The sequence below is a fragment of the Falco cherrug genome, chromosome 10 (assembly GCF_023634085.1).
Source record: "Falco cherrug isolate bFalChe1 chromosome 10, bFalChe1.pri, whole genome shotgun sequence".
Lineage (NCBI taxonomy): Eukaryota > Metazoa > Chordata > Aves > Falconiformes > Falconidae > Falco > Falco cherrug.
The window spans coordinates 27201144-27345322 of NC_073706.1; the positions used below are offsets into that span (position 1 = coordinate 27201144).

General features: G+C 38.0%; 1 protein-coding gene across 3 annotated transcripts; it reads left to right on the top strand.

Moving 5' to 3' along the window:
• The first annotated feature begins 27036 nt into the window (after window positions 1–27036).
• SYT9 (synaptotagmin 9) lies at window positions 27037–99236 on the top strand. Of its 3 annotated transcripts, XM_055722899.1 has the most exons (8): window positions 27037–27457; window positions 60558–60909; window positions 63800–64346; window positions 90435–90555; window positions 91617–91788; window positions 92437–92566; window positions 93144–93300; window positions 94322–99236. In XM_055722899.1, the coding sequence occupies exons 1-7, from the start codon at window positions 27310–27312 to the stop codon at window positions 93249–93251; spliced, it is 1578 nt and encodes a 525-aa protein (XP_055578874.1). In that variant the 5' UTR covers window positions 27037–27309; the 3' UTR covers window positions 93252–93300; window positions 94322–99236. The 3 variants fall into 3 exon arrangements, with proteins under 3 accessions (XP_055578874.1, XP_055578876.1, XP_055578875.1); XM_055722900.1 differs by lacking the exon at window positions 93144–93300 and having other exon boundaries at window positions 27038–27457; XM_055722901.1 differs by lacking the exons at window positions 93144–93300; window positions 94322–99236 and having other exon boundaries at window positions 92442–92556.
• The last annotated feature ends 44943 nt before the right edge of the window (window positions 99237–144179 follow it).

Sequence of the window (144179 nt, forward strand, 5' to 3'; positions counted from 1 at the left end):
TTCTCTCATGTTCACTTCCTACAGCAGTCTCCTCCAATTTCCACAGAGAAAAATCTAATTGATACAGGCATTTAAGTGCCTTTATAGTAGTTTGCACAAAATACTTGGGGAAAACAAAACCAAAACGGTTTTGAGCTTTTGATATTACTTTCCAGACAGTCCAAAAAAGATAAGACTCTACCCTGGGCCCTGTAAATTCTGCACATAAGACTTCATCTATGGCTACTCCAGCTTTATTTGGACTATACAATATTTACATGCAGACTTCTGCTTATTATTGCATTGTCTTGATAAGCTTCCTCAGCCTCTTTCTTCAGTTGTGCAACTGGCTGCCTTTGGATTTGTTACTTTCACAAATATCTCCATGACATTTCCTCAGATGTGAGTGCCAATATATAATCTCTCATTTTACAATCACCGCTAGTTTCCTAAGCACTAGAAGATATAAGCTAAAGTCACCACTACAAACCAGTTCTGCTAGGTTTCAATATCATTGCCACTGACACTATATATCCAAATTAAGGGTTTCCATTCTGTTACTCTTTGGGGAAAAAAATAAGCATCAAAGCACTCAAGTTTTGTCATGTCTGCAGGTAATATGGATATATTTGCCCAGCAAATCACTCTATCAAATTCAAAGGCTTGTTTTTGAGACTAGCAAAACCCCACACAGGTTAACTGCCAGCATCATTCACCAAGCTATATAGACCCTTAACACCACATTGCCTACAAGGACACAAAAGTAAGCATCTCTGGACAACTTGACACTTAGGCACTTGCTCCTAACTTTTTCCATTTACCGATGACTCTGTTACTAAAATTAAGCTTTTCAAATTTTGTTAGTTTTCATCCAAATGCATGACAATGTATTTTCTGGTAGTAATTCAAGTGTCTTTTGGAAAGTAGCTTTGACTTTCAAATGTATGTCCTATTCTTCTGCTTCTAGATAGTTTCATTTGCTTGTTAGAGTGTTGTGCTGCATGTCAAAGTTCTAGTGGAGTTTTCCTAAAAAATACTTACAGTAGCTAAATACAGACCACCTTACAGAATAAATAAGCAAAGCTTACAGATAGTACCGGTAAGGTATGGAATAAGCTAAGGTATGATGATCATCTACCTATTAATTTGCATCCAAGTTTACACATACATAAATAGGCTTTATATTAACACATTAAACAAATTAGCCAATGGAAGATGCTTATCAAAGCTTCACCAAAAGTGTACACTATGATTAGTTATCCAAAAAAGAATTCTCATCTGGGTAATTCTGTTCATTATTTCAATTTTGCTCATCCAATATGCTACTACACTAGTCACTCATTCACTGAAAGTCAGAGCCGTGTTTCAAACAGAGATTTAGATAGCAACGTACTTGAGATTTTCTTCATACCACAGCAGCCATGCATTTAATAGAACAGAACTCTCTGAAAAAAAAAAAAAGGCAAACCAATTCACCATTTAACTTTCTACTAGCTAGCTGTGTCACAATATAATATTAAGTTTGTAATTTATATTACAAACATTAAGCTGTGTTAGCCCTTGAATTGCTTTTCCCATTAAACTGTTTTTTGCTTTGGCGAGTGTTACAACCTTGTGATGTAGAATCAGAAAAACTTTAAATGAAGGAGAAGTGCAATACAGACAATCAGTAGTGTTTGTAGATATCTTCTGCAATCATTCATAATGCAGAATCATTTTACTTTCTTGAGAAGGTTCTCTGTCATACTAAAACAGTTAAATCTGTTAAATTATTCCAAAACACTCAGTACCTTCAGACTCCCTTAGACTCTTAAGGATTGTTTGGTGGCTTGGTTTGTTTTTTTTTTTTAAGCTAAAGAAATTAAGCTAAGCATTGACACTATTACCAGGATTGCTACCTTACACCTAAGGTTCCCCTGTGGTTGTGTTTCCAGCAGCCATTTTGATTGTTTTAAATAGAAGTATTTCCATACAAAACCCAGTTAAAACATCAAAGAACACTACAAACAGGCAGTTTAAAAAAAATCTCCTAGTATATGGGGCTAAAAATAAAAATTAAGAAACGTTCTAGGCATAGCTTTTCTACATTCAGTGCTACATAACTGGTAATTCCGTGTTATATTATCAGTCAGGAAAAAGAAACAGTAGTAACTTTTCCATATAAGTAATAGAAGACTGCCACTGTGCACAATTTACTCATCATGCACATTCCTGTCACTTTAAAGTTCCCAATGGTTAACCACAGAAAAATACTGCAGAACATTAAATTTTCCTTGGAGAAATGGGCACCAGTCCCTATTTGCATTTAATTTGAACACCTGCAAACCCCTTAACAAGCTTTACATTGACACCAAGTAGTTTACTTCATATTTTTGTTTCAGATTACAATAAGCTTCCCTTTGGGGTATCAACATAGCACTGAAAGCTAGGCTCCAGACATTGTTTATCAGGACATATGTACATGAAAGTAATCTAAAATCAGGCTTTGAGCTGGAAAGTCACTGAAACAACATGTATACAAACCATTCCAATGCCATTACAATTTCTTGCCACCTAATGTCTGCCACACAATGCACCCAAACGCCCAGCTTCACTTTCAGTCAAACTGTTTCTAGCTCCACAGCAACCTGCTCAAACCAGAACCCAACAACGCAAAACCTGAACTTCCAAATTCATCATTCAGTGGACACAATCACAAGATCTTTGATGACAAACTGCAGTTGGTTGGCATAGCGATAGGAGAAAGTTGGCTGACCAGAAGAAAATTGGGAAAGAGAATCAGAACACTGATGGAAGCGGTGTGCTCCAGTTCCATCAACACCAACAGTCTCCGAGAGCTCCATAAAAACTAAGGCACAAAAGGAGCGGAAAGGAAGCACACATTTTACCAGCAGGGCAATTCTTCCTTATTTTTTAGTAGCTCAGAAATTTAGCATAACAGCAGCCTTGGAGACTGCATTTTCCACTGGAGACAATGTGGATTGTCATACCATACTAATTACAAAATTGTTAATAGCTCTAGAGAAAAGATCCGCCAGTTGGACAGCCTTAGCCCAGAATAAAAAGCAGTGTGTGAAATAAAGTCATCTCCAGAGTCACATGGGACAGCATAAACATAGCTGCTGTTCTAGAATGGTGCAATGCACTCCTGGCAATGAAACTAGCTATTTCTATAGAGAATGTTTAGCAATTTGTTTGAAGAAAAAACAAAATACATCCTCCTCCACAGATACACACATTTGATGCTAATTTGTTCAACCAAAGGACTTTCAAACTGTCTTAGCATTCGATTCCTCTGATCAACTTCAATTGATAGTAGATTTTTGTTCACCTAGACCTTTCACAGGTCAAAACCCATACCAATACACTGCTCTGTTCAGTCTTGGAAATGGATTTCTTCTAGTTCTCTTAAAAGCTGAGCGCTGAAGCAAACCTTGTGGTATCCCTCTATAAGCAAAGGACGGTATAAAGGACACTAGGAGTTAAGAAGCTCGAGTTTTTGCTGTTACCTATGTAAGATGTCATAACTGGCAACTGGAAAAGAATCAAAAGATAGACCAAAGGATGAAATGCTGACTTTTTCTGTATTGCAGAAACAATTATATTAGAGTACATGTATTAGACTGTATTTTATGTACAGATTATTTTGGAGAACATTCCTATTATACTATCATCTTTCTCATGCCTAAAATCAAATCATAAGGTCAATAGTTGTGATACAGATCAAATCCCAAGTAGGCTCACTGCAGGTGGTCAGTTTTCCCTGCGTTAAACACTTCAATGTACAAGAAATATTCTAGTAAATAAAGATGCTTTGAGACAAAAACTCCCAAGACCGCATCTGTCTGGTTGCCACTTGTTACCACGCTATTAGTAAAAATCACCTGTCACACTGTATCTATCTTTCAACGAGAACATAGCTCCTCTTTTACATCTGCTAAGTGCTTCTGACCTACAGTCATCAGACTCTTAGCACCTTCCCATGTTCATTCTCCTTGCAGCGCAGCATTAGTATCTCCATGGGAATACGAACTACCTCAGTGACATATATTATAAATGAGCTCTTTACCATTAGCCATCCGAGTTTTATAGAAAGAACATATTCTACAAGGCTTTTATTTTAAATATTTGCATAGAAACAACCTTGCACTGAAGAGAAGGCTGGACAAAAGGCAGAGAAACCCCACAAACTGTCAGGAGGAAGAGGCGAAGGGAACACCTTGTAATGCCTTGATTTCTAGTTAGAAAGCAAGGTGATTGAGGCAGACAGTGTATCAGAGCTGGTCAATTGAGAGTGCTGTTATTGTTTGCCCACTGTAAGACCCCCTTGCCTTAGCAGAACACAAAATCATTACAAAATAGTTAATGCCTCCATACCTAGGTAGCTATCCCTTGGGAAACAAAAAAATATTTATACCAAAATACAGGCAACAGATAAAACTAGAGTAATTTTATCTTCTGGTTTCCAAGGAGACAAGTGACCTTTACATGCTTCTCCTAACAAGTGTATCAAAGTCATATCATAGCAAGTAAAGCCCTAAAAACTGTAAGAAAATTGCTCAATGCTAGAGAGACAATCGGCTCCCCAAAACTAAAGCTTAATGACTTGGGTAGTTTGTTTACCAATACAGCTTCACTACAGGTGCCAGTTCACAACCTTCCTTTTAACAAAGCATTCACTGTGACAGATGTTGCTAATCTTTATTTTAAAGAAGGGAAAAACACAGGCAAGAAAGGCTCCTATATGGAAGCACAGAGAGTATACCACAACTCACACGTGACCGGGGCAGTAATCTAACTTCAGTACACATGGGGCAAAACTCCCTGTGATCTGAAAGCCATCCTTCCACGGTTCATCAGCAGTACTTTGAAGCAAATATTTATGTTGTATCAGCAAGTCTCTATTCCAGTCCTCCAGAATCTCAGGAGGATTGTGCTTTCTTCCTCAGCCAAGCTCAGGAAACCTACTGGAGCCCACAGCACATATAATCGTATTTTCAATGCCCTCCTAATCTCCAGCAAGCAGATTTATTTTCGCAAACCATACAGTTAAAGAGATTCTCTGTCTTCTCCCACTTCCCTATCAAGTATCACTCACACATTTACAACATACTAGATAAAAATTGAACTAGCTTTTTCTTTGAGAAACTGCTTCAGGTTTCTCAAGTTAAAGTTCACTGCCCGTTCCCAGACACCTGCACACCTTCAGACTTCCTTATGTCCCTTACCCTCATTCTCCTGCCATCTTTCATCCACATATTCACTTCAGGCAGAATACTGCAGTAATACAGAGATGGAAATGACGAGCTGCAGGACTCTGGTAGGCCACAGGGAGCAAACAGCATGCAAATAACAAACCTGTGGAAAGTTAGGACTAATTTCACCTTGTCCTAATCAATCTCAGCTGATAGTAATAAAGGAAAACCAAGAGATCATCAGGACACCTGAAAGCCCTAGATACCAGTTCTTCTTTGTAATTGTGTAGTAAATAAACAGGTTCTTTTGTGGTGAATAGGACTTGAAAAGTATCTCTAAAAGATTCACAAATGTTGATGTAAGTCCTTGCATCCTAAACATATGTCTGGGCACAGGCTAAACAAAAAAAAAAAAACCACACCATAAAATACACAGAGAAAAACTTTTGTTTCAGAAGACAGAAAAAAAAAAAAAAGATCTAGAAGAGAGAGTTATTTTGGACCCGACTAATAAAGCATTTGAGAACATAAATGTGTGAAGGTGTTTTGAATGAGATCATGGAGACAGAGCCCATGATTCTGAGGAAAATAAGAAGTGAGAGAAGCTGAACAGCAACAGGAGAGCTATAGGTCAAACTCACAGATGCATTAAAGGGAGCGCAATGCTAACAAACACAGGAGAAAAACATTAGAATGTAACACGAGAACTGGGGGTTGCAGTGCAAAACAGATTAGCAAAAAGACACAAACAGCAACAAGAAACATAAAAACCAAGACCTAGAAAAATGCAAGCCCAGGACTTCCCCAATAAGGCAAATAACAAACACAAAACCCCCAAACACATTCAATACCAGTTTTGCTTATTCTTTGCAGAAGACTAAGGGATTAGATATTAAGTACAATTAGTAATAAAACAGAATAAAGAAGTTTGGGAAAAAAAGAAAAAAACTGAAACAAAAAACCACCACCACACAAAACCCAAACACAATCACAGAGATACCTTACCCAAAGATATCTGGCCATTCTATTCCTCTTGATCCTGCAGCTGGTAAAACATACACAAGAGAAAGCAACAGGGTAAAACCCCCGCACTGAAGTGGCCTAGCAAATGCTTACAGTGCCTCTGCCATCGAGCAGGGCTCCGATCCACTACAAACTCAACAACAGAATTGTCACTCAGGTTCTTTTACTCACCACCTGCTTGGATCATATACTTCCCACTATTCATGATGAGTTTTGCAGTCAGCCAGCTGCAATCAGACTTCTCTCCACTACAGAATTCTGCATTTTTACACCCTTTTGTTGACATATACATATTGCTGCATCCTATTCTACATCTTGACTAGTCAAGCACGCCTTACACTCTTATTTGGTTTTTAATTCTCTCCTTTCCAATTGCTTGCATAAAGGATAGTTTTTCACCTTATATACGATAGACAAATAGAGTTGCTACTCACAGAAATTTATTTTTAGAGAAAAAGTGCTCAGTTACCACTTTTGTGTTCCCTATCCTCAAGGCTCTCTGAGAAACTTATATAGCTCATTCATATAGTATCTCCCTGCTACTGTGAGCTTTCTCATTACACAGATAGAAAGGAAAACAAAACAAATCAGAAATCAAACGTGTTCACAGTCCTGTGCTCACTCCTAATTGTCCTTGGAAGCACAGCCTCACCTAATTACAAGATCCTTAACACTTGCAGCTGGTACAACCTGACACAGGTGTGTGACATCATTGCAGAAACGAGATGAGAAACACAGGACTCTTGCGCAGATACATCTGTGACAGGGAATTTGCCAGAATCCCTGTGCTGATAAGCATTTGATGATACAGAAAGTTACATAAATAGGCAGATAGACCAAACTAGATAAGAAGAGATGTGATACATACTGACAAACACATTTTGGGGTACAAGCCTTACAGCACAGTCAGCAGAAAGCCCAAGGCAAAATGATATTTTATCATGGTAAATCACATAGCATGAAGCAAGGTATCAATCCTTTTCATCTCATAAAAAATAATAATAGTAAAAAAAGACTGCTGTACACAGTTTAAAGAAAGGTCAGACTAGTATGAACCTTAGTCATGGAATTCTTACTAAGACTGCTGGTTTTAGAAAGGCTCTTCTCTTTCCTACTGGCAGCAACAAAGCATCTGTCTGCATTCAAAAGTCCTCAGACTAAAAGCACAGTAAGAGACTCAAAACCACAAGTATGCCATAAAGCTATAAATCAAAAGCTGCAGTATAATTTGGCTAAGAGTGAGGGGCTTCTTCTTGACTAATCAAAGCTCTTTAGGTCCCTGTCTTTTATGAGTTACCAATAAACTGGTGAGAGATATTTGCAGCTGCACATCAATCTCAATCCATGGGAAGTAAAGGACCTTCTTTACCTGCAGTAAACAGTATTGTGGAATTTGCTATGTTATACCTGATTTATCCCAGAATAGCACAGGATCCCTGTAGCAGAAAGTCTTCCAGGGATTCATAGCTGCTGGGTGCAAGTCCTTAGCATAATATGGAATCATGGAATTATTTAAGTTAGAAAAGACCTTTAGCATCTGTACCACTCCAGGAAATTTAAGTATTGCCAGTCTTCTTTTACACTCCTCATCATCCCCTTTAGAGAAGAGTTAAAAGTTGACAATCACCATGTATGCAAGGTATGCTCGCTTGATATTGAGCATTTACTGAAATCTCTTCATAAAGAGAATCTAATCTGACAGTAGGGCATTACAGTGTGCTAGGATCTTGTTCAGTCTGAAAAATCAAGATCTGAAAACTGATTTCCCATTACAGAAGCTGTGTTAACAAACTGTGTTTATAGACTAATTTTAATTTGGGTTTTCTGCTCCCAACCTACCCTGAGAAAGTTAACCTTCCCAGTTAAATTCTACTATTTACAGCTAGGATATTGCACTTAATTCACAGTGAATCCTTTGCAAAATTAATAATCTTTTTTTTTTTTGGAAGACAGACTATATTTTATAAATACACTTCATCATCAAAAGGGTTACATATTTTAAAAATTCTACCATTCAAATGATTGAAGAAACATACTTGAGCAGCTGCCTAGAAGCATCCCCTCTTGAGAAGTATTTTTGAATGCATCAGTGAAAATGTGCTTAGGTTGAATTCAATCTATATGAAAAATCACGGTATGTATACAGCTTTTTTAATAAGCTCATCATGTGTCCACTGAGAAAGGCTGTACTACATACATATATGCTGGTTGACTTGGACGAAAGCCAGATTTTGAAGCGATCAGCTGCTGTGTAGAGATCATAGCAGTTTGACATATTTTTCAAGACAGCACAGCACACAACGTACTCCCTGTGCTCCTCCTAAAGAGAGGAACTTCTTGGAAAAATCTAGCCCTAGGGGAAGGGAGGGGGTGGAGTGTTGGAGCCTTTTTCCTTATGCTCTGAAAATGTAACATAATTGCACAGAGATAGGCTACACACAAAAAAACCCCCTTCTTTCTAATAGTCCTATTAGTATATATGATAGCTTTCTGTGAAAAAAATAGTAATTTCTAAGCATAAAAATGTGTATATGTATATTGAGTTGCTTATGCAAATACATTATCTCTGCATGCTTTTGAATTAAAAGTTTAGTCAGGATTTGTATTGCTGAGATATAAACTCAATTTATTTCTCTACCGAAGTAAACACAGCACAGAAAGTAACAGTTGTATATTGCTAAGCCAGATAGTCAAGAAGGTTTGAATTCCAGAAAACACAACAAAGAGCTAAATTCAGTACCCCACACGCCACTCTCTCAAGGTTAGGAAGAAGACAGGAGCAGCTGGACTAATTAATACTAAGGTTATGAATCAGCACAGGAGGGGCTGTAAAGCTAGAATTACTGTTGGATTAGTCCTCTATTTTGGACAAAACTTACTTTTGTAAGGCTGGCTACCTAGGGAATAGAACAGGTTGCTATCACTGGGCTAGGTTTATTACTTGGAATAAAGCTCAGACCAAACTATGAACAGGGATCAGGAAATCAAGGGCTAAAGACCTAAGGTGATGCTGGATGCTAGAAATGATAAATGAGAAAAAAGCTATCTTTGTATAGGGATCTGGAGCATGTTTAATCTAGACTCATTGCTGCAGCTGGACAGCTTCCAGAGAACAATATTCCAAAATATAACTCTAATTCCAGTTCCAACCTGAGTAAGAGATACAGCTTTCTTCCACCTGATACATTTATGATGAAAGCACAAGTTAATGATGTATAATTTAAATGGGAAGTGCAGGTCATATGGCCAGGGATATATTCAGGGATGAGAGGAAAAATGCATTAGCATTAGATCTTTAAAGGACTTTCTAGCATGGGAAGACAAATAACAGCCCAGTAGTCGCAGCTCAGACTGTAGTTAGGGACTGCTCAAGAAAGGAGAGCCTATAAAGCTGAAGTGAGCATCAGATCACTAAAGACAAGCAAGACGACAGGTAAAAGGATGGTAAAAATGTATTAAAAAATTAGAAGCTACACCAGACATACAACTTATACCTGCCCAGTTTTAGCCCTGTAGGTCTTAAAAAATCCAACTCACGTTTCACCCTCTCCCAAACCCTGCAGACCAGACTGTACCTTCTTCTCCCGCCCAGTGCACTCCAGCCCTATGAGACCTTCAAGATTCAGCACTACCTTCAGTTCTGCAGGTGCTCCCAAAATGAGAGTTGGAGGAAGCAGGGCTACGTGAGCTGTCACTCCAGTTAAGGCAAGCACTAACTAGCCCTACAACCACTTTTCGGGTTAGCTTTCAGGAAAGTAGAGAAGCAGGCGTGAGATGAATGCTGCAGGTTAAGAGCCTTCAGGGTGACATGAGGACTGTGGGACAGAGGTGTAAACATGCTGCCGCTGGCTATAAGGTATGTCAAGTCCCACTGCATTGCTGGAAAGATGGGATTTAGGTTAAGGACAGAGCTTGAAAAAAGGAGAGCATATGCAGCTGAGTGATAGATCTTGACATGCTCATGCAGCTAAAATAAGAGCTTGAAGAAATTGGAAGAAATGTAACGTCACTCCTTCTAAAGCAGGTATGAGACTCAGGGGTACAGCTCAGGCTGTGACTGGTCAGGAAAAGAGAAACTCTAGAGGTGAAACTAGTCACAGATCATGAATGATTTAAAATAAGGACACATGGAAGAAACCATAAAGGAGTCACTACTCCTGCTAAAGCAGGCACAGAGCCTCTGGCACCAGTCGAGAGGAGAGGTTAAGCTGTTTTAAAGTTGGGAATGGATAGCTGGAAAGCTGAAATCAATGACAACTGTTTAAAACCTCACAGGGCTAAAATGATGGCTGGAGGAAGCAGAGAGATCTAAGCTACCACTCTTTTTAAGACAGATACCAGTTTATGCTAAGGATAAGACTGGATTTAGAGTAGGATTAAATCCTGGGAAATAAGAGCTCACAGAGGGCTGATACTGTTTCTCAAGTGCTAAGCAAGTTATAGGGCTGGTTCAATTAGCATTTGTACAAAAGCATAGGCTGACTTCTCAAAGACTAATTAGACTGGGAAAGGTCTAAAGGCCTGGAAGAAACATCTGCCATAAAAGACTGAAACTTTAGACTCAAGTCCATGAACATCACCAAAAAAAAATAATAATCAGTGTTTCCAAAAGCAAGTAATCATCAAAAACCTTGAATAAAGTGCTCTTGCTTTTACCATTAAAACAGACATCTTTATACATCTTAAACAGTGTAGATGGTAGAAAACACATTGGCTTCAGATTTCGAGTACTACCCCTGTATGATTTTAAGCATCTCTTGAAAGGCTGACTTCGTGAGGTTGAAATAGTTACAGACTTGTGCTAAGAAAGAAGGGCAAGTTTTGCTTTAGAAGGGAGAAAAAACTCCATCCTCTCCCACAATAGCTTTGAACCATTTTTCCTTTTAGGCAGAGGATGCCGCCAAAAGATGCATTAAGATCTGCAGATGGTTATACAATACATGAGAATTGCTTGTAATCTTAGCATTCTGTGAACTCATGAACACCACTGATGAATGTTTTTGTTCAGGTAGAGATTGAAGAGTAAGTTAGCTTTAATTCAGCTGAAATCAGGTTAGTGGTTATGGTTAGATAACCGTATGGTTAAATAATATGGTTAGTGGTTGTAATTTAGTAAAGTGAAGAGCAAGAATACATACTATAAAGACCCAGCTGTTCTCTGAAAATGCAATATAGACCTTTTTTTGTGCTTCCTAATGAGGAAAAAAAAATATCACAGCATTTGTAGCACATCTCAGCAAGAAAAATTCTATTATTATTGGGAAGAAATAAGAATTAAAGAAACTCCTTGAAAAGTGCACATTAAGAAGCCTTTCAGAATCCATTAGACTTCCACATACAGAAGCAAATACACAGATGACAATTCCCATTCTAAAGTTTCACTCTTTTTTCTGACCCCACATGAGGATATTACAGCATTATGATATTTCAGTCTTTTCTCTTGGCATTTACAGTTCTTCTGATGATCTACCCACCTTCTCCTCCCCAAAGCCTCTTAAGTACCAGTGCCCACATTGGTTTATAATCCAGTCTACTGGAGTATAATTTTATACATCTCACTGGGTTTAATTTCATAATTTTCTTTCATGCTTCCAATGCTCTTAGGCTTACAGTACTTCTTCTGCATTGCTTTGAGTTGCCCTGCACACTCTCTGTTCTTACTGATTTTATTCAGAGTTGATGCTCAGCATCTTTCAGAACATAATCTTATTTTATAGACAGAGGCTCTAATACTTCCTTAGGGCTTGTCTGGTTATTGCTGTGTTTCTCGGTTGAGATGAACATGCAGTGCTCAAAAAGTCAATGATGTGGCACCACTGAGCCTCTCCTGCAGTCACCGTAATCACTAGCTAGGATGGATGTAACTGTGACAGTAACTGAAGGAGAAGGACCTTGTCACCCCCTTCATCCTGTGACACAGAATATCTGTTGAACTGGACATTAATAGGAATTACCCCTTCAGCACCTCCTGAAGGAGACTACAAGTCTTACAGTTTAACTATACTTCCAATTATCTTAGCTGTGCCCAAAGAAGAACTATTTTACCCCAGATATTCCAGACTCTTGCGTTCAGGTTGTCTTGAGTTTCCTAACCTCTCCCACTTTCGCAAATACAAACTTTTCAAAACAGCTAGAATACCATTTTGTTTGGACCACTCTGGGGGATATCAGAGAGAGCTTTCAAAGATAAATTCCAATGTTAAGGGAAGGATTGTGCAGTCTTGAGATGGACAAGCGCATTTTTGGGAACAAGAATTACATTGCACTATCTTCCTACCAAGTCTTTTTTCAGGTAAGCCTGCAACATCATCTGGCCGGGAAAAGATAATTCTGTACACTATTCAAAGAAAGTGAGATATATTGGCATAATTATGCTCACAACATAACTATAATTAAACTATTTTATGACTGTCAATAAGCAAGCATAAAATGCATAAGTAAGCCTGGAAAACTTAGGAAATGTGATCAATGAAAGGCAAAATACTGTAACTAAATTCAACTCTGTAAAAGCCACCCATTTCCTGAGGCCACGTAAAGGTATTATGAACAAGACAAACAATGCTAGAAACTAGAAAAAAGGGAGGAAAAAGATATTTGAAACTGCTTTGTGTGCAACCATGCACACTTTCTTTTTTCCCCATGACATCAACAAATATTATTACACTTAGGGTCTTCAGTTTAAAACAAACAAAACCCCCAAAACTGTACAATATTTATTATGTTGCCTTAGATGTACAAGGTATATCAAAAAGCACAAATTCTGCAAGATAATTAAAGTTCAAGTTAACATGGAGAGCTGAGAGGAACAGTGAGCAGATATATACTGAACTGAATCCTCACTAGTATTTGCTGAAGTAAACCAAGCTGTATTGGAAGAGGCCTACCTGTTATGTTTTACTTCTTTCCCTGACAAAAATAATGAAGGTTTTATTCTGTGCACTTATGGAATCATAAATAATTGCTCTGGCTGGTGTTTTAGAATATTTAATCCCTTTATATCAGCAAAGGGATTCATCGGCAAAGAAATCAGGCAGCAGAATGAATGCTGTAATCTTTTTCTTTAAAAATGCAGTTGGCACAGAAATTGTCCATTTTACTCAGGAGGATGCAATTACATTTCAGCTTTCATGTAAAGCTGGCTTCGTGAAATTGAAAAGCCTGTGTATGAACAGAAACATAACAGCAGGGAAAAAACAAAGACTATAGCTAGCTATGGATCATTTCTCCTTCTCCACGTGGTTTGAGGGAAAAATAGCTGGATGCACTGGGTGAAGCCAATCTGCAGTAAGCAAGCTTTTATCAGCCCTGCTGACCTAATGGCAAGGAGGAGCCTAGGACTGAAGAGTTCAGACTCCTGGGGAAATCAGATGATCAACCCCTCATGTCTTTAAGTAAAGATCTTATGAACTGCACAAGAGGAGAACACCACCACAACAAACAAACAAGCAAAACAACAACAACAAAACAACAAACCAAAACAACAAAAAAGGTAAAGAAATGGGAAGCCATCTGAGGTCTCAAGGGAGGAAGAAGAATCTTACTAGTCAACCCAAATTCAGCAGCTGGAACCACAATAAAGGAGCCCCACTCACCCTTTACTCTGCCAAAGCCTTTGAGAGACTGCAACACGAATTGCCAGGAAAGCTTTAACTAAACAAGTTTCTGTAAGGAACTGCCAATCTGTTTGTTTGGTTTAGGAAGGTAATAAAAAAATTAACTTTCTGAAAGAGTGTGGAAGAAAAAAATTTGAAAGGTAGGTCTTCCTTCCTCTCAGCTGGATATAGCAAAACTAACTGTGAGGAAACTCATGTAGAAGGAGGTATCAGGCATTTGATTCAGGTGCTCTCTTCCCATGGTGTGTTCCAACTGCCAAAGTGGCCGAATAAAAACAGTCCCATGTTTATTAGCAAAAAAAACCCCAATCCAAAACAATCTGAAAAAATCATGGTTTCTGCCCACACTGGAACAGAAGTTATCATGACATTCCTGAAAATTTCAAAAAACTGGAAAGACATTTCTCATCCAACTCTGGTTGTACCATAATGAACAGAAGGAAAGTTTGGATTCATATACAAACTATAAATACAACTTTAAGGGCAGAAACTGTCAGCTTAAAAAGTTGCATTCTGATTATGTAAGGCTACAGTAAGTTAATTAACATTTATTAAGCAATGTTAGTTCTCAATGTGAGAAGCAGCACATCGAGTCAGAAGACTCTGTTGCTACATCCACACAAACACAGCTTATGCTGTGAGACATAACTGAAGGCAAATCCTGACCTGTTAATTATTGAGGCCTTTACCATATGGTTTCAGATACTTTGATCAAATGTTAAAGAACTCCTGTGACAGACAGATGTGCACATGAGTGTTAGGTCGTTGAACAGAAGAAAAAGTTCAAAGATCCTTTTGATGAATATCTTAATAATGTCTAGTTGTTATCAATAATAGTGTATAAATTTCTGTACCCTTGATATTTGGCATGCCTACCAAGAAAAAGCAAAGTTTTTACCAATAACATCTTTGTTAAGTAGGGAAATTTAAGTCGCCTTTGACAGTTCAGTGAGGAGAACTACCAACAAAAAAATCATATCATACATTCCTTAGTTTGCTCACAGTTGTACTGTGATAAAGTATACACTGAAAAAGTAGGCCTATCTGTCTGGTTTAATAATTCTGTATTTTTTAAGGAAAAACAAGGGAGAGAGTGTGGTAAGTTGGGAATGTCCACTGTGTGATTCACAAGGAGGAACCGTAAAGGTTTTATCTCCTTATCCTTCGGTTCAGTGCAACAGTACAGTATTGAAGTGAATCCCCTAATTATCTGTGCTTACTGTACTCCAAGACAGTCCAAAGTTGATGTGAGTAAAATTAATTTGTTTCTGAGGGAAGTGAAATATGCCTCAGCTACCCTCTAAAGGCTCTCCAACCCCAGAGGGAGTTTGAAACCATGAGCTTTCAGCACTGGTCAGCTTTGAACTGCATGTACAAATACAAACCTAAGGTCCAGAGGACTAGACGAGATGCATCTTGAACCACAATCCCCAGACCCCACACAAACAAATCTCAGAACCAACTGCTGCAATCTACTGAAATGTTCCTATTGCACCAAATAACATCAAATACAGGCACCCATACAGATTACTTTGCTTTTACCCAATTTTATGAGTAAAGGCTCTTATACAGTGTAAAGATAGTCACCATAGTCTTCACAAGGAATTTGCTGGGAATTGCGCTGGTCTGAGATGGGCTGCTTTAGAAACAATTAAGACAAGCTTTTATGTTTTGTTTAAGCTTAATATATATTCAACAGCAAGTGCAAAGGTATGTTAATTTACACAAGAAAAAGTATTTAAAATTAAAATAATTTTTTGCAAAACTAAACCACTGCTAAGATATCAAGACAAAATGCTTTTTCATGATTTGTATTCAAGTAAAAAAATGTATTGTTCACTTGAGTTTCTTTCTTATCCAGTTAGATAGCCTTCTATTGCGTAGAAAACTGCGTTTTCTTTACTATTTGTTGAGTTGATTATATTTTGTCCCTCTTTTTCTATGTACTCATCTTCTATTTAAAGAAGCCAGAAAACATAACAAACTTCTCCACAGTCAAAAGATCATTCTTTTCCTTTAGAAAAATCTTATTAAATCTCCTATTTCTTTTAGCATTTGCTTATGAAGCATTATTTTCTAAGACTTTTTTTGTTTCTTTTTTTCTGGAGACTCTTCAGCTTGTCTATATCTGAAAGTTCAGCATCCAAAACTTGCATCAGATGAAGCCTCAGCAATTTCAAAGCAGGATTATTATGTTCCTTGTCTTCCATCTAACACTCCTCCTGTATAACTGTAGAATCAAATAGTTTCACATTGTTGACCGTCTGGTTTTCCCTATGACCCTACAGTTTGCTTTCCAAGTCCTGCTCTGGTCAGTTATTCCAAAAGGGAATGCATTCTTCACCTTCCACTTTCTACTACGAGGGAAAGGGGCCATCTACATTCACACGTGATCCACGTGGACAGGTACACAACTCAGTAAAATCAAAATAGCTCAGTCACTGACCAAAGAGCTTGCTGGAGTCAGCCCACTCCAAGTACTGTTGCAAAGAGAGCACAGGGGAATGCTAGGATCAGCACAGTATTTTACATTTTCCCCATTTCCTCCAGACTGAAAGGTGGACCCCATCATCCACCTGGAACTCTGTTTAGAATCCTCACCCAAAGACAGACACTCTTCCAGGAGGTTAAAATCAAAAGACATAGTAGACAAAATTACAGGACCTCAGTACAACAGCATCTCACTTAGAACCCATTCCAAAGAGGCAAGACCAAGAGCCACTTTGCAGAAAATATTTTTACCTGCAAGTTCTGGCTCACAGAATGACTTAACAGCCCACTTACACACACCTTGTGCCCTCCACCTTGCTAAAGCAACCTTAACCCTTCTGGCTGAAAAGATATTGTTGACAAGAACTGAAAATTCACAGTGCCTAAAGAAGAGGCTCTTAATGCTAAGAGTAGCCAACATAGGATGGGAAACATTTCTGTGACAGCTTCAATATTTAACAACAGAAGTACAAGCCAGAGAATCTCATTTTCCTGTGTAGTGGTCTACTGTGGATTTTTGTTCCTAGAGTAATTAACAGCAAGAGAAAACCCCTCCCATACAGAAAACTAGATGCTTAATACCCCTTGTTTCTTAGCAAACAACCCAGATGTTTTCCAGACACTGATCATTTTTGTAAGAGTTTATCTTTAACATAAACTCTGGTATAATATGAAAATTCAACTGCTACCAATTGACAGCCTTCTCTAGATTTAGGCAACAACATATTTTGGGAGTATGACTCAAGAAAGCATTCACATGAGCAAGTAAAGCAGGTGGCCAGGACCTACCACATAGCATCAACTGCATCAGAACATCCTCAGAGAAGGAAAAATAGCTCTTAAAGATTTGGAGGGATGATCAGGGGGTGGAAGAAAAGCTGTTCTAAGGTATAGGTTGTAATTATTGCAACCAATAAAGCAAACTGCAGAGTTTATTGCCTCAGCATCACAGAGATATATTAAGCTAAAAAACCCCACCAAAACACTACTCTTCTGATCAAAGTGTTTATTACTGCCTTGCCAGTAAGTCTTGGTGAAACTCATTAATATATGGGGCCTCAGTGCCAGGTTTAAGGTATGCCTGTGCCAAAGAAACAGCTTACCTGGTTTCCCCTCTAAAGTGTCATGTATCGCAGCACAGCTCATTTCTTTACCCGATGTTTCAGGTGCAATAGAAGAAAGAAGTTGTTCGTTAGTCTGTTGGGAAGGGAGATGTCCAAGCTACCCATAAAGCTTTTGCTGTCTTACGCAGATTTACGGCAAGCACAGGGTCCTGTGGTTGCACAGAAGCAGAAGGCCAGCAGCCATTGCACTGAGGTACCACAAGTTACACTGTGGCCAAAGCATCGTGTTCAGCTGGGATTCCTTAATCTTCTTCAAGCAAATTAAGCAAAAAAGCAGAGGAAATTGAACAATGCTATTTCTGTCACAACAAGGCTGTGACCAATTTAGCTGTTATAAAAGCTGGGTATTTTCAGGGTGAAGTTTTTCGTCTTTAGCCAGAGATTTGGCAAAAAAGGTCCTACCATCTTTACACGAACAAGCAGCCCAGGAGCATTACTGTAGGCAGTCCTGATTCAGAGTGATACTTGGGAAGCATCTAACATTAGGGACATGGATTGTCCCATTTAATTAAAACCAGAAGTATTCTGGTGCTTGAAGCAATGTATATACACATGCTTCAACTCTGATTTGAATTCAAGCTTGTGGGAAAAGGGATTACACACCCGAAGTCTGCCTTGAGCCCAGAACAGCAATGGATGTGACACATGCTCTAGAGGTATTACAAAAAGACTCAAGCCAAGGAAACTTCCAAAAAGAAGAAAACTGGACATATAAAACAAAACCTTTCCTACAAACCAGCATAATGCTGCATCAAAAGTGAAAAGAGGTGTGTAGTCCCTACACTTACACACACACTGTCAGCTCATGGGCCACACAGACTTTGAAAATGTTCATTGAATACTCAGGAGAAAGGAAAAGTTTAACAAAATACCATACCCTGTTAAAGATGGCCGCAATTTAATAATCCACATGTTTAAGTTATAAACAAGGGAGAGCACTAGCATGTTCCCCATCCTGACTGAGAGACACATTGCACATTTAGGGGTCAGTGATCCATGCAACAGTTAACGGGAGCGTGCCCAGGCCGGTGCTGGGCAGCACGATGCTGCATGTCCAGCATGTCCGGCAGGCTCTGCAATGCTCGCAGTGCCTTGGCTGCAGGGCAGCCTAGGCCAGCTCACTCCTTGGTATCAGCATCTGCACTACCCGCCTCACCCTGCCTGCATCTGGCAGTGCAGCAACTCATGTGAGTGTCCTTTAGGAACAGAGTTGTTTCCTCGTAAGGAAATCCTATACTAGCTTGGGTAACCAAAGGGAGAGCTTCTCTCCACAGACAGGAGCTGCTCTGTGCAGTGCAGCGTGCCGCAGGAGAATCCATCCAGGCTCCATCCATCATGGCACAAAGGGATGTAAGGCTTACTATCTATATCCCTCTTCTTATTCTGTCTTATTAAAGTGGTTATCTTACTAAGTCATTTGCTGATGGTCATTTCTTACTGAGATCCAGAAAAAGCCCTGCACCATCTCTCTCCCTCCCTGCTCTGCTGCAAAGCACCTCCCTTTCTGAAACACACATACACACCAATTTCTGTCCTCAGCATTGTCAAAGCCATGGCCAACATCACTACCCTTAGAACAGTTAAAGTTATTCTCAAGAAGATAATATATTTGCTTGCATTAAATATTTTCTATATTGTTGCCAAAAGCCATGTCACTGTTCTGCTTTATATTGCTCTTTTATTATGAAAGAAGAATATTGAGTGACCTTTTCAAGAAGTCAGACAATTATCCCTGACCTCCAGCATAAGGGCCTGATCCCAAAGGTCCAACATGCCTTTTGGGACAACATACGTGCAACAACATCACTGCTGTGTTCACAATTTATCCAAAATGTAGTTAGCATATAAAATAATAGATACAAGTGTTACATAGGTATTTACTGCCAGAACACAAATCCATGGCTTCCTCTCCCCTTCTTTTTCCAGATTTTCCTTTTTTATGTCCAATCAAATGCAGAAAGCAAGCAGCAAATGCATGTCAAAAAAATGAAGAACTCCAATGAGACTGAAAATAAACTATTGTGAAGTTTCCCTGTTCAAAATAAACCAAACAGGACCACTTGAGCAAGAAAATGCTGCTCTTCAACAGACCTGGAGAGGACCGGATCAACACTCACCCTCTCTCTTCCTGTATTTTCTTTACCAGAGATGACATCAGTCCATGTCTACTCATGAGTGTATTAGCTAGAGAACACGGATCCGAAATAGAACATGCCAAATGAGGCCACCTGGACTTTTCAGACTCTTGCAATACAGAAGCTGAATTTTCTGTCAAGTGAATCCTCAAACACACACTAATATTAAGTCATTTCTTCTGTTAGTTCAGTTACTGTTTCTACACTTTCTACTTCAAGAATATCTAGCAGAAAGCACAATTAATTGACTATTTTAAACCACTGCTGCCTTCTGGATGGGCTCTAGCTTAACTGATTATATGTTAACCAGAACTAAAGACAGATCTAAAAGGAATAAAACTTTTCATCAATCCACAAGGGGATTTTTGGGCTTATTTTACTTGCAAGCAGATCCCATTGGATCTAACACTTAATCAGAAATGTTTCCTAGACCTACCTACCTTTAAAAGCAGGCCATGACTACAGAAACACTAGTGATATCTATAATTTACAAAGCATTAAATTACCATAAATAAAAAAAAAAGGTTTTCTTTTGGATGTTTGGTGGGTTTTTTGTTTTTTTTTTTTTAAACTCTTGTTTAGCTGCAGGTTCTGTAATCTTTTAAGGTTCAAAGGTAATGGCCTACATCCTGGCCACCAAAAGCTACTTTCTTAGCATTGTCTTACAAATTCATCAAGCTATAAGCCATAAAACCACACAACATTTTTATTCCTTCTTTTGGTTAGGAAATAGTAACATGTAGCTGTAAGCAGCTGAGTGGAAATACATTAGCAGAGCTTTCCTGCAGTCCACATTATGATTGAACTCTTACATATTTACTCATATGAACTGCACCACTGAGTGAGATCATCAATAAGAGTTAATTATATAAAGGTTCTACTAGACAATATGACACCAATTTTCAGACTTATTTTTGTTGCAGATGATTCTGCTTCTTGAACTAGGAAAAAAATGCATTGGAGATAATAACATTTACTTTTTTCGGTGGCTTTAAGGTTTGCTAAGGTTGGTTCAGGTTTTATTTACAGTCCTGAATATTAGCAAGCCTCATCATTTTTTTTTTCTGGACAAGCTACTTTCAGTGACATTTATCACATCATCATTCCACCTTGCAGAAAATGGGCTCTATTTTTTAAGCATTTAAAAATACCCAAATGACTCAAATATGTGTGTGTGTGTGTATCAAATGATAGAAAGATTAGGGGTTTTGTTACTTATTGACTGTAGATACATAAAGTACAGGACCGACTCCCATCCTGTTATCATCTGGCATCCTGTTAGCATGTTAATATAAATAACAAACTTCATGGGTATATCTGGCATGACTAAGACACTCCGTTTTCAGAAGATTCTTTTCTGATATCAAGCTTTCCTCTTCCTTAAGGATTTGGATGCTTCAGCACATGAGGGGAGGATACTAGCAACAGTGCCTCAGAAAAGAACAGTACAATGGTTGTCCAGGTTATTGTAGGAACACTCTTTTCAGCATATTCCCTGTCTCTAAACAGTAGTTCACCCAGCAATGTAAAGGTCAACACTTCTGCTCTTTATCTGACAATGTCTAGCTCTGGGAGAGGAAGATGGTGTGGCTCCAACCTAGCTACAGTTATAGTGCAGTTTAGGGAACACATTTTAGCAGTAAAAGAAAGAAATCACAGGTGATGATTTGGTTATTGGACCATCCTTTACTTGCAAGGTGAAACTGAAGTGTTCATTTCATTATTTCTGTCTGGGATATCAATTTCCTTGTCACACCGTGCCTTCATGTGCATTTGTAAGATTAAAATTCAGTAATAAAAGTAACATCAACGAACGGGCAAACATTTAGGGAAAGTGTCATAAATTAATACCCTGTAGAACAGAAAAAAACCCCACCAGACCTTAGAAGTAAGAAAAGATGACTCCATGCTCAGTGTGCTGACTCTGTCAGCTTTCACTGGACTCTCCTCAACATTCAGGTCCAGGGCCAAATTCTGATTTATAGTTGCATAGATACATGCAGAACTTCAGCTAGAAAGGAGCTCTGGTAGCATGAGAGCTATGGCTCCCCTTGGTAGCAAGAAGGTTCTTTGGCAATTCTTCATATGCATATTTGCAAGATCAGAACGCTGGCGTTAAGGGATGGAAAGCTAGACAAAACTGCAGCATCCAAAGGGGACATAAAAACCACTGACTGTGGAGACAGGACTTCTAATCCATGTGAGCAGTCAATAACAAAAACCACAGACCACAGACCTGGGAATTCAACAATTCTCCTCAAGCTCAATTCACTCTCAAGACTGAATTATTCAATAAACTTCCTCCCCTCCCCGTAGTGTTTGCAAAAGCTGTCAAGGAAGAGATTGTCTAATTAGAATTAATGTCAAATCAGAAGACATGTTTTCCTCCCTCTTTCTCTAGTTTTGAGGAAGCTTTATTAAGATAGATGAAAATAGCAGATGATAAGCTGCAGTACCCAAAGTCCCCTCTATTAACAATATGAGGGGTATGAAGATCAAGAAAAAAATGGTTATCTGCTATAAAAAGGTCAGGAAAGCGATCCATCACCTGAAGTAGCTTGTATTCATGTTACACTGCATACAGTCTTCTGGGCAATATCTTCTACTTTGAGCTTGCACCTCTTTCTCTTCCCTAGGCAGTAAAGCTTTGCCCAGTAGCAACACGAGAAAAAAAAAAACCAAACCCTACCAAAACACTCCCCCCCCCAAAAAAAAAAATCCCACTGATGAGCTACAGTAGACTTAAAGTAGCTGTCTTGCTTTTTCTCATAACCTTTTTTCAAACTAACTTACGCATCTTTAACTCACTTCATAAAATGTAGCTGAGCCCCAGTTGTATCGGGACATTGGCTGTCAGATGTATATTCCTTATCCTCTAATACAGCACGGCTTCCAGTCATGCTTAATGGAATCTAAGAGATTTGACATACCTTTCTTCTGCTCAGTGCAGGATAGATATTTTGCTCTTCCTTCAGGACCTGCTGTGAGAAAGCAACCTACCTACCATCATTCAGAAAACTCTGCAATGACATTTTACTAATTCAGACACAGAAACAGCTTACAGGCCTCCTGCAGAGAAAAGAACAAAGCTTTGTACTATCCAGTGCTTAACACTGGTTTTACGCATCATGTTTTAAAAATCTGAACAGATGTCGATAAATGACATGTGATTTCACATAAAAAGCTTGAAGATTTTATGAATACCATAATGAAAATACACCACCATCCCTTCTTGTGTTCCTTCATCACAGTATTTAATGCTGATCTCAAAATCTTTAAATGTTTTTGTATTAGCTGTACCCAAGAACAGCTATAGAAGTTTTATAAGACATTCTCAAAATGGTATTACCTTTCCTTTGGTTAACACTAACCTGTTTCCACGTGACCTCTAGCAGTCAATGATGAGTAAAAAGCCCAAATAGGGGCATACCTACTTTCTAACTACCCTTCCCTTAAAGGCATTCCTAAAACCTTCTACGAAGAGCAACTAACGCATCTCAAGAATGAAGCTGCCCATAAAAGCACCATACTACAAATCTGTTACTCATGTTCCTATTTCTTATATGTTCACCTAAGCATTTTCTTCTTTTTAGTAGTATAAAATGTTATGTCCATCAAGAGCAGAAGGTAAAGAGTATATGCCTATGTGGGGGAGAGCAAGGCAGAAAGTCTGGCACAGCAAGTAACAGAAAGATTTGATAGATCTATCAGTCTTTGATTGCACAATGGCATTTCCCTTCTCCAGCCTGGACTTTAGGCAACTGCCTTTAGTGTGTCATGCTTTAACCCCAGCTTGCAACTGAGCCCCACACAGCTGCTCGCCTACTCCCCCCGTGTTGGGGTGGGGGAGAGAACTGAAGAATAAAAATTATAAAACTCATGGGTTGATGTAAAGACAGTTTAATAAGCAAAGCAAAAGCCGCACAGAGAAGCAAAGCAAAACAGGGAATCCCTTCACCCCTTCCTGGGGCAGGCAGGTGCTCAGCCACCCCCAGGACAGCAGGGCTCCATCACGCGTAGCGGTGACTTGGGAAGACAAACACTGTAACTCTGAACGTCCCCCCTGTCCGTCCTCCTTCTTCTCCCAGCTTATGTATTGAGCATGACACTTTAGGATATGGAGTATCCCTTTGGCTAGTTCATGTCAGTTGTCTCAGCTATGCTCCCTCCCAGGTTCTCGTGCACCCGCTCTCTGACAGAGCATGGGAAACTCAGGGTTTTATCAGCATTATTTGTGTACTAATCCCAAGCACAGCACTGTACCAGCTACTAAGAAGAAAATCAACACTATCCCAGCCAAAACCAGCACGTAGCGCAATGGCACCCTTTAACCACAGCAACATCCTCCTTGATCTCTGCCTTTTCATCCTACTCTTTAATCGCAAAATTCACCCATTTGACTTTTGGGGAAAAAGAAGGAAAAAAAAGAAAGAAAAAAAGAAATTATTTTGTTTGTCATTTGGCATATATTAAGTTTAACGCACTACATGTTTCCTTGATTTCCTGAAATACACATGGCCTCTTTCTTCCCTTTTGTTAAAGAAAAAAGTATTAACATGATGAGCTATGTCCACCTATTTGTAGCCAAAAGTCACTCAAACCGTTATAAATACTTGATACAAATACTTGGTAAGTTCTGGTTGCAGCATAGCCATAATAAAAATTCTCATGTAAGTTGTGTTACTTTCTTCCAGAAAGGCATTCTTTTCATGAATGCCGTAGCTTTGAAGATGATTTCATTGCCAAGCAACCCTTGTGTTACTGCCAGAACACTGGGGAAAAGCTTTATTTCAAGAAAGGAAAGAAGAATGTGTCAATTGATGATGACAGAACTGTTGTAGGTCAAAGAGTTAAACTTATTCTGACTCCATGTGTAGCAGGTTTGGGGATTTTTTTTTCCTAACTTCTGAGTACACTGTATTGTGTGAGGGCAGCTCGAAGCTAAACAGAAAAAAACAGATTTATGGTAGGTACAAGTTGTAACTCTCAAGATAAGATTAACAGGAGTGTCCCACTGCGCCATGCAATGCCCCTTTTAGGACCAAAGCTAATTAGTACAGTATTCACTAGAGATCTCGAACATAACATGTCCCCCTGAATGGGCAAAATCTGCAGCTCTCCCAAGACTAAACTCATCACAACTAGGGGTGCCTGCCAGAACAGAAACATGCAATTGATGACAACAAAATGGCAGATATAATCCAGTTTTCACAAACAGCCACAGGAAGGAAAAGTGACATTTGCTTTGAGACACAGCAGATTACGTTTACTACTATTATCTCCAGAAAGAGGCATGGGCATTTGCTTATGCAGTGCACTCAGTAGCTGCTCAGAGTTTTTGAAAATAGATGCCTTTGTTGACTAGCAGTGACATCCAAACTATTTCATGGTCTTTCCTCCACCAGAATGAAAAATTTCCAACCCTCACCATCTGCATTACAAACATCTCATCACCTTCAGATCACTGCTACTTAAAAAATGAAGCAAGATCTTTTAGTTACAGCAAAAAGATAGAGAAATTACCACTTCATCACCAGGCTGTCCAGAGTTCATTCCGCAGCAATCTGGAATCCCAGGCTAGCAATGGGCTTGTGGTCCCCCAGGATAAAACCCACACTCTAGTAAATGCATTAATATCACTTTGCAGTTGATATATTTGTCTATCCTGGACAGAGTACAAGCTACAGAACAGCACAGCCATCTAGATCAGGGCCAAACTACCAAAATATATCCAAATAACCTGCCTCAATGAGTCACGATGCACAAATTACACAGTAATTCAAAACCTGGTCACACACGGTTGCTGGACTGCTCGGACTGTACGTCACTGATGTCTCTGTCAGTCGTCCTTGATAGCTCTTCTGTCTTTCCTCCCCTTTATTACGTATCACCAGCATTGGCCAGGACTTGATTTTGTGTTACAGACGAAAAAGTTTCTACTCCTAGAGAGCTTACATACATATAAATAATTAGCCTTCTTGAAGGTGTTTTTCCCAAAAAGGGATTCTGGTGTATCTGGTTCTACCGAGTTCTTTAAATTTTACCCCTTCTTCACTGAAGTACAAACTTCAGCAGTACTACTAAAGCCTGATCCTTAGTTTCAGAGAGCGAGCTGTGATTGACAGCATCTCTTCAGAATTGCCTCTCTCCACCCCTTCCATGCATGCTTGCAGAAACAAGCCATTCATGCTGGTATTTCTAGCACCGAGGTAAACATTTGTGCACCATTTATTGAGACTAGTGGGAAATTTCCTCATGCTTAGATGTGAAAACCTATATTTATGTCATAAAACCCTCTGGGTTTCAAAAATATGACCTCAACAACTGTTAACAGCTGCATACCACTTCATTATCTGTTATGAATTCCTAACAAGCCAGCGTGGAAGAATTGCCTGTTTACCGATGGCGTTATACCTGGCTTATACAGTCATGTTTTACAGGCATCATTTTTCCATCAAAAGTGATGAAAAGAAGTAATGCCTTTGAGACATAAGCAATGCTGCCACAGCACTAGGAGACAACAACTTATACTAGTCAACAACTTTTGTTGTTAACATCCACTTCATTTGCAGAATACATCCTAACTTACTTCAACGCTATACTTTTTTCCTTAAAAAACACGAGGCTTCTACTAGATGTTGCCATCTATGCTATTTCTAGAGCCGTTATCACCAGTCTTTAAACAGCAGACTGAACATCCACACTGGTCTGAACTTTCCAAGCTCATCATGGCCTCTGATATTCGCTTAAACTATTATAAAAGGGAGAAAGAGAAAAAAAAATTAAGTTAAATGGAGCAGCCAGCTCTCAGCTTTTCCCCCCATGACACCCACCAGCCTCGCTGCCTACGAACCCAGGAAGCGAAGCAGCACCTCACAAATCTCCCACTCGTCAGGATAAACACGCGCTCAATGGCAGACAGCTCCGCGCCTCCGCAGCACTAATCCTGCTGACCCTGGGCCGGGGCCGGGGCTGGGGGGCCTGAGGCTGCTCACCGGTACTTTAACCCTTTCTAAGCCCCGGCCCGGGCCAAAAGGAGCCGGCTGAAGAACGTTGTTGTGCCCGGAGTAAATTTCCAGCATCCACCCCCCGGCTAGGCTCAGGCAGCGAGGGCACGCATTATTTATAACAGATAATTTCAAGTCAATTAACCGGGCGAACAGCATCATTTCTGGTAGGGGTAGGCACCGAGGCACAGCGCGCACGGCACCGACACTCTGCTGGCACCAAGCGGACGCCTCGGCCTGGCCGGTGATGGGGGGACGGCGGCCGGGGCGCTGCCCATCAGGACCCGCGCTCAGCACCATCCTTCCCCGCCGCCGCTGCCGCCTCTGAAGTTCGCGGCCGCGGCCCAGAGGCTCGGCCCGGGGAGGGGGGGGGGCTCGGCCGGGTCCCCGGGGGGGCCGGGGGCAGCCCCTGCCCTGGGGGGCGGCGGCCGGCCCGGGCGGGCGGAGGCACGGCGGACACCCGCCCGCTGCCGCCGGGGGGGGGGGCTGCGCCAGGCGGCCGCGGCGCCGGCCCTCCCGCCCCCGCGCTCAACTGGTGGGACCCCCGCCCCCGCCGGCGGCGCGGGAGGCGGCGGGACGAAGCCGGCAGCGGGGGCGGCCCGGCCCGGCCCGGCGGGGCGGGCGCCGCTGGCGGAGGATGCGGGCGGCGGCCCGGCGGCGCGGGCGGCTGCAGGCGGGCGGCGGGCAGAGGCGCGGCGCCTGACCGCAGGGCTCCGCTCCGCTCCCGAGGATGCTGCGGGGCGATGCCCGGCGACAGGGAGGACGAGATCTGCCAGAAAGCGCTGCAGCTGCTGGCCGAGCTGTGCTCCGTCGGGGCGGTGGAGAACGAGAACTGCCGGGATTTCATCTACTACCTGCGGGACAGAGCCCGGCCCCGCCTCACCGACTCAGGTACGGCCGCCGCCGTTAGGAGCGCGGGCGCCGGCGGCCTCCCCGGTGCTTTGGCTACCGGAGGCGGCTGAGCATCCCCGAGCATCCCTCGGAGGCCGGCTGCGGCGGGGCGAGGCCTGCCGGCACGGCGGGGACCGCCCCGAGGTGCGGGGGGACCCGCGGTGGGGGGGTGCATTGGCCCCGGTCTGGCCGGGGGAGGACACACGGCCGCCGGCCGCCCGTACCGGGGACACGGCAGCAGCGGGCGCAGCGCGGGGGGTGCACACGCCGCCTGTGGCAGCGACCGCCGCGGGCCGGCGCCGAGTGCCCGAGCGCGGCCGGGCGGCAACTTTCTCCCGCGGGCGGCCCCGGCGCGGCCCCGGCGCTCCGCTCCGCTCCGCTCCGCACCGTTCCGCTCCGCACCGCCGGGCCCCGCGGCCGCCCCGCAAGACCGGGGGCAGCGCCGGTGCTCCGGGGGCCCTCGCCATCCTTAAGTGCAAAGGCGGGGGTGGTGTGTGTGTGTGTGTGTGTGTCCTCAGTTTAAACGCAGCACCCACCCGTGAAGCCTAACTTTGCGCTTCTGTGTTTCCCAAGCTAAAAAGTCCATTTCTCGCGTGTCTGTAGCAGGTGGGTGCTGTGCGTCCGACAGGGTGCTCACAGGCTGGCTGCGTGTGTGTGTGCCTGCACTGGGGTTGCCTTTCCATACCTTGGCATACCACTGACTTACAAACTTTAACGTAAGGAAGCCTTTTAATAAGGCAGCTGAGCCCTCCCTCACGGGAACGCTGAAAGCTTCGTTTCGTTCCGTTCCGTACATCCCTGGCCGTAAGGGAACGGCAAATTGCAATTTGAAGTAAGAGTTTATTATATTCATTTTTTACACCGTCAAGTTGAGTTTGCTTGGTATGGGGAGAAATTTAGAGAGTTAAAAGAGAAGTCGATAAACGTTTGCAGTACTGGAAAGCCTGGCTGTTAGATTAGCTGATCATCACAGCACAGTATCAATGTCTTTAATATTCCGTAAAATAAATCAGTCCACTTAGCATAGGGCAGTCTAACGACACTGTTGTGAAATATGTTTCTGTAATTTGGTGAATCTGAAGTAACACTGCAACTTCCTGACAAGCACTTGGATATACTAAAAGTCCTGCAGAAAACAAGTAAAACCAAGAAATAAATAAAACAAAAATGGGGAAAAAAGGTCTGCTATCACAATGAATGAGTAAGGAATTTTCTGACATTCAGTTCACTTGTATCTAAAGCCATTTGCAGCCATTCTGGCTTCTCACTCAAAAATATTCAGATTAAAGTGATTTATGCAATGTTTGATAAGGATTCTTTAAAATTAGGCAAATTTAATTGTTTTGTTCATGTAGGCAGATTTAATTGCTTTGTTCATATAAGCAGTAATTTTGGTGACAGACACCTGTGATTTTCTGTAATTTTCATTTACCAAGGGATCAATCACGTATTTGTATATCAGGTGATGATTCCAAAAATGCCTACTTAAATCAGTACTCACTCTGAATACTAAATTACATGAAATACATGTGGAGACTTTAACCTCAGCTACTTGGATAACAGCTTTTCAGATTTCTTTCAGAAGCTACCTGCTTTTTTTTCCATCAGCCTTGGGCAAAAAGTGTACCTAGCATCTGTTTGGGAGCATTTTTGAAACATGGTGTGCTCAGTAAAAATTTATCATCTTTACCTAAAGACATATAAAAAAAATAAAGTCTGTATTTATTTCTACCTCTTTTGCTTAAACCGGTATTATACAACAGCCTCCCGGTATTGTTACAAACCTGCTCAATTACACAGAGCAGCGGTCCCTAACCTTTGCCAGCCAATGTGCAGCAACAGTGAGCAATTATGCTGCAGGCAGCATCTTCCCATTGGCCTCAATTTTAACATTTTTATTTTTTGCAGCTGCAGCCAGTCTCAGAGGGTCTAGCAGGCAACATGTTATCCATAAGCCCTGACTTGGAAACCACTTCTGTAGAGTAGCAACGTCAGGAACTTATTAACTTATCTTTTCTTATATTTCTTTGATTCAAATGCATTTACTGCCCCAATAAACTGGCTGCCCGTGTGGTTTGTTTAGCTAGTCCTGGCATGTGATGATATACGTGACTTCCAGAAAGAAGTAATATGTTTTACAATCAAAGGTTAGCACATTGACCAAATCCAGCTTGATTTACATAGTGAGTTTCATTGACTTAACAATGGCAAAATGTAAAAAGCCCTGACAGCTGATCCATTCACTTTCCAGCCACTAGTCATCTAAACATAGCAGTGTGAAGAAAACCCGTGCAGAAAAAGATGGAAGCTATCCTTGTTGTAACTTCCCCCCCCGCCATGTGAAGGTGATGTGCCTTAGCCAAACCGAGTAACTTCCTCTTAGGCCAGCTGAAAGAGCTATCTAAAAATGTGTACAGCTGTTAGAGAAAAGTGCAGCTAGAAAACATACATTATTAGCTTTTGCATGGGAATTAAAACATTTGCCCATGCTTATAGCAGTTTTTCTGCAATGAAGTTGCTACTTGCCTAAACCCAACTACATGGTGGATGCAGATGATTTTACAGCATGTTTCATTTGAGCCACTCACGTACGTTGGCTCCATTATATGAGTGGTAGAGGGGCTGTACAGGTGCAGAAGTTACTGGAAAATTCAAACCCTAATGAGGGAGGGAGCGAGCTGAAGGGTTGCTGAGCCTGATATTGGGGTTTGTCTACAAGCTCAACCTCCTGGTGCCCCTCAGTCCCAGCACTGAGCAGCCAGATCCCCAGAGACCCACTCGTTTCTTGCCTGACATCTGATGCAGTTGGTTGTATGGCTCCCTGCTGTCTTGAGTATTGGTGCGTGACTTAAACTGGGAGGGCAGGAGAAAGGGGACAGGAGGGGACTAGATACTTGTGGTATGCACAGCATCTTTATTTTTCAAGTAATTTGCCCTATTATGAGAAGTACTCCACAGTGCTTAGAGCATAAGTTAAGGACTAATGAGTTCCAGGTTTAACATACTGGTCTGCTGGATTTAAAGGGTGACATGGGTGAATCAGATTTTAAAGGTTTTCAGAAAATAAAAATGCCAATTAGGCATTTAGTGAAAAATCATCAATTAGTTAATATGAATTGTATGTCAGAGAGTACCCTTGAAAATCCCAATAGGCATCCTTAAGCATTTAGATACCTTAATAAGATGGATCTTTTCCTGTTCCATTTCTCCATTCCCTATTTGTAAAATGTTGGTAATATTCCTGTATCATAGAAGGGGCTTATGAGGGTAAATTGCTAAGTCTTAGCACACCAAGTATGTAATATATTCATAAGGGACAGTCATATGGGCCTCTTAGAGGTATTCAAGTGAAACCCATGTTAGTCATATGGTCATTTGAAAATGATCACTCAAGATCATGTAATACCACCCCATGACACCAGATAAAGGAAATATTGTAGATTAGGAATAAGAGTTGCTTGACTAGAAGAATTGTGCTGACGTGTGTAGAAAAACGAAACAAAACAAAACAAAAATTCCCCCAAAGCACACACCCCCCAGAAAAAAACCAAAACAACAACAAAAAACCCCACCACCAAATAAAAAAAATGAAGGCAGAAAATCTTACTGGAGAGGCTGACCACTGAAAGGGGAACTTGGACCAAAAATGTTGCACTTCCTTGTGGACTATTCCCCTAACAGATTGACCTTGCAACTTTGCAACTGAAAAACGGTGTGGCATGAATCCAGCCTGCCTGAAAGGGTGTATGGTACATGTGGCTTTGGACTTTTTAATAGATGGACATTTGGGTGGGGGTGGAGGGGTGGTGTCAGAAGGAAGAGTTACATGGTTTTGATTTAGGATATTTAAGAGTTTGGTGTGGAAGAGCAGAAGAAAGTATTTTGGTGGCTGGAGCTAGTGCCCTGTTCTTGGTTTAACTGGTACGTGACTGTGAATTACACTTCCATCAGAGCCGATTTCACTGCTTTAGAGTTGCATTTCAGAAATTTCAGAAATCAACCTCAAAGCTTTTGCTGCTAGTTGTTGTTGTAGCTCTTGGGTGCAGGTGATTCTGGGCCTTTTGGGGATTATTTTTGTTGTTATTCTGTACTGAATCTGTTTTTAAAGAACCAGCTTCCCAGAGATGGCAGTGGTAGGCTGACATTGTTCTTTGTAGACTGGATGAATTTCTGCACTGCCTTTTGTTGTAGTACTTTGCCAACTTTGCAGCAACTTGTGCTGCCTGCATACCTTCCAGTGACTGCTAGGTGTAGCAACAAAGTGCCTAATGCATAGCTGTGTTTGCTGGCATTTGCTGAGTATCAGTAAAATTAAGTCCTATAAAGGAAAAGTATAAGAGTTGCACACTGAGACTGCCTTGCACAAAACTTCATCTCCTTAGTACATTCTACAGACTGATTTTTCTTCCTCTAGTTAGAAAGTATGCAACCCTTGAAAACTTGGAATAAAAAATTTAAAAAGGTCAGAGGAAGTTGTTATGACCCTGAGGACTGGATAAAAAAAGATTCTTACGAAGGTAAGGGATATAAAAAAAAAAAAGTCTAGGCCATTAATCATAATGAATTTCCATTAATTTCATAGCAGAAAAATGAATAGAAATAAAAAGGAAAGTTTGCTCTCCATTTCTCTTGTGTTGGATTGCAGATCTTGAGAATAAGCCAGTAAGGCCTTAAACTATTCTGAATCATGTGCTTTAAAATTGACTACTAGATGCTAGAACAGAATACACGGTGAATATTGTGGGTATAGTGATGGCCATTAGGCATAAAGTATGCTACAGATCATAAATATGAGATCAATAGTGTACAGTGACAAAGTCAGATTTTAGTACTTTATGGAGGTAAAGGTAGTTGACAATCAAGAAACTAAAAAATGTGGGCATGTAAATGTGATGACTATTGAAAATGCAATGTATGAGAAGGTGCAGTAATGACCTTGCAGTAGAATTTAAGAATCTTATTAATCAGTACTTTATTTTTAATGTATACTTTCAACTTCAGGAAAGAGAAAAGCACGAAGAAACAAAACAGGCCTGACTGGCATAACTGTGGCTCCCAGCCCACTGGTGGAATGTGAGCGCCGAGGTTTTCTGTGGGGAGTACCATGGCAATAGACTGGTCACTCCCGAGGAAGCAAATACTCGCAATTAAATAGTACTATCTCAGCAAGCTTCCCTTTAGTTCAGCACTGAGTTTAAAAACAAACCCCATCTTCAGAAAGCAGTCTTGTTTCTTAAGAGTTTTTTTTTTAAATTTTTGTAACTCAAATGACTTACTAATTTTTATATCTCTGTCTCTCTCTCTCACACACACACACCAAACTTCCAGGGACATACCATGCTGCAGAGTTTCATCAAGATGCTAAGCACATCTAGATTTATCTAGATAAATGCGAAAAACATTTACAAGTTGTGAAGACAAAAATATTTGAGTGGGTGAAACTACTTTCACTATGTTTTTTATTTTTATTTTACTCATTATGAGCCATTGCTTTCTGTATTTTTAATTTTGTGTTCCTCCTGCAAAATGAATGTGAAACGCTGCCAGTCCAAATTGATAGTATTCTGTATGTCATGCTAGTGCAAAACTCTTTGCAAGACAGAGGAACAGAGGACAAGTATGAATCGTGTTCACTGACATGATATCAAATGACTGAAGAAGTGTGAAGCTCAGGTTCTTTGGGTTTCAAGAACCAAAGTGCTCTTTCAAGAGTTGTAAAAAATACAGTGATGTTATGTATTTTAGATTAAAAATATGTAATTTTTTTCTGTTTTGAAAAGGCAGGAACAAGTTTGCAGAAGGCAAAAGTAATTAGTTCCTGTTCCTTGTATTCTAAGATGCTCTGCTAGTTTAATACCCTTTAAACAAACAGCCTCTCAGAGATTTTGCTGTCATAGTGAGTTTAGCATTGCTTTTTCCTGGGAAGTTTGTTTTAAACTGATAACTAAACTTATTACAAAGTTACCAAAACTAATAACAAAGTATAGAAAAGAACAAATTCTATCCAAAGAAAAGGGACTACCTTGTGTGCTTAACAGTTTGAAGCTCTAATTAAATTGATTTAAATTAAAGATTTTGCTTTACTATAGCTGCGTATAACTTTTTCTTAGAATAGATTTTTAGATGTTTAGATGTATAGATGTTTAAGTTATAATTTACACTTCAGAACCAGAGAAAAGGAAGACTACAAAGATCATTCTTACAATAAAACTGATCTTGAGCTTGGATCAGGTTGGAGCAATGTCATATTAAATACTATTCAAACATGAAAGGACAGATCCTTACGCTACTGAAATCAATTTATATTTGTCAGTAGTGCAAAGCAACTTCAGTGTAGTAGTACTCTCCTCTAACTTGACAAGACAAACATGAGCAGGTTTTTTGTAGACCCTCTGACCAAGACTTGTGCCACTGCTGTCCTGTAGCTGCTCTTGGACATTGGGGGAAGAAGAGCAAGTTTTACTGTATAAGAAAAAGACAAGAGGAAGGTGGCTTCTAGCCCTTCTTGGCCTCTGCATCCATATTCAGTATAGGTGTGGAAAGCAAGAGCCTTCTGGGGCTTTCATTTTGGTTTTGCTTCTTCACCTATGTGCAAATTATACCCAAGTCTGTTGTTTACAGTATGCACTAATGCACTGAAACTATAGAATAACATTGTGTTATGCTTGTGTTAAATAGACTGATGCCAGCTATACCCCTTTGTTTTTAATGAAAAAAGTATGTTTACTCGTATACTATACTCATTGTATGTGCGTATATATATAAACACCTTATTTACTGAAGTCATTGCAAGCAGATTTGTGAAGTAATCCCAAAAGTTAGAATAGCACACCAATTGAATTAGAAGTCAGTTAAGTCTACAGTTGCCCCACAGTTTATGCAAGGCTTTTCCAAATGTGTGGTGAACATTAAATAAAATGGTTATTTTGAACTGTGAGTAACAAAAATACATATCATTGAAAATAACCTAAAGAGTAATGACAAAAGCATCAACCTTTTGAAAATTAGAATAGCTAAATAGCATACAGTCTCTCTTACACCTAATATCTCATCTTAAATGCCAGTTTTGCTCATGAAAAACAGTAGGCTAAATTTAGCCCTTGTACATACAACTGTGCTCACCACTAAAACTTTATCATTACCTTTGTCATAACCCTTATTTCAATGGGATTTGCACGTTCCTCCTAGATGGGGGGGGGAAGGGGGGGACAGGACGGACGGACAGGGGGAAGAATTTGCTAGTTACAGTTTCCAAAGAAATATCCATGAGCTTTGCTCAGGCAACAGTTTATGTTTGGAGACACCAAGCTCTGATCACTTAAGTAGAGGTGTTACTGTAATGGATTTATGGGTCATTAATTCCTAAAAAAAACATGAACCTGGCTTGTAATAATGCCGTTTTTCAGTACTGGTAGAATTCTGAATTGTTACGATTTTGTATGATCCACACATTTAGTGACCCAAGTACAAATGATCGGCCACATGTTCCCCCAGATAGCTTTCTGGAAATTTCCTTTCCAAACCAATTTGTGAGAGTTTAATTACACTGACAATTCAGAGACCTAGAAATATAAGTCCAAAATTATTGCTGTCATAACAGCAGATCCAGTTAAATTCAGTCTTGAGGCTGTGTAGCACTATAGCATCTTTCTTGTGTTATAAGCAGAGGCTGAACATAAACTGCAGTTTAGGTATGTATGTTTAAAACCACATTTCTAGGTTTTATTTTTCCCCCTGCTGAAAATAATGACCATTGTTGATTTAGTGCAAAGCTGTATTTAAAAACATTGTATTGTACATCTTTTGCTATGATTTGTCATTAATTTAAGCTCTTCTGTGGCTTTACTTAGACCACAGAGATAAAAAGAGATTATTTTGGTCTAAAGCTTTATGTCCCTTTCATATTGCTAACATAATTTTTAGTTCAAGGGATAAGAATTTAGAATAGTTAATTACAGATGGAAGGACTTTTCAAAAAAATGCGGTCAGTTGAAACTTATAGAATCTGTAATTCCTAAAGTTCATCATTTCACAGAATAAATCTTTTCTGTGTGTTCTGTAGTACTGTTAAGTATTTATTTGGAGAGTACAGAACAAATTCTGTCACATAGAGAAAATGTTATGTATAACAGCTGGTGGTTTGCACATTTGTTACATTAGCTATTGTAATCACACTGAATCTTGTGTGATTTAAGTTGCTCAATATGTTCAGCTGCATTTTTTATTTTATTTTAGGCATTTATTAGCCAAGTAACATCAGTTTGGCTTCCCCTGGCAGACACATATGCTACAGGATTTTATCTTATATACTTCCCATGGTTAGTTGGAATTCAGAAATACAGTGGATGCAGTTGAAACTGGCATATGTGTCTGTATGTCTTGAGCCAACTTACAGTTGACGTGTTATCTACCAAAGATAAACGTTGGAAGAGTCCAAGAATATATAATCTGTCAGAAAAAGCTTTTAGATTATTGAAGTAATTCCACCATACTAACAAAAAAGTCAGGCAGTAATGATTTTGGACTTAAAACTTTCAAAGGGCATGTAAAGTAATAATTAGATTTGAAATAGGATCGTTCCTTCTAGTATACTTTCTGACTTTTTATTTTTTCTCCAGTTTAGTTTTACAGGCACACAAAAAGGAAGCCTTACTGACTTGCCTTGGAAATAGTTTCCTCAGTTTGCTATGTTTCCATCAGGAAGTTTGTTCAAAATTTCTTTATTCTATCTTATTGTCTGTGAAACTCCCCAAATATTTCCTTTCCCCATGCAATGGACCTTTTTTGTGCGCATACAAAACAGTAAATATTTATCTTTTAAAGTTTCTTCTTGTAAACAAGTCTTCTTCAATCCTGCCCAGGTTACTATGTGTCTGGTTTCTCTGTGCATTTTCTAGATTGTGTGTGTATATGCCTGTGTCTCAGATGTTGTTTCATCTGGGTGTTCCCAGTCCGTTTCTCAAGCAGCATCTCATTTTGTTTACTGCCCATATTTCTAATATTTTTAATTCATCTCTATTTTAAATCTCTGACCTCAACAGTATGGTTTGTTTCCTCCTCACATTTAGTGTAATTTCAGAATGTAATTGTATTGCTGCTTAATGAATGTATAATGTTTGACCCATGTTACACACAGATTATCTCATGGAGAATCTGGCCACAGCTATATCAAGTTCACTTTAGAGTTCCCTTTTAAAACTTTTTACTTATTTTGCAGTTTGCAAGAGGCTCATGCCTTTGGAGTTAATGGTTTCACTAATACATACTAAGATATTAGAAAAGGTGTTTCTCACATCTATAATATTGTAAATATAAATAATTACAACTTGTAATTTGGTAACTATATAAATATATATATCTTGTGCTATAATATATAGAAAGGAATGTACAATGCTAATCAGAAGATGATCAACGAGACCAACAGTCTTATGAGGTGTTTCCATTTGTAGCAGATGTTTTACCCATTTAAAAGAGAAGGGTTTTTATTATTTTTTTCCCCTAGAGAAGTTTAACGAACAAAATTAATGCCTAGTAATTCTTTTTTGGGGAAGCCTACCATAAATAGGGTGATCTCAAGTATTCATTATGCTAAGGTCTCTCTGCACAAGGAAGACAGTGTTTCCTGAGTCTGGCTACAGGGAAACAAAACAGGTATTGAGTTGGTCCTTGCTGAGTGCTGTTCTATTCCCCATAGTAGCACTGATGCAGGATATCTAGCAGTGCCATTACGGCAAGTCTTACCTGCTGAAAAGAGCTTTTAGGTCCATTAGCAACCAAATACAAGAGAAAACAGAACTGGTATTGCTTAAAAAAATATGGAAAGCTCTGAACAGAAAATTCTGTTATCAGTCCTGGTTTTTTAAGCTTTACCGATTTGCTTCGGGTAATATAAGACACAAATCTAAACTAATAGCTCCAATTTTGTTTAATTCTATAACTGTCCTCTTTTCTGCAGTAGATCATGCCATCAAGAAAGGCTCCTGTTTCTGCAGATGCCACTAAGGCATCCACGGTAACAAAAGACTGATTTAAAACTTTTATTTTTTCTCTCTCTTTTTTTTAAATTGACAAATACTATGGATGATTAATGAGTCAAAAGAAAAAAAACCAAAACCAAAACAAAGAAAAAAGAGACCAGAAATTAGGTTTAGCTGGCAAACTTTTTTTTTCATTTGATTTTTTTGTTCTAAATTTATAGCGGTTCCACAAAGAAAGAGGGGTGATACCTCATGGTACAGCCGTGCTGCTTGTGTTGCTCAGGAGGTGGATGTGAGGAGCAGAACAGGGGGCCAAGACTTAGAAGAGGCAGACAGCACTCATGTTCCTAAGAGACCAAAACGCTCCAAGCAGATTTGCTGTCACTCGGAAATTTGAGTTAACCGAGTGGAAACCTGGGATTTTGAGGACCTGCCTACAGGGGCATAGTAGACAGGAAAAGTTGTGGATATATCTTGTTATACTTCTGTTGCAAGAAGTTATATTTCTATTTTATATTATACTGAAATTTGGCATTTTTCTGAATTTAAAAGACTTTTGAGCTTCTTTGGAGAGTATACCATAGAAAAAAGATAAAAGCAGATCTGTCTGAATGCTCTGCCTGTCTTGGGGTCCCATCAGATGCTTATTGCTTTTTTTTGTTGGTTTGGGTGGGTTTTCTCGGGGGTTTTGAGGGTTCAAAGTTTGGTAAGCCTGCCTGAGAAAGCATGATTTGACACTGATGGTAGGGCTGTGGCTAAGCAGGAAGGAGAAAGCTTGGCCATCATGGCTTGATCTAATAAGGAAAACCTGCCACCTCGGCTCTTTCCTGTGCAGCGGCATCACTGTTCCTGCCAGCTTCTCTTAACTGCAGAAGGTGTAACGCTTTTAGATCTGCTCTCATTCTCAAGTTCATGTCTTGTTCCTCCCTACCTTATTCATTCTCTACCTGTCTCTTGTTCTGTTGTCGTTATGTTATAAGGAGTGATTTGCCTAGTCAAGATGACTTCTTTCGTACTGCTGCTGAGCCAGTGTTGATGAAATAGCTAAAAGCAGTGCCCAAAATAGCAGTGCAGTGCACAGGTATAGCTTTGTCAGACAAATTTGATTGTAATTACTGTATCTGTCCTTCTGTGGTGTAGTGGTACAAGTGAGACCCAGCACTGTGAACAAGAACTGCTCTTTCTTCCTCTGATGTATTTTTCTTTCTTCTTTTCTTTTTTTTTGGGGGGGGGGGGGTGTGTGTGTGTGCTGGAAATCAGAACAGACCTTAATAGCAACAGAACCAGCAATACCTTCAGCCACCTCAATTTTTTTTCCTTCCCAAATTGGAGGGAAGCAATTTTTCACCTTCAAGAACATGAAAAATTCAGTCTCAGAATTCACTTCTCATCCTAAAGGCTCAGTGCACCAAGAGAGGAAGGAACAGGAATTTTGTTAAAATGGAAGTCTTGTGATTTGACATTTTCTGTGGTTTGACTGTTCTGCCTCCTTTTTTTCTGTACCCCTCTTTATAAGGAGGATTTCCAGTGGTAGTTGTTGCCATGGTACTAAGCAGGACGAGGTGTCTAGTCCAATCTTAAAACTATGTTTATTGTCGTATTGTGAAAAATTACCTCTTTTGACAAGTCAGGCTTGTTTATGCAGATTTAATACAGCACCACTTCTCTTACTCCTAAGTGGAGAGCAGCTCTTCAGGTCATTCCCTGTGTGTCAAGGCAAATGTGAGCTTCAGCAGTGCTGGAAAAGCCTTAAAATTAGCTCTGTCCTTCCACTCCCTCGTTAGCTGTTCAAATGAACAAGCGCTTCACGCCCTGCCGAGCAGCTGATTGGCCTTGGAGGGAAGAAGCATCTGAAGCGGTATTAATGTTTCATTCAGAATCATGAGAACCAGGGAGGAGGGGAACTGGAGGATTCAAACCCCCAAATCAGTACTGCCTTTTATTTTGCCAGGCCCTGTTCTCTTGGGCAGCATCCCTAATTGTTTCCCACAATGGATTTCCTCTCTGGATGGTCTTGCTGACTTTGTGCGATATTTTTGCAAAGGGTAAATTTAACAGTGTATAGAGAGAAGTTCAGCCCTCTCCCTTCCCTTCACTTTTCTCTCTCCATTCTCTGTTTCTTCTCCCCAACCCTGTTAACAGCATCTAGTATGATGTATGCTGTATGGGAGATGGAGGAGCAAAGAAACGGTGCAGTCCCTCCATTCTCTGCTGTTTTCCTCTCTCCAGTCATCACTGCTGCATCAAGACCTAGTATGTTTACCATGTAAAAATCCCTTTTTATTTTCTCAGTAAGCAAGATGGATCAGAAAGCTGTAAGATTAGTGCCTTAAAATGCTATCTCAAAGATATATGAGCAAACTAGATGCAGTGAAACAATCAGTAAAGGAGTGTAGTGGAATGCATGACAGATAAAACAGTCAGCCGCATCTGGGAAATACACAAGTCTTTGGACTTCAACAGTATAAAACACCCTAAGCTGTAAAAGAGGAGCAATCCTTACTTTTCTGTAGCAGCCCCAATAGTTTGAACCATGGTTGGCAGCCATCCCAGTGTATTTATTGCAATCATAACATCATTGATGTTAAAAGAAACATCACCTCAAAGTGGATATTCACATAAGAACTTGGATTAATTGTAAATAGCACACACATGGCAGGGTTATTAAATCTGAGATGTTACCAATAAATAAAACCAGTTTTCTTAGGACAGGAGTAGAAAAAATGTTAGATACGGAAATGTTGCATAGCTACCCATGATTAACAAGGAAAGACCCCCTTTACAAGGTTTCAAGCAGTACTGTTCCCACTAAATGACAACAGATAGAGGCCAGGTCCTTAAGTACTTCTGAGATAAATATTAATATTGTTGAGTTTAACAACCTGACTGTTGGATATTCTCTTACCCATTAATCTTTGGGGGAAAAAAAGGGAAAAAAGCAAGCTTTTACAGAGCATTTCCTGACTCAGGAATTCAGTGAAAGGAACGATGCTGACACACTTGGTTCAAGGTAATGGGAGGACTTAGCCCTAGCTAAGGAGGACTGTGAACATACAAATTGGCATAGGAGATGTCTGGTTGTAAATCCTCTGAATCAGATATTACTCTACAATATGTTGATACAAACTTGTTTGATGCAGGGATGGTGTTTAGAGACAGTAGCATGGTTTAGTTGGCTGGAATAGATTATTAGTTGGGGACTGTGAAAACTAAGGCTCTTTTCTTTAACTGTGCCAGTCACTTGGGGTGTGATCTCGGAGAAATCTCTCAGTGCTGCTTTTCCCCTGCTCCTTCAGTTGCTTTTTCAGTACTGATATTCAGTTAAAATCCTAGCTAATCCCCTGTCTGTAATCAGCAGAGAAAGCAGGGCACGTCTCAAGTGTGATGTCAGTAAAGCACTGAGCAGAAAACTGCCTAAAAAGCAGCCAAGAGAAAACAGTGGGCCCACGACTTAAGTGGAAAGTAGCCTTTCTGAATACAGCGTGCTCTATTTTCATAGTGAACAGGCAACAAGAGCCTCTGCTTTGTTGGGGCCTCTCAGCACTTTACTCTTATAAATAATAAAAAGAATATGTTTTCCTCCTGTGTAGGTTAGCAAATAGAAATGTGCCTCTGTTATCAGCAAGGAAGCCATAATTGAGAGGCAGAGATTTGATAGAATACACATTCAAATAGGAATAAATAAAAGCCTAAGGAAGATTTCAATATGTCTATTTCTGTGCTGGGCTTAATCTGAATGTTTACCATGGAATTTATTCATGATAGCTGTTTGCAAGCTTGGATTTATGTTTTCAAACGTAAATCCCACTCCACACTCTAGCCTGCATCTGACTGTGCAACAGTACTAACAGGGTAACTTCTAGTTATCTTTGGTGTATCCCATCATTTTGCTGTTTAGTGCTCCTTTTTCAGCATAGGAGTTCAAACATTTGCTTTTACAGCCTGGGCTGGATTGCAAATGCACATCTCTGCATGATACTGTTTGAGACGGAAACTGAAAGGACTATGATAATGGCAATCCTGAGCACATAGTTGTAGCAGCAATGCACAATACAAAGTATGTTTCTTGGAGGGAGAGGCCTTTTTAACATGCTCCCCTTCTCCCCTTTGCCACATACACACACAGACGCTTGGGATTAAACTGTATTTTTACTGACTCAATTTACTTGATATTGAGGATGTATATTTGTTTATTAATTTCAGTATACCTCAGTGTGTATGTTTTGCCCATGTTTAGGAAACTTATAAAATGAATCACCCACCCGGTACATCGAAGTCCTCTAGAGAAAGTGTTCAACAGTGAGGTAACTCTACTCAGCAACCCACTAACAGCCTGACTTGCGCAAGTCTGGAAGTTTGGAACATGCAGCTATTACGTGCATGGTCCTTTTCCCTTCTTCTTCCTTTTCCCCTTCCCTTTTTCTTCTTTTTTTTTGTCAGTTTTTTTCTTAAGTGAATGAAATTCTACACTTACGAGTGATAAATTTTCTCTTTTCTTAACATTCACACTTTAGTCATTCAAAAAATGATTCCTTTTTCCTATATTCATCTGAGTTTCTATAATTTTGGGGCAAAGCGTAATCCTGCTGTCAGTCAGATTTAAAAGCTGCTAAACCAGAGCCACTAAATGTGATCTCATGACCTCTGTAGTACTACTTTCACTCAACCTCTAAGAACAAAATTTTCAAAGAAATACACGAGTGAAGCTACTGTACCCCACTGAAGCTGAATGGGAATTGGATATATAACCCCTTCATGTATTTTTTTTACATCCAAGCCTTACGGTTTGTGGTTACATAAAATAATAAATGACTGCTTCTGTTCAAAATACTTATCCCAGTATTATAGCGATCCATTTGAAATGACCTTATCTCATTTATTTCGTTTTGCTGTACTGGAATAATAAATGTATGCTATAAAAAACATAATTACAAGAATTAACAGATTCTTTTTTAAAAATATAAGGACGTGATCAATTTCCTCCTCAATGCTATGCACTGTCAGCAGAAGTTAGAAATTTACAGTGTGAAAAGTAATCTTTGCTAACTTAGTAAGGCAAATATAGGTTGTTAAATGTCAACCCAATGGTGGGATTAGTGTTAATTTAAAGGAAACAGGATCACAGACATTTCCTGAGAGAAGGATGTATACGAGCACCTGATTCTAAAGAGAAGATTTAAGAAAATGTTCAGGTAATACAGTTTTAGCTATATTTTTTCATAATATAGTCAAACTATCAGAACTGTGATTATTTTTTTTTAATCTCATTTTCGTCATTTATTTGGGGGGGGGGGGGCATAATGGACCAGGATAAGCAGTAGAAACTGGTGGGTGACTTATCTACCTAAGAATGTTGGATGACAAAAAAGTGCCAAGTGTTCAAAATAACTATCCTAAAATCATTCATCTGAAGTAGCTGAAAAATTATCACATCCCATCAGCACATTCCAGTTAGCAAGGGAAGTGGGTGGTAGCTGTCTCTGGGAAGCTGAGAAGAAACCCCCCTTACTATTTTTAGTTCCATTATTTTCTGGGCAAGAATAAAAAATGTGGCAACCAGAAGATGCAAAAACAGTGGCTAGACATTTACCATCAGTTTATTCTATTGTGTGTGTCTGTTTTTTTCCTTTAGAAGGAGCAGAATTCTTCAAAACGCAAGGAATTCCCCAGATCTGAGAGCAATCCAGCTGAGCAAATCCTGGGGGAGGAGAGAAGACATGAAAGCTGTGGCTCAGTGTTTCCACACTTTTCTTAAGTATCCCACTGCTGTGGTATTATGGTTTCTGGGAACAAGGGGCTGCTGCCAACATTTTCTTCTTTACACTCTCATTGTAATTCTGAGAGGGAGGTAAGGAAAGCAGTTGTTCTCCCCTTGGAACAGGCCTGAGGAAGAGCAGCTGTAAGTCTGCAAGAAAACCGTTGCAAAGCTGATGGTCCCTTCTCTACATCCCATTTGTTTACATACACCCACCTGGAGAGACTAGTGTATAACATGGAGGGTATATCACTGACTGTAACTGAACTAGTCTTAAAAAAACCTATGTTGTATACCATGATTATAATTTCTCTCTCTGGTAAGGTTGTTTATCCTCTTTTTCTTATTTATTGCTTGAGTGAACCTTATACATTTGAAATTATGTTTTAGAAGAAGTAAGATACTATGCAACTGGTGGTATTTCACTGCAGAATAACCCCTGAAGGGCTTTGTAATCCCCTGGTGCTAACATCATCTAATAGTGAGCCAAATTGAATAAGCTCACTGCTATAAACGCAGCTTCATTCTGGTTTAGTTAGCATTGCCTAGTAATTAATTATTATTCCATATTTATGCTATCAATGACATCCAGAGGCTGGCCTAAACATGCTCAAGGTGCTGGCGGCAGCAGCAGCAGCAGTTTGTATATATATATATGTGGATATTTTGTTCTCCCTCTACAAATGTATGCTGCAGACTGTCTCTTAAAAGATTTGTTAGTAAGTCTTCCCTGTAGCTAAACACAACAAGACAGTACATGCTGGACATCAGTCAAAGAAGCACAGTGACACATAGCTCACTAATTACTATTAATGTTTACAGGATTTCGAATGTCGTAATTGGTGTTGGCGCTGAGAATGCAGTCTAGGAAATTGCTTGTCACCTTTGTTTTATCCTAGGTCTCATTGAGAATCTCATATGCAATTAACTGTAATAGCTATACTGTATTTATTCTAAAGTGCCCAATACATTATTGTTTTATTGTTTGGATCTCAAACCTGGGGAGTTTAATTGCTTACAAAAATACAGTTCAAAGTAAGAGGATCATTGTGGTGAGGGATTTTTTTCAGCATAGAAAAAAAAAAAATTAACGTAGGTCATGTTCCAAACTCATAGTCCTCCTGACCTTGAAATCTCACTAACTTCAGGGAGAGTAACTTGTGTATGAAGACAGAACAGGTAAATCTACAATTACCAACTTGTGTGGCACAGCGAGAGGAGTTATTTGCTGCACACCGTTCTGGTTATAGGACTGAATGTCCCTGTTGTGCTGCTGCCAGCAGTGAAACTTGAGCCAGTAGCCAGTTCAAGGCACGCATCAGACAAGCCTAGGGCACTAATTGCAGGAGGACCCTGCATCCACATTGCTGAACCCCGGAGTTCCTTCAGCCTTGGTTCCACCAGGAGGAAAACTACTTCAAACAGAGCCACCAGCGGTGTGTCTCACCCAAGCGAGTGCTGCCAGGCTGCAAGTATAGGTTCAAGGCAAAACTGTGGCAAAAAGAATCCTTCCCTCTCCCTCCTCCAATGCTAAAACACTAATGTGGACACATCCTATGTTATTTAGGAAGACTCCAGCTAAAGATGCTGAAACAAATTGTTCTGCTGTCTGTAAGACAGGGCAATTGTTTTCTGCATATGGAACTGTCCAGTAATTCTTGAAAGGAATAGGTTTCCTCCGCATATTCTAGTTTACAAAGTAGAAGAAGCACTGAACTGCTCACATGAATTCATCTGCTCATTTAGCCTGGCAATATTTTCTATTTAAACAGCCAAAGATCTGGAATTAACATGGACTGTCTAGAAACCTCAATAAAAGAAAGTGGTTTGCCAAGCAGCAGTCTAGGACAGCAGAAGTGAAGCCCTTCATACAGATAAAGGACAGGAAATTTTCCTTCACAAGGATGGAAAATTACATTGTCCCCTGGTATCACCCAGGGTTTGGATGTTGGGGCACAGGTCTGTTTTTCAAGTTTAGACTGACAGCACCTGCTCTTTTCATTTCATAGTGGATTGTTCAAGGAACAGCTATTGATGTTTCCTTGCTGTACTTGTTAAAGCAGAGGATACTCTTTAGTTCCTCATATTAAGAAACTAGCTGTTCAAATTTTTCTGGAGAAAATAATTTCAGGAGATAAGATACGGATCTAGCTAAATTAACTTAATTAAAGAAAATGCAAATCCAGTAGAATGAGAGTGTAGATTCTACTTGCTGCAAGCACAAAATCTCTCCAACAGTCTGAATATGATAAATAATTACAATAATTGTACATCTAAAATATTAGAAATATCTTCTATCAGAATGCAGGATGAAAACAAGAGACTATTTGATTGAATTTATTTTACCTACTGCAAGTGCAAAGACAAGCCTAAATATCATGGACTGATTTGAAGCACATTCAAACTATTTTAGAGCTTACTTTTAATCCAGTTAATTATTTTGCTATTCTCCATTCAATTAATTATCAGATTAAAGTTCTTATATAATATGTAGAATGGTGTTTTGATAATAAAAGATTATAAAAGAAATATTGCAGAGTTTGCTTTAGAAGAAAGCATAACAAGATTTAAATCTGCAGAATCCCAAGTTAAAAGAGGCTATTAACTGTGACAGCAATTACATGCCCACGTACATATTGCAAGACAGCATATATTACATGGGGTATGGAAAACCCATATGGAAGCTCCCATACGGGAGCACTATGACCAGGACGGGCAGCCAGGGCGCAGGGTGGTGGCTGGTGCAGGAGAGCACACAGGGAGGGAAAAGCGCCAGTAGGCCTCCATGGATGAGTAGGGAGCTTTTGAACAAACTCGGACACAAAAAGGAAGCTACAGAGGGTGGAAGCAAGAGCAGGTGGCCTGGGAGGAGTACAGAGAAGTTGTCCAAGCAGCCAGGGATCAGGTTAGGAAAGCTAAAGCCCTGATGGAATTAAATCTGTCCAGGGACATCAAAGGCAACAAGAAAAGCTTCTATAGGTACATTGGTGATAAAAGGAAGACTAGGGGAAATGTGGGCCCTCTCCAGAAGGAAACAGGAGACCCAGTCACCCAGGAGATGGAGAAGGCTGAGGTATTCAGTGACTTTTTGCCTCAGTCTTTACTGGCAAGTGCTCCAGCCACGCCACTCAAGTCGCAGAAGGCAAAGGCAGGGACTGGAAGAATGAAGAACCGCCTGCTGTAGGAGAGGATCAGGTTCGAGATCATCTAAGGAACCTGAAGGTGCACAAGTCCATGGGACCTGATGAGGTACATCCACAGGTCCTGAGGGACTGGCGGATGAAGTTGCTAAGCCACTATCCATCATATTTGAGAAGCTGTGGCAGTTTGATGAATTCCAACAGACTGGAAAAGGGGAAACATAGATCCCATTTTTAAAAAGGAAAATAAAGAAGACCTGGAGAACTACAGGGTGGTCAGCCTTACCTCTACCTCTGTGCCCAGCAAGATCATGGAGCAGATCCTCCTGGAAACTATGCTAAGGCACATGGAAAATAAGGAGGTTATTGGTGACAGCCAGCATGGCTTCACTAAGGGCAAATCGTGTCTGACAGATTTGGTGGCCTTCTACAACAGGGTTACAGTGTTGGTGGATGAGTGAGGAGCAACTGACGTCATCTACCTGGACTTGTGCAAAGCATTTGACCCTGCCTCACATGACGTCCTTGCCTCTAAACTGGAGACACATGGATTAGACAGATAGGGAATTGGCTGGATGGTCTCACCCAAAGAGTTGCAGTCAACTGCTCAATGTCCAAGTGGAGACCAGTGATGAGTTGCGTTCCTCAGGGGAAGGGTGCCGTTTAACATCTTTGTCAGCAACATGGACACTGGGGTTGAGTGCACCCTCAGCAAGTTTGCTGACAACACCAAGCTGTGTGGTGCAGTTGACATGCTGATAGGAAGGGATGCCTTGACAGGCTGGAGAGGTGGGCCCATGCAAACCATATGAAGTTCAACAAAGCCAAGTGCAAGGTCCTGCATGTGGGTCAGGGCAATCCCAAGCACAAACACAGGCTGGGCAGAGAATGGATTGAGAGCAGCCCTGAGGAGAAGGACTTGAGGGTGTTGGCTGACAAGAAGCTAAACATGGCCCAGCAATGTGTGTTTGCAGCCCAGAAAGTCAGCCATATCCTGGGCTGCATCAAAAGAAGTGTAGCCAGCAGGTCAAAGGAGGTGATTCTGCTCCTCTACTCTGCTCTCATGAAAGCCCCCTGGAGTACTGTGCTCAGGTCTGGGGCCCCCAGCATAAGAAGGACACGGATGTTTTGGAGTGAGTCCAGAGGAGGCCACAAAGGTGATCAGAGGGCTGATCATCAGAAGCACCTCTTCTATGAAGACAGGCTGAGAGAGTTGGGTTGTTCAGCCTGGAGAAGAGGCTCCAGGGAGACCTTACAGCAGCTTCCAGTACCTAAAGGGGGACTACAGGAAAGCTGGAGAGGGGCTTTTTGAAGGGCGTGTAGTGATAAAAAAAGGGGGAATGGCTTTGAACTGAAAGAAAGTAGATATAGATTAGATATTAAAAAAAAAAATTCTTCATTGTGAGGGTGGTTTGACACTGGCACAGGTTTCCTAGAGAAGCTGTGGATGCCCCATCCCTGGCAGTGCTCAAGGCCAGGCTGGATGGGGCTTGGAGCAGCCTGGTGTAGTGGAAGGTGTCCCTGCCCATGACAGGGGGTTGGGACTAGGTGATCTTTAAGGTCCCTTCCAACCCAAATCATTCTATGATTCTAAGACTACTGCAAATCTTTACTGTAGGAATCATTAAAGAGTGTACATAAATACCACTGTTTGGATTTTCTGCTTAGATCTTCCAGCACTGTTACATCTATCAAAACTTATGTTTTGGGGTTTTATTACAGATATTGATTGTAATTGGGTTTTGTGGTATTTCAGGCTTTTTGGGACCTACTCTGAAAAAAGAGATTATTTTGTTTTACAACCTAAGAATTGATGTTTAGCAGTCTCTTTATGCTGGAGAGTATGGTGACATGGCTTTTCAATTGTCTGTATCACTTCCTTTCTGCAAAGGTCTGTTCATTGTGTCAGTTGTACTTTACATGTTGGCAATATGCCTACTGTCTCACAGAAAGCAGGTACATTTGGAGAGATGACAGCTTTCTCTGAACTCAGTTATTTAACTAACTCATTTATGACTAGATTATTTGAAAAAGCTATACCATCTGGTTGGTGGTCAAAATCTTGCTTGTGTGCTAAGCAATGCTTCTTAAACTCTGCATTCTTTCTATTTAGTTTCATTAATAGTTTCACCTTTCTACTTTGTTTCACTAATAATTTCATATTGTTTCACTAGAAGTATCTGGAAAGTTGCTATACACAAAATTAGAAGTGAGAAGATCCAGGTTCCATTTTTAACTTTTCAACAGATTTACCCAATTTCACCTTAAGCAACTATGCTGTATCTTGGTTTCTATTGCCTATTTGTAAAAAGACATTTAAATAACCTTGACATTTATAGAAGGAGGGGAAAAGCTACTTAGGTGATAAACAGTTTAATCATTGTGATAATTTAACAGCTTTGTTCTACAAGCTACTTGGTAATGTGGGTAGAAAAAACTACAAACCATTCTTCAGATATCCATTAGGGTTTCTAAACACATTTGTTGCACTGTTTACATTCCATTAACATTTTTCAGATCCAGATTTACTCCCAATGGTTTTAAGCGTGTATATCCAGACACTCAGAAAGAAAACATGGAAAACTCTAATGCTTTCATGAATAAACCTTGATTTTTTTTTAAAAAATAATTTACTCATCCTATCAACAATGGCAACATAACTGATTAGTTAAATAAAGACAGAAAGTTGTTGTTTATGTCTGAGATAAATGGTTAAAGCTGTTAAATAAAGAAAAAATCTGAAAAAAGCTTGCAAATTTCTCTTTAAAATCTTTTAAATTGCTTCTTTCTCTTAAAAATCTGGATTTACATTTCTTTACCCATTCACATGATATTTGAAATTACTGAAGGAAACTATTTATTTTGACTGGACGTTCTTGTCATCATCCAAGAGGGTGGGAGGCATACTGCTAGTTGATGGACAGGAATGATGACTACATCATGCATCAGAGAGGCAGTCTAAAGACTTCGACAAGAAAGGTGTCAGACGACCCCTTATCTTAATCATTCCTGAATAGTTACAGTCTTGGGCATACACTAAGCCTGTATGTAGCTGCTATTAAAAATCAGGGTATCGTAAGTGCACAGAAGATTTATTTTTGTAATTCTGGGGTCACAGTGATGAGTCATCAACTGATGACTTTTTCATAGATTCATGGAATAGAATCATTTAGGTTGGAAAAGTCCCTTAAGATCATCCAGTCCAACTGTTACCCCAGCAGCACCAAGTTCACTGCTAAACCATGTCCCTAAGCACCACATCTACATGTCTTAAATGCCTCCAGGGATGGTGACCTGTATGATCAAGGAGAGAAGCTTGCATTTGGCAATGCTTTCTCACACAGTCACTCAAAAGGGATCAAGGTCCCTACAGTAAACTGTGGCTCCAGCCTTACAGATCTGAGAGTTGTTGTTCCCCTCGATATCTATTTTACTCGTCAGAGCTCAGTAATTTTTTAAAACATCAGAGCCCTAGAGGCAGTATGATATATTAAGCTTATGTCAGTGGTCATTTTCTACCAATGTAATATATACTTCAGAATCTTAGCTTTCCACCTATGCTGATATATTTTAGACTTAGGATGTACATGTGTGAGTGTGTGTGTCGGACAGGAGGGATGAAGTGAGGGAGAACAGAAAGCAGAGCAGAAACCTCTGAACATACAAAACAATGTAAATCAGTCTGGAGCCATCTGTCCGAGCCTGCAGTGTTTGAAAAATGGAATGTATGAACTTTAATGAACTTATCATTGAGGGGAATAGATCAAAATCTTTGGGACGTTTTTAAAATATTAACTGTTGATTTTGTATTTGCTGGACAATCTTAGATGCATTGAATTAACATACTTCTTTGCAGTGGTTGATACTAGTAAATAGGGTTCAACAGGCAGTCATTGCTATAAATGGCTTGTATGAAGTGTAAGAGCTTCTGATTGTTCCACTGACCTCAGGGTTTCCAGTATTCACAAGTAGATGTTTCCTTATTTGCATAAAAAGGCTCATCGTGTTTCTTAAATATCTAAAATAAAACCACTTCCTGCTTTTCTTAGGTGCAAAATGCACCATGAGGCCCCTTGCAGCTTTTGAAACTTCCAGACAGATGCAAAGCTAATGTATTCAGTTAAGTTACTATCAGCCTTAAACCCCTGAAATGCTGAAGTGTTAGTAACTTGACCTTTATGTCAAGATGAATGCAAAACAAATTAACTTCTGACTGCGCAGGCCTTTCTGAAGGGTTGTGTTTGTTAAAAAATGTCTCTGTTTTTACATATAGGTGCAAGGGAAAAATAAGCTGTTTTCCTTAAAATCTGAAACATCTTAGTCTCAACAGTTCCCAGAATTTCTAGCCTTAATGAACTAGTTATTGATATTGTTCTTTGGCATTTATGTTTTATTATAATCTGATTGTTTCTGTAGCATACAGCTATGGGTACTGCTGACAGGAAGGTACAAGAGGGACTGGCAAATTCTGTCGTTAGCAGCACAACAGGTTATAGCAAGCTTTCTTCTTTGTGCCTTGTCCCCCACCTTTCTCCTCCTAAATATTTGTTTTCCCTGTGAATCTAACAGGTTCTCAGAAACTCCTGACCTTTCACAGTAACTGATTTGTTGAGCATGCTCCTTTGACCATGTGGTAGGGCCATGTTTCTCCAGGTATAACTCTGTCCAATTTTACCCAAGGAATTTAAGGGCACATTAATCACCAGTCACTGGCAACATTTTATATCACATCTGTGAACTCTGACAGCTAGATTTTGGAGAGTAGCAATCCCATGGTTACTTCACTGATGCTGAAATGCGCTGTTCTGATTGATTAACTTCTTGAATTTTTCTTTTTTTTTTTAATCTATTATAGCTCAACAAAAATGCTTAGATCAGCACCTGTAGAGAGTATAGCCCTGAATTTATCTTTACAGTCAACTATAGTACAGCAAGCTGCCTGCCAGTTTGCTATTCGGTGGGAAAGCCACATATTTGGATGCTTCCTGCGTGATATGGAGGAATTCTGACAAGCCTCAGAAAGTAACTTGGCCATGAAGATCATTACCACCTTTCTCAATTATCAAAACTTCAATGCATTCATTTCTGAAACCCAGTGCACAGTTTGGGTACACTCACAGAACAAGAGGATTAGACTCTACTGCTTTCCTCTCAGTAACAAATATTGATCAGGGCAGGCCCATTAATCTGGGATAGGTGGGCATCTGTCACTACTACAGGGTGTTGAATATTTGCTTTGTTGGTCATCATTAAAGTGTATCAGCTTTCCTCTCCATAAAACTAGTTAAATACAAGAAGAAAACCCCCTCAAGCTGTCCAGTTTCAATTTTACATTCACAACTAAGTACAACATGAAATTATGTCACTCATAAGAAAACTTCAAAGAGTTCTTGCAACTAGTTCTTTTTACAGATTCCCTTTAATATAAGGAATGTCTTGCATGAGTTTACAATTACACCCAGGAAAGCAGAAATCCAGTTATGTTCAATTCTTACTCAAAGCATACATTATTTAATACAGGCTTTGCAAAAGTAAGCACGTTGAAGTTCTTTGTATTTGGATTTGCCAAAATTAGGGAGGCTTCCAAGAGCATCTTAGGTTTAAAATAATCACTTTCTAAGAATGAAAAAGCAGAAGTGCAGTCTGAATGATAATTTTTTATCAAATCTGTTTCTCAATTCTATTTTTTAGCTGTTACATTTTTAAGCCGCTTCACTTTAGATTTCTCTTGAGTTTCTGCTCTTAGTTTCTCTGTTTTCATATCTGTTCTACAGTTATCTTTTAGACAGTATTTTAGAGACAGGATTTCCAGAATTACTCACTCGTAAGTCTGTAGAAGCTTTGAACTCATTTCTTTTGCTCTCTGGAAATGAAAAGGAGTGTGAATGGGAAAGAAATGTATTCCAAATATTTTTTCTAACAGTAAATTCATAGTAAACTTGATCTGATTGTAAATTACTAATTCATTATCTTTCATAGTAGTAAATATCCCTGTCAGTAACACTTCCATCACACCCTACTACATATGGATCAGACCAAAAAAGCTTCATTTATAAAATGGGAACCCTACGTTCACAAAGAACAACAGATACATAATACATTCACCATGGGTGATTTTCTGAAATACATTTTTGAAAAATCTGAGCACTACAGTGCATCTGGCTCCTCATCTGAGAAGGATAAATGCTTTCAAAGCTGTCTTTACTTCCTTTTCCAATCTCCCTCCTAAAAGAAAATATCAGGCTATTTGATCAGTTTAAGATGCTAGTGGTTTGTGACAGTTTACTTTTCAGGAAGAATAATGAGTAACAAGTCCAGAACAATCAGTTAATATGAAGAAGTCCTAACCAGAACAGTTTGAGAATATTGTAAACTATCTTTCTAGTCTATTATTATGTAGGGATGACAGTGCAGCCACTCTGGGAGAGGGGGGGATGAAGGGTGTGGGCAAGAGCAGCCAAACTGAAAAACAGGTATAAACATCTCATTATGTTCACGCAGGTCAAGATAAGTAATAAATTTCCTCTTTATCCATATCACTCTATGCAGGCTACTTTCCTGAAGTCCCTTGTGAGGTTTCAACACTTGGGGTAACCTTTTTATGATCTGCCAGTATAAAGAAAGAAAATGAATTTTGGCTCTTCCTTAAATGTAAAGCAAGGATTGTAAATATTGAACCACTGTGATGTGCCAAACTCTCATAATATAGACTTAAAGTAGCTGGATTTGAAAAGGAAGCTAATGAAATAATTGACCTCATTTCCATTCCTTTCTCCTTTTAAGGAGAAGCCTGCACAAACTGCCCAGAAGAGTAATACTGTCTTCTTATTTCTTACGTATTTATTTCCTAAATGAAATAAATATATATTCATATACTTCATTCCAAAATGAAGAAAGTAAGGTTCAAAAATAGACAATGTTTTTAGTTTAATCAAAATTAGAAAGGCTAATAATGGTTTCCACTGAGCTTCAGAGAATCAAAGGGACAAGTAGCCAATTGGTAGATTGCTTACTTCCAATAGAAGGATGCTTCCAGTAGAAAAGAAAATGGAAATTTGAAAGAAAAGGATATATAGATTTGTTCTAGAACTATATAAGTGATGCAACTCCTACCTATTAATTTCAATGAAATAATTATGGCTAGTTCTGTGAAAATATTTTTTCATCATATTACATCATATTAATCGCATTATAGATGTGTATGTATATGTATATATATATATACGTACATATGTCTTTAGATACGAATGTGAAACTTAAATTTTGCTAAAGCTCAAACAGCCCTTTAAACACTGTAATGGTCTGTCCACATCTCCCATGTCCTTTAAAGTAATTTCATTCCCAAATTTTCCAACCAAAAGAAAGTCATTCAATGAAACATTTATTTCTTTCTACCTTTTTTTTTTGTTTTTCCTTGTAAAGATTGTGCATTAAAGGGGATCAAAATTAAAAGGAATTTGTTATAAATATGCAGAAAATATTGCTACTTCATTATTATGTTTCATAATGTATCTCTATAACTATTGTTTTGAGCACTTTGGTACAATGTTACTGTACAGTTTTATACAAGTGGGAAACTAAATGCTTATCTGTTATTTCTGTTGGTGCTCTCAAATGCTTCTTTACTATTTATTGCAACTTACTGGGCTTTCAAGGACTGTAATGGAATTTAAAGCTTACTGGCATGGTTTAAGCAAGCTGCTTGCTCTTCTTCCATAACCAGCGGACTTCCTGCTGCTGGCTATATATTGCAGAAATAAAAGGCTATTTCTCTTCATTATTATTCATAGGGTCATAACATTCAAGATTAATGTGTGCTCTGATGGCTTATTCATGAGAATGTTCACAAATCTTGAAAGTTTCATACTTCTTAACACACACAATTTTTCCAAAAATTTCTACTAAAAAGAATGGTTGTTCTTTGTTCATTCTTCATCATTCATTTCTCTATTAAAACCTTTCATTTTTCCAATGAGGGAACCTACACAGTATTTGCCAGAAGTGACTAGTCACTTTCTACAACTAGGTGAGAAGTTAAATTCTTCAATAACCTGTTGAACTACTATTTTTCATTTCCTAAAAAAGCACCAGGATAAAAAATTGCAAATTATGTTAGCAACTCAGTTGACTTTGTGAATGATCCTGCAAGAAATAGAAAAGTCTAAGTGTATCATATTATTTATCCTAAGCAGGTAATTAATCTGATTCTATTTAACATACCCCAAGAAGTAGCTGGAAAAGTGGGTGGGTGGAAATACGCATTGCAGGTCTTAACTACAGTCGTGTGAACTGTAGCTCTTGCAAAGCACAGCTCCTCAGTTTTAGCACTATGAAGGACCTAACAGGCCTGACAGTCACCGAAATGTATACCCCAAAAATTTCTTTCCCACTCAGCATGTCCCCAGCTTCTCCTTTTAGCTAACAAGCTACAAGTGCGTCTCAAATGCCAAATGGGTTTTAGAAGATTTGCTATTCATTTGCTCCAGCTACATCTCCTGTCGTGCAAATGTAGCACCCTAACTGATTCTGCTTAACAGGATGAAACAGAGCCGCTGAGGCCATCTCCATGTCACGTTACCCACAGAGTACTTGACAACCTGGCACGGTATCATTAACTGGTGTCCTCTCTTCTGTTATATTGTTATTTATGCATGTTTTCCAGATTATACTATATAGTATTTTTTATCAGCTATTCGAAGACCAAATGTATACAGTAATTTTGCATATTTAATCAGTTGTGCAAAGTATGTATTCAAAGAGAATATGGTAACAACCAGAAAAAAACAAGTATAAGGCATGGGAGCTTGGATGAATCTTACTACAGTTAAGTATATGTAGTCACAAAAAAATTTATTTTCTACTATGCTTTGTTTGTATCCATGTTGCTTGTGAAACAGAAGCTTCAGTTTTCACAAGAGGAGCAACATGATTCTTTGTCAGTAGATAACCACTGCAAGATGTCAGAAAGAAAAATGCAAGCCCTTGAACATATGACTCCTCTCCTGTCTTTAAGAACCACTGCTCACTCAGCCAGCTGTCTGACTAGTAAAGACATTTTTTGTCACTTACAAACTCTAGCAGAGTATTACATGTCAGCTAAGTTGTCAAGGAAATTTGCATTTACACAGACTAAATATATTAAGAGGAAAGACTTGTGGCAACAAAAAGAAATTCTTCTTGGAACAAGTTTAATTTATTGGATTACAGATGTTAAGCTTTATCATAGAGACTGATCAGTTTTCTTCAGCAAGTGTACTTTTAAGCGTTGTGCTCACATACAATTTTGATTGCAATTAATAAGCTACCTCAATATGAGGTCACCTTACCTGAATCACTAACAAAATACTCTGTTTACATAATTTTTCTTCTTAGTAAACAAAACTAGAATCTGCTGCTACAAAATAAAAAATATTTTGCTATACTTTGAGTCCTTTTTTCCTGTTTATGAATGTCCATGAACAATTTTTTTTTTCTGAAGGCTCTAATTTTGTGATCTTACCAATAAATTATGATGTCAATCTTGTGTCAATTTTGAATTATGTCACAGCAATTGCTGCTGGAAAAATATCCTCAGCAAACAAATCTCTATTGCTTGTGCACTTCTGTGGTGAATATTTTGCATGATGCTTTAGTAATTCTGATTTCATATTGAAATTGTGCTGTGGAATTTATGTAGATTTAAACTAATTTTAAATTATCTTGGTGAAATTCTAGGGTTATATTTCATTGATCTAGTTCTTTTATGAAACTTAGCTCATTTTAAGCAATACTTGGAGAAAACATTACACAAATCTGTAACCTAAGGAAAGCAGCTGAAGAGAAAGCACACACTGATAAACCAGAATTCATAACACTATTTAGGAAGAAAAAAATATGCAAGAGGATTAGAACAGGGTCTTAACCAACACAAGAGCTACTCATATCCTAAGGCCTACCTATAAGATGTAGAACACACAACTTGGAAAAAATGTCACTAACAGCTACTAACAGCCTCAAATACTCGTAAAGCCCAGTTACAGTACATTTTTAGAACACGGAAAATGTTGTTACTATATGAAACCCTGACAGTGATCTCACTTAGGCCTGTTCTGTTGTTCCACATTCATAAATTTCAGGGTCAGACAGACAAGAGTTGGAGTATGTAAGTGTAATAAAAATAATATAATCTGAGATTCGCTCCCTTGGGTTTTCAGCTACCTTACTTTAAAGAATTTCCCAGAAAGTTTCTAAACACAGTGTTAAGGATAATTAACTGTGTTCAGTAATATTTCACAGAAGAATATATTAGCTGAGAATTATTCCTTTGTCTCAAGAGTCTTTTGCGAAGAGACACCTTTCATCTTGAACAAGTGCCAGCTATGTTAATTAAGAAAAACTTGTGAAGCACAAATGAAACTATACACTGCAATATTAGGTTAAAACAGCTTCACTAAGTACTTTAAAAACTTATCCTAACAACACTTCTCTGGAAAAATACTTTATAGCACAATTACAGAGCTGAATTATGGCTGACCCTCCATAGATGTATTTGCATGAAAGAAAGACAATTAGATTTTCAAAAGCACAGCTAGGATTTCAGCAGTAGGCACTGATGTTTCCATTGTTTTTCAATAAGTTAGCTGTATAACCACTTCATATTCCTTAAAATCTCTCCCTAAGCAACAAAAACTTAATGAAAGGAAGAACATTTTTTCTCAGGAAATGACAACTTGAAATTACCATTGAATTTGGACAGAATCCTATTCACAAAGATTGACTGGTCTGTCCCAATACATCCTAAAGTCTAGTAGCATAATTGTTCATAGTGAGTTAATTTTATCATTTTAATTGAATGCCGTTTGGAATTTGTTGGTTTTAAATCAGAAAAGATTGCTTGTATTGGGCTAAGAATATATGTATTGCAAGATTTTAAATTGCTAAGATTTATTTCACTTCTTGCTAGCCAAACAACACCTAATAGATCCATGTGTATATTACAACAATGCTGGAATATCCCTTTAATATTTTAAGAGTACATGTTTTTAACCAGAAATTTGGGCTTACTTTCTAAAGAATACATTATTCATTATCAACATGCCATTATACTGTCCAGGTATTGACATGCTGGAATTTTGGAGCTCAAGTCATGTTGCAACCATGATCAGGAAGGTATAGTTGTGAAATTTTGACTTGAATTCTTAGCTACATGTCAAGATATTTGGCTGGCATTGTGGTTGCACCAGGGAAGAGATCAGTGCAAGTACTTGTGTGTGGCACAGAGGCCTTCCTTGTGTTCATGAGATTCTCCATTGCAGAGCATAAAGAGCTTGTATGAATGCAGAGTAGGTATAGAAAGCAGATATATTAGTTAGCCACTAATGGAACTGGCCAAATGCTAAATGTCAGCACAGAGGATCATCAAAAACACGGCAAAATGTACACAGTGAATTTATATGTTGCAATGCTACTGAAAAAAACTTTTTTCTGAAACAGTCAGCACCATTCCTCACAGCTTCCAAAGCCCATGCCTGCCTGTAAACTGCTTAGCCTTGCCTGCACTTTGATTCACAGTTGCAGTTTAGACTTACATCAGATACTGCTCTGGAAAACATGTTGCTCTAATTCTTGTGAAAGCAGAGTGAATTGAGAAGCAGCTGGATTTTTGAGGAACACTTTCTGTGCTGTAGATCTCTGATTTTTGTAAGGACAAACAAGACTTACCCTGCTCTCATTACAAAGCAGAGGAAATCACTGGCATCAGATGAGTACTGCTACCGCATGGGAATACAGATAAACAGGCTTAGGAAAACTGAGACATCTGGAAAGATGGAGTAAAAATTATACAGAAAACAGTATGTAACAGTACAAACGGCTAAAGTAAAAGCAGCTCCAGGACACAGCCAAAAATATCTTCACTTGAGACTGCACTCACCCCAGCTATTCACACTGGATCTGCCCAGCTGCTGAAAACTGCCAGCCAGCTCTGCAGTGTATGAAAATGAGTGTGTAATGAAAGGTAACAGTTTGGAGCACTGCCTTTTAGCCCCACTGTCTTTCATAGAAGTAAGACAGATACATGATTGTCCCTTAGAAGTCAGAAAGAAGTAAAACCAAGATGAAAAACAATCCCTTCTTACTCTGTGACTTGGCAAGTTACCTGAACTGTGTATTACCCAGCTTCTCTGAAAGTAAGCTGTGAGATAAGGGTACTCAGTGTTATGTTACTTAATGCAGAGGTATATTATAAAAGCCCTTCAAGTTCTCCAAATGAACATAGTTCATATTGCTCTTGTGTTTTTTCTCATGATGTCAGTTCTCTAGATGACTGTGTCCTCTGGTAAAGTCATCTTCAAGGTAGGGGATGTTGGTCTACCTTTCAAATTGTTCCTTGCCTTCACATGTCCTTGGCATCAGGCAGTGTCCAGTTCTCACCTTGTAATATTCTGACTGGTTCTGACAACTCCCAGATTCACATTTCTTTTAATGCTGGATCATTTACTTGAATCAGTTTTTTAAAAACTGACCTTTTAGCAGACCTCTGACATATTTCCTTTCTCCCCAGGGAATCCAAGACAAATTGCCTTATTCTGAAGGTGTTTCACTACTGGACCCCAGTTCCTCTGTTTTTTAATCAAATTGAGAGGTTGTGCTCTGCCTCCACTGCCAGACTTGTTTACCAGTAAATATTCCAAAAATATCAAGAACCACCATTCTACTTTCTCTTAAATTGCCTTTTATGCACGGGAGGAATTTGTTTAATTAATTTCAGCTCTGAAACTCTTTGCTATAATTCCAAACAGCTGCTGTGCTGTCCCTAGTGTTAATGAGTTTTGTCTTCGTATGACTGGGAGAAGGACAGAAAGGGCCATGCTGGCAAAAATTGGTTAAAATTGGTTTTCAGCATGCAAAATAAACTGGACAGCTCCTGAGTGAAACTGATTGCAGTGTCACCCTCTCCTCTCTGTAGAAATTTAACCTGTCTGGCCAGTGAGAATGAGACTCACAGCAGGGGCAGAAGGTATTGACTTTTTGAAAAATATTCCTCTTTTTGTTTTTCAAATTGACTGAGGCAGTTTCATCTGAATTGTCATTCTTAAATAATTGTCCTAGAAGGAGCAGTACATTTCAACCTCATGCCATCCTTTGAAAATTTAGGCTAGCTTTTAGCTAAAGAGATGCAGCCTGACATTCTGAACCTACACACAGTGTGAAAAACTACTTTGATCAGGCTGTGCTTATAATTTAAGGCAGTAAAACAGAATTCCTACTAATTGTATTTAAGGCATGATGTACTGTATAATCCACTAAGAAACTTGGTTTCAAAAACACGGTAACCATAAAAACAGCTGTTCCAATGAGTCATTTTCCCAACATGCAACTTAAAGCAAAACAGAGAAGAAGCCTCTCCCAGTTGTAACTTGTTTGTGTTGATATTATTATGGAGTAGGATTAATGCTAGGAATGTGGGGGAAAACAACAAAAAACTCTTCTCCACATTTCGTTTTATACCAGAAGTTTGAAAACAGGAAAAAAAACTTTTAGAGTTAAAAACCAGAAAAAATTCAGTTTTGAAAAAATATCGGTACCTAAACTAAATTATTAATGACAAGCCATGTATTGGTAGTCCAAAATAATTTGCAAAGTTAAGAATGAGTCTAAGATTAGAAGGAAGTGAATTAAAAGAAGATACTTAGTTGAATACCAAAAAAATATAAAAAATCATGTCACATATGTGCATGTGTGCGTATTTTCACAGTGTTTAAGTATAATACAGACACTGGAAGAGGTAACAGTAAGATCTGGTAAAGGAGGTGGAGGAAACTGCACTGCAAAAAAGGAAAATAAAAGACAAAATTTACTGCAGGCATTGCTCTTTTTTTCCATATAAAGTTGAGTGAACAAGTGAACAAATGAACAGCCCTTTTCATACTTAGAATAAGCCTTCATCCCACACAGCTGTTGGAGGGGAAATATGAACTAAGTTCCATCAAGATAAGCCTTATACTGAATTCCAAACAAGGTTCAATATTTTTTTTTTTTTGAGGGGGTGGTTGGTGGTGGGAGTGGGGTGGAGGGGAAGAATAGGATGTTTATGATGTTTCTATTATATGACTGTTGCAGGGACCAGAATTTAATTTTTGTAGGTCTGCATTGCAGATGCGTTTACTTCCCATATTGTAAGCCTTGGAGATGCAGAGCTCCAAAGGCTACAAAGATGTGACATGCATTGTTGTTTTTTTTGTTTGCAGATATCTCAATAAGCTTGCTCTCCTTAGTTGTCACAGCCTGTGGTCTTGCTCTGTTTGGTGTCTCTCTATTCGTATCCTGGAAGCTTTGTTGGATTCCTTGGCGAGAGCGTGGTCTGCCATTTGGGAACAAAGACAACAAACAAGAAGCACTGAACTACACAGATACAGAGACCAATGACCATGACTACAGCGAGGATTATCTGGGTCAGCCTACAGCCTATCCGGAGTCCTCCATGAAGATCAGCCACACCTCCCCTGATATTCCGTTAGATGCTCAGGCGGGAACGAAGGAGAACTGTGTACACAATGTGCGAATGCATCGTCAGATCACTGAACCAACCTCTTCTGCTCGGTCAGTAACTCCAGTTCCTGTCTGATATTAATGAATACAGATGCAGTCAAAAGAGCACAGCTTGATTATCCAGTGCCCTGATCTATTTAAAATGCATAATTTCCTTGCCACATTCTTTAAAAAAAAACCAACCAAAACCACACACAAGTTATTCTTTGAGGTGTGCAAAACAGCATCACAGTGCTATTCCACTCTTCGATCGACTGCTGTCTCATTTGTGCCTCTCCCTCAGGAGCTGGACAAGACAAAGCACTGTGTGTCCCTTAAAGCACCAGAGCAGCCTAGATTTAGCTTGTAAAGCATATTAATTTGCACTTAGCACTGATGCTGAACACTCAGTGATATCTCCTCAAAGATTTTTAAAACAGCCAAAGAAGAAAAGTAGGGCAAGCTAATGAAACACTTGCAAGAGTTAGGAAATAGAATTAAAAATCATAGAGTTTAGCCACAATCATGACTGTGGGGGGAAAAGTGACTGAACAAGAGTTAGCAAGGTCTCCAGGGGAACTGGAGAACCAGTACAGGGGGGAAGAGGAAAGAGGGAGATGAGAGTATGTGCAGGGGCAGGTGATAAAAGAATTATGTTTCACACAGTAAGAAAAAGGATCAGCATGTGAAAAGCCAGTAAATTTCTGAGTCAAAGCAGATTCAGCTGGAGAAGGTATACAGCACTAGTCCAATTGCTCTTTGCTAGCCTTCTTTCTTGGCCATGCGGGAGAACAAGTTTTGCCTGCAGGCACACCTGAACATGGGTAAGATGACAGCAGCTAGCAGCCAGTTCAGTAATAACCAGTTGTGCAAAGCATATCTTAGAAAAAATTTGAGGTCCCTGGAACATTATTAATACTATGCAGCAAAAGCTCCAGGTGCCCTTCCTCTGTAGATTAGCATAAAAATGTCTTGGGCTTAGATTATTGTAGGAATTTCTGGGGAGGTCAAAGCCATAATTATGGATACCAAAGTATCTGCCCTACCACACACAAGATTGAATTCCAGCCAAGGACTAACAGCCCAGAAGTACAGTACAGGGCTGATGCTGCTGTGTTTTCAAACTGCTGGGAAATAAGCATGTCATGAGATTCATTAACAACAGAAGATTCACATCCGACATCTAACTCCAAGAGCTCTCATGTGTGTCTTCAATATTGTGAAAGTACTGAGTCAGATACAGGCTTTTAGTGCTGCAACAAGGCAGCAATTCTGATACTTAATCAAATGATAAATGCATGGTATCACCACTGCATAGCCATCTCACCAGAAGCAGCAGCGATCCTAATCTGTGAAGAACTTGCCTCAGCATCCTGAGTGCATGGACAATGTCTTCTTCCTGTGAATCTCTGCAGATCTTTCTTCTGTCAGCTTTTCCCAGTCTGGCTCTCTCTAGCAGGTGTTAGTTACACTGGCTCTCTGTACCCAAGGGCATGGCTTGGCCAGGTCTCACCCCTACCCTGTACCATATGCTGATACATGTGTTGCTTTTTGCTCTTCTTTCATTGCCCCTTACTTTTGCCCAGGTCTTCTGCAAAAGACTCTTTCACCGATCAGGAGGGGCCCATCTTCCTTGTACTGCATTGTTCATTTGTTCATCTCTGTCTCTGCTGCTTTCTGGCATAACTGGGTAGCCAGCTGTGGCTTTGCTGTGTGGCCAGAGACCAGGCACCTGCCCCTACTACAATCCCTGCTAAGCTGTCTCTCCCGTGCATTCCTTTTTATTCCTCCCCAGGATATTCTGCACTTCCCACTGCCATGAGAAGCTTAAGGGTTGAACAATAATTTTTATTTTTTTTTTTTGTGACATGATAATATTTTATGATGAAAATTACTAATGGATAGCTATAAAATTACATATTTGTTATGCAACAAGAGAAAAAATAGGATAGTATATAAGAGGCTGTTTTAAGCATGTGTAAACACATATTTACAAGGAAGGAATGAACAATGAAAGCAGAGGAACTATTGCTGATTACATTCAACATAAATAGCTTTGGACTAATCCTGTGCGAGAATTTTCCACGTGCTCTTTCTGTGTTCAACCACAGCTCATGGCATGCCAATATACTGAATGATCGCTGCATATGAATAGGACAAAAAAGTTGAATCCAACTCATATAAGATTAGGATTTTACCGAATACAACTTCCACATCCCACTACTCTGACAGGGATGCAAATTTGATTTCTGTTATCATCTCATGAAGTGGAAATTTCAATCACAATAACTGAGTGACTCCAGTTAATAAATTTCACTGGACTGAAGCTAAAAGCAAATTTCTCTCCTCGGGGTAATAAAACTAAAGTAGCTTTTCAGCCAAAATACCACAGAGCTTATTACATCAGGTATGAGAGAATTGTTGGGGTGGTCAACAAACCATTTCAGACCAGAACAGCTCACTTGTTAATAGAGCAGCTGTAGAGATCAACAAGTAATAAAAATACAGAGATGTCAGGAAGTATCCTCCTTTTGTCCAGCTTTACCTTAGAACCAGAAATCAGCAAGTTCAGCTGGCATAATAGGCCAGATCCTACTGCTGTTTACATAATATAACCCATTTCATAGGCATTAATCGAAAGGATTCGGTTGAAAATGATAACCAATAAGAATAGCTACAGTTCTTAGTCATGTTGCATTATACTTGCCAATAAGGCAGATCCTCTGGATTTGCAATGGCCATGAAATTGCATTTGCCACGTACTTCAGCCAGGTTTGGAGAGTGTGTACCACTAGCTTAAGACACAGGAACAGAAAATTATGTGGTACTAGCAGTCTAATGCTGAAGGTGAGCTCTCACAACTGTTGGGTATCATGCTTTATCACTTTATGCAAGTAAAGCTGTGCACAGATTCTTATCATCTCCAACACAATCTGTTTCAATTCTTTCATTTTCACCTAAGGCATAACTCAATCCGAAGACAGCTCAACCTCTCCAATCCGGACTTCAACATCCAGCAGGTTCAGAAACAGGAGCAACTGACAGGAATTGGCCGCATTAAGCCAGAGCTATATAAACAAAGATCAGTGGACACAGATGATGGCCGGAGGAGTAACAGCAAGGCATGTGGAAAACTGAACTTTATTCTGAAATACGATTGTGATTTAGAGCAGCTGATAGTGAAGATACACAAGGCCATCAACCTGCCAGCAAAGGACTTCTCTGGAACTTCAGATCCATATGTGAAGATATATCTGCTTCCTGATAGGAAAACAAAACACCAGACTAAAGTGCACAGAAAGACCCTAAATCCAGTATTTGATGAAGTTTTTTTATTTACTGTCCCATACAATGATCTCAACACAAGGAAACTCCATTTCTCTGTGTATGACTTTGACAGATTCTCCAGGCATGACTTGATTGGCCAAGTGATAGTGGATAATTTTTTAGATTTGGCAGATTTTCCCAGGGAATGTAATATTTGGAAGGATATTGAATATGTCACCAATGTAAGTATTATAATTTTTCTTTTTGAAATCTTTTTGTTTCTGATTTTTTTTTAACCTGATTATAACTGCAATTGTCTGATAGATTTATGAAGGAAAATACTCTATTTTCTCTCTTTCTCAAGCTTTGACCTTAATCCAAGGAAATGAACAGTACATTTTCAGTCCTCATTTCTCATTCTTTGGATATATTAAAGAATGTCTTACGTAGGAGATCATGGTTTAGTCATTGCCCTACTGATAGGGTAGGAAAACTGGAGAATGTTTTTCTCTTAAACTTACTTAATCTAAAATTTACTTAAGGAAATACTACTTTTCTTATTTTGCCTGTCTTTCTGTGTTTTGCATGATTTGCATGACCTTCAGTCCTTCAAAAGACTGTATTCTTATAAAGTGAGCTAACACTACATCTATAATTTAGGCAAACAGAAGTTTGACAATGCTGTTCCATGAAAGCAATGAAACACACTGAATTGGTTTAACTCTTTGTTTGTCATCACTTTTGTTACATAGGGAAATGGGAATCTTACAAAATAATTCTACATTTCTGTTATCCCAAAGTCTCTGGTATCAAATTCTATGCAGGGATCCAATTAGTGATTAGGTACAAAATCACAAAAATTAGTTTTGGTAAAGAAAGAGCTTTTTTCTCAAAGCATAACACAACCTTCTTGTAATGCTATTAGAATTTAATCACGTGCATCCTATGGAGAACAGACCTTCAATGAGAATGATACATTACAGAAATCCACAAAGGTGAGATACTAGTGCCAAGAGTCAGTAAATATTTCATTTGCTATGTCAAACCATACTCAAATGGAGTACACATTTTAGATGAAATAAACAAAACATTACTAACAGTAAGATCAAAGTGTAAGTTTGTTAGACTTCAGGAAAGCATTTAAGTGTATGCTTAGCTGAGTGTAAGAAGCCATTGAAAAGTAAAGGATGTTCTGAGACAAATACTTTCCTGAATGCAGATCTTCATCTTATACTTTTGTGGTCTGGTAGCATGTCCATGTTACAGACCAAACTGATTCCTTTTTTTTTGATTGGAATTTCTTTTTGAACATTGTCTTTGTTCTAAGGTGATTTCTCAGTGTTCTTAGTGTTACCTATACATGTGTAGAACGTGCTTGTGCACCCGCTGCACAATCTCCTTCCACACTAGAACTGCAGCAGCAGCAATAGCAGTTCCCTCACTCAAGGTACAAGCAGGATGATGGACACTCAGTGTCAAAGGAAGATGAACCTGTTTTATCTTAGAAAAAGTTACTGCTTTTCAACTGCAAGGGAAAAGTAAGAATCTGACAGAGAGATGACAGTCATTCCAAGTGAAAGCCTGCCTTCATGCAACATTAAGTGTCCCAAGTTCAACTTTTCAGTTTTACAATCAACTGAAAATTGAATGCACATGCACACTGGAATTACTTTGATATGTACCAGTCCTTTTTCCATGCTTTAATTCTGGCAAAAAATGGACTCTGATATTTTCTTTTTAATCATTTCCCCTTCCAAATTTCAAAAGTGATGCAGCAGATAGTTTGTATTCAGATGTTCTGTAATCTCTGAAATTAAATTCAGGACTGAAACATGAGTCATTCATTAACACCTACTAATATTAATTCCTGTGTGAAGTGTAAGTTTGTTTATCCAAACAGAACACATGACCTGCCATATACACTTGTCACCCAGTTTTTAACTAACGGAGACCTTATCAAAGCAAATGAATAATAAGACATAAGACACACAATCCAATTTTGGCTAATGTGAGTTCTGAGATAAGAGTATCAGATAAATGAAAGTGTGGAGTACTCAGCTTACTAATTAACGTTTCCAAAATTGCAAAGGTTAGAACTTACTCCATAAAGTTATAAGAAACCCTCCAAGCATCATTTAAGAAGCCAAGTTTCAGCACATTTCCTTGCCTGAGTAGCCTAGGTATCTCACAGACCGACAGCAGAACATGAATCCTATGAGCTACTCGGTGAAGCTGCTGAAGTGAATACTCCTGTGGCTGCACTCCAAACCAGGCCAGCAGGCAGTATTAGTGAATCTCTGAAATAAATGTTAGCAAAGTTTTGAGCAGCATTGGGCAGTTTATGGTTGCAAACAAACTGTATTGGCTGTAGGAAATTTTCACTCATTTTATCTTTGAATGTCCTGTTGTTTCAAATAGTAATAATTACAAAACAGACAAATGCTGGGCACACTTATGAAGGAAATTCACTCAATGCAGATCAACAAAGAGTGCAGCCACAAGGGATAAACATACTAGAAAAAGGGAAGTTCCACACAACTACACATGACAAGTTTGTCATACTTCTGAAGAGTACATTCATTTTAATTCCTTGTGCATCTTATTATGCTGTATAACCAGTGATCCCAAAGGCCGTTATTTTACATTCTCCATTTTATTATGTTCTAATCCAATTTGACACACTAATATAAAAGAATGTATTAAATCCTTCTCTGCCCAGAAAAATGGAAAATGGCCTATTTCAAGTGAGCACTGCAGATTATGCCTGAAATGTCAGCTTTACTGCAAACAATGCCGTTAAATAGACCTATTATGCTATGTGCTTTCTTCTGTTTTCTAATAACACTGGAAGATTTTTTTATTCAAAACCAACAATTTTGATTCTTTGGACAATAACATCTGCTCCTATCCCAGAGTTTGAAAGTATTTCATAACACAGACGGGTGTCAGCATAAAAATTTTCTACACACTCAAAAGCAATCTGCCTCCAAACACAAATCTCCAATATCAAAATTGTTGATCTTCTAATCCCAGGTCCTCTGAGCATAAAATCTCTGTCCTGTAACACTGACACTTTTTCCAACCAGAAAAAAAGCAGCAGTGGGCTGTTTAATGGAAGAAATAATTAAGTGGATCAACTTTAGATGAACATGAAATGAACTAGATAAGCTTTTTGTATATCTACCAGACAGATTACACTGGTTTCTGGCTCATCAGGAAAGAAAGATGCTTTTTATTTTTAGGATGGGTTTCAGTAGTTGGTATGATTTATTTAGTAGCCTCTAAAACACATTCAGGGTTTGGGGTGGGGTTTTTGGGGTTGTTTTTTTCAATGTTCATAGACTGATAGTATGTTCTGAAGAGAAAAGGGATGTTAATATTTCCTTGGTTGACATCTTCAGACTCAGATCAGGTAAAAATGCATGGCTTTGTCACAAAGTAAGATAAACAACTGTGAAGGACCTGAAGCTGTCCATTAGTCCATTTCAGATAAAAGAGAATCTTTCCTTTTAGAAGGTGCTACATATCCACTTGCACAACTTGCTGGGCACCCAGAAAGGAAAATCTTTTCTCAAGAACTGCTTGTTAAATATCACCAGGCAGCTGTAGAGCATGGAGAAGGATTTCTGTGAACTGGAAATCTAGCTCTGGTTCATACTGGCTGTTTGGATTCTCAAAATGCTTGGCCTTTGTCACTTGCTAAGCAGCTGATCTTTCTAGACAAGAGGAGTATTTAAAAGTGGCCTCCCCTTAGAGCAGAGGAATAATTGGATTAAGAAAGAACAATGTAAATTTCCATTCTTAGCTGGGCCAGCATTTCCAAAATGACTACTCATTTTCAGAGGCAAATTTGTGACTTTGGTCTTATAGTATTTATAGCTTTTGACACTGATGCTATCTTTTCAGTTGTCAGATATAGTTATACTTGTGATCTAGGCATGGTAGAATGAAAACTGGTTTTTTTTCAGAATGTCTAAGTTTATATATACACTTAAAAAAAAAAATTGTACTCATAACACCCTATTCACACCTTTATCTCATCTCACTCTGAGGCTGAACATCCCAGACTAACCTGTTTTTGTGAATCTTTCTAGACCATTCTTTTCTCAAAGGATATTAACAAGGTTTCCCGTGATTACGCACCTAATATTCTACAAATTGTAGCAGTATATTGACTGTTAGCATTTATCCTTATCTTGTGGTTCCTTTGAGACTCTGCTGTATCCACCTCCTGTGAAGGTGTGAAGTAAACTGAAACTCTGAAAAAGGTAAATCAGTTGGTCAGATCCAAACCATGGTTTATTCTTTATCTGCAAACAATCAGAGTACTAGAAAGGATTCAAAAGTTGTTTTGAAAATTGCTGTGTTGAAGTACTTCCACTTTTGTTTCTAGCTAAGCATTGAAGAGTGTAGCACCCATCCCCAAAGTTAAAAACCAGTATATCAGGATACAAAAGGAAAGTGAAAATATAGAAGAAATATATTTCTGAAAGAAAGACAGAAGAGATTACAGAAAGAAAACCATAGGTAATACATACAGAATTTGAGAAGTAACATGTCACAGACTTTATAGAATGTGTATGGGTCACTGAAAATCCAAAAGATAGTTCTGGATAGCTCAAAGTTATAAAGAAACACAAGCTCTATATCAAGTTGCTTGACATATAGAAAGAGCTAGCATATGCTAAAAGTTGCCAACCCAAGAAATTGATTGCACCTGTTTTTAAGAATCTTCAAACTCTTTTAGGGCATATGTAGTGGTCAAGAATACAAGTGTGTCAGAAAATGCTGATTTGCTTTTGCACAGATCCAGTAAACAAAACTGTATTTAAAAAAAACCAAATGAATTTAAGTTGCATGTTGGTATACATGCTAGTGTTTTCACAAAGAAACAGTTAAAAAGTAGGATGGTTATAAAAATTGAAATTCTGCATTCTAGAAATGCTAACTGTTCTCAAGTTTGCCCAAGAAAGATTTCATAATTTGTATTTTTAGGCATTTATGTTGTATAACTGAGATGCAACTGGAATCATAACATCACCAGAAGGAAGTTTCAAGTTCCCTGTTTCAGGGATGTTAATGCCAACCACAGTATGTGTGGAAGAGAGACAAAAAGAGACTAAATTATTTCAGTCAGTTGTTTATGGAATGCATAATAAAAATCTAAAATTTTGAAAAATGACTAAACCTACCAGATTTTTTGCAGTTCAAAACTATTCTGTCCTCAAACTGAAAAAACACTTCCTTACAGGTTGCATTGCTCAGGACCATTCTTGCTAAGAGGCTGTGAGCATTTTAATGTGTGCCAAACACACATGCATAGGTACAGGTCATAATCCTTAGGGTATACACCCTCAAAACTTGAGAAAATTAAATCTTGTGCTTTGAAAGAAGTAGGTAAATACTTTTTCTGATTCATGGACAGTGGAACAGACTCACACAAAAAGGATGTGACTTGCTCCAGACATGACACTACTTAACAGCAGAAATGAGACCGGGTCCAGAATCTGCAGATTCCTGGCACCAGCCTTAATCTACTCTATGTAGCATTGCTCATCTTCTTTGACAGTGTACAGATACTGTAGCTGGCAGTAAGTCAACTAAGTCCACCTACTCCAATTTTAAAAAATGTTTAGCTTGTCAAGATGTTTTAGCTAGTATTTCTAAAATTCCTGTTCTGGCAAGTTCCTGGGTTTAGAAAAGTGATGGCATTGAGTGAGATCTCAGAAAAGCATCTAAAATGTTTACAATTGTTAACAAAAATTTCTGAGTCAACAGTTTGAGAAGGAACAGAAACAAACCAAATCCCTGGCTTTATGTATGAATTCAAATCCAAACCATCAATGTGAAGTGCCATGTCTACTTTTAGGACTGTAGCAGTAAATGGGAAACATTAGCTGATTTATTTTTCTTTTCCTCGTAGTACAGAAATATCCAGTATTAATCTGGTGTTCCATTTGTTTAAAATGAGTAGGCTTTGGCATCAGGGAGGCAATCAAATGCAAGTCTTTCTAGAAAAGATAGATTTGCAAACCCATGTGTCTTGCCCACATTAAAGCATGCCAAAAGCTTAAGGAGCAACAACAATTATTTCATGGCTAGACACATTAAGGTAGTAAATACAAGAGGTAAGATTCACTTCACTTAAATTTTAGAGTAATTTCAAAAAAATCACAACAACTCCACAACCAAACCCAGAAGTACTGAGAAAAATATCGAAAGCATGATTGCTGTCAAGAGGCAGGTCAGTGAATATTCATCTTCTCCTAAGTCACAAAGGTCACTCTGTTTTGTTATTTTTCTGACTGTTCTTAATGAAATGTACAGAAAAAATGGAAGTCCATGTGTAATGAACCATTTCTTAGTCAAAAGATGCTGAAAAGTCATAGATCTTTAGTTCTTCAGATTTCTACAGATCACCACATAAGGAAGCAAAAGAGATTAATAAGCCTTCAGCATCAGCTCAACAGATATAGTAGTCTTCGTACAGTGCAGGACAAGCTGTAGCCAGTGTTTTTCCTACAGTTTTACATTTTTTAATAACCATGTACTTAAATGGGTTCATTTTCAAAACAAGGCTTTTCCTTTTGACTTCTTGTGTTTTCTTTTTTAATCTAATGATTTTGCTAATTACTTTGTAGGAGAAGGTTTGTCAGAAATTAAATACATCTAAAAGATTAGGAGACAGCACTCAGCATGGCTACACAAAGGACAGATACAGTTATGTACAATTTTATAAGATAGAGATAAAATGTTGACATATGTTTTCAGAAAACTTTAAGACAGCAGATGCCTAATTCTCTTTGGAGCAACTGGGTATACAGAATAATATTCAATAAAACTTGGGGTGGTGTCTGAAGTAAAGAAAAGTTAAATGCCTTGAAGAGCAATGGTTTGAGGTGCAGCTAGGCTGGTCCTGAGTTAGTGGTACAAGCACCCCAAGCTTGTCTCTAAAAATCATGGTGATTATTCCGTGCAAGTGCCCCACAGGCATGGTCAGAAACAGGATGAATCGTGCAGTATCACTGAAGCCTCAGCTAACATTTATTGGGGTTTTGGGATTAGTTTAAGAAGATGGTAATTCAGAGACCTGTGTATTTGTGTATGTACCACTTGAAGTTCACAGAACCCAGAAGTATGGACATCAGAGTTTCCAAGTAAGCTTTTTCAGTCTACAAAAAACATACAAACAGACAAACAAAAACAAAGTCAAAAATAAAGCAGACAAACTTCAGTTAAAGAATTTTAAGGATTTTTTTTAAAAAATAAAAAGTATTATGAGAAGACTGAAATTTTAGAATAAGATGTTTTGATTTCTTATTTGGAATGCACTTCTATTGCAACATTTTTAAAAATTCTGAAAGTTGAAACGGGAACAAAACTTCCTGGTTTTTATCAGAACAAAATGTTCCAAGTCAAGTGAGGGATATTATGCTTCAAAACGGAATAAAATCCTGGTTTCCACACTGGTTCTTCCCCTGCTCATCAATGCTGCATACTCTTGAGCTCTCTATTTTGTCTTTGTACCATACATGTTTCCCTGGTGTGACAGCCCCAGAACAGCAATAGTGAATGAAGAACATTTTCCTCGACACATTAGCTGCACGCTAAAAAATGTTAGACCCAATCCTAAATTCCTGGTTTTCCAGCTTAGTGGAAGAGTCTGTAACGGTCCCTGTTCTACAAATCCCCCTTCTCCTTTCCTCTCATCTTCCTCTGCCAAGTCTCTTTTTCCCAGAAAACTCTCTCTAAACAAGGCTTTTGGAGATAGCCTTCAGTGAAACAGCCCACAATAGCATACAGACTGCACATCAAGCAAAACCAAAATGTCATCCCAGTGAGCCAACCCTGTCCTTTGATTGTATCATCCAAAATCATTAGTGGAGTTGCAAACAAAAACACAAAAATGCTCTAGTATATTACAATTCATAGGCAGCCATTCCTCAAAGTTGAGCAAAGAGCACTTTCACAGCGTTAAGGCTAAAATAGCTGTATTAAGGTGATCTTGGCTGTAACCATTCCGCACATAATTCAAGATTAGACTGTGCCTTTTTTCTACATTGTTATATAACTTTCAATTTAAACATGTATTTAGCCAGGCAGGGGGAAAAAAATCACTTCAAACATGCATTTAATTATTGAACAGTTTTGGGAATGCTTACTTTGTTTTTCTAGAAGAGGTCACAGAGGGCATTTCAATAGCTTATGGATTCATCAAAATTTCTGAAAAATCCTACTTTTTAAATTTAGTTTCAATATTTCGAGCCAAACTTGAAAGTATTCTTCCCTCTGAACATACTGTGCTTGTGTGAAAAGCCTCAAGCCATTTTTAGTCTTTAATCCCCACAAGATATCACAGCCATCAGGCATCTTTCTCCACCAAACGGGGTATTTCAGAGTTTTACAGTTTTCCTCTGCATACAGTCTGTTTACCCAGTTCTCATGTTATTTTCTCATGGTCTCATATTTAAGCAGTAAGTGCACTTTTTTGTTATTGTGTGTTCTTTACTTAGGGATTCACTGTAACTATGCTCCGAACTCTTACCAAGACATACTGGATATTTGTGCAGGGGATAGCCTAGCTACTTGGGAAGCACCTCCTGCACACCATACCTGACTGTTTAACACATCGTCAAATGTGTCCTTGCTGGGGTCAGCCTTGACTTCATCTTTTCTAGTATCCGTGCCCCAGGTAAACAGAAAAGAAAGTGCCGCTATATACAGGCTTTTCTTCTTACCAAAAGATTTGTCTGTCCCCTTTCAAACTCTTGTTAGAGGATGTAACCTGTCTCACACTAACCATTCAGGATTCCAAGATCTTTCCAGAGTCCTGTTGCAGAGGACAAAACCTTGTCTGTACAGAAGGAAGGCATTACTGGATCATAATTGTAGGTAGTGCTTAGGAAGCACACTTTTTATGCTTACAGGCTAAATTATAGAGCTTGCCAAAATCAAGATAAGGCTGTAACATTTGCTAAATAATTACATGAGGGTTCTCTCCAGACCTCCTCCCCCCTGCCTTTTTGTGTGTGTGTGGAAACACTAGAAGTCGCAGCTGAAGTTTGAGTTGACTGGTGAAGAAGTTCCCACAATATGTCTTATATATGTATCTATAGCTTTTTTAGCTTTTCTCCTAGTCTAGCAGAATCTTAGCAGCTAATCATATAGTCTGAAAGAAATAAAAGATGAAACAACTGAACTGACATAAATGATAGTCGCAACTTTAAAAGACAATATATTTTGCTAAGATTTGGTTATATGATCAACAAGTATAATTCCAGATATTGTAGAGGCCCTAATTGTCCCTGGGAGGCCTCAGAGATGTATGTGGCAGCTTCTCTATTCAATCCCCAGCCCTTCAGAGCATGAGGGCCACTTCCAAGGCTCTGTAGTAACTCAGATTATCACAGAAAGATACATAGCTATGTTTTTCCATTATATCACTTTGTTAAAAATATATTACTTGGAAGCCAAGCTATCCAAGGGAAGAGGGAGAGAAAGACATCACTCTCTTATTGTAAGTGTCTTTCTGAGAGTAGAGCTAACAAAACAATGGCAAAACTGCAGACCTATAACCTGACTAAAAGTTTTTCATCAAGATTTATCAGTTCCAAGTTTGCTACCTTTTTACAGCAGAGATCTTAATTTTAACTCACTATTTTATTTAATCTCTCCTCATACATACACATTTTTCTAAACATTCAGAAAGATATATGTGTATCAGGAACAATGTATAAAGTACAGTGTTTCATGAAAAAATCCATGATTAAATGACAAACACATGTAAACCTCCGCATTCTGCACTGGTCTTCCCAAACACTGAAAGGCAATTTGCAACGTGCATTCAAATTCTAGAATTATGGATATAATAACTTCTGTAATTAGTCTTGCTGAACTCACTGGATGTATTCACAGAGGTAAATGAAGCATACAGTCATCTGCAGTGTCTGAGCTTTCCTATGGCTTCCTAGCAGAGAATTGGAATGAATATTTCACAGAATGTACTTTGGTGACATGACGGGCTCAAATGACAAGATGGTATTAGCTACATCTGTGGTATCATGGCATTTGAGATTTGTATGGCTACATGTTACTGGCACTTCATTGCTTGGTTAAACACCTTGCTCTATTTACTCAAGAAAACAGTAGTCACAAGCTACAGCTTACCTTATTGAGTGCTTAACATTCACTACTCCTTTCATCACACAAATTCAAAATTAAAGCTACATACACCATCTGGAAGAAGATTTCTGACTAGTAATGGCATCTTGCTTGTGAAGGGTAGGGAAGCAAAAAACAACTGACAGCTGGAGGTTTTCACAGCTAATTATATGAACTATTGGGATAAAATTCCCCACTCAGATTCTTGGGTCAAATCTGGCATCTTAAAAATAGCAGTTTATCACAACATCAGAAAACATAACCTTGCTTGCCAGGCAACCAATTTCTAACAGCCACAGTACAAGTGGCTGAAATCCACCACTCCTCCTACCTAAAATTTACTTTTCTCTTTCCTGCAGTAAAATTATTTTTAAAGTAGCAGTGAATAGGAGATTGGCAATATCATCCAATACTTAATATTTTCTATTCATATAGAAGCTGCTACCCAAACACTCTGAAAGTTTACATGGAAGAGCAAAAGAACAATTCTCCATACTGTATTTTGTATATTTGTTTTCAGTTTTCACAGAACTCTGTGTGTGTTTTCTTTTTAAAAGCATACTGGGGTTTTATAAATATTTTTAAAAGCCAGCTGTGGTTTAATCAACCATCTGATCTATATTACGATAACTCCTCTAAGCAACCCCAACAATAAAATAAAAATGTATGCAATAAAGCAAACAAACGCGAACAAAAAAGATAGGAAGAAAACAGCAGACTTTGGTTTCAAGCCCCCTAGAGAATTATTTATGATCATCAGGAAGAAAGGAATTACTTTAAAATAATGAAAACCTTTCAATGTCTGCACTCCACTGAGCACAGAATCTTACAGTAAATGCTAATCCAACAATAAACTTCACCATTGGGACCACAACATTTTATGCAGGTAGAAATGAGTAGTACTCAGGATAAGATCATGACTACAGTAAAGTCAGGGAAAGAATTCCCACTGAGGCTCAGATTTCATGCATATCCTCCTGCTATAGTTTGGATATATTGTCTTGTAAACAGTACAAAAAGTCACATAAGATAATGTAAACAAATAACTGGAGATGTACACAGAAAATTCACTAGAACAGCAGAACAAGCAAATCACCATCCTTTGATTACTCTCTGCAATATAAATACATGACAATGACCTGCTCAACAAAGATTTGAATCTTCTCCTCCTTCCCCAAAATCTGATGGCTAAAATATGTGTGAGCTGTCAAATTTAGGCCTGGAGAAAGCAAGATAGATTTTTTTCCATCAGAAATGACCTGAGTTCTACATCCACATCTTCAACTTTTGACTGGATGTAGCAGTCCAAATAGAAAACAGAATACAGTGAGCATCCCTATTCAGTCAGGACCTATTCCTTCCAGTAGCTCTGCAGCATTTCTCATTTGCCAGCTCCTTTTCCAAATTCTTTGCTTTATTCAGTATATAAAGTGTCAACATTTTTGGGAAAGCCACAAGAAACATTTCATTCAATACAAAACTTTTATTATAAAACAACATATAAAAAGCTTTTCATCCTATCTATAACTGTAATAGTTTTTCAACAAAATATAGATATTTTTTAAAAACAAAGCAGTAGATATAACAGTAGATGCTCATTCTCTTCACAGCCATGGAGCCACTCTCTTTTTCTCAAAAATCATTTATTTCAGGAAACTTTCCGTGCTAAAGCAGCACATACAAAAAATGATACTAACCTTCATTTCAGACAGACTTGTTTCAAAAACTGAGTCAGGATGGTCAAAGATAACTACACTGAATTCTTTCAAAAACCATACTTTCTTCCAAAAAAATTAAAGTCAGGCCCTTTTAAGGTATCAAACTGAGTACCCTAAATCACTGACCATTGTCTATGTAACAAAAGAGTTCTAGAGTGAAACCATTTATACCAAGTCAACTCACAACTTTGATTTCTTTATAAAACTGTAAAATTATTTAAATTATAAGCAACTAAACCAAAAATTTGAGAAGGCATCTAAGTGACTGTGAGATCCTGTTTACTAAATCACTCACAGACTTCCTAAAAACGCTACATTTTTTTCCTATCCATAGGCTAGTATGTACTTAATAATACTATTTATTCTGAACATTAAAAAAAACCAGGTAACAGTCTGGGCAGTGCAACAGACTCACCTCACACAAATGGACATGAGGAGGAGAGCAAAACAAGCCACAGAAAAAAATAATTTTTCTCTCTATTTACATTTCTCATGTAGCATGTGTAAAGTAAAACAAGTTAGAAGAAAATCCTTCTAAGAGGAAGAAGTTCTATTGACTCACTTTTATGGACTTAAAGCACTAAAGCACTTCTATATTTAGTGCTCTTTTTAATCTCACACCTTACACTACCCTCTGTGCATTCTTTAAAAGAGAAAACACGCTCACTAAAGTGGTCTTAAAATTGTCTGCAGTACACGTGTAAATATAATAGGGAGGCACGAGCATATCTGATAGAGAACAAGTATTACAGAAAAAGAACTGTTATCACACTTTACAAAATCACATATTCTCCTGCTTATGCTGTAGCCACCTGGATGAGAAAACTTGATTTCAGAGTCTGCATTTTCTAAACTGGATTTCTGTCTTCTTCCTTACCATTCCATCAGCTCCTCACAGTCTTTAGTTTTATTTTAAACCTGTTTTCTTCTGTACAGCTCCTAAGTAGATGTAGTACTGGATTGGTACACTTCCTACCAGCTTCAAGATTAAAATATTCTATTTAATTGCAAGGTAGGTGAAAGATACACAGCAACAGCATAAATTCGTATTCACCAGATCTGCATAGCCTAAGTGTCCTAATGGCAATAGTCCAGAACTGTCTCCAAAGAAAAGAAGGTAGCTGGATTTGCATGAGCTTTTGGGCAGCATCAGCAATTAAGATACTGAGAAACACTGAAATGTTTCTGGCATTGCCTAAAAGAAGTGGTAAAAGTAACCCCCTGTTGCTAGATCACCACAGATTCCATGGCATTGATCCAGGAGGTGAGTCAGGGAGGTTTGCCCTGAGAGCGTTTTACAGTTGGCAAACTTGACATAGCAGTCTGTTACAAAATCATAAGTAGCATCCCTGGGAAGAAACAAAGAGCCTCCCTTCTCTTTCATGTTTCCCTACCACCCCTAAAAAAGAATCACCAAGCCGCCAACTTCTCTCCTGATTCAAATGTGAAGTTTTCTTTGTAGCATGGTTTGAGAAACAAAGGATGAAAGCAGTCCTCGTTTTCATGCTTCTGGAGTGACACTGTCTTGTTATCATTAATTTCATTGTCATTCTTATTCTTCCTTCTTCCCTGTATTATTTTCGTTCCTTTTGTATTTGAATAGCAGAGAGATTCTAAAGTATGAAATGAGCCAATTTTGCAGTATTGAAGATTTAGGGGGATTGTCTATTTTGACATATTTCATGTATGGCTTTTGTAGGATTAACCTTAGTGTCCATGATTATATTCTTCCCCTTAACTTCCAATTAAAATGGAATTGCTGTGCAAGGACAATCAAAGCAGTACAACTGCATACCTTTTAACAGAATATTGCTCGCAGTGAAGTAGTCTCTTTACCTTGGTTGCTTTGCTTTGAAATTTGCAGTGATTTTCTTTTCTATGTGACCCATTTAAATAAATTACTAAGAAGTAAACAAAACTTCTATGGAAATTGCTTTTATATTGTTAAAAGTGGGTAATTTTGTAGCAAAGTGTTACTGGTAAAATACATGTTATGAAATTTAGTTGTGCTTTCAGTCTAATGGAAGGTTACATGGAATGCTCTCAGACATGTTTTTAAGCCATAATGATCCCTTTGCACCATTTTTCTTATATTGATAATTTCTGTGGATGGTGCATTTGAGTCTGGCAGGGCACCAGTGTTATTATTTATACAGGTGACAGATCACAAGCCAGGTTTTTGTATTTAGTTGCACCACGTAATAGTAACTAAGCCCATTTCAAAGGTAACAGTATTTGAACATCGGGGAGTTCTAGATAAAAAGCTACTTTTTACTAGAAAAAAACATGAAGTATTATCAGCGGTTCCTGACCTGAGTGGGTTGCATGACAGGACACAACAGAATTGGCTCTAGAGGAACAAAACACATGGAGAAACATCAGCAGAAAGATACTTGATCCATGGCTTTAAAATCACAAGAAAACCCAGGAAAGGTACCTATTTGAAAGAAACAATAACTTTAATCTAAATCATGATGAAAAAAGTCTCTGTGTAACTCATACAAAAAGAAAAAAAAAAAAAAAAAAAGAAAAAAGAAGGAAAAGAAAAAAAGGAGAAATAGATTCATAAAACCATGCTTCTCTCCCCACCTGCTAAATGGGCATTGAACTTAAAGGGAGCTGCACATAGAAAACATTTCTTTTGAAAAGTCTGCCTTAGGTATACCTTATTAACAGAGGTAATAATTCCTTTATTACTTTTTAGTGGGATGTGAAGCCAAAAAGGATCCAAAAGAGAAAGAAAGAGAAAGGACACACCAGGGACGTCATTGAACTTGGATTTGATTTCCAGATATCACAAGAATTTTTAAATAATTAGACAGAGTTTGGATTAATGGCAATACACAGTTCACTAATAGTTATTTTACTGGTTGGCAAAAGAAGCCCATTGTATTCAAGCGGTCAAAATCTCGGGCCAAAGTACTGCTTTGCTGCTTGTTTACAACGAACAAAGCACATGTGTATTCATTACACTAGAGCCCTGATCAGAAGGATCCCCTCCCAGCCTCCTCAGGGCACAAACACAGGTACACATATACCAGCCCACCATATCTTCTCTACTGAAATTAGACCTGGGATGGAATTACAGAGCACATGGCAAAATCCAACAAGAGATAATCTGATTTGGAAAAAAAAAATATTAAAAATTCCAGAGAAAAGCTCTGGAATGGCAAGAAAGACATGCTACTGCAACATAGAATTGGACATTAGCTTTCTATTTTTCAAGCACACTGTACTATCTGGACCATCCTCTTTCATATCAACTTCAAACCCAAAACTGTAGAGCAAACTTTTATTTAGGTTAAAAGTAGATTCAGATTTATAAAAAATGGCCTTTCTTTATTAATCATTTTTCATATGACCTATGCTAAGCCTGAGTAGCAAGGAAGTCAGCACAGAAGACCTGAGTATAATGAACATGTCCACAAAACACTACAGGTGCTTACACAGACTGAAAAAAGTATTTCTTTTTTTTCCCCCTGATACTATGACTCTCTCCATCTTTTTTCAGCACTATCCAGGTACTTAGTTTCTCTCATTTTTCCGAATGATGTTCTCAGAATGCATGATATAAAGGGCCTGTGCTTTACACAACACAAAATGCCTTCACTGAGAATGCCACTCAGTGCTAAGCAAAGGCGAGGGACTGCTAGAGGGCCCAAATTTTTAATATCATCACGCTGCAGCACCATGTCTGTATCAGCTTTTTTTAAAAAATACAGTATGGCCACTCTGCGAGAGGCTTTATCCGTAACTCAGGCTATGTCAGCAGGGCAGAAGGGCTGGCTGCTCACCATCCAGGTCCCACCCAGCCAGGCAGCCCAGGTGGCAGCCCTGGGCATCAGCCAGCTCCCCAGGCCAGGCCGAGCCAGGCTGGGCCCTGGGCCCATGGGAAGGCCTGGCACAGCGGGGCCCATGGCTGGTCCTGGCACAGTGGGGCCTGTGGGTGGGCCTGGCACAGCGGGACCCATGGCTGGTCATGGCACAGAGGGGTCTGTAGGTGGGCCTGGCACAGCGGAGGCCAGCACAGCAGGGCCCATGGCAAGGCCTGGCACAGAGCAGCCCAGCACAGCAGGGTCCATGGTTGGGCCTGGCACAGCAGGGCCCAGCACAGCAGGGCCCATGGCCAGGCAGGACTGGGCTGTGGGGAGCTACAGACCCACTGGTGTGGCTGAGGCAGCCCCCAGCAGCCCCCGGCTGGGCAGTGCTGTGCTGGAGGGAGGGCCTGGGCCCCGGCAGGGTGGGGGCAGGCCCTGTGGTGGCCAGGGCTGGTAGGGCCTGTTACTGCCCTGGGCCCTGGCCCACTGCGTGCTCTCAGTCCCTGTACATGAATGGGTGATTGAGTGGGGTTAGAAGACAGGGTATCTTTCGATATTTTAGTGGAGCTGTAAGGTCACGTGCAGCCATTGTAACTCAAGGTAGAGTGAAAGGCCAATCTATTAATTTGCATAAAGATTAGTTTAAATTGACATTTTCATTTTAACACAGAAGGAAGAAATATTAACAGGCAAGACATTTCGGATTAAAATATTTTGATCAGCTAACTTATTTTTAAAACCAGCTTCCTCCCTTGCATTTTTCTTGGATGTATTTGAGATTTTCATTATTAGTGGGATATAGAGATAATTAAACATTACTTTCAACTTATGTCAGAATGTAAGCAAGAACTTAATGTAAGTTAATGTAAGTATATATATAACTTACAATATATATAACTTAATGTAAGAATGTAAGTAACTGGCAAATAATTCATGGTAAAAATAATTTTATGCATTAGAATGAATTTGCTGCTTCATTTTCTACAAGCTCACGTTTGCCTAGAGATAGTGAACACTTGACGTGTAATTTAGTCTCCCCTTCTTACAGCAAGCTAGCATTTAGCCTTGAGATCATGAGCGTTTATTTTCTCATCTCTTTCCATCTGTGTGATATTCATCAAGAATTTCCTCTTAAGTCAGCAAGGCTGGCCCAGACAGGTTAGCTGGTATGGTAAGAATACTGCACACTACAGTGACTCTGGTTTTCTTTGTTTTTTCAATCTCAGTATTCCACAAAAAGTTGCAGTCTAATCCAAATCAAATACAGCCTGCTCAAAAATTATTGGGCTTGACATGACAGATACTGATGGACATTCATTAAAAGCTTTGGTCCTTACTTTGGGAAACTACTGCCCATTTTTCCAGATTGCACTGTTAGGTTGTTTCGTGAAACTGCCCTTTGTGAGGCATCCCTGTCTGCCTGACCTACTTGTCCTTCCATTTTTAATGTCTTCACCTGCCATCAAAACTTTTATGTTTCCCAGCTGAAGCTCTCCCTTACATTTCCTTTCGAGAAAAAATTGCCCTCCAAACATCTATTCCTCTGTAGAACAATTTATATTTCATAGCTATTCCCAAGCTTGTCAACATTTCTAAAGCACTACTGCCTTCTCTGCAGAGGGAAAGGTTTGATGCTTAGGTACTCTCCTCTAAAGCTTTAGCATTGTGAAATCAAACTCACCCTCAAGAGGCTTCCCTTTCAAAAGACTTTTGAAGCACAATACCAAAGGAGGCAATCTGTAAACACTGACAAGGTGGGATATGCTGAAGTGGGATACACCGAAAGAAACGGAGGAGCAAATCTGTCCACTGCACATCTCTAGTAAACCCATGTCTTAGAGGTTATGACATTTTCACTGTTAAATATTAGATCAGGAAGATTATTTTCTCTAGCTCTCAAGTGTTCCTTATCCTCCACACACATGCATGCACCTGCTGCCTCCTCATAATAATCAGAATCACAAAAGCCTGCAATGTCTGGGAAAGAGTCAGGGCAGACTTTTTTGTATTATTAAATCTATACTGGACTTTGTATTTTGTAGAAAGCAACAAGTCATAGAAGAATTGCAAAAAGAAGTTACAATTCAAGAAAACAAAACAGTTTTCAGAGGAACAGTTTACCTTGCAAGGAGAAACTTAAACTTTAGTTAACTTCTTTCTCTAACCAGCAATGCCATCTAGCAAGCCTCCAGAAACAACTCGGTGCACACTCTTTCCTCTTAATGACTGATGAGGAAGTTAAAAACTGCTTATATTAACTTTCTATGGAAGCTTCATTTTCAGAATGCCTCATTTCTGTTTTTCCTGTGAAATCAATTTCTGACATGGCCACACACACATAAACAGGACAAGAACTCCAGCTTTTTCAATCATGTCTCTACTAATTTTCATTAGCTCAATTCAGATTATCTCCCCAGTTCATCAATCTAGTTTGGAACAAATTAAGACATTATCTTTATTTCAATAGCTACAGGATAATTCATTAGATGCACTCTTAGGCCCAGATTCAGCAAAGCACTTTAGTTGTTCGGAATTTAAAATCTATGTAAAGGATCCAAAGCCATTAAAATCTTTAGGATTTAAGCATATATTTAAAAATAAGTATGTGTATGAAGTTTATTTTTACTGAATGGAGGTCTTTTTAAAGTAAGGATCTTATTACAGAATAATTTGTCAATAAAGTCTTAAATGATTCAGTAAGAATAAATATATTTTGTAAATGCATTCAGAACACTGAGGACAATATGCAGCTAACCAATTGGAATGGCAGCTTCAGTTAATCACTGCCATCCTATTTATAGGATTTAAATCATGACAATGGAGATGTTGGGTCTTTAGAGAGATAAGTACATTGACTGCCTACAGGAAAAGGCCTCGGTCCTTGACTTACTAAGGACATTGTGCCACAAGCAAGTTACGTGTATGTTCTTCTCCAAGGCATTAACTGAATTTGTTCTGAAACATATGAAGGTGAAAGGCTTATCCTTTGACTCCAGCTACTCACATTTTAAGATACCTTGACTCACTAGACCAGACACCTAAGTCGTGTCTGGTGGATCTTCCTTATGTGGACTGCAGTGATCTGCCTTAAAGAAAAGTAGTCATGGCACAAAGATGATGGAAACAGGAGAGAAAAAGACAAAAAACCTCCTTATGAAAAGATCTTCAGGCTCTGAAATGGAAATGGAGGATATGCTATCTGCTGGATGCTTTACTTTTGATAGTCTTTATATAGAAGTTGCCAAGATGCTAGGCAAAACTATGAGTAAGTTAAAATAAGAACATAAACTTCCTGGCTGATAATCACAGTGGCTTTCTACAACCCAGTCTGCTGGAAATATTCCTACTTCTTTCAGTCCTTACAAAGTACAGCACAAAGTTGGTGTATTCAGCACTGGTCTGTCAGGCGAGGTGTCTGTCTGACTATAAGGTGCTCTAGAATACCTCAGAGAGAAAATAATAGAAACTCTGTTGTGGTAGCATCTTGGAATTACTAATATAAACCACAATAGAGAAAAATCAAGCTACATACTTAGTTAAGCAGCAAAGTTAAACTTAGCTGTCAGAAGATTATTTTTTAAAAAATTAGAACATGAAACACCTTCTGTTGGATGGCCAGCCTAAGTGCTTCCTTTCCCCTTTGTAAGGGAATTTTGCTTAAATTCTTTAGCTGATGATACTTTTCACTGTATTAGTCATGCAAGAATCTCGCAGGTCCAGCATTTTTATCAATGTGTGCCAAGTAGCAAATGCTGTGCTACAGACAAGCCCATGAAGAGTGTACTAGGAATTCAAATGTACGCTTTCTTGTCCTGCCTTTTTGTGCATCCCATCAGATTGGCTGCTCTATATACACTTTGTACAGTTGTATAGGCACAAAAGCTAATAGCCAGTCTATGACGTGACATGAAAATTATATTGTGTACCCAAAGCAGTATAAAAGCCAGAGTGAATTACATGCAAACACTTAAGCTTTCTTATATTTCTTCACTGTAGTGAAACCAAGCTTCAGAACTGTTTTTAATGCTCTTTCCTAGTAAATTAATTCAGACTCATTTCTGCATACCTAGCTCTAAAAGACTCTTTACTTATTTGCTTTCATTTTTAAAGAAAATTGTGAATAAAAGAAATACAGGCAATGAAATGCAAAAAATAGAATCACACTGAGAAAATAATACAATTTGCAAACTAGCCTAAAACATCAAATATAGCCTGATATTGATGTATTGCAAGAATTATTGTCAAAGATAGGCCATTCCCATGTCCCACAAACTTTAATCAAATATCTGTAGATATTGTTTGATTGAGGCATTAATAAATACCTGCTTTACTAGAGTTCATTTATTTGATTTAAGGTGTCATGAAAATAGAATTTTCCAGTTGTATCTTCTCTATTCATTTTAAAATGTGTAATAAGAAAGCAGCTGACACTCTTCTAGTCATGTGGAAATTCAATTAATATCAAACATTTCTAAATAGTTTTTCTTGATATGCATTTCTCATAGATATGTCAAAATAACTCTATGATGAAATAATAAAAAATGTAGAGTTACCTTCATGAATTCATCATTTTAAGTACTTTAGATTTACTATCATTCCCAAACAGATTAGAGTCTCAATTTTTTTGTGTGTGGTATTTGCATAATACTTGTGTCTTGGACACGTACCTGAACCAAATTAATATCTTAGCTCACTCAAATCTGAATCCAGACTTCTCAACACAGATGAACAATTCAATAAATGTATATCCCAAAAAGCAGATAGTACTTTAAAAAGTATTTTTAATTCATTTAGAGTTAATACATAACCAAGTATACTTAAATTATCCTCTTTTAGGCGAGTGAACCTCCTCTAAAAAAAATCCTTGTGAAATTCAAAACCCTACATTATCAAATATTAGAATGATGTTCAGTAAAATTTGTCTTGCATTACAGAAGTATAATTCCATTAATTCCCAGAAAGATTATGAAAGAACTGGGAAGATTTTCTTTTGTTTAAAATATAACTAAGGCTCCTCAGCTAGGAGGGGGGAAAAAAGAGAGAATTGAATTAAATACTGGTAATCAATCTTTTCTGTGCTTCAGAAGCTCAAATGTTATCATCTTATTTCATGGAACCTCTGCTATTTTTCTGTTTTCCAGTGACCTTTGCAGAGACAGGTACAAACTGCTAAAGGAGGTAGTATGCAAAGCTACCTGACCTGTTCAGCTCTGACATAGCAATAAGAATTTATAAAATCTCTAAAATCACTGGTGCCTTGAAAACCTGTTTCAACAGTTAGCAACTTTAAAAAAAATAAATAAGGCCTTTACTGCCTGTAAGTGCTCCCATTAATGCTAAGTTGATGAGGTGCATAAAGATATGTCTGAGCACCTCACAATACATAATTAGTATTATTTTTTCAACATACTAGAGAAGTGAAAAAGTAGTGCCTGTCTTTTTATAGATGTGGAGCTGAGGAACCTGGTATAATTGAGACATATGCTTTAATTAGAGAGGCACAGGCACTGCGTGATAACACACGCCTATCACAGCTTGTCTGCTCCAGAAATACAAAATGCAAGTTTCAGAAGAAATGGGCACAAAACTTATGATCGCCTAAGTCAAGGACAGCATATCTTCTTGTAGACAGGAGGCAAAAGCAGAAGTTGTAACCTATAATCTGTCTTGTTTCCTTCTGTCCTTTGCTGCCTGTTTTGTTTGATTTTACATACCCATTCTCTGCACCCAAATGTATTTATGAAAAGGGAGAGGAGAAATCTGATCCTAAATGTCAACCCCGTTTGCCAGAAACTCCCTAACTACCAAGTGACTTACAGGTTTCACTGAGAAGGTTTGGTACAGTCTGAGCTTCTTAATGCAGCCTCCAAGGAATCAAAGCTAAAGCCATTTAAGGGCCTATTGTTGCAGTCCTCTTTAAGATTACACATCTCCCTGTTTAATATGCGCAGTTATAGTCACCTAAGCACTCGGGTGAAGCTGTTGACACAGTACTGAGGAGTGATTTATCCTGCAGGCTAATCTCTACTGAAATTAATAATTTTAAAATCCATAAATACTGTGTAACTATAGACTAACAAGCTATTAACTTTACTATTGGAGTTCAGCATTTTAAAAGATATATTAATTTTGTGTTAATTTTAAAGGGGAGAAACCAGAAATGTTTTCTGGGAAAAGCAGGAACAGCAAACCTTTCAGTAGAAGGCATTGAAAATTATATAAATAATATTATTTTTATGATATATGAAGTATTTCCACCAGAAATTAAGAAGGAGGAAGCACAATCTGGGAGAGTTTGTAAATCCACACTCCAAACAGCAACGAAAGGGTGTTATTTATCTTGAGGTTCTGGTAAGGGATTCGTTCCCTTTGTGCAGATACAGTTTTCAGGCAAACCTTGTGATTTACACCTCTGATCTGAACTTTCCAACTGATTGCATACCCTGAATACATCTAACTCTCCCAGGAAACACTGGGCAATTTTTTAAGGAAGAAACTTCATGCTCTTCCCCTGTTGAATAAAGGACTGCATTAACAGAACAAGGACCCAGAAAAAAATCTAGGCAGGATAATCAGAAACAGGCAGGTTGTGAGGCTCACTGTAAGGCACAGCTAACCAAGTCAAGGCATTCAGCCATCAACCCAAGCCTGAAGCTGAAGCCTGGGGCACTGGAACAGAAAAGCAGACACCAGTGTTGTTCTACTTTTTTTAGAATACAGGAATGAGCACGTTATAGATTAAAAGTTAAGGCAGTGCTATATTCCTCTGAATGTGGGCAGTTTTTGAGGACAATGGGAGAAGAGCTTGGACCTTAGGTATTTTTATTACAGCATATTTATTCAGTTCTTTCAATACACTTCCTGCTGAATAGGACCAAAAAAAATTATATAGGCCATACTCCTATAAATGATTATTATTGTAATTTTATTATCATCTGAGTATTTTCTTTTAAGTTATTAATAATATTAACTTTTGGTCTGGTTATATTAGGACTGTCCTGGTTGCACTGTAACGTGCACAGTATGGTATTACTACCACACTAAATAAAGTTAGACAAAAATTTGGAATGTACAAAATGCATGACTTGATAATGTACAATATTATGAAATCTTTTCCTAACCAGAAATTTTAAAGTGTTTCTGGCAGAGTAATATTTAAATCACCAGATTTTGTCAAGCATACATAGTAACACATAAGTATTCAATTCAAACAGAAGCATAAACCTTGCAGAAGAACCTACCCTCTCTCTATGCTTGTTAAGCCTGTTCCTAAAGCTCTTTCTTGATAACACAGTACACCTTTAGTGTCAATCTGTGGCTTAAGCCATGTGGCACAGTGATTTTAAACTAGTGAACACGTGCAATAATCTCTCTGCTTTGTTACATAGACCTTACTTCTGTCAAGAAATTGAATTTATATTAAGGACTTGCATTTTCTGGATGTAATGGTCATGCCTGTGACACCACCTCTAGTCAGCGTTTTGCCACTTCGCTGCAGTTACCCAGGCAGATGAACACAAACATGCAAATTCTGTGGTGCAGTCACAGCTGGTGGTACTCTGAAGAATGTTCCCTCATTAAGTTGAACTTTGAAGCCCCAACAGCAAAATTTACAATGTTTGGGACAGTTAAAAATGTTGCCCTTCAATTACAGAAAATAAGGCTAAGCAGGGTGGAATAGCCAGGGCACTGGGAAAGGCTCAACTTTGTTACAATATCTGTCTTTCCAAAATTAAGAAAAGATTTACAAGTAACCGGTATTAAGGAGCAGTAGTTAATTTCCTGCAAATCAAAATGAAAGTGTGAGAATGTAGGGCTTCTTTTTCAGACTCAGAGAAGGATTTGTATGCCAAAAAAATATGTGTCTCTGCTGCTGCTGCCTGTAAGCTTTCTTTCAAGTATATTCTCTGCTATGAGTTACTACTAGCATTGGGTTACAAACAGACTGAATCTCACAATCATCTGTGATCTATTGCTACAACACCTACAACTTCTAGAACTGGAAAGGACTGAAGAAATTATAGGCTCTCCTTCCAGTTTAACGTTGGTTTTCCTATACAATGCCCAGTGCAATTTTTGAAAAAGCATTAACTAAGTATTATTGTGATTTCAGCATTTCCTAAAATATACATCATAGTGTGGGTGATGATTATTTTTCAAACATAAGGCAAAGCTTGTGGATAAGTATATTATAGCATAATTCCTAACACTGCATGCAACACACATGATCCATTCTTTCCTACCCAGTTCATTTATGCAGAGGGTTAACATTTTTATTGGAATTTGTATCTAAAACGGTTGTATAGTAACTCATTTACCTATTAACTTCTTGATAAGAATTGATAAAAGTTTTTTAAAATGTTCATTCAGAATGATCCAGTCTGGACTGGAAACTCTTCTATTTGGCAGGAACAGTAAAGCATTTACAGTATTCACATGGTAAATGACCTAGTCACTGTGTGGAGCACTGGAGTTGAATACAGAAAGACTTTGCCATGGTTGACAGTATCTAAAAATACTAAGATAAACAGTTAAAACAACAGATGCCTGGTGGGCTTCTTTACAGCCAGGGAAAACCTGCATGATTCAACAATGTTATCTTCTCCTAAAAGTCTGTAACCAATTCATGAAAAATAACCTCAATCAAAATTCACTAGAGTGACAAATTCCCCAAATTACCAACACATGGCTTCACTCAGTAATTTCTTTAAATGGCTCATGAAAGTCTGCTCCCCTTAGAGTTGCAGCATGAGAAAGAATTCCATGGCTGAGTCACAGCACCTCAGAGCTGGGGAAGTTCACTTAAAGGCTGGAAGTTTTCCTTCCTCACAATGGGAAGGATAAGTGAAATCTTTGCTTCCTGTTCCCCAGGTTATAGGTATCAAGCTCCCGGTGACCACTGAGAAAATTTCAGAGATCAGTTATTCTTCCTATAACATTAAGTGCAGGTGTTAGCCAAGAGAAATTTCTCCTGGATGTGCTGACATCACTTTAGCCTGTGTGACTCCTTACAGCATCACCTTCTCAAACAGCACTTTGATCCTCCCACAGTCAAAGTCAGTCAGAGACAGGGAGTTTGTTGCAGCAGGTCTACTTCCAAGTATGAGCTATCAAAAGACACTGAACAGTCATATCAGCTATATTGATATTTTCACAACCTTTATTAGCTTTACAGCTACCATGAAACACTGATCTTTATAATGGAAAAGATGATAGTTAATGAAGTCAAGTCAGGGTTAAAAGCTAGTTATTACTGACAAAGGGCCCATAATATCAGCTTTTCCCTTCTTTGACAGCATTTCCAACAGCAGCAGCAGGGAAGACCATATTTCTGAATGAGTGGACATGATTTCTTTTTTCGTTGCATGACCTGAAAACTGAAGTGAAGATGCCTGTCTGAGCAAGGGGTTGGGTCAAGTGACCTCTAGAAATTCCTTCCAACATAACATTTTTCTACAGCTCTGTGACAGCAATTCTTTCTGTCCTGCACACCTCCCCTGCTGACTTATGAAGTTACATAAAGTGACTGTGTAGGCTCTGGGCTTTGGTCTACACAGCAGCTAGCTCAGAGACAAACACTAGCCTGTTAGATGCTGTTTCAAGGTATTTTCACTCTTTTGTGTCATCCACCACCCTTCATTTTTTGGTGACTGAGAAAGGGAAAGAAGAAAAACTATTGCACAAAGCTAAGTGGGCAATATACACATATTCCACAACAGCTGTATTTCACTTCCCTGTAAAACCGAGAACATAGCTTTGAATTTGCTAGACAGGATAACTTTTTTTAGTCAGGAATGAAATATTAGGTTCAGGAGATCGGTCTATGAAACTGACAGTTCACTGCTCAGTCAAAAAAATGCAAATCAAATCTCAGAAACTATTTAATACAATCCTTTACTCACTATATTTTTTATAGAAGAGCTGGATTTCCTTTAAAAAAAAAAAAGACAGATGCTTTTTAACTTGAAACAGGGTTTGCTCATTTTCTACTACTTTTATGAAACCCCAGTGCTGCTGACACAGGAAAGGATGGCAAATCATTCTATCAATGAAACAAGTGGATAAGGTAACTTGAGGGAGCTTGTCTGTGCAAGGCACAGGCAGTAATGTCCTCATCACCTTAGGTGGATACTGCTCCATTCCCATAGTGACTATCACACCTGAGTTTATGCAAGCCTGAGTGTTGCATAAAACTTTGCCCTGTGCAACCAATGTTTTTTTCTGTGAACCTCTCTCTGGGTATCCTTTGGCAGACCCAGCAGGAAAGGCACAGAGGTCTGTTCCAGCTTGTCAATGACACATGCGAATCACTAGAAAACGTGAAATAGAACAAAGGTTTTCTGGTGCCTCATGTTGTACTTCATCACTTAAATATGTTTCATCTCCGAGGACCGAGTGCTAGAAACTATAACCACATTTCCACTTGAGAACTTTGGTGGTATAGCAACAAACATAGCAACCTGAACCTTGTATGCAGATGGATGCTTGTTTTTTCAGATGTGTTTCAGAATGAGAATTCAGCTGTTGCTTGCATAACTGTAGATCCCCAAAGGTATATTTTTATCTTTAGCTCCTGTTATGGGTGAGAAAATTGTTGTTATCGCTTCATATTCTATCTCTTTCCTTGGAACAGGACAATGTGGATCTTGGTGACCTGATGTTTTCACTCTGCTACCTTCCTACAGCTGGTAGACTAACTATTACAATAATAAAGGCAAGAAATTTAAAGGCAATGGATATCACAGGAGCATCAGGTAGGAATGAATTTAATGCTCTATGTGGATTTCTGTCCCATTTCCCTCCTGAGACACTGAATTCAGCACTGTCAAATGCCAGAATGATTTCCAAGAAGAGGGTTCTTGTACTGCTAGCTTTTGAGTTACTTGAGTACAGGAGTTTCTGAGAAATAAATATTTTAATTTGCTGAGTTGCAACCAACAATTTTAAATAATCTGCTCTTAAAAAGATTGCAAGACTGTTATTTCTAAAGCCAATGTGATTCAGAATAGTGTGTTGGCAGAACTGCATTCACACTGGGAATTTGTTTGTACAGCAGCCTATTTGTTACCGTTATGGTACAGAGGAAGACTGACCCTCAGTGAGAGTCTCTGAGAGCCACTGAGCCAATTCTGCTGTTGTTGGCGTATGGACAAAACAACGATCATCCCAGACTCCTTTCAGCAATCCTGCCAAAATTTGATGATAAAACCCAGAAATTAATTGAAATGAAGAGTCATTCATAGATGATTTTTAAATACTAGCAGGGAGCTGTAGAGCTCCAAGAAAGAAGCCACAAAGAAATAGCTTTTTTTTTTTTTTTACTACGTTCAGGAGTTTAAAAATAATTATAATTCTCTAGAGAAATATAAGCCGCTAATTGTTACACTTTGAATTACATCTAACCATACATCAGTAAATTCCACTGTGTAAAATATTGTCATATTCTGTCTGTCCTACAAACCTGTACAAGTAATTAGTCTGTTATAAATAGGCTGATACACAGGCTGTTGTATAAAACAGTCATGTATAACACGGTTCAGTGGATATTTTAATACCCTTTGAGAAGTCGGTACACAACAAGGAGCTTCTTGAGCCTAAATTGTTCATTATAAGCAGTCAACCAGTTAAAGCTTTCAAAGCTCCACTACCTCCCAGGCACTCCATGGTAATAAAGAAGCTCAGATTCCAGTCAGGTCCAGGTGACTGATTCTGCAAGCAGGTATGGGCATACAAGAAAGCTGCTCCCTTCACTTTCCATTTATGTTTGCTTAAAAACAACAAAAGAAAACCAACGTTGTTCTTATGATTCACACAGATCCCTACGTGAAGGTTTCTTTAATGTGTGAAGGAAGGCGACTAAAGAAAAGAAAAACTTCCACCAAGAGGAATACCCTTAATCCTGTTTACAATGAAGCCATAGTCTTTGACGTCCCTCCAGAAAACATTGACCAAATTAACTTGTCGATAGCTGTTATGGATTATGACCGGTGAGATACCTGTAGCTGTAAAATGACATCATCTATTGGCTTATAAAATCTTGCACAGTAGATTTGCATCTAGAAATAAAGTTACTATTTTTTCCCAATAAATGGGAAATTAATGTCTTGTTGAGTTTGGCAGAAGACTAAAACTTCTTGTATCGTCAGGCAGAATTTCCTTTCTAAATTTTAAAATACGGATTTGCATCCTTAACTGACATAACTAAGCCACATATATGTTTACCAGAACTGAAATAACTGTACATATAATCAGACAGTCCACACACTGATGTTTTGTTTGTGCACAATTATGCTAACCCCTTCAACACATGTCTCCATTTCTAAATTGTAGCTTAGAGTTCACTTGTATGTGCAACTAATTACAGAACACAGGCAAATAACTTATTACATTCTTCATGCAAACATAAGAAATAAATGCATACTGACACAAAGTATATGCTATAACAGGGAAAATAGTAAATTATCGTGATTAGCGGGAAATGAAAAAAGCAAACCTATGTATTTTATAGTTCATTATATTTTTCAGGCAAGAATTAATTCTGAAAATCCATGATTGACGTTTCTAATGAAATATGTAAATGGTATGGTTTTAAAGGTAAAATTTTAAGAAAAAAATATTATGGAACATTTTCACAGTGTAGGTCACAATGAGGTCATTGGAGTATGTCAAGTAGGCAACGATGCAGAAAGTCTAGGTCGTGACCACTGGAACGAAATGCTGTCATACCCTCGGAAACCCATTGCTCACTGGCATCCTCTTGCAGAGGTAAGGCTTTTATTTCTTGCCGACCTGTTACTAAAATTGTGAATATTTTTCCATATGGCATTAGAAGGTGGATAAAATTTTATGATCAAAACCAAGATCCACATGCATGCACTGAATCCTGGAAAAGGGCTCATTAATAATGATATTAAAAGTCAAATGTAACACACAAGTTAAGTCTGCTCCTTTCAATTTTAGGGAGACAGAAAGTAATTAATGCCTTTAATATATACATGAAAACACCAAACATTATACACTGGATTAAGGGTTTGGTTTTGTTTTTTAAATAAGATCTTGGGTAACTTTCACTGATAATTGATATAAAGAAATTGACCTTGTTTACAGAATAATCAAGACCTATTTTTTTATATATAACAACTTAATTTGATTTCTTCTCTTGTAACAATAAATCATCCACACCACTAGCACATCTCAAAGGATGCCTAACTGCACTGAAAAAAAAATGTTTAAGTGTCTCTGGAGATCTGAGGCACTGATAAGAAGCGACACAATCAGAAAAGCTTTTCAAGGTTCCTATGTTTTTTTTTTTTGTTTGTTTTGTTTTGTTTTTTGTCTTTAGGGCCCTATTCAGCAGAAATGTTATGCAGGTCTTCTGCGCTTGGATGGCTGCCGAAGAGGCTTCCTCACCCTTTTAACCTATTCAGCAGAAATTTGGCATTCCTGTTGAACTCTTTCTTAGCCATATCCTCAGGGGCTATTCCACAGAGTCCAGTGGGGTAAAGATGTCCTTTTAATCCCTCTGTCTAATCCTCTCCCCAGTACAGGGAATACTAATCCTGATTCACAAGACACAAAAATTCATCAAACACTTAACGAAATTACTTCCTAAGAGCTACCATGACTTACTTTTATTGTTGCTACCGCGGCTAAAGTCAGGCAGTAATCCCAGTCAAAAAAACCTACTATGTTTATGAGCAGCCACAATGTTACCCTCAATGTTGAAAGACAGAAAAGACTAAAGTATTAATATCAAGCCACAAACGATGCCATAAGCACCTAATATAGAGAGGCAGGCAGTTTACAGCCTCTCTAAGTATACTTTATGCATCAGAGTGCAGCCATGTTACTAGAATGCAGGTGAGGACTTTACCTACTAGTAAGCACTAACCCTAGGCTGTTCCATAAATAATTGTTGGGCAATAAGAAGATGCTACAAAATGGCAAAAATACCGTAGTCTTGCCCTGTGTCCATAAGCACTTATATTTACTGGTGCCTGGGGACCACAGCAGCACAGTTTCAGCAGGGAGATCTTCGAGGGCTCACAGGCTCTGTGGCAATGGGAATGTACCATGCCTCTTCAGAGCATGGGCGCTGCCAACGTGCAAGTATGCTGTGAAAGAAGATTGAGAAAAGTAGGGAATCTCTGCCTATATATTTGTGCTCTAAGTGACAAGCTAGCTAAAGTGAAATGCCTACACTTGAAATGCCTACCTGGGCTTTCGGGAGCTGGGTTTAGAAAACACATCACCAAGTGAGGAATAGTGTAATGGTTACTATTTCCCAGAATATGAGAAGTGTCTCTTAGTAGAAGTTGTCTACATCCTTATATCCAACCTGCCTTCCCTCTGATAAACTTTATTGCAGCCAGAGCCCACAATTAGGTTTTGACACCTCTTCCCTTTTCACAGGCATCCTGTTCTTTTCATACATGCCTGGCTAACTTCTTTAGATTTCATTACTGTGGATTGCTTTTTATGTCACTGAGCTAAACAGAGGCATATTTTTTTCCTTCCCAGGAATCAAGTGGGGGAGGGTGTCCAGCGCATCCAGGCTGTGCAGAGAAATATATACACAGCATATCATTTTGGTTCCTGAATCAGGATTAGACTCAGCGAGAGCTTCTGGAACCTCTGTGGCCACAGCCATAGGACCCTGAATATTTGCTGAATAGGACCCTCAGTCTTCTACTGTGTGAAGAGCTATTGGTTATAAGTAGCATAATGTTATTCACTTGTAGCATTAATTCTCCAGCTGACACTACTACTACTGATAGGTTATTTGTATGGTCGTAAGCGTTACCCAAATTCAAGTCATAATTCCTGTTCATTAGAATAACCCAGGTTTTACAAGCAACATGATAGCAATGAAAACCAACAAATATGGGAAGCAGCAACAAATACAGTTCTTGTCTTTGCAAAAAAAGGTGGAGTATTGTGAATGGATAGTTTTCTAAATCCTTTTTTTTTTCAAGAATGATTGTCATCAGACATTTATTTTTTGATGACAAGTTGTGTCCTCAGTCTCAGTTGGTGCCTCCTTTCACCTTACATGAAAACAAATTAATATGGTTCTTTGCAGAAATCCTTGAGATCTGAAAAACTGAAAAAAAAAGTTCTGTTGGGTGAGAACAAGATACATATGGTACTTGTAATGACAGTGTGTTCTTTTAGAAAGAAGATAACCATCTGTATAACATGGAGGCTGTTAGTCCTCAACCTTTGTAGATGATTTTCCAGTCAATGTTTCTTAGTTGTGTCCATGATGCTGCAAAAAGTTGGAAGCATATCACAGGTGGCTATGCTTTATCATACAAACAAGCACACACATATGTGTGCATGTGCACACACACACACAGTGTAATCTTAAAAATGCTGTTCGAAATATATAGTGCCTGTGAAGACTTACTTTATTATTTGTAGTAGAATTAACAGGGCTATTTTGGTATATTTTAAATGCAGACAAATTCTGACCATTAAAAAAAAAAAATCAAAACACTGAACTCCTTCACATGATGAAATCTATGCCCCTGAACAAGAGGCCCTGGGATGAATTTTTGCCACTTATTTAGCCACGCTAAATAAAAGAGATCTCTCTTCCTTCAAAATTTCTAGAGAGAATTTTATTCAAAATTTTACATGGGAATTTTTATTTTGAAAATGCGAATCCGAAGTATGGGTACTTTATGCAATGTAGTTGCCTGCTATGTACTTACAGATAGGGAGCCCTGGTCTTTATATGTAGTTCAGATAAGTGTATGTGCACCCATATTGCTTCATGTCTTGTATGTGATGAATGTTTACCAAGCATTTTGGATTTGCAATTTTGCCAACACACATATGCATGCACAAATTGAAGATAATATATGATATTTTGATCCAAAATTTGAAAAATTAGTGTTATAACCTATCAGTGAGGATCTTCCAGAAAATCAGAATTGCTATTGGGTTAAGCACAGATTGGCACTTGCAGAAAATCGTGGATGTGTTGTAAATGTGTGCTGCAGCTATAAAGCAGAAATCCTGTAAGTACAGTGGTTTTCAAAAATCTCATGCCATGCTATGGAGAATACAGTTACCACATACAAGGATACCCCCTGTCAAACTGAACAGCTCTACAAAACCTGCCCAATCAAAAATTCAGACACATAATTGGGCATTTCCAAAAGAACAAAAAATACAGATATAAAGTTGCCCTGGCAAAACTATCCCACTACACTTTCATCTGGAACTTTGTATCAGCGGGCCAGTGATACAGTACAATGTTTGTATCTGTTCATGCACGATCCTCGCTTCAGGCAAAATCCTGCACTTTTTACCCAGGCTTGTCCCCCAGGTGTCAACATGGGGAGATGGGCATGAGCAAAACAGAAGACCTCTTCCTTTGGAGCTCTTCAATTTCCTGGGCAAATCGTTACGCATGCATCCAAGCCTGGAATGCAGAGCAGGCAGCTGCACTTTCCCACTGCCATGTTAGCAACATTAACTTCTGTAAAAAGTAAACTACGTATGCAGTGGGGTCATTCTGTGTCCATGGAAGAGTGCAGAAGCCTTTCTAAGATTTGTCTCTAGCAAGCCAAAGGGGCATCAACTGAAAAGTAGTATCAGTGTAATTGCCAGATTTTATTTATTTTATTACCATACTCAGTTTATTTAATGCTCAAGGGTCTGGCATCAAGGAATTATTTTGAACACAGATCTATTAAAAAAAAATATCTGAAATCTTTGTTCGGTAAGCATTGAGATTGGAATCCAGCACACCTCAAAGGTTTAGGGATGAGGAAGAAAACCTAATTTTTTATTAAATTCTCCTTATTCTTGCTGACTCATAACTTGCAAATTGTTACTCAGGCTGTGGCATTACTATGTGCTTTTTACAAATATCTGCCTTATCATAACAGTGCATATACAGAATGATAGCTATTCTCTATATTTGAATACTTCACCCTTCACCTTTATACTCCACTTAACCAGTGCTGTTCTCTAGATCTGAAACATTCTCATGTTATGGTTCTTGTGGGCCAGTAGAAGACTGCTGTTGTCTTTGGACTGTAGTACAATAATACAACAGTACATTGGAAGGAACAGAGGATATACTGCTACAAAATCACCTGGAAACCCAGAGAAACCTATGATCCCAACACTGTTAAGTCTTTTTTTTCTGAACTATGATTCTCAGAGGTAAATTAGTAGAAGGCTCACAAGAATAATTTCAAAGCTGCAACCCTCATTTGTTTTCCTATTTTCTGTGAATGCATAATTAGGCTGTATGACAAGTATCATAATTCTAAAATAGAAAAGGAAACCCCTTAGAAACACATCTCAGCAAGACTTTAATCCCACTTCACTCATTAACAACGTGCTATTAAACTGTTACTTTTAGTTTTCCATAACAAGCCACCACCATTTCAGACACTGCTTTATGAAACAGCAGTGAGTGTCAATGGGAAAGGCTTCCAAGCTACTGACACTGAGGCAGAGTATAATGGGCAGTTGTGTGGTGATATTTCCATGCCAAAATACTTACAGCACAACCCTCCTGCAATTGGAAGCTCAAATATTTATTTGTTTCCACTGAAATCACAAGACATTAAAAGTATTTCTGTTCTCTTTTGTTTCATTTTTCCCTGTAAATAATCCTGGCAGCGGACAAACACACATGCATCTCAATCTGGGGAAGCAGGGAGTACCAGAACAGAAAGCAAGCATGTAGTATAAAACAGACAGTGCTCACACTATTCCTACTAGTCAATGCACACTTCAGCTTTCTGTGCCAGCAGATCCATAAAACACCAAAGCAGTACATATGAGAAACTTGTTACAGAGAGGTCCAATTTAACTACCAGTGGGGGGACCACTGGTTCAATCCAAAGTGAGATAACAGCAAAGAGCAATGCTAAAGAATGAAAAATAAGAGGTTATCTTAGTCCACCATTTTTGGCTTGAGGGGATAGTTGTTGGGGGGGAGTTGGTTACTTTTTTTCTTGGTTTGTTGGGTTTTTTTAGTTCAGTTGGGTTTCATTCGTGTGTTTTTAAACAGCAAACATGATATGGCGCTATATTAACATGAGCACCCAAAGTCAGATGTACAAGAGACATATTTACATATTCATCACTTGGCAACATTTGAGCACTGAGAGGACCTATTTGCCATTTAAAAAAAAGGCTGCAAACTCTCTTTTAGTTTAAAAGTAACAAATACTAAATGGGAAGGGAGAAATACTACTGGAAATTCAGTTGAAAAATCTGTTTTACCCAGTTAGAAATCTATCTGAAATTACTGTTAATGCATTTTGTCTGAACAGAAAGAAGTGAACAAAACATAGACCAGGTGATTCAATCTGAAGTGTCATCAATTAAATGCTTTATTCCCTTTATAACAGTGCATTGTCAAATGATTACATCTCTGTATCAAGTGAGAAAACAATGGCTTTCTTACCTAGAAGGAAAAAATCATGTAGAGAAAGTAATCCACAATACTGTAGAATTTAATAGAAGCCCCCTGTGCTGGGAAAAATGGCAGGACAGGCTTCGTAACAGCGTCACCTTGAATCTTGCTGTCACTAGTGCAAGGCCTTGCTTGCAACCGTAATTCTGTTCTGAAGTGACAGCCTTACAATATGTGAACCAAGCTGTGCAAGGTGTGAATTACCTTGTAAGGACACTGCACATTCATGGCTGAGTAGTTTCAAGACCTGTGTTTACAGTTCATTTCTAATACAGTGGGTTGGGCAAAGAACTACAGCTGGAAGTTCTCCAGGGTCCTGCAGTTCTCTGAAAGGACCTCCATCTCCTTGAAGGTCCATCAAGTGCACTAATCCTGATGGCAGTGATGGACACTATTCAGGAATGGTATCACCAGGACATACCTCAACTGCTGATGAACACAGCACATGGCACAGAGGGGAAGATGACATGAGGAATTGTAAGCATCTGGGCAGTTGGTTTGTTTGTTTGTTTTGTCTGGGTTTTTTAGTTCCTCCTTCTTTTGCTCAAAAGTAGACATTGTAAAACTGGAATGTTTTACTCAGTTGCATGCTGGCCAGCTGTCATTTGTAATACCCATTGCAAAAGGTGTGTGAAGAGAGGTGTGTTGTTTTGGTATACTTTTGTTTTTAATAACACATGAACATTGTACTGTAATTTATTATTTCCTGTTCAATAAATAGTCCTGGTATCTCTATGTTTCATGTCTAATTTTGGAGAGTAGAGCCATACCTGTATCAAGGCTCTCTCAATTAGGTGGGCATTTTGTTTGTTTAGTAGAAATAATGCATGATTCCTTTTGCAGTGATGGTTTGAGGGACAAAAATTTCTTAATTTTATAATATGTATTACAATCTTCTAAACACAAGTAAAAATGTACTGTGATTTATTTATATAAATCTAGTCTGAACAAATAAGTTTTGACCTTAATAAAAACTCTGTAAGAAATTGTGCACTTGTATTTATTACTGTTTTGTATTTAATAAAGTTCAGTTCATTATTCAGAAAGCCAGCAAACACTATGGAAATGTTTTAACTCAGTTTTTCTCCATAGATGCTGTGTTTTGATAAAATAAATGAGACCAGAGAGACAAAGTTGGTAACACAACAGTTACTTTACAGCACTCAAACACAATTTGGGGGTTTGGATACTGAAACCTCCTTTTGTTTCATCCCATGGCCACAATCAACATTACAAAAAGATTTTTAGACATATCAAAGATTAATATCATATATACTTAAGAAGAAAATCAAGAAGCTGCAGAAGTGCTTCTACCAAACGGGAGTGTGTTTAATTACCAAAATTAGTATTTAGAATAGCAGGCTAGCTATTAGCAATTCACCTGTCAACACCTGACATGCAACTCAGGGAAATTCCCAGGGATGCCCTGGCAGAGCCCAGAAGCAAATGGAGAAGAGAGAAGGTATGACCACACAAACTGCACCTAAAAAGGTGATACTCTTGTCCTTTTCCTTGTCTTTTTTTCACACCAGCTGAAATTACATATGCATCAGCATGCGTTCTTCTACAGGTGCATGACATCTAATTACGCAAGAGTTTCTCAGTCTCTTTAGGGATAAGCTCAGTCTTTCCTCATTTGGAAGATCTAGCCTACTTGCACATACCGCATTAATAAAGGGCTGCTGACATAAAACATGGCACAAAATAATGCTTTCATGCAACTAAGAAAGAATTTAATATAGCTCTGTTCTCTTATTGGAACTACAGACATCACAGACACATGGAAAAGAAATGAGAACTGGCCTGTAGTTTTGAAGATGGTATTATCCTCAGTAATGCTGACACCTGTAGGCCCTACATAGAGTCCTGTTTTTCTGCATTACACACAGGTACCTGTAAATGGTGCCCCAAACAGCTGGTGTGCTAGGATAACAAGAAATTAAAGATTAACAAAGGACACATGTATGGGCATTTTGTCCCTGGCAATGAACGTAGTGCTAATTAACACTCTCTGTCCCATAAGCCACCATAAACTATACTACAGCTAAGGAGATGCATGAACTTCAAAACTGTTTTCATGTCTCAAAAATACTGTTTTGCATGTTTGTATTTCTTTGTTAAAAAGCAAGGAAAAGCCTTTTCCTCTGTCAAAACAGGCCCACATGTCTCTCCTTTCAAGACACTTTTCCAGCAGAAACACCCTTTGAGTCTTTATATGTAGCCTACAGGCTTGAAACAAAACTCCATCAAGACCAGGACAGCTGAAGGACTGATTGCAATGGCCTGTTAATGAACTGAAGGTGAGAAGCCAAAGGTTGAGAAACCTCACAGAAAAAGCCCAATCAATAGCAAATAAGACTTCCCACATAATGTTAAACCTGAGAAACCTAGTGGTTCTGCACAGCTAATACCTAATGAGATATTATCCAGTGAGGCTCCCTGAGGAGCTGAAGACGGGCTGTCACAGTAAGAAATCAGTAACTCAGAACGGAGCAGAGATGCAGAACAGGGCTGAACCCCAGCATCTAAAGGCACACTCAGGTTGGCAAACTTTGTGACTCCAAAAGTAACCTTTCCAGGAAATCACATCATTTTGTACCACCAACTAATCCCATTCACATCTGACAATACTGTCACTGAAATTTGTCATGGCCAGCCCTAACAGAGGTTTATAATATAAGCAACATGCAAATTTTATAAGGCTTGTGGTGTAAATTCTACACAAAATTTTTAAAAAAACTCCTCTCTGCCTTGAAACAGAAATCAGTAGATTGAACAGGGTTGAATTCTTCCCCTGAATGGATTGTGCAAATAGGAAGTTCCAACACTCAGAACTGAGACCTGAAATTGTTCCTTAATAGTGACAAGAACAAAGCCTATTTCAAGCCACTGTTTTTATTGAGCTGATCAGTATTCTAATATCGTCATTTAAACAGCATCAAAGAATTTGCTGACTATACTTCGGTGATTATCATATCCAAATTAATTAATCACACGCTTCAGTTGGTCCTCCACACCATCCAAAAGGTCATGGCCTTAAACCACTTAATAACGTTCAAATGACATTCAGTGACTCTATGTTCCAATACAAGCACAAGTAGGAAAATCAGTAAATGCTTGATAACGTAAGATGTGCCTAAACAGTTTGGTTCAAAGAGCCTAACCAAAGCAGCTTTAATATTACAGAACCATTTAGCAGGGTGAGAAGTGTCAATAAGCCAGCTAGTGTTAGATCCCTACCCAAAGGAAAAGCTGTCAATAAAAATATCTTTGTTAGGGACACCATTCTTAATAATAACAACAAAAATCTATACTGAACTTTTATAAAGTTTTGTAATTTTCAGCTTAGCAGGCAGAATTCTGTTTCTGGAATGTTACTACAACCATATTATTTATATCCTGGTAAATGACACAAAAACATCCTTAAAACAATGGATTAATAGAGTTCAGCTACATTAAGGCTCCAAAAAAATTAAATATAATTTTGAAAAACATATTTTAAAAATGCGACAGTTTTGGACCTTTTGAATGACTTCGGACTTTTCTTAAAAAAATAAAAGCTGAGAGTTCATTACATAAAATAAAAAAAATAAATCACCAAATAACATTTGATAAATAATTGCATAGCTTTAAAAACAATTTCAAACTCATCAATCAGTTCTGGTATCTCAGTGAAAATCAATTTCAATATTTACTGTTCTAGTAAAAATACCTATTCTGTCTTCCAGAAAACAATCTTTTCACCATACTACTAGGATTTCCTTACTTCAAGGAAGCTTTTACATCTAATGGAATCTCTTACATCTAATGAAATCTTTTAAATCTAATGGAAAAGGAATTTGGCAGCTATAGGAACTGCAAACATCTGTAAGCCTTATGGCTGCACCAATTATAAACACAGGTACATTTCTGGCCAATAAATAAAATAAATTTAGGCCATCATAAATGGTAAAAGAATCCCTGAAGTGGTACTCTGCGTCAAAGGCAGCAGAAACCTACTGTATACCTGGGATGATGATTATAGTCTGTTCAGTACCACACAATTTCAGCAACAGCCATTGGGAACAAACATTTTACTACTATGGGTGGTTTTCTTGCTATTGGTAGGAGGAGATAATTTCTTCAGTCATATTTTCCCAAACTAATTAATTTCTTGTATCTTTATCCAGTTGTTTGTAAATGTCCCAAGACTTCTTCCCTTTTTCTACTACTTGACCTATTTGAAAAGTTAAAAGTGAATTGAAACAGAAGGAGGAATTCTCAGTATGACACTGGAGCTGAAACGCTTTGAGAGAAAGGACAGGAAGCTATTTCCTCCTATTCTTATTTTAAATCCACTTAAAATTGAAATTAATTGTTCCACACACTGCCAAATAATAGGTTGAGCTCACTCAAAAAAGAAATGCCTTCCTTTTGTCAGGAGCATCTTTAGGTTTGGGAGTGAAGCTCTGCGGAATCATTTTTTCATTTCCTCCAGTCTGTCTGAGAACTGGAGTGCCATTCTCTCCTATCCCTTTTCTGCTATTGCCCTGCTATGGCAGAACAGCACATTTCAGCTAAACCTTCAAAAGTTCTGAAGCTTTTCAGACAAGATCTAAGATGCTTTGCCTGGGAAACTCCATTGCAAGCAGAAGTAACATCTAAGTTACATCTAGATATACACCTAATAGATTTTCATCTTAATTGTCTACTGGTTTTACTTTTCCTTTTCCCTCCTGGTATCTGCTTTTGTTTCTCCTCCTTTCCTCAAAATCTTTCTTTCATCATCCTTCCCTCAGTGATTTTTACTAGAAAGATGGCTTCAATAATTTCCTTTCTTTATATATAAGAAAACTTTCCTGAGCACATTGATTTCTCGTGCAGGTTTCCCAGTGAGACCAGGTTCAACAGACAAGGCTGGTAATGAGCTGTTTCAACCTTTACTCACGTTTCATCTGCTATTACTTGACAGCAATAGCATTTTCATTAGAAAGGTGTGTATTTTGTCTTCAGGTAACAGACCAAGAGTGTAGGGACGTAAGGGCTGCTACAGAATGTCAGAACATGGTAGAATAAATTGCCAGATTGCAATTTAATGAGTTAATAGTAATAGCCAGGCCTGAAACACTTTGGTGAATGCTGCAAAATCCAAGGCGACAGCAAATCACAAAATCAATACCTACTCATGTCTGTTCCTAAAGACATCAAACATTTGTCAATACATGTGAAGTTTGGAAAAGTACATTAATAAAATGTTTCAAGTCATAATATAGCCTGAAATGTCAGAGCATTCTGACACTTGTCCAAAGTAATTCAGGAACACACAGAGCAAATGGACAGGTGAGAGAGCAGTGTTTAGAAAAGGTATTACCATAGGATTCAGGTGAACAGACATAATAACTTACACTAGCCAACTACCCAAATACCAACATTAATTGAGAATACATTCTGGAAGTTTTATTTAAACCAAAGACACAGCGAACTTCTAATGTTACTGTCCTTAAGAGAAAGGACCTCTAAAGAAAAAAAGATTTGGATTTACTGCTTTATATTAATTGTCTTTCTCTTTTGCCACATCCTGCACCTTCTATGAACTGTTTCAAAAAGGGTAATAACATGAGACAAAATAAAAAATCTGAAATCTCCAAATCATTATTTGGGATGCTTGAGTAAAAAGCACATTTCAGGGGGTAAGACAAGTCAGCAGCTCTTCAATGTATGAGGAATGCAAAACACCATGAATTTAGTACGAATGACTGCTAGCTACTCACAGAATTAAAAGAATTTACTTTTCCTGTTCTGCTGTCAGGATTCCATCACACATCCTTTTAGGTATATCCTTCTGAATAACTTCTTGAAAACATGCGTGGAAACAGCAGATGTACAATATGCATGCTCATATGCCATACAAAGAGAATACCCCATATGTACATCAGAGAAATGTTCAGGGACACAGTAAGCCAGGGAAATCCCAAGTCAGGAAGGTGGAGTCTGTTTTGTTCTGGACAAAACTACAACTCCTGTAAAAGATGAGAAACATCAAACCAGCTTACAGCCACTACCACTGCCCTTCTTTCCTAAATAGGTTTTCTGTAGGAATATAAACATAGTATCAGACCTTTTCTCACATCTCCTGTCACTCAGTCCTTTTTTTTACAGATAGAAACATACTACTATAAAGAAAGATGCATCTTAGTAGTTTCCTTCTACAACATTCAGAGAAGCAGATGACAATCAAGCAAGACACAGAGTAGAAGAAAATCTTCCTATCTCCTTAGTGGCTGGCATGTTGGATTATCTTCCCCTCAACTCTTTCCCATGTAGAGTAAGCCATTTGAAGGAAAGAAATTTAAAGCCAATCCCACACGAGCTGACTCTATGATCAGCCTCCACAGCACAAAAGCAATCTGCCTTTTAGGTTCATCACAAATCTTTATAGCACATTCTGAGAGAATTCTACTACATGGCTCTTCAGAACACAGATTTCACTTCACTTGTCCTGTACTCTAAGCAATAGGTATAAAATGAGCTGCTGTAAAAGGAAGGAAGAAAGTAGCTTGGTATATAATCTCCATTTTATATATGGAGTGCAGGAGCATAGAGAAAGTAATATTAACAAATTCATTCTGGTGCCAGTTCAAAAACTGAGGGTGTGGGTTCACAATAATAAGCGTCCTGGAGCAGGTTATTTCCTCAAAATAGAGTTCTGCAAAAGCCCAACTGCTATGTTAAGAGGTCAGTATCCTCCCTCTGTGGAAAGCACTCTGGACATGGACATAATACAAGGCATGATGAATCATGAGGTCTGCAACATAAATTACTTGCTTAGCATTGTCAAGGAACTTTTTGGGAAAAGCAGGCACAGAGCACCCAAGTTACCGCCTTCAGCCAGGAGACCTTCCTTTCTCTTTGGAGAATTCTCATCCTGAATATACCATAGCCTTCCTGTTGCCTCAACAGATTAGGCAGCAGTCTAATAGACAACTGACCACCACACATCCTTCGTTATTGCAGAGAATGCAGTCTGCTTTGAATATGGCAGAAGCATGGGGTGCAGAGGTAGAGTATGACATGATCTTGCTCCTGAACAGCAGTATGTCTTTTATCCAGACTCCTGACACACTATTACAGGAATGCCTCTCAAATGTTAGCAAGCCTTAATTTTTAGCAGCAAAGAATTCACTCTGATTCTTCGAAGCCCCCAAATACCAACACACAGTGATCTTTATGCAACACAGTCTGCAAATGAAACCCGAGCTTTTTGACCCAGAAGATTCAACACGAAGCCTTAAAAAACTAACTCTACCAAAACCACTGTCGTGCTCCACGGCAGTGAACCCAGATAGAGATTATTATAACAATTTATAGCAATTCATGTATCTATGCATAATGCCACATTACCTTACATGACTTCAAATAATCGTTCTGCCTTAAGTGCTCCAACAGTTTTTTTGTGCTTTTTGAAACTTTGAATTTCAAAATGAGCACTATGGGTGTACTGCAGACTGCCTGAAATAGCATCTGGTTTGTAATTACTGTCTGAGACCTAAATTACAAAAACCTGTTGCTCCATGAAAAGATATTATTGAAAAGATCACCCCTTTCCTGCAAGTGTTCAAAGCCAGGTTGGATCAGGCTTTGAGTAGTTTGGTCTGGTGGAAGGAGTGCCTGCCCATGGGGCTTTGAGCAGTTTGGTCTGGTGGAATGTGTCCCTGCCCATGGCATGGGGGGTTGGAACTAGGTGATCTTTAAGGTCCCTTCCAACTCAAACCATTCCACGATTCTATGATCTTGTACACATTGTGTCTGCAGGTTCAACCATCAATTAAACCATTACCATTTAATACTGCTCATAAATAGCATTTCACAGATTCCCAAATTCCTGAACCTACAAAAATTTGTTTCCAAGTGAAAAATTACCACATCTATTGAATGACAAGAGAAGCCTACTTCTATGGATATCAGGACTGCAAACAGAGCCTTTTATCTCTTTTCTCAGTGAAAGGACATGCAATTGTCAAGTTGCTAATTGAGGGGTAAAATCAAGTATTGTTTATCCACTGCAGGTAGGTGGGATAAAAGCCAATTCGACTCAGATTTATGTGCAATGCTGAGTTTTGTAGGGTACCACACAAATCCCCGCTGCATTTTCCATCAAAACTTCAACCCATCAGCATAGCTTTTTCACTCCAGATTTTTGCAGACTTCCCAGTTTCTACCTTCAGTAATGACCATCTTTTTTTTCTGCAGCTAGCCACACACACGACACATAAAACTTTTGAGCCCAATTCTTCATTCTGATATGCTTACCAAAGAACAGGACAGTAGAATGGCAGCAGAAACACACATCATCTTTGTGCTGTCCAGGGCAGTGTGTAGAACAAACTCAAAGAACTGGTATATATTTGAGAAGCCTGAAAAATATGCTTGGTCTCTTGATCTTCTTCCACCTGCTGACACAATTTCTATGCCAATTGTGGCAGCTTAAAACCAGCATAATGCCAGGGATGCTCTGCAGGGAGTCAGTGGAGAACTCAATGCTCCCTTTTAGGGAACTTGTGGAAAGAACCACCACAGCAGAGTAGATGGAGGAGGCATTCATTCTTCTCTGATGGGACTTTAAAGCTTTCACACCACTCTCAGTACCTTGAAGCTGCTGGGAAAGCTGTGAAAGACTTTTTTTTTTTTTTTTTTTTTCATTTTTTCCCACTTATGCTGCAATGTCTTAAATACAGATCAACTCTGACGCAGACTTCTTTTTTCTTCAATATAAAGAATGCTTCATCCCTTTGCTGATGGTCAAAGGAAGGTACCTAGAAAGGGAACTATTATCCCACTTATTTTAGTGTCTTCCTACTGACTCCAATTTTGCTGCAACCAGATTGTGGCAAGAAACCTGTCAAAAAAAAATCAACTATGCAGACATTTTATTAATTCACTTAAGATAAACTTAACTACTTTGTTTACTTTTCAACAGCATGAAAAAGAGAGTCTGGGAAGTCAGCCAGCCAGATGGTCCAGGTTTTCAGCTACCTAACCCATGTTGTACAGCTTACAGAGAAGAATAATTATAAAGGATAGCAGTGTTGGAGTTACTAAATTTCTGTTGTCTGTCAGCTGGTAAAACTGCTTTATTGCCACAAAGCTACAACAGAAACCAGGCTACATATCTATCTTTGAAGAAATTTCATTCTGATCCATTTTACTACTTACATTAAATGCTCTCTGGCAATCTGCATAGATACTTGAAAAACACACTTTCAACAACAGAAAAGTGAACAGAAATCAGTCATAGATTTGCTCCTAAAAGCAGGAGTTAACTAACACTCATTTACTATGTATACCTATGTATATTCAAAATCTGTTCCACTAATTGTGTCTTCTCTAGCAAAATGTATTTCAAAGAATCAGCCATTTTTCTTTATCTTCTCATCAAGAAGTAAAAGGTCCCCCAGAATAACACCTTTGTATAGGAGGGATTTAGCATGGCTCATTCATACAAATGTGAATATTGATACAAATTCATATGAATGTGTTTGAAGCTGTAAGCCTTAAACATAACCATGGGCATTAAGAATAATAAGAGATCATTTCCAAGAGGCACAGCTGCGAGTCTGTTTCTAGTACTTCCTATCACTAAAACCAGATGTTAGATGTAAGTCTCTAACCTTAGCTCCAGATGCGAGCGTATCCATGAAAGTTCTTAGGTATTTATACTAGAGGTCAAACCCAGTGCTGCCTCACTGATATAACCTGCTGTCCACAACTTCACCTGGAAGCCCATTAGATGGTTTTGCTTCTGTCAGGATGATGAAGTGGACACAGTGCCAGTAATACAACAGGAACATGAGTTTTTACTCCTTCATTTAGAATGCTGGTTTCCGCAAGTCTATGTCATCAACCCATGCCTCATTTCCCCTTCTGTAAGTCAGGGATATATATTTTTACCTGTGAAATACATCAAGCTGTGTTGATGGCAAGGGCTACAGTATTTGAGTGACAGTTTATTCTGTAACTAATCCAAAGAAGTTATTTTTTCTTTATTAATCCAAATTACTCCTGAAACTAATTAAGATAAAATGGAGATAGATTTTTAATAGCCCACCATTATATGTTCCCAATTGTAAATAAGCCACCATTAAATTAAAAAAAAAAAAAATTGAAAAGGGAACATTACAAAACATAATGAACTATTTGAGAAATTATAAACTTAAATTTTTTTCACAAAATTACTGGCAATGTCAAAGGACAGAAATAACAGAAATCATAAAAAAACTTGTAAACTTATAAAACAAAATGTTTTATTAAAGAAGTTTTGTCATTTAATATTATTTCCTAAATTAGCTCTTAAGATTTGAAGGCCTGCCAGTGTACAGTCACATAATATAAATTCAGTAATTAATGTGAAAACAGTCAAGCTGAGTTACAGTTGAAATGAAATTGTAAAATGTACCAGAGCTTGTAATTTTTCTGAAGTAACAAAAATTTCTTCTGCTTCATATCTTTTAACGTATCATTTCATAGCTATTTGCCTCTTCTCAGAATTATGCAGTTATTTGGCATCAAATGACAAATACAACATTTGACAATTACGAAGGGTGTTGTAATGAATGATCACCTTCGATGTTTCATGAAAACAGCCCCTTCAAGTTACGATGATGCACACTTCACAATGGGATGCTAATTAGAGATGAGTCAAACCAGCCAGGCATAAAGTAGATTTTGTAATAATTATATCAACTAGCTATAGCCAGATGCTATGAAAATGTGACCTTCTGATCTGAATCAATGGCCATACTTTTTAATAATTGGAGTAGATAGTAGAGAAATTAAGAATGTATATGGGATGTACAAGTTCTTTGTTAGCTCGTGGTTTCAAACCTACCAGCTGCCACCTCCCAAAATAATATAAAGCCACTAAATAATGTGGTGATAGGTTATACCACAGTGTAATAACAGGTTATGTAAGGAGAGTGGTGATATGACCCCTTTTTCTGAAGTTTGCAGGGAAGATATGGGGTGAAATGGAGTGGCTGAATAAGTGAAAGAAGTAAAAAAAAAAAGTCACAGTCAAGGTTCTGTCTGTCAATTGGAACAGTCAAACCCATATTCTAGTCCATGGTCTGGTCCAAGGCTGTTTCTGCATTTTGTTAATTGTCTTCTTCATATAAAATATAACTGGATATTCAGGTCTTCTTCAGCCACTGATTCTCTACATAAAATTTTGACAAGTGAATTGAAAACTTGGTATCTCACAGATCTAATGCTTTGGCAAAACTCATGTAAATATCTTCAACAGAGCAAAAGTATTCATAACTGCAGCTGTGGATTTAGGCACCTAAATTCCACCCAAATGCCTACTTCATGCTTTTCTGCTCATTAGTGACACAAAACACCAGAATTTTTTTCATCAGTTACATGTTCAGTATTTTTCCTTAAAACTGAAGTAGAACCAAGACGCTTAATGAATATCTCAGCTTTCACTTAGTTTCTGAGAAGGTATCTAAAGTGTTCAGAAATCAGAAAGCAAATTAACCCATCCGCATTTGTTACTTCTAGACTTCAAGTGATTGTCATGTGATATTCACATGATTTATGATTTTTGAATTTGTGACCACCTAATAAACTTTGTCTTTTCTGTTTGCATATTTTTCAGTATCTGGTAGGTGTGGAGCTCTCACGGTGGATTCCGTGGTGCTCTCAGGCTGTGATGTAACCTTGTCACAGTCGTAATTTGGAAATGGCAAGTCAAGTCTATTGAAATGGCAGAATTAGAACTCTTCCATACCTTAGTTTGTGGAGACCTTCTGGTCATCTGCTAAGAAACTGAAAAACCACAAAATGCTACTGACTCCATCTAGTTTCTGAAGGAAGATTTCTATTATCTTTGCTAGAAGGCCTTTAGTCTAGACTAAGGTGGAGTCTCTATCTTTCCAATGACCGTTGCCGCTTCCTAATTGCAGTGAACAGTCCCTGTTAGAAATTTACATTCTGTTTCACAGCACTGAGCTTGAATGATAAAGTCTTTCATTTTGCATATAAGTAACAGATGAAGGCATTAGTACAGTCCCTCAGTGACTCATTAAAAGATTTTAGTCATTTTAGTGCACTTTTCATGCAAACAATGACTGCACATTGTTCTCTCATTAAAAAAAAAAACAAAAACAAACAAAAAAACCCCACCACAACCACCAAAACCCACAAATGTTTTAAATAGGCTCCAAGTTCTTGGAAGAATAATCTATTGTACCTTCATTTAATTCAAGCAAAAACAGCTTTCTGACCTATTCTTGCATTCAGTAACACTCCCCAGAATTTTGCCGTTGAGTACAGTGAGGAAAAAGAATACCTAATCTAATATATCCTTCAGTTTATAAAATTCTAAGTCAACAAGTTTAACATGGTGCACATCTGTTAATTCATTTTTATATATAAAATAGAAGGACCCGAACACATAGAGTAGACAGAGGTAGGACATTAACAAAAGACTGCAGTGCTTCTTTTTCTTCAGTATTATAAAAAATAAATCCTTGTTTAAGGATATCATTAACTTGGTATTATTAACTTGGTAATTGCAAGCCATTCTTTTTGGAGGTATATGTTGCACTCAGGGATGTCAGAATAGAGGCAGAATAACTGGACGATAGCAAAGGAAAGTATTAATAGTCTCTGCCAGATCCATCATCAACCACAGGCAATTCCTGCCACCTCACATTTTTAACCATTCAACATCTATATTCTGTTGCCCCAGCCCATCAGAGACTGGAATGATAGTGTTCAAAAATTAATGGCTTTCCAAAGGGCTTATCATTCATGAGTTGGCAAATGTGACTGACATTGCAATCTAATGAAAACAGCTGTGATATTATTAAGCAGTCATTCTACAATTAACTTGCATTTTCAGACAAGTTACACTGCAATCATATGAAGACTATACTGCAGAACCTTCCTGCCCATTTATCCCATTGATAACATATTATTAAATGGAAACATTTTGCTCATATCCTGCCAAGCCATTCCATGGACACCACTGAAGGACCAGTGATTAATACTGCTAACAATTCTTCTTACTAGTCTTGTTCTCTCATTATAAAATGCTTATCTTCTTGACCTTTCTGCATCAGAGGCCCCCAGGTGAGGAGGCTGAGAATTCTCCCTATCAGTATTCCTTTTAAAGCAAAATTAACAGTTTTTGCTGATTCAATGCGCTTCCATTTTTGATGCCTAGCTGGGAATTTACTTAGGGGAAGAGATAAATATAATTTGCAGCAAGGGCTTAGCACAAGTCACTTTGTGACACGAGAACATAGACACTCAAGGTCACTCATCACTTCTGAAAATCTTGTCCCATCTAAGTGCAACAAATTCGCGGGCATGATTTTAAACAGCTGCTGTTGCTCAAGACATTTTACATCTACCTATCTGTCTACATTATACACAAAAAACATTTTATATATTTCCCAGTTATTCAAGAGATCACGAGAAAAAATATCTGTGCTGAGCTTCTGCAACACATGCCATAATAAATACACCCCCAGCTTCAAGCCTTGTTTATTTCTACAAGGCTTTGCCATTAAGGGGTTTTAGTTTGTTCCAGTGTGCTTTCTCCTCACATCAGATTCAGAATGGTCTTCCCATTTATCTTTTCTTTTCTACATTACTGACAGTCTTTTTAACTTTGAACAACATTATCACAGTAGTAATCAGTGTTCTGCTGAAACTCCAGGGATTCAAGAGATACTCTTAAATCACATTACTCAGAGGCTCCTGCCCACAATTTGGAATAAATTTCTGTATTTGAAGAAAGTAAATATGTAAATCATGCCTGTGATTCTTCATCAAATGGAGAAAAAAATTACTTCAAATAATGAATCAGAAAGCAAAACAGCAAGAGAACTGGAAAGAAAGACAACAGCAAGATAGCTGGAAAGAAAAATAAAAATACATGAGAGACTGAGAGGAGAGGAGAATATGATGGAAAAAAATGAGAGAGGACTAGAATTAAAGGCAATGATCTAGAAAAAATCCTGACAGCTTTAGTGGGTTGTCAAAGAAGATCTCCAAAGGCTCCAAAACAAATGAAACAGAAAAGCAGAGCCATAGAAATATATATAGAAATAGAGTGAAGTATCTCCTTTGTTATTTCAGAATACCAAAATCAAACTACTTTGCCTAATAAACTAAAAATGTTGTTTATGAAAAGCTGCTTTAGTTTATCACATCTGCAGCCCATACTGGTTCCAAAGATGAATCTCCATCAAAATTTATCCAGTCTATTTTTCCTGGAAAAATTTCCTAGCTTCCGTGGTCTCTGATAGTAAGAAACCACAATAATCTTATGTTTTCCACGTTCCTTGGATACAATCAAGTTGATTAATGACTCCATTTATCTGCACTACATACAGTAAATGTGTACACATGTGAGTACATGCATACGTGGGACTTCTTCCCATGCTGGTGAGGAGGAGGAATATGTTTTCTTAATATTATCAGTTGTAATCAACGTATCTACAATACCCAAGAAAAACATTTCAGAAGTGAAAAGTGAAAATCATACTGGAGGACTCCCCTGTAGCCCTTAAACCCTGACCTATATCAGGATGATGTGGTACCATCAAATGAATGTGGGATTGACTGGGTCTTCTGATACTTCACTACATCCTCAGGCACAGGAATAAGTTTGTTTCTTTACACAAGAGGAGAATGCTTATTTCTCTGATATTCACATCTGCTTTTATGTGCCTTTGTGGTACAGAATACCTCAGCTCAGGTACATTTAAATTAGAAGATGAAGTTTGTAACTAATGAAAAAGCAACAGAGGTTATTTTCCATTACCTGTCTAAAGAAATTCAGCTTTAAATGACAAAATCAGATTAAGTTTAAATGGGAATTAACATATGGACTAAATGACTGAAGTCATGCTAAAAATCTTTCAATATTAGCCCGGTATCTATCCATATTCATACTCATACACACATTGTACCATACTCAATATTGGGAAAAAAAGCATTAGAGAAGCCTTTTTTCCACAATAATTGTCACCCATGAGAAGTGCTAAAAATACAGCCATAAAAAGCAATCTGTTTCTGTGAGTTCTGTGTTTCTTTTCCTCCCCCTTCCCTATCCTTTTTTTTAATTAAGGTCTTTTTATGGAAACTAGATTTTATTTCTCATGAGTTAGTCTATTCCTACTGCTCCTTCCATATCTTTGGTTGCAATCCCAATGTTACCTGGTATTTCTACACCCATTAAATGTATGGAGTAGCAGCAACAAAAATGAAGGGCTGGCACAGGTTCTGTTTTCAAGCTAACATCCAGATGTTACCACATAATTACGTTTCTTCTACAAATATCCTCGTATATCTAACATTAAAATGTCTTTTTATTTTAAGGTTATTAGTCAATTAATGGGAATCATACAAATCATCTCATCATGTCCATAGTACATGGACAAAAGGAATGGAAAATTAATAAAATTATGAAGAAAAATATTGTACCTCTTTGTTCTCAGTTTTCTGCATTTTTCTCTGTTCCCATCTTTCACAGCCCTCCCACAATTACTGCCCCAAAGTTCAGTGCTCTACTGATAAATGGGGCCAATATATCACTAGTCCATAAGATGAGGTAGATACTGCATGAGGTCTACTATTTTGATGTTTGTGCCAGCAAAACTTTCTGATTTTTTCTTGTATTCAAGCTCTGTAAAAAAATAAAGGAACACCAACCTGTGTTAGACATTATAGACAACATGTTTTTGTGGTGGGTTTTTGTGTGTGTGGTTTTTTTTAAGCTGAGTTTGAGAGTTTTAACAATTTTAACCTTGGGCTGCAGGCAAGTTACACAAAGACCTCCAGACCATGCATATTACCAAATGAGTGCTAAGTAATTTTTTGTTTGTTTGTTTCTGTTCTACATAAATTTTTGCTTAGGAGAAAAGGAGGTTATATTCATATTTAGGATCATTCTAATTTATTCAGTATCTCTAACCCTAATCCCATCATTTTATATTTAGATTATTTGTCAATGATCATTGCTCCTTGTGTCCTGATATTTATGTTTTAATTGGTATGTAAATTCTTAATTTGAAAGATCCTACCTGATACAAATATTAAGAAAGGGAGATTTCCACCAACTATTCAGCTTCTATTCATTTCAAATTAAGCCTAGAGGGCTCAACACAATGTAAGAGCCACGCTCAAAATGCTTACTGAAGTCAATGTTTTTGTTTCTGAGACTGGACTTTTGCCAAAGGAGTTAAAATTGCTGTAAGGAGAGCATTATGCATTCTTGAATGCTTTTCATTCTCATTTGTTTTATACAGTTTCATTTTTTCTTTCTTTTTGGAAATCTTCTGTATAATATAAGGGACAAGACCTAGGATTTCTATAGATGTAGAATCCATTAGGATCGCTAAAAATATCTAAAATGGGTATTACTATTAATTCTGCAGGCAGATTCTGTATTGTTACCTTGTGCCATAGGAGCACTGAGAAGGCACCAGAAACCAGCCAGATTTTTTCTACCAGGTTTTCTGTCTGCAGACATGAGTCTTTAGTAGGTGTACAGTTAGTATTATGATTTCTACTATTACTCATCTGACAAAGTGTGCAATTCTCCTGTTCTCTTTGGGCTTCTCTAGGAGACCCAAAATCTCCTAAAGCAGATCACACTTAATTTTCTTGATTTAAACAAAAGATGAAGCCTTAGCATTGAATGCTCCTGATCTAAAGAAAGGCTTTAGAGACCAGTATGTCAAATATAAGAAATGTAACTTGTAATAAATAAGGCATATGAACAAATAACAGTAAGATTAAATAGATCATCCAAAAGTCTCAAGCAGAGACTGTTGTTTATTATATATTTGTAATTTTGCTAGAACACTAGAGCTCATCTCTTTGGTGATATTAAACATAAACATTAAGTAAATACAACCAAGACTAATATTACTAGGTTTTAGAAAAAAACAATGCTATTATGAATGATATGTGTTCACTCTACAGCATGTTCTTGCTTATTACTGCTATTAGAAAAACAATAAAAAAATACTACAATAAGCATGTTACAATACTTTTCTCTCTTGCCAACTGTTTAATAATTAGTTTGTGTTCAGTGTGATGGAAAAGTACACAATTATAACAGTGCTATATGTGCAAATAAAAACCACAAGCAAGTTGTTTAGCTATTTTAGCAAAAGTATTGTAATTAACTGGCATTCAGGCATACACAATGCATGTCTAATTCTTCTTTCCACTGTACTTCTTTAGGACTAGCACAACAGACTGAAGTTTCTTACTAGCACAAGCTAGAATACAGACTGGCAGTTTGCTATTACCAAGCAGCTACTGAAAAATGAATTATTACTATTACACAGTTGGGGGAAGGGCATTGTTTGTATATTTTCCATAAAAACAAATTAAAAAATCTTTATAGATGTCATCATTAGTGGATGATTACTCTCGTTCAACAATTTATACTCTCTAAGCTGCTTGGGAACTGCTTCATCTATATTAGGTACCTGAAGTGCATTATTTTTGGTCAAGGTCACACAGCAGTTTTTCTGTTCCCTGATTTATTAAAGATTAATTCAAACAATAGGAAATGTTCTTAAAAATATTCCTCACTGATGCATCTAAACACTACCACAACAATAGCAGCAGGATTAGTCATCACCATGCTGGTCTCATACTTCTCAGGGAGAGGGTGAAGAAGGCAGAATGGGACACTGAGAGGACAGACCAGTTCAATAAAGCATCTAAATAGGTGCTGAAATTTAAGTCTGTCATTAAGTGGAGTTTTACTTTACTTAACTTTAAACTTGCCTTTGAAGGAAAAAAAACCTCTCAGTAAACACTAAAGCAAGAATTTAAAAAATCAAAAAGAGAACACTTTAAAAAAAATACCACCAAAACCCTTACTGAAAATTACCACAAAAATGTAGAAATAGGTGTGGAGGGGACCCCAACAGGTCAAAGACACCTCTTGCCCATCCCCATTTATATAAGAGAACCAACCATGTCTAAAACATCCTTGAGAGATGTTTGCCCAGAAATGCTCGCAGGTCCCACTACCACTGCTTCCCCAACCTGATTATTGAATTCAGTTGAGTCCTCCTATGAGCTCCAGAACCATTACAAGACTAGGAGTCCCTCTCGGTTATCCCTCTTCACTCAGTTCACAGCCCCTTCCAGAAGACCACACAGTAGATATAATCCTTCCCAATCACTTTAAGCTCACGTGATATGAGCTATGTTGGCATAAATTTTAGCTCTGAGGTAAAAGCACAGGTAGCAATAACTGGCAAAAAAGCTCTTCAATAATGTCTTTGTCACATATGAAAAAATACATTTAGGTAGCCCTAGCAAAAATACTGTGTTGACGAAAATGAGCAGGAAGCCAGAATTCAAATTGCTGAGTAGCTCTCTAAAATGCCTGCAACTACAGAGGCTGTGCAGGTGACTGAAATGGCCACAGAATCTTGGTATCATTAGCGTAAGTAAACACTAATGGGCAAGAACTGACAATGGCAAAATATTTCCAGAAAACAAGTTGGTTAGCATTCACTAAGAGAGAAACACTTTGAGGTATAATTCATCTCTTTTCAAAAGTGCAGTTGTTGCAGTGTTTTGCAAAAACAAATCATTAATACCACCCATAGATGCAGGAACTGAGTTGCAGAGATTAAATGAGTTGACTGCAGCCATTTAGCAAGTTTGTTTGGAAAGTAAATATAGTCTGTGTGTTCATCTCCTGAATATGCCAGCCTGAACATTGGAGAGAGCTTTTGCAGGTTCCTTTCCACTGTCAGTAACTTGGGTTCCCTTCTCAATTTTAGTACATCAATTCTAATTCTGGTCCAGTGTATAGTCAGTGAAATAAACAGGTATCAATCATATGATATGGACTGAAAAACCAAAAAGAGTCTGGTTCATCATGCTCAGATTTGATATTGATGTCAATTACTATCAGCTGTGATATCTCTGCTAAATTAACATGAAAGTTGCACACAAATGAAGGGCAGTTGGAATCGCTCAATTGACATTACCATAATGTGAAAAAAACATTATATACTTTTCTTTATTTTCAAATAAGTATTTTGCATGCCAAAAAAAAATGTAATGATCACTTGATTGTAAAAATCTAGTTAAGATCAGAAATCACAACTGTAACATCTGCACTAAGGGAAATACTGCAAAAGGAAAAGTTGCTGACTGTTAAACTCCTCCAGTATTAGGTTTTCCTTATATCAAATAATATTTGAAGTATGAAGCATAACCACTTTCCTAAATAAAAAAGTAAAGTACAGTTGCCATGGAGACATCATGAGTTGCCTTAGGGCTTGAGGAAACACAATTAGCCTACAGGATGGCTTTCAAACACTTTAATTTAAACCTTTTGGAGTTTCAGCAATGTAGTGATCTGCTGAAATTATTATTTGTGCTCTCTGGGGTTTTTTTTTCAGCCAATATATATTACCGTGTGTTCAAAAGTAATGATTATGGTGGAATAGCTTTCATTCTGATATTTTAAATTGAATTTATGGAAGGGAAACTTTCAGCTTTGACTTTTTAACACTAAATTAAAAAATACAACTAGTTAGCACAGAAATCTTTTTTCTCTTCAAACCTTTCTGATTTTGCAACCATGCAAATTAATTTTTCTTTTACACAGATTGCTTCTAGCAAAAAAAAAAAAAAAAGAAAAGAAAGGTGTTCCACACTCTGACTCAAATATTACCTGAAAAACTGCTGCTTGCTAACTTTCAGTCTGTGAATCACAGTCCTTGTTCAACAGGATGCAACAATGGGCAACAGAAACCATGAGTTCTGCAGAAGTATCTGTAAATTCCATGTACTAAAGACTTTATTCTTTGGAAATATTTACAACTTTCGTATTTATAAAACTTAGTAACTTTGTGGGTTCTTTTAAAAAAAAGAGATTGGACTAGACGATCTCAAGAGGTCCTTTCCAACCTCAGTGATTCTGTGATTGTGAGTGCAATGTAAATAATCTAGTTGGGGTTTCTGACATGATATCAGCTGCACACAAAATCAGTAAGTACACAAGCACACATACATATAAGAGGAAGTACATAACAGAGAGTAAGTTTAAACCAGTACTCACTAACAAGCTGCATTGTCAGACTAACTTTACAGTTAGGGATGTGGTTTTTATCAGGTTTTCTGACACCTGCAAATCTATCTGTGAACACACTCACTAATATTCTGTGCAACATCCAACATTCAAACATAATTCTCCCATCCATCATCTTGTTTATGTCACATCTTCTGTTAAATTCTTGTCCATTACTCTGACCACTGCAAGGTGTGTAAAAGGACTATAATCGTCAAAGCTCAGTCTGGCTGGAGAGGGCTATTTCAGCACAAGAGCTGGGAATATTTCTGAGGGTACACAAGAGGCTTTCACCTTGCAGGGCCTTTACGCATGAAGGTGCTGTAAAATAATAGTAGGATGAAGATGCTATAGCACTACTTCTAGGACTGCTGGAGAGAGTTACCTTAACTTGTGTCACAAACTAAGCCAATATGCTAAGCTCACCAGGACACTGTACATGGAGACCAATGGACCAAACTGTCAGGCATCTCATTATTTTAAACTGAGTGAGACAGGGAGAGACAATTTCTAGTTTCTGAGGCTTTGGAGCATACAATGGGTCATCAAGGTTGTTTTCATTATGGGCTGGCAATGACAAGCTGTCCCTGGCCACATTCCCTCACAGCTCTGCCAAGGTCCATGTCATTCATAATTTACTGCTTCAGAAGAAAGGGATTTTGTAAGCACAGGACCTTTGGTCTACACAGCATTAGTAAGGCTCGGTCGGAGCGACTTTGTAGAGCAAAAACTACTGCTGAGGACCTGACACCTACACTCTTTGACAGTCATTTGAGTTCTGTTGTTCACAACATGTTTTATGCATACATGTGTGGTTTAAATTCCCTTTGCATCTATATACTAACAGCTTGTAAAAAGTAACTGTATGGGGTCTGGCTGAGCCCCATAGCAGCCCTCATAGTGCTGTGCTTGTATGGGTAGCTAGAAAGGTGGTGATAACACACCGGTGTTCTGACTACTGGCAGAGCAGGGTTTGCACAGCATCAGGGCTGTCTCTCCAGCCTTCACCCTCTCTCCCCGCCAAGTAGGCTGGGGCTGGGCAAGATCTTGGGAGGGGACAAAGCCAGGACAGCTGACCCAAACTGACCAAAGGGATATTCCATACCATATGACATCTGCTCAGACAGAAAAGCTAAGAGAAAGGAGGAAGGAGGAGCATTCATTATTTATGTTTGTCCTTTGAAGCAACCACTAAGTGTACTGAAGCCCTGCTTCCCAGGAAGAGGCCAAACATCACCTGCTAATGTTAAGTAGAGAATAACATCTTTTGTTTCCCTTTGTGACCTTTGCTATTGCTTCATTAAACTGCCTTTATCTTGACCCACAAGAGGTTTTTTCACTTTATTTTCTTCCCCTCCATTCTACTGGAGGGGAGTGTTAGAGCAGCTTGGTGGGCACCTGGTGTCCAGTCAATGTCAACCCACCACATAACATCACATTCTTGTCATAAAGTGCTACAAAGAGTAGAATTATGTTCAAGCATATTCCTACATATTTTCCATTCTCACAGACAGAGGAGACCATTACCTGATTTAGTCAGCAACCCAAAAAACCCCAGTCATTAATTTATAAAGCCTGATCAATTAAACTATCTGTAAAAGATGTTAGGTACAAGAGAAATGTACAATTGGCAGTGTGTTAATAAGAATTGTGAAAGCACCGGTATACTGAATGTAAGTGAAAGTTAAGGATGGTATACATTAACAAAAGTCAAAGCAGACAAATATAAACAGTAGTAATATTTCTGTGTAGAAAGACCAATAGACTTAAACATCCTGCTGTTTTATTTTATTAATCATTATGTTCATTTAAAGCACCTTATAAATACCCTGCTTTGGGATAGTTTCTCTCATTTTTACAGAAAGCCATTAGAAAAATACACATTTGAAGTGATTTAACAATGGCATTCATTTAAATATGATAATTATTTTAGACTACCTCTGTGTTTTCATTATAGGAAAGTAAGTGGGCACGGAATAAGCACTAAGATGGTAGGTGAATCTCACATGATTTTAAATGACATTTTTTGATATGGCAACTTTGCCTCCATTGTTATCATACAGGGGTTCTCTGCATGCTAATTTCAGCCTTCCACAGATGATGCCTATGAACTTCGCACTTGTAAAATCTCCAGCATCAAATAGCAGATGTTCATATCTGCATTGAGATCATGGCAAGATCATATTCTCCCACAAATGTCCTTGGTAGTGAAAAGTTAGGCATCAAAAAGAACTACCATAAACAGATTTGAATTAAGACATTTACCGCTTTTAGTTAAACTTTCAGTGAAGAAAACAGTATTTTTTCTCGGCCATTATCCCAAGTCATCTCTCATTAGAAAACAGTAATCAATGACTTGTGGAGAAGAATATAATTCCAGCACATAAACACTCTGCTTCTGATTTGACAGTACTCACTTCATGATTATATAGACTGAAGCTGAATTCCGAAGCCTTCAGGACATCTCTGCATCTCTCTTTTATTAAGGGGTACATAGAAGTAATTCTAATAACTTTTTAACCTACATCTCTGTGTTGAGGTGCAGATCTAATGACACATTATTATTAGCAAGGTCTTTTGGAAAGAATATATGCTTCCAAACAGAAACCTCAAGAGATTAATCACTCAGGCTAAAAGCTGTTATGTACTTTTAACACTTCAGATGAAATGAGCTAGTTTTGACTGTTAGATCTACCTAAAACCTTTATATTTTTAATAATTTACACCTTCCTTTAATCGTCTGAACTTATTTCTCAAAGGAAGCCAATTAGCTTCAATACAAGTTTGCATATAATTTAATATAAATAAACACATATTTCTTGGTATGTTTTCAATGTAATGGCAACTCCATCTCACTTTTCCCCTTCTTTTCTTTAAAACAAGCTGATAGGTCATATCAAAGACTAATGCTCTGATCCAAATATGCAAAGAACAGGTCTCCAGAAATAATTTTGACTAGGAGAAATACGGATAAACGTTCCATGTGTACATTGGAATAATGTCATGTTACAAGATGTTTTGAGATCCTATGCTGTAAAACAGCACTAATTTTACAGCTATTACTTTTGAAGTGCAAATATAATCTCAGAAGACCATTAGTAATGGCACTACGCAATTGTTCATTTAACAGTAAAAATTATTTAAAAAAACAAATAATTAACCACACACATTAGAGTGGGTGTGACTTATGGATCAAACAGACTGCCTTTAGTCTGTGCTGCTGTGACTAACCCACTCCTGATATCCCAAATAGCTTCTTATAGTTGCACTGAATCACAGCATTCAATGTTGACAATCACAATCACACCAAAGTCTGCAATCTAAACATTATTCTACTTACTAGCAGAAGCTGAAGAAATTTTCAGTAAGTTAGCAAATAGCAAACCAACAGCTCAGGAACCCAGAAGAGTATAGAGTTTGTGAAAATTCAATAAAAATATAACACATTATACCTTGATTGCTACTAGCTTCTTCCCTATCCATACTAACATACACAGAATGTCAGAGACAACAGTGTATTCAGTTACACAGCAGTAGTAACTAACAGTCACTACTGCTGCAGAGCAGCTTTTAGCCCTGTTGCTGTCTAACCCCCCACTGATGTAAGCTACATTCAGGGAAGGTGGGCCAAGCCTGTAAAAGGAATGACTTCTCTGCAGAAGTGCTGGGCTTGCCAACTGAGCTACACTTGCCTTAGACACATCTCCCCTATTTCTTCTAGTAAAATACACAGTATAAGTCCACCAGGTATTTTACTTTTTGAGAGGAAAGATCTGATCAAAAAAAATTTTATCAAAGAAAGCCAAGTACCTAGACAGTAAAGCAATAAACCAGTACACTTGCCATCAACAAGGGAAGAATATTTCTTGAAATGTGATTCACAAAAGATATTAAATGGATATATTGGAACAGAATTGTGACTTTTAAAATTGTGAACAGCAATTTGGATATCCTTTTTAATGCAAGTGTCATCTTTTCTAAACTAAAAAGATAAATTCCAAGATAAATTATATCAAATATTTTAAAATAGACTTTTTAATCTCTCAGCAGATGGATAGGAGAGCTGTCTTCCTCCTTAGTCTATCAAACTCATGAGAAGTTTTTTCTCTACAACAGAAGTTCAGTTGTAGGACATTTTAAAAAACAAAGACTTCCTGAAAACAACACTGCAATGGTCCTGTAATGAGATTTCATGAGGTTGAACCTGGAAAGATTAGATCTTTCTTACATTGATCATTTTCTCTCCTATGCCCATAATCATTCAACCCTGTAGCATATTCCTGTAACATATGAAAGTATATTAACTTATATTAAATTTATATTCAATTTATTTTATAGTCTTTAGAAAAATCAACAAAGGCAGGCATAACAAGGGGAGAGAAGAACTGAATTGGAAAATACTGAAACTTTTACTAATGTTGGACAGGGTCAGAAGTGTAATTTTAATGGGTGACCCAGCAATACTCTATGATTTAAGAAACAAGTTTTCATCTTTCCTATTTTTCTTCAGAGTGTGCTTCATGGCTTAAGACAGATTCTGTGACTACTAAAATTTCATATATGCATGATGACTTGACTTTTTCTAAGACAGATTATTGGCCATACTTGAACTACAGAACACTTATATTCTGGAATATGACAATACATAAAGTCTGCCTTATTGGTTAAGGCAAGTTTTAAAGAGTATAATTAAAAATTTTGTACCTATTTACAATTTATTATCATCTGAATATGATTCTCATAAAGCAGAAAACTGTGTATCTAATAGTCTTAGAATGTGAATTAAAAAGTAATTTCAAATCCTTTTAAAGAGATATGTAATAAGTTATTACACCTATTCATCAATGATACCAGCAGTGATGAAGTGTCAGATAATTTAAAAGTGGATTTATGATATTCACATCTTATTTTCATGTATCTTACTCTGTTAAAGCATTGATCCCAAATTTACATCTGTGAAATTTTGAAAAATGAATTTGAGTCCAAAGAGAAAATAATGTGCCAAAAGAACATACAAAGCAAGCATTAAACAGAATTAATTTCACAAAATGACATTCTGATTGAACTGAAATAAAATCCAAAACCTGTAAATTCTAGCAGTTATTAATTTTTGAGCACAGCCCTGTAATAATTATAGCATTACAGTAATAATTACAAAAAAAATAGCAGTTCTTTTTTCATCTACCACTGCCTATTATCTACCAAATCTATTCCTTGTGATCCTCTTGACTTTTCTGTGATTCTCTTAACCTATCTTTTTGGTAGGATCATATCAACATTTGTAAACAGAACCTAAATTTCAAGGATCATGTGGAATCATGGGATGTAGGAAAACCTGCTTTATGTATAGGTGCATGTATGTGCAACAAACAATTTTATCAAAGAATAGAGTTGGGAGGCAGGAATTCAGGTTTTGCTTCTTCTACAGACTGGCTAATAACTGCTAATCTTGAGCAACATGTGTTTACTGACCAAGATACCATACAGCACAGAAAGTCCATGCGTAACTAATTCTGCCATCCATCAGGCCTCTTGCTATTCTGCAATACCACAGAGGCACAGTTCATTCCTTTACTGCAAAATTTCACTGCAGAATTTCAGACTAAAATAAAAACAGTAATAATGGTGTGAACAAAACGCAAACCAGCAAGCCTTTCTGAGTCTATAAAAGATCTGAAACATAAAGTGTAATAGATGTGCCCTATTCAGTTCAGGAATCCTTACTGAAGAAAATAAGTGTGTAAAAAACTACCACAAATTTCCTCTAAGTTGGCTGCTTAGGAACTACCACATGTAATTGCCTTACCTTATTTCTGAAACTGAACTAGAAGTTCCAATCACATACTATGGGGATCTTAAAAATGTGCTGAGATGAATAGGAGTCTTGCAGCACTGTGCTACTTCCAGCATAATATGTCTAGTGGATAACAGCTAAGCATGGACAAGAAATTGAATTTTGTAAATGCTGTGCCTATCAAACAACAATATCTGTACAAAGAGCTTCTTTTGCACAGTAAGATCTAGAGCATATTATCTTATCATAGGATTATAATCATCTTATCAGAGCCCTGACCGTGACAAAGCAGGTCTGCTATGATTTTAAAATGCCAGGACGACTAGACAGGAACAAGCTGGCAGCATACTCTGTAATAACTATCTCCTCAAAATACACTTAAACCCAAGAAATTGTCCATATATGAGCTACAAAAAATTACAAGTAAAAACTTGATGGAAAAATAGCGTAGGTGAGAAACAAAACCTGGTATATTTATTGAAACAAACACATAAGATGAATCAATGTGACTCAGGGAGTCCAATGGTATCTCCAGCTCTTTCATATTCACCAGGTTGTGCATCTGCTTATCAGAAACCTGAAAATGGCACATGAAAGCACAAACCATGAATATGTACTAATAATTCTTCAGTTTCATTTATTTTTACATTTTCAGAGAAGTGAAACCTGATAAAAGATTTTAGAATATAACAAGCCATGGTTTTAAGTGACACATTTTAGAATTAGAAATAAAATTGTGTTCTCTCAGAAAGAATACCAGTTGATTAACTGCCACCAAGAGAACTTTAAAAACAGAGAAACCTCCTGAACTAGGGCACCAGATATGCCACTATCCTAATTTGGCTAAGAATGACTACCAGATAAGTAAAAACCAAAAAATTCACAAAACTGAATCTTTAAAATAAGATTATTAATTAGATGCCAATGTAAGTGATAGCTAAAACCATAAAAAAATATTATATAGCCTGCCAACTTTCTAACAGGCCTGATGTTAAATCATGCAAAGCTGGTTGCTAGACCTGGTGACAAATAATATAAAAGATGAGAGACTTGCTCAAGAAATTGCTCCATAGCATGTAGATGGGGAGCTTTGTAAATTAATTCTTCATCAGTAGCTGCCTCAAAAAGCTATTCCTTCTTATTTCTGCTGAATAGGAAGTTTCCTGATGATGCATTGACAATGCTTCCTGGAAGAAACACGGGAATTTGCACACTCTGTGGGAACTTAACACATCAGTGAGAAAATCCTGTTCTGAAAGCTTTAATCTTTCTCACTGAATGACAGTTGTACTTCTAAGCTATCATCTGGAAAACAGCTTACTGGTATTCACATTTCTCTTTAGGTTTCTCAGAACAGACTGCCAGCTCAGAAGGTCTTGCAAACCGCTCCTCTGAATGCTTCTTCACATACTTGCTGTCTCCTCATATAACAATGAATTTGTAACATATTTAGTTGACCCCAGGTTCCAACCCCATCCCAGGTTATTTTGTGAAGAAAATGTACACCATGACATAGCTAGTTACCTTCAAAAGAATCCGTCAGTGTCTGCCAGAGATTCCAGTGCTTTGTTGTGCACAAATGACTTGTATGAAAACTAAAGAGCTGGTCAATGAATAAATTTATAGAAAGGTTTGGAAATGATTGTGACTACACTCAGAAAATTGATAGATCTCCTGTGAAACAACTGTGACAATCTCTAGCCTCTCACTTTTTATTATTACTTTTATTTTCTTTTTTTTCTTTTTGGCTTGTTTGTTTTGGGTTTTGTTAAATATGACAGCAGGGCAGCTTCTTCCTGGGAAACTACATTACAATAACAAAAGGGGTGAATTTACTGTTTGAGCCTCATGAACTTGACTGTGAAACTCAAAAATTAATATTTATAGCCACATGGTAAAATCCTCTTGAAACATACCAAATGTATAAATGAAAAGTCATAAAAATTCACAACAGGATAGAAATCCTGTGTGTTGGTTTTCTTTCCTGAAATGTGTAATTGTATTATACCAGTAATCTTTAGAACTCTTCTGGAAGTGGATCCAGTATTCTAAACAGTGAATAGGCCATTACACCTAAGAGTGAGTATTTAGTGCAGATCTTTTTGACAATACTGCTTTATGTACAAGAATTACCATTCTAGTACATGTTTTCATACATGTTATTGAAATAATCTACTTTGAATAAAATGTATTGGACAAAGTTGCAGTCTAAGCTACCTCATTCCTTTTATATGATGTCAAGGTACTTTATTTATATGTGTAGAAAATACAAAATACCATACTAGAGAGGACCAAGAACAGTAGAGAGGGCTTTTTGATTTTCCGGCGTGTATGTTGACTTTACATTGATGGTAATTACAGTTATATACAAGTAGAGGAAGTAACAAAACCATAGTTTTTCCAGTCCACAGACAGAAATATGCACTCTGATAAATCATTAGGGATTTGACCTACTGACTCCTTTACTGTTACAAACATGAACCTTCCTTTTGTAGCTAGTTCAGACAGATGGCAAGCAACCACAGTACGTCACAGGTTTTGCTCTGTGAGGCAAACATGTCTGAGTCAAACACCCCCAGAAAGCTTTCAAACCTATCTTAGAACAACAAAATTCTCCTGACTTAAAGAAAGCCTTAGAAGATGCAAAACTAACAGGGCAAATTTTATGACAGTCACTTCTCACCCTTCTATTACAGCAAGAATTTAAGAGCAGGGTAAAGTAATGGGAGCCGGGAACACAGCAAACACTGCCAGTTCTCCCTAAGCCAATATTTTGGACACTGCGGGAAAGAATACCTTTAATTCCAGCTCATGTTAACCAGGTGCTGCTGGTTAAGATAATTTTAGTGTTCAAAAGAAGTCCTGGGTTCTACCTAGCAAATATAACACAGATAACCTCAAAGTCTACTTCCTTTTCTTCCAGATGCAATTTAAGCTGTCTCAAGCTTTACCACAGATTAAGTACTTACATACGTGATTAGACCTTTAAATCTCTGCATAAATTTTTTTGTCCTTAATACTTTCCTTGCAAATGATATTGCTATTCTCTCAGTGTGATTGTGCAATGTTATTGAAACGTGAGCCTCAAAGAGTAATTGCACCCCATCTACCTTTTTGCACTGCTATAATAACAAGTTTTAGTCTCTCACCTGCAATTTAATCATATCCATACATTTAAAAAGACAGGAATACTATGCCTCTCCTATACTGGTCTACTTTATTATGTAATCCTTGCTGATAGTTTAGAAATTAATCTTTCCCAGGCTGATAGAATGTGAAAGAAAAAACACAGTTACCATCAATAATCTGTGCAGAAAATATTAACTTTACTACTTTTCTATATGCTCATTTATCTTTCAAACAACAGATCATCAAGACCTTATATTGGAACTGCAATATCGATCATACTTATTTGATTCAATTTAATGTAAAGTGTTCCACAAGTATTTAGAGTTGGATGCTGAGTTTTAATGTGAAGCTAAATTACCACATTATTTAGTAAAAGAATTAATCATTACTGCTTTTGAAGCAGAAGCCTTCTCCTTCCCTGCCAGGGTCTTTTCACAGCATGGTTCTAGGAGAACAGGAACATATATCTACTACACAGTATGTCACATTAACAGATTTCTCCTCACATTAGGTCATTTTACAAGTGGGCAGGGAAGCCAGACAACTTACCCACAGTCATCCAGAAAGTCTGTTATATGACAAGGATTTCAACCAGCATTGCCATGTTTTGGGCTGGACAACGCTTTCTCTTCATCTGTTCCCTAGCTCTGTAGGAAGAAATACTCAAGTTATGGATGTCTACACAGGAAGGTTCTCCTCATCCCTTTCCAGAATTCTCCTTCAACATCATTTCAAAGAATAAGGAATCTAGTGAGACTGTCAAGCTACACTTTGCCTCTTTTCTTTTGGAAGTAGGCAACAGACAAAGGGATAGTGAACAACACTACCTGTTTCCCGAGTACTACAGGCAAACTGAGTGTAACTGGAAAAGAACCCACCAAAACCAAAAAACCTGTGAGATAATGTAAAACTAATAAAAATCCCTGGGCATTTACCCTCTGTTCTCAACTGTTAGTTAAACCCATGTTTCTGAAATACCCGAGTCTCTCTCCTGAAAATGCATTTCCTCACTCTGTTAAAAATTGAGGTAATCCATTTTTTCTTAAATCAACAATGATTTTTAAAATGTAAAACATATACCATCTTCATCAAATACCTTTTGTATGCCTAAAAACAAGAACAAGATGTTAAGACTAATGAAATGGCCTAAAGGAACCAGCCAAAGGATGCATGATTAATGTATCACTTCCCTCAAAAATGTTGCAAAACTTATTTGTATCTATAGGTCTTTCACAGAGCAAAATTATTCCCCACAGTGATTTTTTTTTTCTCCCATCGGGAGTTATCAATTGCATTTTAAGTGCCTCATGTAACAGATCTTCCATCATTTCCCATGCAAAGTTGCTCTACAGTCTAGTAGCTGAAGATCCAGAATACACTTCCAAGTTTAGAATGCTCTTTACTTGGTGCCTGTTCACATAACCTAGTAATTAGCTTTTTTCTAAAATTTAATCCTCAGATGAACTTATCTGGCCCCAGTCCCATTAGAGGGCTGAAAGAAACCTTTAAAAAGACAACAGAGGATGACAGGCAACGTATCTCTTTTCACAGAGAAATATTGTATGAATTATTAATCTGACCCAGAAAAGATCATAATCAAAGACTAGCTAGGGCCCCTTGGGCACTGTTAGTGCATAATTCTACCCTCTGAATCTTGAAAGCTTAGGGAAGTGATACATGAAGGAGCAGAGCAATAAAGCAAAGTGTACGTCACTGATAGGAATTTTAAAGGACTATTGTAACATTTACTATAGTGTTACTTATATATAAGGATGTATTTTCAATTACTCCTCTATTAACATTTCTTTTAAAACACAGAGGAAGATATTTCTAATCACTTTAAAGTACTCTTGAACAATTCTATAATTTTGAAGGGTAGGGAACCCAAAGAAGTGTATCAACAGAATTTAAAATGTATTTATTAATTACAGTACCATTTCTTTAAAATTAACAAAACAGTTACAACCATATAAAAGAAAGACATCAAGAGGTTCTCAGCTTTATTCAGTGCTGAATACCATTAGCACTGTGGACATCCTTAGACGTGGAAACTGCCAAGTCATAACTCTGAGTGAGAGAAAAATAGAAAACAGGCAACTAAAGATTTTAACTCAAGCATATTAAGCAGCTGTAGTAAAGTTGCCTCTATATTTGTCTGCTATAAAAATAAAATGTTGATATGAGTTGCTACTGTATTTTTATTGCTCCTGGGAAAAAAGATATCTTTGATTACTATCTTCTTTATGAAATAATCAGAGAAATTACCTAAACCAATCCTGAGTTACTGATCTTGTTCAGATGCTCTTAACATGGCAGATCCTGCTAATACAGAATAAAGAAAATTGTATAAATCAGTATAAATGATTACATCTACAAGTAAGGAAAAGAGAGTGAAAACAGGAGACTAGGTTCTAGATCTTACAGTGCTTGACAGATTTTCAGCACTTGTATTGAATGAATTATTTCAACAACTGCCTACATGCAGGATATACTATCTATAGCATCTTGGATGGATAGAATCAAACAAAACAGACTTTTTTTTATCTACTTTCCTCAGAATATTACCATTATTACACTTGACCTGTATCAGTATACAGAAGGGCTGATGTGATGCCTTGTAGTTCATTTGCTCAAAGTATACACAAGTTGCCAGCTGCCTGCTCATCCAAACATGAATAGTTGGGATCATGTAAAACATTTTGAAAATGTAGCCAAAGAAAGGTATTTACACTACATGTCATCTGAGAAAGTCATGTAAGGCCAGTCTCTTATCTGAGCAGGTCTGAAATCTGCAAAATTGTCTAAAGGTTTCATAGAATCGTGGAATGGTTTGGGTTGGAAGGGACCTTAAAGATCATCTAGCCCCCATTCCACTGCCATGGGAAGGGACACCTTCTGCTAGACCAGGTTGCTCCAAGCCCCATCCAACCTGGCATTGAACACTGCCAGGGATGGGACAGCCACAGTTTCTCTGGGCAACCTGGTCCAATGCCTCACCACCCTCACAGTGAAAAATTTCTTCTTTATATCTGAGATATAATTTAATGAAACACAGTTTAGAAAATTTAGAAATATAGTTTAGAAATTTAGAAATGTAGAAATAGTTTATATATATGGAAATAATTTAGAAATTTAGAAATACAGTTTAACGAAATGTGAAACCTTTGCTGGTTTCTCCTGCCCCTATGGGATATACACATGGTGTAACATTTACAGAACCCTCAGGCTACTCAGCCTGATACACATTATTAGTTATGCAACAGATATAAGATTAATTATTTACAGAACATATTTAGTCAGGTACGTATTCCCTAATCTTTAAAATAAGCTTCCCATTTAATTAATTTCTCATTATTTTCAACCACATGCTTCCTCATAATCAGATTTCGAAACATAAATTTTGTTCTTTAAGTTCAACAACAAAAAGCAGAGATATGTATGAAGAAGCCTGAAGCTCCCATTCTCCAGGGGATGGAAAAATCTTTTGAGCTTTGAAGTAAATAAACCACAAATTACTAGAGAAGACCAGAGCAGCCAGCAGTTTTAAGTCTGCCAAAACTTAGACACTTCAGTATGCACTGCACTAAGATGAAACTGTTTAGTGTGTATCTAAATCATCCCCATATTACACATGGTTTTGTTTCAAAACATATAAGAGGGTGTACTTAGAGAATCCTTATTACAGTAGTTTCTGAGCACTTCACAACCTTCTATGGTTGTCGTTTTCCAAGGAAGTACTTTCACAGAGGTGAAAAGGCTCAAAGGTCCAGAAACTTGAAAGCCTGTCTTCTTGAAAGTGGTTTTCCCACAGTAACTCAGACATGCAGCATTAAAAATCTGCAGCACACCACGAGTGCAGCATACATTTGAGCATGGGTTTAATTTTCTTGTCCTACTCACTTTTTCATTAATAGTATCAGAAACCTTTAGAAGTCACATGAATTGGGTTTGGGGTATTTTTAGTTTATTTTCTACAGGCTGACATCAATGTTTTTGTTGTTTGGATTGCTCAGGAATCCTTTACGCAAACACAAGGACTGATCCTGCAAGGTGCTGAATTGTGGTTCTGATCCAATTCATCACAAAAGTGCAAGCAGAACTTCATACAGTCTGCTGAAGCTAAGTACGCGTTACAAAGTGCTTTGCTCATCTGGCACAAAAATTTTTAGCATCCAGCAGGATTCACCCCATACATTTAAAATTTCTCTATTGATATTTATTTGTGATGAGAAATATCTGTATGATAAGAAGAGGAAACTAACCTAGACACCAACATGAACATTCCTGGCACACAGTTCCTGTGCAAACTACTCTTCCCAGCCCTTGCATGGTCTCTCTGCCTGACAGCCACTGCTGTTAACTAGATTTATTTTTAAATGCTGCAAACTGCTTTTGGAGTTCCAGTCCCAGATCCTGATTTCCCTAATACAAAGCTTTGGAAAAAGCGTTGTGTAGAACTAACTCTCAACCATGTTATGAGATTATTTTTTTTCCCCAAGATCTTTCTGACATAAAAGGAATTTATTTTTAAAGAAATGTATAGACAAGAGACAAGACTGCAACAAATGCAAATTAAATGTTCAGAGGAATATTACTTGCAGGGTTTTTTGAATTTTATTATAACTTTCACTTCTAGCAGATTTAGGGGCAACAAACACCAAGCCAAAAATGTTACTGTTGATTTCAACAGGTTCAGTTGTAGTTGTGAAGTTGAATATCCCAGCATCTTTATAGCCTTCAAAATAATCAGAGGCCATAAGAATTCTAGCAATTACAGAAAATATTCTTTAAATTTGGAATCAAAATCATCCGAGCACTTGTGTCTGAAATCTCATCTAATATAAATTTCCCTTGAGTACAAAAAGTATTGCAGCCATGGGGGGGGGGGAATTGGCTATGCTGGCTTCATAATCTAACGGTAAGCACTGTTGGAACCCACTTTATTATTTCAGCTACAGTACAGTATTACTTTGCCCAGATGCAGAAACTGTCATGTGTCACATAACTCAGGCTTACTTTGGCTACTCCTGCAACTCTGCCAGAGTTCAGACCAGTTCTGGGAGAGGTCTGCAATCACAGCTACAGCTGACCTGGGCCTCTCTGGCATGTGTTGAACAGGAATTTTGATATTCCCTGAAGGTGCACAGGCCCAAACTCCCAAGAGGCTTCCTGTCATGCCCGCCCTAGTCATGGTTGTCACCTTCCATCTGATCTCAAGTCCTCTAAAAGCCACCAGTTGTTAGCTTTTCTGCAAAATACTAAGTAACTGTGTTGAACCCCAGCCCTTCTTTCCTGGACCCAGTTCCAAATTCAATTTCCCTTAGCTTTGCCCAGATGGATGCCTGCAGAGGCATAGCTTTCCCTAAGCTTTTTTTCCTACAGCCTTGTGGAGAAAAGGGTTTCATTCCTTTACTATCAGCCTTCCATGTTAATTTAATTGATTTTAGGAGCGGGTCTTCTAATAGCAATCTGCTACCAATCTCATCTAGAAGCCCAGCTTGCCTGAACAGTACCATAATTTAATTACCCCATTTTCTGCAAAACACAGCCAAACACACACAGAGAGACACTGCTTTCCTCCGGTCACCCACAAAACTAGCCTTATCAGTTTTTAAGTGTTTGCAACAGCACACTTGCTCTTGCATTCATTTCCCCAGAAGACCCCATATGGCCATAACAGTTGCCAGCACCCTCACCGGGCATGTTTTCCACAGGCTCCTGCCCAGCCACCATGAAGTTTATAGTGATTGACATAAAATTTGCCAATGTACACCTTTTTCTAGTGAGATAATGTGAAAACAAATACAATGACACATGGAGCATCGCAAAGCCCCACAGTTAGGGATGCAGGTGAATTTGGGGTAAATCAGCTGGAAAAGGGGTTTTGAGACAAAGAGCCCATGGGAGGAAGCTCGTTTCTCTGTTTGTGCTCTTAATCTCCATGTTTGTTAGTTTTCTCCTTATCTCACAAAAACAGAGATAACAACACTTTTGTGCAAGGAAAGACAATGAAATAATAGTTCTGAAAATGCTGAGATCGTCGTCCAGAATTGCAGAATATTATTCTGTGATATCTCAGTTTTCAGCAAAACTCATTACTGAGAACATATTTACAAGTGAATTACTCATCATCATTGAAATGTAAATAAAGAATGTGGAAAATAGCTGTGACCACCAAAGAACTAAATTAGTGTGAACTACACATTCCTAATAGACCTTCAGTGAACAAAATTCAGCCAGCATAAAAAAGTAAATAATAAATAAATTATCAATAATTTTTAAAGACTATCTTATTAGATAATGTCCTTTTACTTTCTGCTGATGAATTTTTAAATGGAAAATATTTTCTCACATCCCTGCCACAAATGCTGCTATTTTTTTTGTGTCCAGAGGCAGGTTGTCTCAAAGGATGTACAGAGGCAGAGATTAACTCACACAGACACATGTTCATCGGTTTTTCCACATAACCCTTTAATTGTTGCCTTTTTCCTTTGTTGCTCTCAGTAAAAGTGAAATGCAGCCTCCAATCACTTCAATTTTTCTGTTTATTGCAAATTTGAGCTTTAATGCATACTCCCTAGTACTCCATTGTACCCTTTTTGGCATTAAATTGAGTCGTATTAAACTCTTGAGTAAAAAATCTGGTGGTTGGTTTGGGGATTTTTTTTCTTTTTTTTTTTTAAACACCTTTTCTCATTGGGAAATGTGAGTAAAAATTCAAAATATTTTGCATGCTGAAAAGCAATGCACAGAAAGAAGGTATATGGATATATAAATACTGTAAGGTCTGATGAAGTCATCAAGAACTTGAGAGACAAATTTACCTGTCTGTAATTTTTATGTAGCTGGTATGATAACCCCTTGGTCTTCAACCTATTTATTAGTCCTCCCAAATCTGTGAATTTCTACCTCAAATATTTGTTGAGACTCTCATCATGGCCCCTCTGACTCTGAAACCCTTGGGACATTCTGTGCCAAGATTAAAACATTTATTTCTGCCTCCTGGATGAAAGTGGTTAAGAAGCTTTCTAACCTTTTAATTTACATTAATTTCAATTAATTTTATTTCTAATTTTGAGTGGTCTTCTGCTGTTCAGGTTTTTTATCAGAGTAGTGAAAGAGTGTTGTGGGGGAACCTAGTGGTGATGGGAGGCATACTAACTGCAGTTGGTACTGGGAATAGTACAAGAAAGCAAAGTCAATGACAAATTTATGCCAGATGAGACAAGATGGTGCATTGGTAATATATCTCAAGATATATGTTATATATATGATACCAGTTTATTTATCTCATTATTCTTTACTTTTTACATTTAAAAATCTAACAGTTCAAGTTCAGTAGTATGTATCAGGTGGTAGAAATTCTGTATTGGTAACTGGTAGAAAAAAAGATTCTTCCAGATTTTTAGAAAGCTTCCCTGCACCTACCACATGTACTAGATAGTACCATACTGGCAAATCATTTCACATATCGCACTATAGGAATTCTTAATTATACTAATTGATCAAAATTATTCTCCTTGTGTTTTATCAATCACAAAATGAGACCGGTCTTGAGTCACTCTTCAGACACAAAGAAAGAACATTTGAGCACTATTTTCTTATTATGCATCTCAGGAACCCCAGTGCCATGTTATCCTTTCCTGTAACCCAACTCAATCCCACTGAAACACACTATCCTGTGTCACATAGATCTAGATATATTCAAAGTGCATGCATTCATCAGAACTTCTGATATTGGCACTCATGCATGCATTTCTTTCTCCATGATACTCAATGAGACTTATAATTCTCTGATGTCCTTTGACAGAAGGAAGGAAGGAAGAGAACTCTGGCATTTGTGACAGAACACAGGCAAATGCACACAGGCTCCAGCACAAAGACTTCTAATCAATCAACATCTTGACTGGGGAAGAAATAAAGATATTCTCTTCCTTGATAGAGAAGCTGCTAAACTGTGCCCCCCTTGGAGCCATTCCAGACTGTGAATGGCACAGTTAACACATGATGCTTCCATATAACTGCACAACATCTTACCTTCCAGAATGAGAATGGCCATACTCTATATCAAAAAAACTTAGGATATGTTGTGCATAGAACTTTCTCAGCAACTACATAATTAGTCTGGAACTTGCTACTAGAAAAAAAAAAATCAAGGCACTGATGAACCTCAGAATGTTAGCAATGAACCTTTCTAAAGTTTAATGTACAGAGAGAAAAAACGAGAAGGGAAAATTAAAACAAAACCCTAATTTTTTAAAAAAGTGAAATCAGGGATGCTCAATCCTTGCTGAGCTGTACTTAAAACAATACAAAATCAGTTGACAAAAACAGCACTAACATGAATCCAGCCTTAAGTGACATAAATATAGATAATAATATAAATTTGCAATTGCCATAGACTGAATGGAAAAAAGCTGATGCAGGAAGGAATTATATCTTAATTTCTTGGGATTTCTTAAAGTAAAAGGAGGACTACAGTTTAGTGTTGTTGTGTAGTAGTTCTCTTAAAGCTCACAGAAAAATTATTCTCTAAAGAGATTGTGGAGTTTTCATGGAAGAGGAATTAAATTAGGAAAGGAAACTTGTATTCTTACAGAAGTGCACCAGATTACTGCACATTAAAATAAACATATATCAAATGCCATTTCAGCTACGCCGTTCAGACTCATGATTCTTACACTGGAAGTCTTAGTGGGATAATGGAAGTACATAAGAACACAGATGCTCAGAGCTGTGAAATTCTCTATATATTTTTAGAGGAAGTACTGAAAAATGTAAAAGAGTTCATGGCACCATATCTTTTAGCCTGCTTTGATGTCTGCTTATCAAATGGCACTAAAGAAGTTACAGATTCTGTCCTGAAAAAGCATCAAAAACCTGCTATCTGGAATACCAAATTTAATGGCTGCAAAGATGACACAGATTTCATGACTGTAAAATAGACATTATTATGTTCACTCAGTCCAAAATTCAAAAAGCACAAGCTACGTATTTTTCATCTAAAAGTATTTTCAGTTGCTTGATATCACAGTATGTTATCTTTTAACCCCAGCCAGCACCTAAGCCTCACACAGCTACTCGCTCACTCCCCCCGCATCAGGATGGGGAAGAGAATCATAAGAGTAAAAGTGAGAAAACTTGTGGGTTGAGATAAAGACAGTTTAATAAGTAAAACAAAAGCCACACACACAAGCAAAGCAAAACAAGGAATTCCTTCACCACTTCCCATGGGCAGGCAGGTGCTCAGCCATCCCCAGGACAGCAGGGCTCCATCACACATAGTCGTGACTCAGGAAGACACTCTAACTCTGAACATCTTTCCCTTCCTTCTTCCCCCAGCTTTACATGCTGAAAATGATGCCATATGGTATGGCATATCCCTTGGGTCAGCTGGGGTCAGCTGTCCCAGCCGTGTCCCCTCCCAAATCTTCGTGCCCTCCAAGCCTGCTCAGTGGTAGGGCAGGATGAGGAGCAGAAAATGCCTTGACAGGGTGTAAGCACTGCTCAGCCAGAATGAAAACATCTCTGTATTATCAACACTGTTTCAAGCACAAATCCAAAACATAGTCCTATACTAGCTACCATCCCAGCCAAAACCAGCACACAGTATCACAGCACTGAATAGCTGTCATTATTTATACATGTTATACATAATGTCTCTTACTAGACTGGCAAGTTACTTAGAATTTCTGTCCCTCAGCAGTGCTAGATATAGCTGGATTTGATTATTTTACAAAGACCTGAGCAAAAAAGTAGCTATGGGAAAGGACTTTGAAAACAGGTTTTGGTCAGCCTTGTGGGTTATTTTAGAGGACTACCACAGACATAAAATAGTTACAGACATCTCAACAAAGACTGAAAGTATTACTCACCAGCAGTGTACACAGCTACTTCAAGCAGAGTCAAATGAAAAAGCAACCTCTGTCAGATCCAATGGGGAATCTGAACCTAGAGCAGGTACTACAAATTAATTTTGAACCAGTAGCTTATTTTAAAAAAACATAAGCTTACAAGTATTTAATGTTTTCCACTGATAAAAAAGACAGTGAGAATCCTCTGCATAAAATTTCAAGTTCAGCCACAATAGTATGAAGTAGAAGTGCTTGGCAGTATTACCACAACGCATTTGCCAGCAAAAAGGAGTTTTCCTTCTCTCCGAACAAACCTTTTCTCAAAAGTTGTCAACATATTCTAATGAAACAAAATAAAATTGCAAGCATTTTTTAGGACAGGACCATAACTCAAGATGTTGCAGATAAATTGGATAGATCATATGAAATTAATAATGTGGCATTCCATGAAGACAACCATGACTGAATGTGCAACTGTTAACACTTGATGCTCCAAAGCTGAGATAAAATCTCACTCAACTGAGAATTCCTGTCTCAACATAAAATCGAGTTTTGCTTTTGAAAAATCAAGATAAAATCATTGTGCTGCTCTATCAGAAAATTAAAATTCACATTCAGCTTCAAGTGCTTCCAGCTAGAACTGATACTATGGAAGGACACCTTGCAGGTCCATTTATTTTACCTCCAAAGAAACTTTACAACTACACCTCTTACATTTTTCCAGTGTTTATTTTTGCAACATGCACTCCTGTAGTTTGTCTCAGCAAGTCATAGTCTGAATAGCCCATTTCTTCTCTGTTTCCACGAAAAGCACAACACATGTCCTGATCTGGTTTCTACTGTGTCTAAATACTTGGGATTTTTCATCTGGGTTCAGCAGTGTCAACCTATGAATCTGTTGCCTTTTCTTAAAAACATGAAGGCACAGTGGATACTCAGAAACATTTTTTTATGACTGATATACAATGTGATGCATGGTAATGAAATGTAAAATCAAATAAAAATTCATGTTTTTAATCATCAGTACATAAGGGATTGCAAGACTGGTAAGACATGATGTATGAAACGTACTGAAAAGTACAGCACTTAGAAGTTTTTCCTTTGTGACGAAAACCCTTTCTGCACTTGATGGTGACTTTACCTTATATAAAGTTTTCTCATTTCCCCTGTTCAAGTCAATTTTATTCAACACTACAGAAGGAATTATTTTCTGCTTGGCTTTCAGTCAGCCTGAGGGTTTTTTTGAGATTGTAACTCCTGATTATTAATCGGACAATACTATTTACAGACATGAAGTCTGAACTGTTTCACTGCTGCAGCACAACATTTAGTGGAAATATGAAGCAGTATGACAGCTTTCTATTGCACTTCATAGCCTTACTAAGTAACACTTCTATGAAGATTGATTCTTAGCCAAAGAACACTGTAAAACTGTGGTTTGCTTCCGTAAAACTCAATAATTGCATTTCAAAAACCACACATAGGGACAGCTGCACCCAGGTACTCTTCCTACATATAATTAGGCTTAAAATAATACAGTGACATACACATGGTAGCTTAGGTTGTATCATGTAAAATAAGATAGTATCTGTGTAATCTTGTCTGCTACCTGTTCTCTCTCAAGCAGCAGTGTACCTGTGTATTTTCTAATTTATGCAAAAATAATCCTATTGTTTTCCTTCAAAACTCTCATTCAAACTTTATTTTACTGCAATGTCTAAACAGCATGGCTAAGCTTTGGTCTGTTTTGACTTTATCAAACCATTCACAGCCACTCTATAATGACTTTGTGCCTCTTATTTACCTCGCTGAGTTTTTGACTACATTATCCCAGAAGCTCCTCAAAAGTAAAGCTATAGTATTGTATCATTTAAAGAGTTCCATATACATAATTTCAAAACTGCAAAACACTGATGGATGGGGGTGGGGGTGGGGTGGGAAGGAACGTGGTAACATCACAACTAGTTGGTTATTATTTTGCCAGAATTCAGTCATAAGATTATGGTGATTTTAGTGCTTATTTATGGGTACTAGAGATTTATACACCTTTTCTATGAGCATTCAGTTTGTAACTAAGGACATTGAGCTGCACTGGAGCTTAGACACAAGACTGATTTATTGCAGGTTCTCAGTTAATTGCAATAATGCACTGTGAGGTAAAATAGATCACTTTGAAATTCTTTCACTGCTACAGGTTAAAAGCATGTACATTATCTCTTACACTCGGTCAACTGACATGTTGTAACTCAGTCAAGTATCTCTGTCCTTAATTTTGCTGCTATAGAGAAAATATTAAGAATATAGAGATAAAATTAAGGGAAACGTATAAATTTTCCATGACACATTTTTCATTTTTTTCTTGCCATCCACTCTGGCTGTATATTATGGATTGGTCCAGGAGTAGCATTGTTCAACTAGTATGCATATGTCTGTTGGATATAGAAAACACAGAATGCCCCCACTAGAAAATATATTCTCTCAGCCACCTTTACAAAGATACAAGACAGTTGTGTAAACTAGTGAATACTGTATTGAGGTACAGTATCAAGCAGTCACATTGAATGCGTTTGAGAGGAACCACAGTTAAACTCTAGCACAATGGGAAATACTCAAACACTTCAATTTACCAAACTGTAAAAATTCAGAAGTTTAACAGAACTAAGACAAATCATCAACTGTTGGAAAGGGTAGGACTGAGACCCATTAAAAATTTGCCTGATACCAGAAAAGGGCAAAATCCTATCACAAGTTAGCAAACTTTGGTTGACTGGACAATCTTACTTACAAAACAGAGGGTTTTGTCTGATTAAAGAGTAGCTTTTGAGTTAAAAAAATATAAAAATTATCTTCTCTCCAGATCTTTGAGAAAATGTACTTCTGGTCAGGCTGGAAACACTGCACAGAACAGATACTCTCAAGGGACTTTACAAATTCTGTTTCCAAACTCAAACTGGCGTGGTGGGTTGACCCTGACAGAATGCCAGGTGCCCACCAAAGCTGCTTTATCACCACCCTCCTCAGCTGGACAAGGGAGAGAAAATATCACGAAAGGCTCGCGGGTCAAGATAAGCACAGGGAGAGATCACTCACCAATTACCAACATGGGTAAAACAGACTTGACTTGGGGAAATTAGTTTAATTTATTACCAATTAAATCAGAGTAGGGTAATAGGAAAATAAAATCTTAAAACACTATACCACCACTCCTCCCTTCTTAGTGTGCTCACTGTTGCTCTCACATATTCCCACTCCCCTCTCTGGCTGCGCTAGCACAGTTTTCTTTTTCCCCTTCTTAAATACATTATCCCAAAGGTGCTACCAGTGTCGCTGATGGGCTCAGCCTTGGCCAGCAGTGGGTCCATCTCAGAGCCAGCTGGCATTGGCCCCATCAGACATGGGTGAAGCTTCTGGCACCTTCTCACAGAAGCCACCCCTGTAGCCCTCCTGCTCTACCTAAAACTTGCTACGCAAAACCAATACAACTGGAAAAATGATCTCAAAATTTTCGTATCCTGAGCATTCACATCTTGCTTTACTTTTTTGTGTGATAGCTTGAACTTTGACTTGATATTTCTGTCTCCATTGTATTATTTGGTAACATAAAACCACAAAAAAAACCCCAACCCTATTCCCTAATATGAAGTTCCCTTGCCTATATATTTCTTCCTCATAGTAACTTCAGATTTCTGTGGCAGCAATATGAGAAGCAGGTAATTATTGTTTCAAGTACGGAATTAGCATCAGGAAGAGAGGAATTCTGAGGGAACAAAGACACTAGCTTTGCAATTTAATTGGAAGACAGGCTCTTTTCAAGTCAGTGTCCCTTCTGGTGCAAACAAGTGTCCTTTCCTCTGTGCACTGTAGCATTAATGGGGCACTTGAAACTTCTGGAAGGATGATGGTGGACAAACTTATTAAAACTAATTGATTGCAAAGTAGCACAATCTTACGAATATCCCCCCAAATTACCATCATTATGCCTCAGTGTTTCTTCAATTGTTACCTCCTAGAGAAGTCATTGGGCTTGAATGTGGCTCAATTCCAAAAAAATATTGATGCCACTGATTTTATGATCAACAGGAGCAAAACTATTAATTTGCATAAGTTGTATTAAACAAAGATCTTATTCTAGAGTTCTGAAGAAAAAGAAGTGTGACCATTGGAGGTACTGGGCAGATCTAACTCCCAAAAGCTTCATGGAAGCCTCAGGCTCGAAGTTATTTTGACGGCCAAGATTCAGACCAGGGTAAATTCAGAGGCTGTGGCAGTCATCATGAAAAAATCACTGCCACAAATAAAGTGTGAAGATTCCAAAAGTACAAAGCTGAGGCCTGAGTGTTTATAAAGTTCATGCAGTCCTGACCTGGAGAAACCAAAATAGCACTGTACATCTGTAGCTTACAACAAAGATGGAATCACTAATTAGAAGAGAGTTGCAGAGCATATTTGAAGTAATAACCTGAAAGAGAATAGCCAATATGGATTTCAAAAGGAAAATTTTCCTCCATAAACATGGTTATAAAAGGTTATGGAGCTGATTATGGCAGCTCAATCAAACTGTTTGATATTCAAAAAGCATTTGATGACACATCTCCTGCTGAAAACCATAGAAAATATAAATTTGGGTCACATAGAAGGAAACATCCTATGGTGAGCACTAATTGCATTCATCTTTTATTTATAGATGGAAACTTTATAAAACATTCCCTACTCCAGCGCCATCCAAATACTTTCCAGACTGAGCTATATTTAGGACTCTGTTCCATGCCCCAGAGATGGAGGTTCTGCCACACTAGGGCCTGGCTCATTAAAAAATCCTAAAATTTTAAGAGCAAAGATATTCAGTGTTCTTTGTTGTAAAAATAAAGATTAGCGGAGTTTCACCTTACCTTACCTATCTGCATCTTTCTGTCAACTTACCTGACAGAAAGAAGCATGTTTTGGCCAGAAACAGGCTTTTTATTCTGACTCGACAAAAGCAGGGTCACATTTCAGACCTGAATGTCTGCATATACTTGTGTACATGCTGATGCTGTATTTCACGTCATGACTTAGCATCATCAGTTACCAACAAGTACCAACTTAAATGACTGTATCCTTGTCCCCTACCTAAGCAGTATTGGCACAATTCCATTAATTATAATATCATTCCCCCCAACCCAGACATTGGGTTAATCAGATGCAACCTCTATTTCTGTCATGTTCTTCAGATTTTTCAGTAGTCCAGCTTCTGCTGCTTCCCTGCAATGTGTCTATTATTTCAGCGGATCATTAATATCTTTCTGAATTTGTCATTTTACTAAGGATCAATGTTACAGAAAATTATAGAAGAATTTCATTCTTTTTTTCACTCCATAGAGCAAATTATGAACAGCAAGGATTGTTTCTTTGTCGTATGACTACTTACAGACACTAACATGTTGTAGCTATATGCAAATACATATGTACCTTAATTTGCAGAGATTATAATTAGCACCTGTAACCCCAAATGTATTCACTGCGAGTTCTGGATAATATGCAATTTTAGTTAGCAACAAAAGACAGAGTTAGAGAGTATGTAGCTCTCTCAGAAAGACATATATCTTAGCACAGATTTGAGAAATCTCTTTTAACATATTTATGATCATAATACTCTGGTGAAATAGAGAAGCTATCATTGGTTTGTACAGGTAAAAAAGTTTAAAAATAAATATAATAAAACTTACTATGTAAGTCCATTAACTAAAACTGTTTGCCCTTCTCAAGTTAATGTACTTTTTATAGTTTATTTAGAAGGAGGAAAAATGGATAAATTGTGTTTCAAAACAGCTAATTCAAAACATTAACACATTCTTTAAATTGCAACTAACATTGTACCCGTTTTATTTGAAAACCCAGATTTTTTCCCACGTGCACTATTGCACTAAACAGCAAAGTCAAGTTGTAAAGAGAAAAAGAAAAGAAAAAAACGGGGGTTTATAGTAACATCCTTAAACATTCAGAATATTGCAAAAGATCACACATGCCTCTAACTACCTAACCAGCTGCCATGTAAATCAACAGAAAATTATTTTATGTCTGGTACTAGCAGCTATTGTACTTCCTGCCTTAGTATCTGTGCTTGCCAGGTCAGTTCCTTCATACATATATTATTGCCATACATCTGAAAATATACCCCTCCAGTTACCAGCTGAGCACATGAATCCTATCTGACTACTGTGGGAACTGACAGTACCCAACACTCTGAAAGAACATTAAGCACTAAAACTGGAAAAACTTTTACACAAACAATTCCAAAGAAAAAGAGGGTTTATTTGCACACAGATGAATTATTGAGTCATTTCAGCAAAGAACAAGTAACCATTGTGTATTAACGCTGAAATAGTTCATCTTAAACCAAGGGCCTTGACTTTTAATTTTAAAATAAAAATTCAAATTTGAATTCCATCACAGTTAGTTTTACAAAAAACCCCAAAAAACCCAAACTCACTTTTTTCTAAAAGTAGGTCTTGGCTATGCTAGTAAATTAATAGGCACAAGCCTGTTCATTGGCCCTCAGGCCAGCTGGCACAGGATGGTTCATGTCCACACCATTAAACTCTTCCCTGCCAAAACAGGCTGCTTTCAAAGTGGGTATCGGGAAGGCTCCCAATCATGCCTTGCTACTGTTTGCAAAAGTGGCAGTGAGTTCAGGACAAAATCAAGCAGGAGACCTTTTTAGAAGTGTGACAATACAGATAATGAAGCTCCAATACACACCAATGTTCCCTGGCATTATTTAATTTACTTGAATCAACATACCCTAAACGTTCTTGAACTGAAAAATGAGTTCTTTGTAGAAAAATAACCTGTAACTTGCATGCCAAGACCAGTTATTCTATACATATTTAAGCATGGTGGAATCTGAACATATTTGCTAACATGAAATAGCAGTTGCAGAGGAATGAACAGCTCTAGTCAGTTTTGGGCACAAGTGGCTTAATTTTAAACATCCTACCTCATGATGAAGTTTCAGATAAGGGAGAATGGCAACACAGCAGTTCTCTTACCTCACTTTCCTCACA

Excerpts from the sequence above, each read along its gene's own strand:
- SYT9 (XM_055722899.1), top strand. The coding sequence starts at position 27,310 with ATGCCCGGCGACAGGGAGGACGAGATCTGCCAGAAAGCGCTGCAGCTG. Across the intron at positions 90,556-91,616 it reads GGATATCACAGGAGCATCAG|ATCCCTACGTGAAGGTTTCT; the intron begins GTAGGAATGAAT and ends TGATTCACACAG. Across the intron at positions 92,567-93,143 it reads ACTGGCATCCTCTTGCAGAG|GGCCCTATTCAGCAGAAATG; the intron begins GTAAGGCTTTTA and ends TTTTGTCTTTAG.